We start from the raw sequence: 101969 nt of genomic DNA on the forward strand, positions 1-101969 counted from the left end.
CAGATTGATTTGGGTTATATTAGGTGAATCTATAAACTAACCAAATTCATAAAATTTTCATTTATTTGAATTAAATCCAATCCAAAGGTTGATCGATTTTTTCGGATCATTGGATTTTTTTAATATCCGTATAATGACATTTTATTTAATGTTTTTACAAAGTATTTATTAAAGATATTTGAGATATGAACCATCTGATTTACGATATATCCGTGGACGTAACTGTCGATATTTTGATCCTTAGTTGCAACGGTTTCAGAAAGAAAGAAAGAAAGAAGAAAATGGAGGATTGCTTCTCTTGTTGTGAGAGATGGGGAGAGACGATTTCGGAGAAAGTACTTTCACTTTACAACACTCTCCCAAAGAAAGGCAAGCCTCAGGGTCGCGAAGTCACTGTATTGGCTGCGTTTCTTGTTTCTTCTCCTTCACCACAAGGTTCCTCCTCAAAACCCTACCAATTTTCCTACATTTTTTTAACAACTTGTTTACTCTATTGGAAGAGCAAGCATCTTGCCCTTTTCGATTTCCTTTTCAATTGCTAATCCGCGTTTTCTGTTAATTCTAATTTAGATTTGGAAGTTGTGGCGTTAGGGACGGGGACAAAGTGTCTCGGTCGCTCGCAGTTAAGCTCAAATGGTGACATTGTGAATGATTCACACGCTGAAACAATTGCTCGGAGATCCTTGATGAGGTTGCTTTAAGTTCTGTGTTTCTTTTGTTTTTCATAGTTAGACGTGAGTTTCATGGTCTCTGATTTGTATGAGCATCTCTATGATTTGGTATTTTTTTGGTCTCTAGTAAGTGGGAAATTTTAAGTTTGCACGCTTTTGGTTTCTTGGCTCCAGGGGTTTTTGAAGTTAGAGATATTCTGTTTGAGATGAGCTTATTAACAAGACTTTATCCTTTTCCCAATCTTACTCTCTTTACCAGGCTCTTCTATACACAGATTCTCCATTTGTCCCACAATCGTGATAGCGAACATCACAAAACGAAAAAGATGCGGTGCAACAATGTAAACAATCTTTTGTTTCAATTAGATGAGGAGGCTGGAGCTGAAAGAAAATATGTCATGAGAAAGGGCTGGAAATTGCATTTATACATATCTCAGCTACCATGTATATTTTCCATGAATTCAATTTGATTTTTATTTAAAAGAAGGTTTAGTATATTAATTTTGAAATACAATGTTCATGATTCAATTTAAGGTGGGGATGCTTCATCATCAACTACCAGCGATTTCGAACCTAGGACAGATAATGCGCCACCATGTTTGTTTGATAAAGGTATGGAAACACTACCACAGGCTCAAATGGAAGTTTGATTTGAGGTGCATTTATTTTGCTTAATTTCATGTTTAAGAGGGGAATGTAGCTGTTACCATCAAATTTTTTCTTCATTCATGAAGAATGTATGGGTGGATTCAAATTTCAGGGGATGATTCACAATGCATAGGCTTGGTTCAGAGGAAGCCTGGTCGTGGAGATACAACATTGTCAGTTAGCTGTTCTGACAAGATAGCTAGATGGAATGTAGCTGGAGTTCAAGGTGTGTCATGTGGTAGACGTAGAGCCATAACAGTAGGAGGTGTTTGACCTTGTTAATACCATGCTGCTGTGAGCTTATTTGGGTCATAGGAAGTTATAATCTGGTGACATAGCATTGAAATGACATTTAATAGCCCAGGTATATTGCCAAAGCATGTGTTTTCTGTGAGTTATTGTTAGTCATAACTCATAACTTTTATCTTCTGTTCTGTGAGTTATTTGAGCATGCTTGGATTATATAATTTCTACTTAGCTATTGCACATGCGTATTGATATATCTTTTTCCTTTCATAATAGTGTTGTGCACATCACTATTCGAGGGACTTTATTTTATGGTTTGTAATTGTAGTGTAGAAATGCTCATGCATTAACTGAAATGGTTTCCCCTTATCAGGAGCTCTTCTCTCTTACTTTCTTCAGCCGGTTTATCTTTCCTCTATAACAGTTGGATTATCCCCTCATAGTGCCAAAAATTGTATGCTAGAGGAACAATTGAAAAGAGCAGTATGTGATCGAGTACAATCATTTTCAACTGAGCTAATGACTCCCTTAAAGGTTAATCAGGTACATCGAGCACATATCTTTGGCAAAATGTGGCAGGACGAGATGACAAATTTATACTTTATAACCTTTTCTTCTTCTTCTTCTTCTTCCTTTTCCCCCCCCTTAATTCTTTGTGTTAAGTTGATTTGCAGCCACTATTTTGTGCAGCTCCAATTCCACCGAAGGAGTTTCAACACTCAGAGTCTGCTTTAAACACTATAACTTGCGGGTAATGTCTCAACTAAAGTAAATGTATGTGCAAGAGTTATCTTATAATTGTGTTAAAGAGAGTTATCTTATCATCATTCACATTTGATTTTCTTTTTCCCTGGCGAATTTACAGGTATTCTATCTGCTGGAATAAATCTGGCTTGCATGAGGTCATCCTTGGAACTACTGGAAGAAAGCAAGGAGCCTCTGCTAAAGGGGCACAGTATCCATCTACCGAATCATCCTTATGCAAGTAATATTTTCACTTTAAGCATGATTTTGCTAGCTTGTGAATATAATTTATCTATTCTAATCAGCATTTTATAAATTTCTCAGGAAGCGATTACTGCAAATGTTCTGGTCACTTAAAAGTGAATCTGCTACTAAATTTCCTTCGAGCGACATCTCTTATAGAACACTGAAGGTAAATTTTATTTCTGTTCAGCCAGGACACATATTGAACTTTGAAGGAAAATTGATATGAAATCTCATTTGTAGAGGTCTCTTATCATAGCACTAACATTGTTTATCATGCACTATTGTTTTGTGATGCGTCCTTCACATGCAAGTGAACCCCAAGAGTTTGATTCCATGAAGAAATTTAATTCAAGCACATGGTCCTCAGTTCAATATCCTTTGGATTACTAACATTGGACAATAAATCATAAACTTTTGGTCTATATGATATTATAGTGTTTAGAGATAGTCTAATCTCAAACTTGACGAACATAAATGGGTCAAAGGATTTTTGCTGTTGAAGAAAAGGAAGAAGAAGAAATGAAAAGAAAAATCCCCTCAGCAACGAATGTGCTGAAAATTTGGACACTAATGTAGTTCACATTGAGGGTTAGACGATGTAATGTTAAGTATTGAATTACATTGAGAATTTAGCATGTGTTTTTGGGAGATGATTTACTGTTGTTAGTACTGCGGAGTTGGCTTTTAACATGTCAATTGTTAAGGTTTCACCTTCTGGCAGGTCTGGTGTTGTCAATTGAAGCATCAATCAACTTAAAATATGGAGGATTTTCCAAACTACATAGTGCAACGTGCATCCGTATATCTCATATCGATTTTCTCCCTGAGAGACTATTGTTTTGTTGCCAACTTTAAGAGGTTAATACAGTATTCTAAGATGAAGTAAACTAAAACAATATAGGGGAATGAGGGGCCAACCATTGCTCATAGAATTAGATAGTGTCTTAAGAAATTATTAAACACTTGCAATGGCATAGCAGGTTCTCACTTTCCTCATCGTAACTTTGTCACTCCAAAAAGTAATTAGTCCATTGTTCTGAATTACAAAATACTTGAAATTGTAGTAAATTGCTTGCATTTTCCACTATATGTTGTACACATCTCGTGTGATAATGCTGCCACCTTGATGTTTTAATCTAATGCAGGATGGATCTCAAGATTATCATTTGACATCCAAAGTTTTCAAGGAACAACCAGCTTTTAAGAATTGGATATCAAAACCTATCAACTACGAGGCGTTCTCCTTTGGATGTCAGTGATCCCGAGCTCTCTGAGTATCGTGTACACTTTTCAGTTTTGTCCACATATTTTAAAGGTTACTTTTTGACAATTTATAGTGTTAGACTTTTCCATATTCCTATATCTACGAACTATCGGCCATATCAAAATCAATGTCTCGTCTTGTCAATGAAACTAGAAGCACTAAGCTCTGAGTTCCCTTGACATCTCACTAATGTTAGAAACGCTATTTAATAATAGTTCACAAATTATTGAGTGTGAAATAATATTACAAAATCAAATTTGAGTACCATATCAAGGATAGAAATGATTGTATTATTTTTATTAATTTTGCATCATGACGTATGTGTAATAATTATTTATGTATTTTAATGCATGTTATATATATTTTTTTATATTATAGCTGAACAATAAACATGCATTATATCAGGCATGGACTACAACAAACAATTTATTATTATTATTATTATTTTAATGAAATGCGATGACAGGCAATTCTCGACACAAAATGGGATATTAATGATGGTTTTTTAATTTTTGGGTTGACATTAAAAATGGATTAGACATTTTAAAGTGGGATGGATCACCTTTCATAGTGGTTAATTGGGTCAGGGGAGTGGTTATGCAAGAAAAGTCTTTAATAAATTGATGATAATAACCTGTTAATCTGAGAAAATTGCACACTTCACTGATAGTTGTAGGAGAGGCCCAATTTGTCATTGCCTCTACTTTCTCGGGGTCTACGGAGACTTTGTCCTTCAACATAACGTCTTCTAGAAAGGACACTTGATATAACCAAAGTCCATAAGCATACAACTTATTTATCCTTAGGATTTCTAAAACTTTATGAAGATGCTCCTCATACCCTGCCCCTGTCTTGGAGTAAACTAAGATACCATTAATGACAACTATTAGAAAAGTGTCAAGGAAATCCTCAAATGCCCTATTCATCAGGTCCATAAACACCATAGGAGCATTGGTCAGACCGAAAGACATCAACAAATTCATAATGTTCATATCTAGACTTAGAACACTATCTTGGGGATGTCATTGTCCTGTATTCTCAACTAATGATAATCTAAACTTAGATCGATCTTGGAGAAAACTATGAATCCTTTGCAAAAGTAGAGGCAGTAACAAGTTGGGCTAGTAGATTATTACTGTTAGCTTGTCAAGGACTTCTCTTACATAGCGACTCCTTTAACTCAGTTGACCAGAATGAGGACTTCTTTTGTTGGAGTAAAGCTTGGAAGGACAATTTTCAAGATCTTAACCAGAGCTTAGTTTATAAACCAGTTCTTACAATGCCAGATGAAACATTGAGTTTTGTCATTTCCATTGATGCCTCTAAGAAAGGGCTAGGGTGTGTGGTGATGTAACACTGTAAAGTGGTATACCTTTCGTTAGTTGAAGAATCACGAACAAAATTATCCTACACATGATTTGGAGTTGGCAACAGATGTGTTTACTTTAAAGATATAGAGACATTATTGTATGGAAGAAGATACAAATCTTTACAAGCCATAAAAGTTTTAAGTACTACTTCATTCAAAAGGAGTCGAATATGAGATAACGTAGATGATTGGAATTAATGAAAGACTATGACTGTGAGATTCCATACCATCCAGACAATGCAAATGTGGAGTAGGTGCTCTAAGTAGGAAAATGACTCACTTAGCAATTTTATTTACAAACACGTGCATATATACAACGACTTAAAACATACAGAAATTGTTGTGGCAATAGGAGAAGCTACTTCATAGTTAGCACAGATGATAGTACAATTGACGTTGAGATAGAGGATTATTGATACGCAACAAGGAGACTCTTACCTTATTGAGAATTTTCACTAGGTGGAATCAGGGTTGGTGATTTCTCCATATCCTCATAAAGTGGTCTCTTCTACTAGGGATGTTTATGTATATTTGGAGACGTTGACCTTAAGAATGAGTTGTTGACAGAGGCGCACAATTTTCCTTTTTCAACCATCTTGGTAGTACCAAGATCTCTCCAGATTTAAAGCGTTATTATTGGTGGGATAACATGAAAAGAGAGGTAGTTGAGTTTGTCAGTAGGTGAAGGCTCGAGACAAAAACTAGTAGAGTTGCTGCAACTTTTGAGTGTACTCGAGTAGAAGTGAGGATAGGTGTCTACGGACTTTATTTTTGATTTTTTGAAAATGACAAAAGGTCGTATGGGTTATGGTAGATCGACTTACCAAGTCATCACATTTTATCTGAGGAAAGTTTATGTATTCAATGAAAAAGTGGGCATAGATATATTAAAAGAGGTAGTGAGACTACATGAAGTGTCATTTTCAATTGTGTTTGATATAGAACTTCGTTTCACATTTAATTTCTAAAAGAGTCTTTTGACAAGGTTAGGTATTTGGTTAGAGTGTAGTAAGGCTTTCCACCCATAGATGATGGTCAGATTGAGCATTTGAACCAAACTTTAGAGGATATGTTACGTATTTACCCTTTATATTTTGCAGGGAGTTGGGACTCTTACTTGTATCTTATCGAGTTTACTTACAGTAATAGTTACTAGGCTACTATTGACATGATGCCTTTTGGGCCTCTTTATGGAAATAGTTGCAGGTCTCCTGCTTACTAGTTTGAAATTGGATGACAAAAATTGTTTGGACTTGAGTTGGTATAGATTACTAATAAGGCTATTCAAAAGATTAGAATAAGAATGGAAACAACATAGAGTAGATAGAAAAGTTACATTGATACCAGAAGAAGACACTTAGAGTTTGAGGTAGGTGGTAAGGTGTTCTTGAAAGTAGCACCTAAAAAAGGTGTTTTGAGGCTTGGGAAGAAGAGAAAGCTAAATCCACATTTTATCAAGGTTGTTTGAAATCATAGAGTAGATCGGGCTTGTAGCTTATCGTTTAGCTCTGTTGTCGTCGCTCTTGAAAGAGTAAAACAACATGCAGCGGAAGTATCAAGGATCCATACGCTTTCTAATTCATTAATTTTAGCAAAAACTAAAGCATGCTCTTCTCAAAAAGTGGCTTTTATGAACATACCTTTGATGAACTCTTCAATATAATGCCTGTTCAGCTGCTGTTTGCCTTTATTATCAACGTGAACCACCTCAAAGCCTTCCCTACTATGCTCTTGGAGCTTTAGGCAGAGTTGTGGGACTCAAGAACAGCTTGAAGAAGTGAAGAAACCAGAGAAACTCACAGCAACACAGTCGAAGAAGATAGTTTCTTCTTCTAAAAAATTTCTTTCGAAATTCTGCTCATTATCCTCTTCTCCAATAACTCCATTCTACTTTATATAATAGATGAACATGCTAAGTGATGGAGTGCATGACTTGCAGCTTATGCTTGGAGAATCAAGGTCAAGAAGGTAATGCATTTTGTGTGAGCATAAAGATGATGGTAATGGAAAATATCCATTTTCCATTTTTATGCTATAATGCGAACAATTTTCATTTTCTTTTTAAAACAAAAAATGATATTAAATCATTTTAATTCAAAATTTTATTTTCATAAATTAACTTAAAAAATTAATTAATTTAATATCAAATATTAAATTATTTTTTTTGCACAATAATCATCTTTATATAATTAAATCATATTTAAATATTTATTCTCTTGTTCCGTTTAATTTGAACGTTTCAAATTAATCTCTCAAGCTACCCTAAAGCTTATCCATTTACGAGTTAGTAGGGGGACCTCGCGGATCTACAGATCATGGGGTCCAACAATTCGAGATTAATCGGCTAAACTCATTAGTTTGATCTAACCCCATTCGTTAACTAATGGGACACTCTACTATAGCTCATAGCTGAATTCTCCTCACTGTAGATATATTATCTCCACTTAATAACCATGATCAGTAAGTCGATACTTCACAGGTTGTTCGTAATCACAGCTAGGTCAAAAATATCGTTTTACCCCTGTGACTACATCTTGTTCCTTAAGTTCCTATTGATCCTCAATGAACAATTCTGATTCATAATCTCTATGAATCAAATCCTTTCTCTATCATGAGAAGGCATGGCCCCGATTGTTCAAGACCTGGAGTCAGTACTTAAGAGAACAACTTATTTGTTAACCCTAAATAGGGTAGGAATGAATTTCATCTTGCAAGGCTATGTCCCCAGCTATTCATCCGGTCTTATCCTAAGCTTATTGAGCAGTGTTGTTGGACTACTCTCACCGTTTGCAGATCAAAGAATAATCCTGAACAAACAGGAGTTCATTGCTAGCTCAGGATTAAGATCGAGTTAACCTAGGTTATATAATAAATGAAATGGTCAGTTTTAACTGTAAACGGTCATTATAAAGAAAAGTGACTATTTTCGTGGTCCAGTCTATATGCAAACTCATTGCATAGGATGGTCCCACTCTCACGTCTCAACATGAATGATTTGTTGATCGCATCGTTTGTAGCACCTTACAACTTCTTGTGACAACTATAGAGTGGGTCACATCTAATAGTGTTACCAGGATGAGATATCCAATTTCATCCATATACTTATTAGACCATTTAGGCTATATACTGTCACCTTGATCTTGTTTATATCACTACATAAAGTTACAACATTCAGACTATAGCCAAGGATGTGTTTATTGGTTTTCATAATAAGATGCAAAATCAACAAGTCATTGTTATTGATTAAATAGAAATGCTTAACACGAACTGCGAGTTCTAGGACATTCCCAACAATCTCCCACTTGGACTATAACTCCAGTGAGAACAAATATATACAATATAATGTTGAGATACATAGTGGGAAAAATACAATAACCTAGGGCATCTACAATACCATAAACATTCTCCCATTTGTCCTAGATTACACTACTCGAAGTTCTAGTTGCATTAGGTGGCCCTAAAAAACTTTAGCCGAGAGGGATTTGGTGAATGGATCAACAAGGTTATCTTCAGAGGCTATCTTTGTAACGAATACATCTCCTCTGTGTACAATCTCCCGGATGAGATGGTACTTTCTTTCAATGTGTTTTCCACGCTTGTGACTCCTGGGTTCCTTTGAGTTAGCAACAACACCATTGTTGTCACAATACAGTGTGATAGGTAAGTGCATATTTGGAACGACTTCTAAATCAACTAAGAATTTGCATAGCCATACTACTTCCTTAGCAGCTTCGCATATAGCCACGTATTCCGCTTCCATGGTGGAGTCAGCAATACCACTTTGCTTGATGCTTCTCCAAACTATAGCTCCTCTGTTAAGACTGAAAACTGATTCTGAAGTAGATTTCTTGGAATCTATGTCAGTCTGAAAATCAGAATCAGTGTATCCCATAAAGATCATCCATACACAAGCATATAGTCCCTCGTTCTCCTAAGATACTTGAGGATATTTTTTACAGCGGTCAAATGACTGTGTCCAGGATTAGATTGGAACCTACTGACAATTCCAACTGCAAAACATATATCAGGACGTGTACACAACAACGTACATCAAACTCCCAACTGCAGAGGCATATAGAATTTTGTTCATCTCCTCAACCTCTTGAGGTGTCTTAGGACATTGTTCCTTCGATAAATGAATTCTATGCCTGAAGGTAATAAACCTTTCTTGGAATTTTGCATATTATACCTTGACAACATCTTGTCAATATAAGATGCCTGAGACAGTGCTAATGTTCTATTCTTTCAGTCTCGAAAGATCTTTATTCCTAGAACATACTGAGCATCACCCAAATCTTTCATTTGGAACTGTGATGCTAACCATTTCTTTACGTCAGCAAGAAAGCTTGTTTCATTCCTAATGAGCAAGATATCATCAATATACAGAACTAACAATACTACAGTTTTGTTGACTATCTTCTTGTATACACAAGGTTCGTCAACGTTCTGTTCAAAGCCATAAGATTTGATTGTGGTGTTAAATCTTATATTCCAGGATCTGGACGCTTGTTTCAATCCATAAATGGATCGATTAAGCTTACAGACTTTCTGTTCCTGTCCTGTTTCGATGAACCTCTCTATTTGAGACATAAAAATACTTTCATCAAGATAGCCATTCAAAAAAGCTGTCTTGACATCCATTTGCCATATTTCATAGTCATAATATGTGGCAATGGCTAGAAGTATTCTTATTGATTTAATCATGGCAACAGGAGAAAAAGTTTCTTCATAATCTACTCATTCTCTTTGGGTAAAACCCTTTGCCACGAGCCTGGCTTTATAGGTTTGTACCTTGCCAGTTTGGTCTCGTTTTCTCTTGTAGATCCACTTATAACCTATAGGTGTCACACTTTGTGGTTGATCTAGAAGTTCTCATACTGAGTTAAAGTACATAGACTCCATTTCATCGCCCATGGCTTTTATCCATTGTTCCCTGTCAACATCTTCCATTGCCTTCTTAATAGTTAATGGATCCTCTATACCATCATCTTGTATGATGTTTTGAGTTTTTATTAAGCCCATGTAGCGTTCAAGTTATTGAATAACCCTCCCACTATGACAAGGCATCCCCAACTTTTGGGATGGACGTGACGGGATAACAACCATTGTTGATGGACCAACTTGATGAACACCTCTTGTTGATTTATTTGTAGTATCTTTAGACAATTCTTGCAATATTAGTTTACTGCAAGGTAGATGATTCTTAATATGATCCTCTTCCAAGAAAGTTGCATTTTTCGATACAAACACTTTATCTTCTTAGGCATCATAAAATTATCCTCCTTTTGTTTCCATGGGATATCCTACAAATAGGCATAATTTCAAACGTGTTTCCAATTTCTTAGGATTCTGTACCAATACGTGTGCTGGACAACCCCAGATGCAGAAATGACGTAAACTTGTTTTACGTCCTTTCCACAATTGATATGGTGTTTCTAAAACACTTTTGGATGGAACAACATTCAGAATATGAACTGCAGTCTATACTGCATATCCCCAAAAGGATTGAGGTAATTGAGCATAACTCATCATAGACCGAACCATGTCCAACAAGGTTCGATTTCTCCTTTCTACAATACCATTTTTTTGTGGTGTTCCAGGTGCCATGAGTTGGGATTGAATTCCATGATCTACTAGATAGTTCTGGAATTGCAAATCCATATACTCACCACCTCGATCAGATCGAAGTGTTTTAATTCTTTTACTTAACTGATTTTCAGTCTCAGCCTTAAATTTTTTGAACTTATTAAAAGTTTCAGACTTGTGACTGATTAAGTAAATATAGCTATATCGAGAGTAATCGTCAATAAAACTGACGAAGTATTGATATTCTCTTCGAGCTTTAACATTCATCGGACCACAAAGGTCTGAATGTATAAGTTCAAGAGGTTATTTGGCACGAAGACCTTTGTCAGAAAAAGATCTTTTCATCATTTTTCCCTCAAGACATGATTCACACGGAGGTAGGGAACTGTCTTCTAACTGATTTAGATGACCGTTTTTTTACCAATCTCTCGATCCTGTTGAGATTAATGCGACCAAGCCTGAGGTGCTAAAGATAGGCGTTGGGAGATTTTTTTTTGCTTTTTATTATGAGTTTCAACTGTTTTAAACATCTCTATATTTAAAATAGCTTTTGCTTCTGTTGGTTGTAATATGTATAAGTTATTTGCAAGTCTAGCAGAACAAATATGAACACCTCTTGAATAAACAAACACTTCATTATATTCAAAAGATACACTGTACATATTTTCTAAAAGATAAGAAATAGAGATCAAATTCCTTCTTTTCATCTTCGATACAAAGAACACATCTTGAGTAAGATAAAAGAATCTCTCCAAAAAACAACTTTCACATCTCCCATTGCTTCGCTGAAATGAACTTCACCTGTGCCTACCTTGAAAGTCATCTCATATTCAGAAAGTCTTACTCAAAGAACTAGTTTCCTGTAGAAAGTACAAACATGATTAGCGGCGCCCTGTCTAATATCCAGGTAAGGTGAGAATTTTTCACTATACATGTTTCAACAACTAGTAAATCATATTTACCTTATTTATTCCTTTTTGCTTTCTTTTCAGCCAAATATTTTGGGCAATTACGCTTCCAATGCCCAACCTCTCCACAATGGTAACATTTTCCCTTGGGAGTTTTGTTTTTGTTTTTCTTCACAACGGTTTTCTTTTTCCCTTTTCCTTTCTTGTTCATCTGTAGGTTTTATCTTTAAAAGAAGAAGAAGGACCAGCTTTCTTATCATCAACAGGTTTCGTACCAGACGTAGACCCTTTGTAAAACTTTTTTGGTTTAGAAATACTATTTATTTCCTTTTCCTTGAGTTTCATCATCGATTGATAAATTTGCAATTCATTCAACAACATCGTTAAGTTATAAGTGATTTTGTTCATGATAGCATTTTTCCTGAATGGTAGATAGCTCTCGGGAAGAGATTCCAGTATCATGCTCACTTGACTTGTTTTGTCTATCATAGCCCCGTGAGCCTTTGTGATGTTAAAATGGACCATCATGTCGAGAACATGTTCTCTCACATTGGTCCCATGCTTCATACATGTCACATACACATATTTAATAGCTTCATGTCTAATAGACGATGACAGTTGCCCGAACATCTCCTGTAATGATGCCATGATCTCACGACTTGTGGGCATGACCTCATGTTTCTTGTTGAGTACATCAGATATACTCGCCAAGATATAGGCTCGAGCTTTTTCGTTCGCCCTTACCCACCTATAATAAACATCCCGACATTTCGGCTCGCCGTTCAATTGGGAACTGGATGACACTCCTCCGTTAACACAAACCTCAAGTCATGTACTACTAATATTGTATTGATATTTGATTTCCAGTTTGAGTAACCCTCTCCGTTAAATTTGTCAGAAGTAAGCAGTTGTATAATCGAGTTCGACGTTGCTGAAACATTTCAAACAAATTCTATTAAATATGCATCTAAATCCATTTTAGCATAACTAATAAAGTATCCAATAAATCTTTATTTATTTGCAACGATACTTAAATGATTTAGAATAAGTGCTATCGTGAGGTAATCAAGAATTCTTTCACAGAAGCAAGACAGTTCTTGACCAAATACTATTATCTAGAATAACTCATATCCCAATAGTTCTTTTGGTTATCGTTTTCGGTCAAGATCTTTACTAATACTTAGTAATTCTTGTAAGTGTGACCGCCATTTTCAGATCTTATAGAACGGTATGAATATGCCTCCAAGAGAGAAGACAATATCCAAGACGGAACTATAAGACCCTATTCATTTTATTAAAGCTTGGGTTGTTCCGAATCCTATGTTACAACCCTCCGTAGGGATCGCCACGGTTAACGACTAGCTAGTGCTGCATAAAAATGGCAATAGACGCAACATAGGAATCTCACGGTTCAAACTAATGGAGGAGACCGTAGGACAATATTGACACATTTCCTTCACCCACTTACTATGAACCACTTCCCTCATTCACCTTGTTATTGACTCATGCAAACACTTTCCGTATGGAGTAGTCGAGGTAAAATCGACAAAAAGTCGAGCATGGAGCTCACGGTGTGAACTCTTGAAGACGTGAGAGCTAATAACTATATATCAAATATATTGTTAATCTCCCACTGAAGTGTTATAAATTTTTGGGTAATTTACTTAGGCATGACGACTAATTTCATACAACCTAAGTCTAAGTGGTTTATCCAAATATAACTCTTATAATTGGATTTAACCTACAATGTATAGGTGATAAACCATTTTGATTACCTCACATCACTCACGCAAGCTCATAAATTAGTTTAACAAACTCTCAATTGTTCGGTCATAAATCCCCAGGTAGAGGTGTTCTGTAAACCGTCAACTTAAGTACCCCCCCAGCCTTAGACAGGGTTTATGAAACCGATATGAGTTTGTTAACGCGTATTCTTATAAGGCAACAATCTATTTTAACGATTAAAATTAGTTGTTAACCTAGTTGAGCACTGCAAACTGTTTCTTTGTTATGAATTTAAATGTCACTAGCAAAATTTATAACAACTTACAAAATTTTGACATGCTTAAACATCCACAACATTCAACAAAAGGTATCTAATATAACTATTATTTATTAAACAAACCCTAAACATGCATATCTATATATTAATACAATTTCAACACATACTGTCAATGCATGTAAAGCATGCTTCTACGGTAGGGTTTCTAAATCTACATGGCATATAACTGTATGCACATCACATGAATTTAATTTAATTATCACATACATCTCAAGCATAAGACAATTAAATACTAAATGTTTTATGGTTTTCTTTTGCATAAACAAGCAAAAAATAGCTAACCATATTACAAATAGTTTCCAAACATCTTTGAAAGCCAGATCGAATCGCTTCCAAAATCAAGACCCAAAAACAACTTGACCAGGCTGGACATGTCTGAACTAGACCAACAAAGCCTGAACCAGATGAACCAACAAACCATTTGAGGCTGGAATCGGATTGGGAACCTTGAGTAACCGGTCGAACTGATTGCCTCTCAGTCCAACTCAAATATGTTGGCTAAGGGCCGATCGTATAAACGTCTGGATGTATATCGTCTACTGTCATCGCTTGAGTTTGTGAGGAGTAAAGATCGCATAGTGTTTCCTAAAACCTGAACGATCATTTAAACTCTATCGCATAGGACTTAGACGATCGTTTAGTTCCCCAAGTCGCAGTGCAATCGTCTTAGCTCATTGCATAGTAACTAAACGATCGCAATAACACCATCATCTAGAGCATTCAAAGTCGTTGTTTAGTAATCTGCCCACAGCTAAACGATCGCATAACTCCCATCGCATAGTACAAACGATCGCATAACACCATCGTCCAGAAGCATCAAGTCCGTCGTTTAGTATCTGCCCCAGCTAAAATGATGCTAGCTCCATCGAATAGAACATCATCACGTCGTATAGCATTTATCTACATGAAATCGCTTAACTCCCGAGACCAACGAACGCTCAGTGCTTCGCGTGCAATTTTATCGCATCATTTAGTGCGCAATCATTGCTGAACGATCGTATAGCCCCATTGTTTAGCAAAATCAATGAATCGTCTAGTTCCCACGACAAAAACTAAACGATCGCCTAATGCTATCGTATAGCAAATGAACGCATCACTTAGCTCCCACAGGTACACGATCGTTTAGCGTTCAACATCATAACGACCAGTGCATATTACTAAACGATCGTCTTGTTGGATTTTATGTCCTAAAACTCATAGTTTGTAAATTAATAAACACATTCTATTTTGTTTTTTTATAAAGTTGTTATTGAAATTGTAATCTTGAATCCAATAAACTAAGATCTTGGGGCTATTTAATGTAGTTTGAACTTTATGTAGTGACATAAATGTGGATCAAGTTCAAATATATAACCAAAATGGTCTATAGTATATGAATAAGGTTGGGCGCCTTATTCTGGGGACACTATGGATGCGGCCCACTTTGTAGTTAGTACAAACGATGTGATCCTGAATCATTCATATAGAGATATGTGATTGGGGGCATCCTATGTAAAGAGTTTACATAAGACTGAATCATGAAATAGTCACTTTTTACATTCTAAATGTCGTTTTATGTATAAAACTGACTATTTCGTTAATTGATGACCTAGGTAACTTAATCTTAATCCTAATCTAACTATGAACTCCTGTTCACTCGGAATTATCCTTAGATCTACATAGGTGAGGCTAGCGAAGCTTCCCATTTCAGGGATAAGATCGGGTGGATAGCTGGGAACATAGGGTGCAAGACGGAATTCACTCATACCCGTTATAGGGATAGTAGATAGGTTATTCCTTTTAGTATTGAATCCAGGTCTTAAACAAGGGGACCCACCCTCTCCTTGGCCCGAGAGGGATTCGATTTATAGGTTGGACCTTAAACCAAATGTTCATTAAAGGATCAGTGGAACTTAAGGAACAAGATGTAGTCTTGGGGGTAAAACGGTTTTTATGACCCAGCTGAGATTACGAACAACCTGTGAAGGATTAGCTTACTAATCATGGTTATATCAAATTAACACAAATATATCTATAGTGAGGGGAGTGCAACTACGAGACTATAGTGGAATGACCCGTTAGTTAACAAATGTTGATTAGCTCCGTCTAAAGAGTTAGCCAGCTAATCTAGATCGTTGGAGCCCATGATCTATAGGTCCATTAGGTTCCCCTACAAGATCATATGGAATAAACTTAGAACAATATGATAGAATATTCGAATTGTTCGAATTAGGTGAAGAGAGAGAAACCGACAAGTATATGTGATATAGTGGTTGGGTTTTTCAGTTAAGAGATACAACTTTAATATTTAAATGTGATTTAAATATCAAGAATATGAATATGTTCATATTCGGAAGCTCGGAAACAATGAAAATGGTTAAAGATGTAAAAAGTCAAAGAGTTGACTTCTGACTTTGAAAAGTCAAACTTTAACCGACCTTATATTCAATTGTGATTTGAATTTCGAGAAAATGAATGCGGATTCATGCTCCGGAGGTCAAAATTAGTCAACATGGAAAAAATCATAAAAATTCAAAATATTGACTTTTTGATCAAAGTTTGACTTTGAACAAATGACTATTTTACCCTTTGACTAAAGTTAGTGGGAAAATCCAAACTTTTGTTGGATAATTCCACTAACAAAATAGTGGGCTAGGTGTTGGGTTTTTATGGATTTGGTTCATGCAATTGTTGCATGATTTTTTCTATAAAATGGACTTTCATTTTGAATGAAAAAAGTTTTGTCAATTTTGCCAAATTGTTTTCTAAAATTGGGCTAAAAAAAGGGAAAAGCCAAAACCAAAATTCCATCTTATTTTCCCACCTCTTTCTCTCTCTCGATTTTCTTCATCCACTAGGTCCCACAACTCAATTTTGAGTCCAGAGGATAGTAGGTCAACTCTAATGGTGGTCCGAAAGAGTTCGGGTCGAGATTCAGTAAGGAAAAGCGGTTTTCGGGAGCTTCAAAGGTAAGTTAATTACTCTTTTTTTCCCCTCCTTCAAATTGCATGTTTTTCCTTTAAGTTAAGAGCAATTAGAGTGTAATTAGATCCTAATTCCGCTACTTATGCGTGTTCCATCACGCCTAGCTTTTCTTCTCATCGTGCAACTTCTGGAGCTAACGATCGTTTAGCAACTGGACCTCAGCAACAGATTTAAGCAAAAGCTGAAAAAACTTGAACAGCAGCTCGACCTCCTTTGCTTATTTCTTCAATTACATCTTAATTTCAACTCTAATGACTCCAAATAAATTACAAACTCTTGCTAAAACATAAATGCTCATCAAACAAGAGCCAATTACAAATTTAATTGAGAAATTAAAGAGAATTAAAATGCCAAAATAGAGAAAACTATAGCAGTTCATCAGTTTCATATATCTCATGGAAAAACACCCACCTTTCCAAAATTAGACCAAATTGAAAGCTTAAAAGATGCTATGATACCAATTGAAAGAGTAAAACAACATGCAGCGGATGTATCAAGGATCCACAAGCTTTCTAATTCACTAATTTTAGCAAAACTAAAGCATACTCTTCTCAAAAAGTGGGTTTTATGAAGATACCTTTGATGAACTCTTCAAGATAACACCTATTCAGCTGTTGTCTGCCCTTGTTATCATTGTGAACCACCTCAAAGACTTCTCTACTATGCTCTTGGAGCTTTAGGCAGAGTTATGGGACTCAAGAACAGCTTGAAGAAGTGATGAAACCAGAGAAACTCACAGCAGCACAGCCGAAGAAGACAGTTTCTTCTTCTAAAAAAATTCTCTCAAAATTCTGTTCATTATCCTCTTCTCCAATAACTCCATTCTACTTTATATAATAGATGAACATGCTAAGTGATGGAGTACATGACTTGCAGCTCATGCTTGGAGAATCAAGGTAAAAAAGATAATGTATTTTGTGTGAGCATAAAGATGATGGTAATGGAAAATATCCATTTTCTATTTTTGTGCTATCATGGAAACGATTTTCATTTTCTTTTTAAAACAAAAATTGATATTAAATCATTTTAATTCAAAATTTTATTTTCATAAATTAACTTAAAAAATTAATTAATTTAATATCAAATATTAAATTATTTTTTTTGCACAATAATCATCTTTATATATTAAATTATTTTTTTTGCACAATAATCATCTTTATATATTTAAATATTTATTCTCTTGTTCCGTTTAATTTGAACATTTCAAATTAATCTCTCAAGTTACCCTAAAGCTTATCCATTTACGAGCTAGTAGGGGGATCTCGCGGACCTACAGATCATGGGGTCCAACAATTCGAGATTAATCGGTTAAACTCATTAGCCCGATCTAACCCCCATTCGTTAACTAATGGGACACTCCACTATAGCCCATAGTTGAACTCCCCTCACTGGAGATATATTATGTCCACTTAATAACCATGATCAGTAAGTTGATCCTTCACAGATTGTTCGTAATCACAGCTTGGTCAAAAATACCATTTTACCCATGTGACTACATCTTGTTTCTTAAGTTCCTATTGATCCTCTAATGAATAATTTTGATTCATAATCTCTATGAATCAAATCCTTTCTCTATCATGAGAAGGCGGGGCCCCGATTGTTCAAGACCTGGAGTCAGTATTTAAGAGAACAACTTATCTGCAAACCCTAAATAGGGTAGGAGTGAATTCCATCTTGCAAGGCTATGTCCCCAGCTATTCATCTTGTCTTATCCTCAAAATGGTAAGCCTATTGAGCAGTGCTGTTGGAGTATTCTCACCGTTTGCAGATCAAAGGATAATCCCGAACAAACAGGAGTTCATAGCTAGCTCAGGATTAAGATCGAGTTAACCTAGGTTATATAATAAATGAAATGGTCAATTTTAACAGTAAATGGTCGTTATAAAGAAAAGTAACTATTTTTGTGGTCTAGTCTATATGCAAACTCATTGCATAGGATACCCCCACTCTCATGTCTCAACATGAATGATTTGTTGATCACATCATTTGTAGTACTTTACAACTTCTTGTAACAACTATTGAGTGGGTCGCATCCAATAATGTTACCAGGATGAGATATCCAATTTCATCCATATACTTATTAGACCATTTAGGCTATATACTGTCAACTTGATGCTGTTTATATCACTACATAAAGTTAAGCATTCAGACTATAGCCAATGATGTGTTTATTGAATTTTCATAATCAGATGCAAAATCAACAAGTCATTGTTATTGATTAAATAGAAATGTTTAACACGAACTGCGAGTTCTAGAACATGCCCAACAGCTTTTTGCAACTCACAATAGTTTAATGTTTTTATGTTGAGAAAGTATATGGCGTATCCATTTCATGTAGTGGACTTCTAGCCATAACATCTAAATGAGAACTTTAGTTATGAAGAGAGACCTAATTAAATTCTCGGAAGGGAAGTGAGAATTTTGCACAATGGGGTGATAGTTATAGGGTTTTTTTGGGGCGTGGGGGGGGGGGGGTATGGTATCATCCATTCGTAAAGGCAATGTGGGATTGAGTGGAGCGGATGAGATATGAGAATGAAGTACCTAGTGGTATTTCAAGATTAGAACTTTCAAGGACGTAAGTTCATCCCAAATTTCATGTAATTTTAAATTAATTATCTTAAATTTTTTGGGTTTTTAATTTGGATTTTTGGAGCCAAAATTGAGTTAATTTGATAAAATAATTAATTTATTTACATTTAATAAAAGATTTGAAATTTTGGATTTCAATGTTGGGTTTTATGTCCGTGGTTTGTAAACAATAGAAATTATTCTGAAAATTCAATAAGGTGTTATTGAATAGAATTTTTGCTTGATAGAAATCCAATAAACCTGAAAGTCCCTTGACTATTAGATGAGTACTTGAACTTTATGTGGAGACATAAAGGTGGATCAGGTTCGAGTAAATAGTCAAAATGATCTATAGTATATGAATAAGGTTGGGTACCTTATTCTGGTAACACTATTGGATGCGGCATGCTCTGTAGTTGTTACAAGGAGTTGTAAAGTACTACAAATGAAGTGATCCTAATTTGTTTATGTTGGAACATGAGGAGTGGGGGTATCTTTGTGTAAAAGGGTTTGTACAAGATCGGACCACGAAATCAGTCACTCTTACTTTCTAAAGCTATTTACTGTTTAAGATTGACTATTTCAAAGCAACTTGACCTTAGTCCTGAGCTAACTATGAACTCCTGTTTATTTAGAATTATCCTTAGATTTACATAGGTGAGGGTTGGCTCAACAATGCCGGCACAATAAACCTTCCATTTCAGGGGTAAGACTGGATAGATAGCTGGAGACATACGGTGCAAGATGGAACTCACTCATACCCGCTTTTAGGGATAGTAGAGAGGTTGTTCTCTTAAGTGTTGATTCTAAGTCCTGAACAAGGGACATCGCCCGGCCCGAAAGGGACTCTGTTTTGTTGATTGGATCACAAAAACAATTGTTCATTAGGGGATCAATGGGAACTTAAGGAACAAGAGGTAATTTTGGAGGTAAAACAGAGATTCAACCCAACCGTTATTACGAGCAACCTGTGAAGGGTTGACTTACTAATCATGGTTATATCGTGTGGATATAATATATCAACAGTGAGGGGAGTTCAACTATGGGCTTTAATGGAGTGACCCATTAGGTTACGAATGGAGGTTAGATTGGTCTAATGAGTTTAGTCGATTAATCTCGGATTGTTGGAGCCCATGATCTGTAGGTCCACGAGGTCCCCCTACTAACTCGGAAATGGATTAGCTCTAGAATAGCGTGATAAGTTAATTTGAAATGTTCAAATTAGGATCAAACGAAATTGGAGAATATCTATTTAAATATGATTTAAATATATGAAGATGGGTTTGTGTAAAATTAATTTAATATTGGATATTAATTCAGAATTATTTAAATTGGATATTAATTCAGAATTATTTAAATTTACATAATTACTTATTAATTTTATTAGAAAATTAATTTATGAAATTAATTTTTAAAATTAATAAATTTTGATTTTAGAAATAAAATATGATTTTAAATTCAATTTTGGATTTTGGAAATAGAAAAATACACCAAAGGAAAAATTGGATTTTTCCAACTTCATTTTCAACTAGCTCACAAACAACCCATTATCTTCAAGCTTTAATAACTCCAAGCATGAGTTGCATCCCATGTAGCAAATCTCTTTGCATGATAGCTTGCAATATATTGAAGAGATTGGAGTGATTTTGGAGCGAATGCAACCAATAGAATTTTAGTTGAAAATTCATGTGAAGTTTTTCTTCATTTGGGTTGCTGTTGTGAGCATTCTCCAAGTTCCCTTTGATTCCAGCTTATTTTGAGTCCCACAACTTAATCTAGAGCACCAAGAGAATAGTACGAAAGATCTTGTGGTGGTCATCACAAAGATTTAGAGGAATTAGCGCTGAAAATCAAGATTTCAAAGGTTCTTCAAAGGTATGTTTTGAAACCCATTAATTTCTGTTTGAGCATGCTTCATTTCTGTCAAAATTAATCAATTAGAGTTCTTATCGATCCTTATTGCTTCTGTTGCTACCATCCCAACAATTGGTATCAGAGCATCAAATAAGCATTCAATTCGACTTAATTTTGGTTTGGTGTGTGTTTTATATGAGAAATATGAAACTGCTGTACTGATATGGTTTTCTAAGTTTTGGCCTTTAATTTCTCTTTGATTTCTCATTTAAATTTGTAATTGACTCTTACTTGATGAGCTTATATATCTTCTCTTGTAATTTATTTGGAGTCATTAGAGTTGAAAAGCGAAGAAACAAGCGAATAGGCCGAGTTGCAAATTCCAGAAAATCGGTCTCTATTCATATCGTCATTGAGCTTCAGTAGCTAAATGATCGTTTAGCTTCATAGACGATGTGAAGAAAAGCTAAACGATCATGTAGCTTCGGGTGTTGATCGTTGAGGTGTTGTGCGCTAGATGATCGTGTACCTACGAAAGCAAAGCAATGCATTGTATTGCTATACGATGGCACTACACGATCGTGTAACTTCGGGTGGGAGCTAAGCGATAACATTAAATGATCGTTTACCTTTGATCAGTAGGTAAGCGATGCATTGAGATGCTAAGCGATAGCACTACGCGATCGTTTACCTATGTGCGATAGCTAAGCGATGCATCGAGAGCTATGCAATAGTGCAATCCTCAAACTTGGAGACGGGAAAGTAGCAATGCGACCATCAAATTTGGAGATAGAGAAATAGCGGTGCAACCATCAAAGTAGCAGTCTGATCCTCGAACTTAGAGATGAATAAACAGTAGAGCCAACATCTTTGTAGAAAAGGCAGAACTACAAATACTTTTAAAGAAAGAGCGAAGCTGAAGGGAATAATTTTTTTTAGGGGAAGTAGGGAAGTTGCAACAAACTTGAACTTCGAAGAGGAAGAAATGAAACATCCAAATTTGACTTCAAAGAGGAAGTGGTGAAGCCTCCGAACTTTACTTCAAAGAGAAAGTGAAATGTCATTCAAAGTGTGTGCTTTTGATTTATTGTGTTAGCTACTTAAAGAGATGAACATCTTCAATTTGTTGTGTTGCTCCCAACAGGGATGAACATCTTCAATCTATCGTGTAGTGTCATACGTAGGGTGGCTGTGGTATCCTTTTTTATAGATTGAACTTAAATTTCTTTAAGATTCCTACGTATCCTTGAAGAAAGGGATCAAGTCATGATGTTGTTCAAATGTTTTTTTTTTTTTTTTTTGCAGGACTGAACATGAAGTTTCTTTTAAGCTGCCTATATACCCTTTACAATGACAGGGATCAAGTCATAACGTAGTTCAATGAAAAGATTTTTTTTTTGGCCATTCACCTTTTAAGCTCATGCGGGCTAGGAGCGCCATGCAGTTCAGGCTCTTGCGATAAGGAGCTTCTACATTTAAATTTTAGAAGCTTTTATTTCATCATGGCTTTGATCATCCTTTTTATTTGTAGGATTTGTCAATATGATGAGTCTTGGCTTCACTATCACGGAACTTTCTCTATTTATATCAATAGACAATTTCCTCTTCATGCGTGAAGAAACATGACTGTGAATCTTTTTGTTGTTTTTTTCTTCATGAAATGATGTTTCCTTCAAAAATTTTATCCTTCATTTATGTTGATCGTTTGTTGTCTTGACATGATCAAAAGAAGATGTTGAAGGTCGATCATTCTTTGATGTGAAGATACTTAGCCTCTTGAAAGTTGAAGTTCGAATTGCAGTAGACATTGGACATTGGTTTCCTTCTTCTATCGTGACCATACTCAATCTTTGGAAGACTGGAGATCGAGTAGTTGAAGGCTTCATACAATCCAAGACAGAAACTATTTGCTCGGTTTCTTTTGAATCATCGACTTCTTTAATAGTTATATGGTTGTGGTCAACTTTCACTATGCTGATAACATGACATCCAGTAACTTCTGATACTTCCTCTAAATGATTATTGAGAAAGATTTTTGGGACAAATTTTACCAAAGTTATCGATTGTCGAAGTTGAGGAAAGTGTTCGTCTTCTTCCTTAGTAGGCTTAGGCTACCATGCCTCATTTTTCCCTTTCTTTTTATGAATCTTGCTCCTTCTTCTATAGCTTTGATAGGAGCGCAACTCTTTTTTGGGTGGAATTTGGATGTCTTCTTTTTCGATGAGTCACAACTATCCACCCTTCATTGTCATCTTAAACAGGATCATCTTTGCTTCGAAAATCTGTTGTTAGAATCGTTGGAACTGAACGACTATAGGCTCAAAAGTGCCAAACTGGATGAAGCTTTCTCTTTGATCATGAGTAAAAACGGTGTTGGGAAACTTGAAATCATCGCTACTGCCGCGTGATTTGTTTGAGCTATTTCATTAAGCTCCAGCCCAATCTTCTTTTCACGAGCCAACTTTAGAATCAACTCTTCAACATGAAGCACTTTTCAACTGGGTGACTAACATCTCAATGATACTTACAGTAGTTAGGATCATCTACTTTTCTTGCTTGTTTTAGTCGCTTGCATTCTGGCAGTTGAATAAGTTGTTTCTCTAATAACTGCTCCAATATGTCGACAACATTAGAGTCTGGGAATGGATAAACCTTCTCATATCTTTCTTTGAGAGTTGTGCAACGCTTCTCACCCTTATTATGCCTTCTTTCAAATTTTGTTTGTTTTCCTTTGGAGGAAAATTTCAACGGGATCACATGAATGACCATAGATTCTTTTGTGGTACTATCCACGATCTTTTCAATACTCTTGGCTTAATTATTGTATTTTCTCTCTTCAGGGACTAGAAAATCTTTAGTTTCCTTGTTGACGATGCTCAGCTCCATAACATGAGCGCATGTTTCCAACTCCTCAAATGTACGAGTCTTTATCCCTTGCTTGTAGAGGAGTTCCCAATGCATGCTTGGATGCACATCTCCATTGCAGATAATTCAGTGAGTCTATCTTTGCAATCCAAACTCAGAGCTCTCCATCGATTAATGTAATCGATGATCGACTCTCCCTTCCGTTGTTTTGGGTTCGTCAGCTCCATCATGCTAATGGTGTGCCTTGTGCTATAGAAGCAGTTGAGGAACTCCCTTTCCAGCTTTTCCCAACTGTCAATCGCTTCCGACTCTAGATCAGTATACCAATCGAAAGCATTTCTTTTCAAGGTACGATCAAATTGCTTGACTAACTGGTCTCCTCTAGTTCTTGCATCTTCGCAGGTTTCAATAAAGTGAGCAACATGTTCTTTCAGATTGCCCTTTCCATCAAACTGCTGGAACTTGGAAGGTTAATACCCAGCTAACATTCTCAGGTTGTCGATTCTCTTGGTGTACGGCTTGGAGTACAAAAAAGAAGTTTGTGACAGTCCTCTATACTGAGCTCTTATGGAGTTTGTGATCATATTCTGTAGCTGTTGAACTAACAGGGTGGCAACAGAAGTAGATTGTAGCGGTTGGTCTTCCTGCAAGACAATCGTTCCTTTGTCATTGGCTTTTGTAGCTGGAGATTGACTTGATCAGTAGTTTCTCGAGCTTATATTTGATCTCTTAAAGCAGCGATTTCATGATCTCGCATCTCTACAACCTTCATTAGGAGATTTATCTTCCTTTCCATCTCTGTCATGACTGACTCAGTCGTTACATCAGCTATCATGACAAACACTACGTCAAGGTATGATTCTTCCTTTGATTGGTCAGAAGCAGAGGTAGAATTATCAAACAAGGGATTTTCTCTTATGATGATCTCACCTTTAGAAGGTTCCATCATATGCTCCCAGATTTTCTCTCCGAAGACAAAACCTTGTTCTTGCTTCTGCATGCTCTCCTTTGAATGGGTGCAAGTGACATGTCATGTATAGGTGTTGCTTGCAGCAGTTGCTTTGGATGCAACTTTCTTTGGTGGTATTAGTTTACTTAAATGTTGAGAGAGAGATGAGAGGTAGAGAGGTCCCACTAGGTGTACCAATTTGTTCGCACGAGATTTCAAGAGAAATTTATTTCATAGAACTTGAACTTTGTATTTGTATTAATTTTGTGGAAAGTGAGTACATTTTTTAATACATAATATTTTGATGCTTTCAAAATAAACTATAGTCTTTAAGCTGGTTGATCTTCTTGGATGATCGGCCTTTGGGCTTGATGATCTTCTTGGACAACCAGCATTTGGACTTGTTGATCTTCTTGGACGATCGGTCTTTGGGCTTGTTGATTTTCGTGGACGATCGACCTTTGGGCTTGATGATCTTCTTGGACGATGAGACTTTGTGCTTGTTGATCTTCTTGGATGATTGGCTTTTGGGCTTGTTGATCTTCTTGGATGATCGGCCTTTGGGCTTGATGATCTTCTTGGATGATCGGCCTTTGGGCTTAATGATCTTCTTGGATGATCAGCGTTTGGACTTGTTGATCTTCTTGGACGATCGGTCTTTGGGCTTGTTGATCTTCTTGGACGATTGACCTTTGGGCTTGATGATCTTCTTGGACGATCGGCCTTTGTGCTTGTTGATCTTCTTGGACGATCGGCCTTTGGGCTTGTTGATCTTCTTGGAGGATTAATGTTCGCATGAGGCTTCCGAAAAAACATGTTTTGTGGAGTTGAAATTGAGTTGATGTTGATTTGATGCGATGTGGTTCGATCTCTAGTACTTGATCCTCTTATTCTCTCTCAGTCGAATGCGTGCACTTAATTTGAGGAAGCGAAACACGTGATGATCTTAGAGTTGAAGTCTTAGAAGAATGCTTGTATCTCTGAATCGGGTTAGGCCCGAGCAACTTTAATTATTCGGCCCAATCCAACTTATAATTTTTCCAATAGGCTCGGGCTTTCATTGATGATGTGACAACTCGTGATTTGCCAAAATTTCTCATTCAACAATGATGCAAAAGTAAATTGTAAACCCCATTTCTCAAAGCTCTCAATAATATATATGTACTTTAAAGAAAAATAAAACAAAGTGTAATACATAGTTTATTATAAAAAAATATGTAGAATTATTGAATAAAAAAGTTTCAAAAAAAAAAAAAATTGTTACCATAAAAACTGGTTATTTGTGTAAAAAATAATTGTATCAAATATCCCTAAAACATGAACTCAACTCAACACCCCAAACACCTACAATATAGGCAGATGAACTCTATAGACATAAACTTCACAAACATTTGATCTTAAGATATTATATCTTATCTCAATACCCAAACAGGCTTTCAGTGACATATTTACGTCACTTACAGGCTAAGTTTTAGTTAGTTTTTGTTTGAATAAATGAGCTTTCATGTGTTATTTGCTTAAATTTCAGGTTTTGAGCGATTAGAACACAATAGAGGAATTTATGAAGAAATTTGAGCTTGTTAAGCATAAAAGAAGATAAATTGAAGAAGAATTGAAATAGAGAAAGGGATGGAAGAATTGAAGTTTAAAAGAAAATAAAATATTTGGTAGAAAATTATTCCTAATTCAATTAGTATATGGATTTCCTCATTTAATTAGTATATGGATTTCCAATTTAATTAGAATATGGATTCCTAATTAGATTAAGGGCTCGTTTGGATTGACGGGAGAAAAAAGTATTTTTAGAAAAACTCATTTTTATTTAAACACTTTTGACAAAAGTTTTTGAAAATACACTTCAAAAGCTATTTTAAGTTGCTACCAAACAATACTCCAATTTTTTTCAAAATGTCTTATTTTTTAGATTAAACACTTGAAAATGTATTCTAAATATACCCTAAGTTATGGAATAACATATTTTATTAAATAATGATATAAGATAATTCCTAATTTAATTATGGAATCTCAAATAGATTAGGATTAGGATATTTCCTCCCCTATATATAGAACAATTTACATACTCCAAAGGTGGGCCAAGTAAAGAGAAAAATCTCTTAGTACTTTCTACACATTGAAGAATTTTGTTGAGTGACATTCTTGAGAGCTAAAAAAATATTCAAGGTGTGAGATCGTGGTACTTGCAAGGAATGAACGTGACAAACATCAAGAGTTCTTTCTTTCCTTTTCTTTGTAGATTTTATTAATATATTTTTATTAGAGTTATAATTTTTAGATGGTGATTTTGAGTTATGGAATTCTAATTTTATGGATTTATGTTTTGAATTTATTACTTAACTTTAGTTAAAAAATTTCATGTTGCAATTGTCTTGCACGTAAATTGAATGCTCAATGCTTTTGTTATTTTAGTTATTTAATAAATGATCTTTGATTTTATTTTGGCTGGGAAGTTTGAGACTTGAATAAGAACATGACATTTGCATGAGTATTTATAAATCCTAAAATATAAGTATATGGTTGCTTAATGGTCATTTAGAGAAGGAGCTTAATGTCTTGCTTAGTCTTTAAAAATCATACATGAATATTAGTTTTTTAACTCTCACCATGGAAGAGGGGAAAAAAATTGGCTGGAAGCCGAAGGTGGGCACATCCTCCTGACCTAAAGGCAAGAAACATATATATAGGGTTTGGTTGCAGCGTTGCAACACTGCCTTGCACGCACGTTCGTCATGATGATGGCAGCGTTGCAACGCTACATTCAGCACTGCAATGTTGCCCTGTTTTTTCCAATATAGGCAGCTACTGCCTTATAGCATTGCACAACGCATGTTTGAGCGTTGCAACGCTCTCCCTAGGGGTGTTTTCGTCCGTTCACGTTCCTTTGAAGTCTGGTTGCTCAAATTAGCTTCTAATTGCTCCAAATTAACCCCAAATAGCTCGTAACGGCTGATTCTACCTCTAAGATGCTCAATACCTACAAAATCATCAAATAAACATATTAAACATAATAACGACCTAGAATTAAGCAGAGGAAAATAACACATTTTTGGTGTTATCAAATACCCCCAACTTAATTCTTGATCGTCCTCGAGCAAGGTAGAATCACACATTCACACCGAAAATTATTCTTGCTCAAGGGTCGTTACTCTAGCCTCAACAGTTTATAAAGATGAGATTTGCAATAAAAAAATGAAATCTGATTACAATGATTAAATGCAGTACATTTCAAAAATGATTATAAACTTCTCATGCATGAGTGAGTCAAAAACCCTTCTAATTATGCTCGCAAAACCCAGAATGATTTTATAAGACCCTCAAATCATTTTCCCTCTACACTAGCTTGAAGGTTCAAGAGCCAAGCTTCCTAGACTCAACTTTGTAATGGCACGCTTAAGGAAACCAAACTTTTATTATTATTTATTATTATTTATACAAAAGAGGAAGCCTTATTTAGACACATCACCTTCATTTTGGCTTGCCCACACGGGTATCATGCGAGTCATCCAACTACGAGCAATGTTTCCTAACAAAGTGCCGAAGCTTACTCATTCCTCGAGGTACTTTAGCTCAAAGGGAAACTACGGGTGTCATAGCCGCTCCAGGTTAATCATATCCCAGGAAAGAGGAGCAACCCCCTTCAAAAATATCATACAAAATTGCTTTTACTTTACAACACACTTTTCCTTTTATAAACTTTCTTTTTACATACTCTACACTTGGTTTTTACAATACAAAACATGATTTTGGCAAAAACTTAGGCATGCATTACTAGGTTGAGCTTCAGTCACTTAATACGTATTACCTGGGCCTTTCAGGGTGAAAACAAAAATATAAGCCCCATAATACCACTCTAAGCATGCAAGTCCTAATTTCGTTGGACAAGGGATTTAAAGATGCATGAGAGATAAGAATTTTTTTTTTTTTAAAACGGGCTAAAAATCATGATCATGCTCTTTAAACATAGTTTCATGCAAACCTAATCACAAAAATGGTATGTCATCAACTACTTCATCGTAACAAACCAATAAAGAGAGAAAACAAGCAAATTAAGCACACAAACTATTGAGATTGGTGTCCTAATTCTCTCGGAGTCTCGTAGTTTGTAAACTTTGTACACATTGTTATTAATAAAATAAGAGTTATTTTATTTGCATTTACTCATATCCAATAAATAAAGATCCCTGGTTATTATATGTAAACTTAAGCATGTATATGAGATATACTAGTGAATCATGCTTTAAGTAATAACCTAAAAGGTCTATAGTATAAGGATAAATGATGGATGCCTTATCCTAGTGACACTACAGATACGACCCGCTTTGTAGAGGTTTACAAATGTTGTGAGCTACTACAGATGGTCTGATCCTGACCATTCATGTGGAGACATGTGTGCGAGGGTGTCCTATACAAAGAGTTTGTATAAGACTGGACTACGAGATGATTACTCTCTTTATATAACATCGTTGATAATTGAGGCGTACGTCTCACTTAAATGACCATAGGTGACATAACCTTAATCCTGAATGTTTTGGGAACTTCTGCTTATGAGGGTGATCATTTGATTAGTATGGATGAGAGTAGCCAAATTACCAACTCAACAAGCCTACCTTTTTGGGAATTCGTCTTATTGGGGAGCTAGGAACTTAGGTACACAAGATGGAATTCACTCCTTCCCCGAAGCATAAGTAGATAGATTGCTCCTTTAAGGGCTGATTACGGATCTTGAACATAGTTGTCACATCCTCTCTTTGGAAGAGAGGACCTAGTCATAGTAGGACTATGACTTATTATTCATTAGAAGAATTAGTGGTATTTAAGGAGTTAGATGTAACTATAGGGGCAAAACGGTAAATTGGCCTAGTTGTACTTACAAGCGATCTGTGAAGGATTATTGCACTGTTGATTGGTTGATATGGATACAAAAATATATTTGTAGTAAGAAGAGTGCAGTTGTGGATCTTTAGTGGAGTGTCTGGCAGTTAAAGAATAGTGGATCCCGTGACTAAAGAATTTAGTCAGTTATTCACGTACCGTTGGAGCTTCAAGCTACAGGTCCATAAGGTCCCCTTGGTAGCTCAATGGATTCAAGTTGAGAATCGGTTCTTGGGGTTAGTTTGAAGTATTCAAATTAACAAGAGCAAATTCAATTATATATGATATAATTGGTGTGATGTATAAGATACATCAAGTGGAGGAATTAATGTAAATATGATTTACATTAAGTACCATAAAATAAAATAAAAAAACCTATGGTTTTTATGTTTTATGAGATGAAATATTAAAACTATAGGTTATAAATATAATATGGTAAGTTGGTTGTCATATTTATTTATAATATATTAATTATATGATAGTTAAATCTTTTTCTCTAATAACCAATTGAGTGAGAGGTTATTGACAGTTTTATGGTAACCGTGAGATAAAAGGAAAATTGTTTTCTTAATTATAGGAGTTTCCTGATTCGGAAAAGAACTCACGGTGATATGCTATCAAGTGAAAAAGTTTCACTAAGCAATAGCTGACAGAGAATAAACGATCGTGCAACTTTGACTATATAATAATCATTCAGCTGATCGTAGCTAAACGATCGAATGGCAAGTCTATACAATAGGTTGGTGTTTACTACACGATCGAGCACATCGTCTATACGATAGACAACATATTATCTCCCAATTCCTCAATCATCTACTCAATTGTAATCCTCCAGTCTCTTCCTCAAGCCAAGAACATACAGAGCCCACAACTTTTGGATTCTCACACCGAGAATACCAAAGTAACCATTATGGTGGTGTCCTCACTCAGTTCATGGATCGAGTAAGACTCGATTGGGTTCGAGGAGTCATTCGCTGTGTTCGTGTTGTTGGTAACAGTCTATTCGTTACATTCAAGAGTTGTTGTGACACTTGGAGATTGATTGAGGGATTCGTGAAGAATGGTTCTTCAAAGGTATGCATCCTCTATCCCTTTTATCACATGTTACGGATGATTTAATTTCGTGTTGTGCATGACGTTAGTTTCCATTTTAAGGCTGTACTTGTTTTGTGTTCAATTTGAATGGAATTTGGAACGTTCCCTTCCACTGCTCATGGAAATCCTCGTGTTTAATTTCCTTCACAAACATTGTTCGAGCACAACGCTCAAAAACCCCAACAACCACCCATACCCCCACCTTCAACTTAAAATAATACATTGTCCCCAATGTATTTTCAAATAAAGCTCAATAAAATAAAATAATCAAGGGAAGAGAAAACCTCCCTTGATGACATTTCTACACATGGGATGGTGGTAAGAGGGTTGTTAAGTCGATCTTCTTCTTCTTTAGGGTAGAAGGAAAGATCCTACAAAAGAAAAAAAAAAAAAAACAAAGATAAACTACAAAACAAAACCTACAAAATAAAAAAAAAAAATCCCACTAAAAAGAAAGAAAAACAAAGGAAAAAGAATAGAAAAGATAAAACCGAGGGCACATAGTAGAAAGAAAAGACTAACCTCAGTCGGAATCTAGAGAGTCTCAATCCCTCTAAAAATCACTCTGGAAATCGATGCTAGCATAGTAGAGAGTCTAGAGATGGTTCTCCTCAGCGATGAAGTTCACCATCTTTTCCATATGCCTCGCCCAACAAGCAGTCTCCTGAATCATTCTCAGCGACTCAATGGCTACCCTGAGCACTTCAGTGGACATCCTCAATGCCTGCTCCGCTTAGGACTCCCCTGCTACTGGTAAATCGATCTGATCCTGGGGACCAACATGGGGGATTTCCTCTATCGTGGGAGCCTTCTCATCCTCTCCATCATCCTCGTCATCGTCCTCATCTGGCTGGTTTACTCCTTTCCTGCGGAAATCCTGCGAAAAGCGGCAATTGAAGACCTACATATGGGAGCACAATTCCCCATCCTCTCCTCTTCCTCCGGAATCTCCACCCTGGACCTCCGGCAAAACTCCATAATCAGGCTCGGGTACCCTAGACTGGTGGTGGTGGAACAACATCTACAACGGTGGATCGAATCCCTAATGACTCGTCTGACATTAATGAACATCCCCTGGAAAAGATAGTAAAGGAGTTTGGCCCGATCCTTCGTGACTTCGATGAGGCGTAACACTGGTATCAACCTAGAACACACGAATGCATGCCAGATTTGGCCAGAGATGGACATGTCTGTGCTCTTGAATCTCACTGCCATTCCCTTAAACCTGGCCCACTGAACTCCTGGACCACACAAAGTCTGAATCACCTCCTCCTCTAGAAACTGAAGGGAGCAAAATTCATTGTACTTATCATTAAAGTCATGTAAATCGTAAACTTCGTTGATGCGGGACGATGAAAAGGGGACCCTAATACCCTAACCAATGAGTAGTCCCTACTCTCTTCGATGTTGGCATATAGATCCAACTAGGGGAACAACCACCTCGCTAGGACGGCCGGCTAAAGACTCCCACCCTCTCTCTTGAATCCCATCAGTGATGTGTGGATAGTAATTAACCTCCAGGGTTAAGGCTCTCTCTGGAACAAGCTTCCTAGAAGACACTACATAATGGTATCTAAGCCTCTTGAGAACTAAACCTGGGGTGCCCAAACATTAGCTCGGGGTTTTGTCTGGCCCCACTAGAATTGGCCTCACTTCTCCCTACTCTCTTAGGACCCATTCTAAAAAATTTTCCAAAATGGTAAACACACAAAATTTGGTATCCTAGACACTCACACAACTCTTCTTCTTAATTTTCAGCTCACAAACCACCCCAACTCTTAACACTCAACCAAAATTCAACCTGCACGTAGAAAAATCCCAACAATTCATATACATATTCAATATCCACAATATCCAAATCTTCCAATCATACAAAAATCAGGCAAGGATCTATGTAAAATCAAGAAATCTTCTACCATCCACCAACAATATGCAATAACAAGATGGGAATGGAAAAAAACTTACCTTCAAAATGGAAAAATATGAAAATACTAAGGTCTTGCTAGATTTTTACGTTTTGAGAAAAGCCCACAAAAATGGCTATAAATCTAGATAATACCGTGGGGGTTTGGACAAGATTGAAGGGAAAAAACATGTTTAGGAAGCAAAATGAAGAAGAAGTAGAGAGAAAATCATGGTGGGGGTGCTCGACGTTGAGAGAAAAACGAAGGAGAAGGTGGAGCTGCACGGGCTGAACAGTGTTATAACGTTGTTCTGCCTTGCAACGTTGTGACGCTATGCCCTAATTTCTGAATTTTATCCTTTTTTAAAAAAAAAAAATAAAAGATAAGTGATGCTTATTTTTATGAAGTGAATTATGGATGATATACATTGATGAAATTGCGTTGAGCACTCAAGTTTCCTCAGCGGAATCCAAGTGTAAATTCCACTGGGTTTCCTAGTAAGTCCAGGGTCGAACTCAGGGACTTGTGAAAACAGGTTGTGTTGGTAATTTTAAGGAAAACTTTGCGGTAACCGGTAACTCAATTAATTTTTGATTTGTTGTTGATTGCGTTAATGAAAAATAAACAAATGTGGTGGATTTGAGAAAAGTTAGTTGTGTGATAGATACAATGAGTATGCGGATGAACGGGTTGAGAAGATCTTTAGCTAGCTTACTTGGGAATGCGTTAAACTATGTGATCATGCTACAACCATGCACAACAATTAATTTTTCAATGCAAATGCGATGCTCCTAAGTCTAGGACGCATGTGTTGAATGCAAAAGTGTCCATGGAGCTTATCCCTAAGTCTCTACTCTTGTCCTATGCGATGATGCAAAATGCATAAAGGCAAGGTGACCGCATACAATCATATCATATCTCTAGGATGTATATGATGCGTTGATAACAAATAGTGCTTATTCCTAAGCTTCTATCTCTTGATTATGCATTCTAATCTAACTCTCCCGAGCTTAGATTCTAACCTGACCTTCCCAAGCCTAGATCCTGCCCTCAGACTACCCTCCCGAGTATCTCTAATGGGCGAATGAAGCATACATAATACAAGATAATCGCATAGAATGAAGATTCCCTAGTTTCGCTAGCTAAATGCTTCTCAACCCATTCAACTGATTTAGCTACTCATGCATAAATAACAAAGAGTGAACAGATATAGAGAAGTGAATTCCATTTTGGTAAATGAGTGGAGTACAAAATTACAATGGAAGTTAAAGGTAGAGAGCCTCGTAGAAATTCCTTGCTAACCGAGGCTTTTACACTGTAAATCTCTATTTGGTTCCAAAGATGTTCCTGCTTTCACATGCGTCGGCCCTCTCTCTGTCCTTGAAGCTTTCGACACTCTCCTAAGCTTATCGAAACAATCTGTCGGCACAACCTCCTCTCTCCCGTCCGCCTTAAAATGAAAGGAAAACTATGAACAAAGACGTGCGAACGTATGAATTTCGAACTAATGAATGGTGAGCCCCTTTTCTGAAGGATGCCTCTGGTATTTATAGAACATCCAAGGTGAACGACGACTTCTCTCTCATGATTGTACAGATGGGACGGCTTTAATTCCTGACTGATGCGTCGAATATTTGTCACCGAAAAGCTGAATGTACTTGTGATCGTTATCGACTGTCAACTTAATTCGGATTCGACTGTCATCAGCTTTCTGTCCCATCGCGATCAATTAGCCTTTCACCCAGATACGCTCACCATGTTGTGCTGACCAAGTTACGACAATCCTTGCTGCGGTTCATTTTCTTTTCCTAATGGCCCTCGGGCAGATATTTGCGAACACAATCACCGCAAAGCCTTGCGATGAAGTTGCGCTCGACCGATGATTTCCTTATGATCGCAAAGTTCGCCTTGCGTCAACGCATATTCTGCACAAAAATACAAAAAAGGACTGTTATAATGCAATGAACGCATGCGACCGCAATATTATGAAATTGATGCTTAATGGACACAATTTAATATGTTTTATCAACGCAAGTCAACATTGTTTAAGAACTTAGCACTATGATAACGTGCATTTCTGGCTGTTATCAATAAGGAAAAACTCTGCCCTTAAAAAAAGAAATAAAATAAGTAAATAAAAACCCAAGCTAAAAAAAAAGGAAAAATTAGAAAACCCGGCTGCCTCCAAGAAGCGCAAATTTTTAACGTCAGCGGCTCGACATGACCTGTTCCCTGTCAAGGTACAAAGAAATTCTCGTGTTACTCTGGTCCCTTCTTGGATGAGTCAATATAGCCTGGTGAGGCTATAAGGTTTCTCATCTTCTAAAGAGAACCAGACAGGTCAAATTTTGGTTTTTTCGAATATGGTAAACGAGGTAAAAAAAAAAGAATCAAAAGACTCAAGTAACTCAAAAGAGTCGAAAGAAAGAAAAAACACAACAGACTCATGAAGGCTAGGGGAACAAAACTCGAATATACATGAAATATTAGGAGCCAGAACAGGGAAAGGTCTTTTGACATCTAACTCTATCACCTGGATGTCGTCAAATTTAGGCTCATAATTCTCCTTAACCTCATAAATTGTCAAGCACAGAGTGACATCCTTATCATCACTGGAGTAGTAGCACTCCGCAAGGAACTCAACCTCTGAGGTATGGACGATGGGCTGCTCTGATGTGTTCTCCAGTCCCTGCATGGCCTCTGTTAGTTGGGCAACATCGGTGATCAATCCTTGCAGCCAAGCTTGATAATCCTGCTGAAAATTCTTTATATCCTGCTAAAACTGAGAAGTACTATTAGCAAGTTCAGAAACTAAAAACTCCAAAGTCATACCTGGGCACGAATCTCTAGAAAGTGGTTCCTGCTCCTCCACCATGTCGCCATGGACTACCTCATGCCTCTGGGCCTCTAAAAAAATCAAAGGAATGGTCTAACAATGGCTCGTCTGGCCTCCCAACTGAATGCAAACTGGTCAACAAGGTCACTCAGACCTTGCAAGTTAGTTCTATCCTCTGCCTCGGGGCAAAGACTCTCCTGCTGGATGTGTTTGAATTCTTGCTGCCTATGGAGGTTGTCATGTTCAAACTTAAAAGCTCTATTAGAAAGCTTCATAACCAAAGCCTCTAAAGACATATTTGACTCTGAAGACTGAGCGTGAGTCGACTAGTGTGATGCTGTGAAATCTTGGCTGCCAAAGCTTTGTTGCCATTTTGAGTATCCATGGTCAAAGGACTCCCCCCGCCAAGAATGGTGAAGCTCGTAGTCCCAAGGACCATAATACCCCTCCTTAACGAATCCACATGGTGTTGACATCCACTGCAACCTCAGATATGCTTGCATGGGATGCCTCTCGAGTAGGCAACTCCTACATACCTCTACTTGTTGCGATCTTCTTTAAGTGGCCAACCAAGGAAGTCAACTCGGCAAGCTTGTAGAGTAGGCCACTTACCTCGCCATCAAAATTTGCAGCTTGACTTTTGGACATCGAAGAATCATTTGGAAATCCTGCCATGCTTAACTGACACAAAAAGAAAACTAATCAAAGAAAAAGAAGCTTTAACTAAAAACTATCTAAGAAGAACTAATTGGCTTCCTTGGGAACGACACCAATTAGGTAACACACCCGTAAAACCGCGCCTATGCAATATTTATAAATCACAAGACAAACTATTTATACTAACTGGTAGCACAAGTGGTAAGTCCGAGGTCGAACCTCAGGGAAGCGCAAAAGATTAGTTCATCAAAGTTCGTTTTTAGTTAAAGGGATAAATGAGGTGTTTGGTGTGGACGGATAATTGAAATTGCATAAAATAAAGTACAAGAAAATAAAAGATAGAAGCGCAATTAATCGAGATATCTTAGCTTAGAGGAATAGATTTACCCAATGTAATTTAGATCATCAACCCAATTTCTGACTTAAACTTCTTGTTTATTCTTAGCCTAACTAATTGGAATCCAACCAATGGTCTTAATTATCTAATTAATCAAAATGCACAGGAAACGAATCCACTCCATATAAATTAACAAATCACATTAAGTTCTAGGGATCATGCTAAGATGAGTGTTTAACTTCCAACATCTAATTAAACAATCAGTACGGTTTTTCTCTAAGTTGCTAGGAGCAGTCCTTTTTGCCTAACTAACCTATAGCTTCCAATGAGATTAACTTATAAATATGTGTCAGATATTACAAGGTAATCTCAAAGCATTAGAATCACACGACAAAATTATTGGGCGTCAATCAACAATTAAAATCATGCAACTCATAAATATAAATTCGAATCAACACCCATAAACAAGTTTGTATACATCATTAAATTGAAATCTCACAAGATTACATCGAGCTCCTTTGAATCTCTAAACTAAGAAACCAAAATTTTACCTTCCCATAGAGGATAAGAAGCTACAATCCGGCATCTACTCAATAAATTACTAAAGAAACGCCCAAACAAGTGGATGAGGGAAGAGAGGGGAAAATCGACTGAAGGTCGAAAGTGGGTGCATCCTTCTAACCTAAAGGGAAGAAACATATATATAGGGGTTGGTCGCAACGCTGCAAGTAGTGTTGCACTACCTTGCGCGCACGTCCGTCATGATGCTCGTAGCGTTGCAATGCTACTGCCTTACAGCATTGCGCAACGCACGTTTGAGCATTACAACACCCGTCTAGGGGTGTTTTCGTCTGTTCACGTTCCTTTGAAGCTCAGTTACTCAAATTAGCTCCTAATTGCTCCAAATTAACCCCAAATAGTTCGTAACGAATGATTCTATCTCCGAGATGCTCAATACCTACAAAATCATCATATAAACACATTAAACATAGTAACGATCTAGAATTAAGCAGAGGAAAATAGCACTTTTTTGTGCTATCAGTGATAATTGCTCTCCTACTCATAGATATGTATAAAGATGTCCATGGGGTGGAGTAAGGTCGAGGATGGCTTCCTTGCTCCTCTTCCTTATTTTCCATTTTATTCCCCGTACCCGTTAAATTCCTCAAGGGATCGGGCAGAGATCCCCATGGAAAATTTGTAGGATCGGGTTCCTAGTAGAAATTTTTTTTTTCCGATATGATTTTTTAAAAAATCAATTAGCATAAATAACTATTATGGAAAAATTTTAATTAAATGGTTAGCTTTTATATGATCAGTTTCACATGGACAATTAGAATTTAAAGAGAAAACTACTCACAATTTCAAGTTGAACGAAATAATTATCTATCAAATTAATCATATACACAGTCTAGATTTATTAGAATTCAAACATATCCTTTTTTTTTGCAGAAACTAAAGCACGTTTTTCTAAAAAGAAGGTTTTAAGATCATACCTTTGAAGAACTCTCCAAGATTTTGATTGTACAGCAACAGTCTTCACAAAAGATCACTGTGAACCACCTCAAGGTCTTTCCCACTATCCTCTTGGAGCTTTAGACAGAGTCTTGGGACTCAAGAACAGTTTGAATCAATGAAGAATAGTGAAGAACACACAACAGCCCAAATGGAAGAGCTCTTTCTTCTCACAGAGATTTTCCTCAAAATTTATGCATTTGCTCTTCTCAAAACACTCCAAACTTCTTTATTTATTGCAGATGAACATGCAAAGAAGTAAATTGCATGGCTTGCAGCTCATGCTTGGAGTGTTAATGGAGAGAAGGAGGTGGGGTTTATGTGAGCATAATGAAAATGATAATGGAAATACAGCATTTTCCATTTTTGTATGGCGTGCAAAAATCATTTTTCATTTTTCTTTTAAAATTAAAAAATGATTTCAAGACCATTTTGATTATTAAAATTGAAAAATGATTTTCTAAATTAATTTAGAATAATAATTAATTTAATATCAAATATTAAATAAATTTTTGCCCAATAATCATCTTCATATATTTAAGTGATATTTAAATATATATTCTCCTGTTCCGTTTAATTTGAACGTTTCAAATTAATCTCTCAAGCTACTCTAAAGCTTATCCATTTACGAGCTAGTAGGAGGACCTAGCAGACCGACAGATCATGGGCTCCAACGATTCGAGATTAGTCGGCTAAACTCATTAGTCTAATCTAACCCCCATTCGTTAATTAATGGGACACTCCACTATAGCCCATAGTTGAACTCCCCTCACTGTAGATATATTATGTCCACTTAATAACCATAATCAATAAGTCGATCCTTCACAAGTTGTTCATAATCACAGATAGGTCAAAAATATCGTTTTACCCCTGTAAATACATCTGGTTCCTTCAGTTCCTACTGATCCTCTAATGAGCAATTTTGATTCATAATCTCTATGAATCAAATCTTTCTCTATCATGAGAAGGCAGACCCCGATTGTTCAAGACCTGAAATCAGTACTTAAGAGAACAACCTATCTACTAACCCTAAAATAGGGTAGGAGTGAATTCTATCTTGCAAGGCTATGTCCCCAGCTATTCATCCGGTCTTATCCCCAAAATGGTAAACTTATTGAGCAGTATTGTTGGACTACTCTCTCCATTTGCAGATCAAAGGATAATCCCGAACAATCAGGAGTACATAGCTAGCTCAAGACTAAGATCGAGTTAACCTAGGTTATATGATAAATGAAATAGTCAGTTTCAACAGTAAACGGTCGTTATAAAGAAAAGTAACTATTTTCGTGGTCTAGTCTATATGAAAATTCATTGCATAGGATGCCTCCACCCACATGTCTCAACATGAACGATTTGTGGATCACATCATTTGTAGCACCATACAACTTCTTGTAACAACTATAGAGTGGGTCGCATCCAATAGTGTTACTAGGATGAGATACCCAATTTTATCCATATACTTATTAGACTATTTAGGCTATATACTGTCAACTTGATCCTGTTTATGTCACTACATAAAGTTACAGCATTCAGACTATGGCCAAAGATGCGTTTATTGGATTTTCAAAATAAGATGCAAAATCAACAAGTCATTATTATAAAATAGAATGTTTAACACAAACTGTGAGTTCTAAGACATTCCCAACATTCCCTCACTCAATGGTAGATCTAAGATTTTATGTTAGGGGGAACACAACTTCATATAAATATAATTTTAGTTGTATTGATAAAATATTCAAATCGTATAATATTGTCAAAACGAGCATAGCTAACTAGCATAGGAATAGTGGTAGATTTAGAATTTCATATGAGGTTGCAAAACTGTATAAGGTTAAAATTTTAGGCTACTAACTTCTAAATGTGTGTCACATATAGTTTTTAAACTTTAGAAAATATATAATAGATCACTGACTTCTCGATTATGTGTCTACTACGTAGTACTATGTTGGGTTTTATGTCCTAAAACTCGTGGTTTGTAAATAATAAACTCATTCTATAAATCGATAAAGTTGTTATTGAATATATGAATTTCTTATTTCGTTTTAGAAATAAATCCAATAAACTAAAAGATCCATGACTATTACATGAGTACTTGAGCTTTATGTGGAGATATAAGAGTGGATCAAGTTAGAGTAAATAGTCAAAATGATCTATAGTATATGAATAAGATTGGGTGCCTTATTCTGGTAACACTATCAGATGCGACCCACTCTATAGTTGTTACAAAGAGTTGTAAAGTGCTACAAACGAAGCTAGTGATCCTGATTCGTTCATATGGTGACATGAGAAGTTGGGGTGTCCTGTGCAATGAGTTTGCCTAAGCTCGAACCAAGAAATAAGTTACTCTTACTTTATATGTTGTTTACTGTTTAAGACCGACTATTTCATAAAGATGACCTAGGTAACTTTACCTTAATCCTGAGCTAACTATGAACTTCTGTTTATTCGGGATTGTCCTTAAATTTTCATAGGTGAGGGTTGGCTTAACAGCACCGGCTCAATAAATCTCCCATTTCAGGGGTAAGACTGGGTAGATAGCTAGGGACATAGGGTGCAATATGAAATTTACTCATACCTGCTTTTAGGGATAGTAGAGAGGTTGTTTCCTTAAATGTTGACTCTGAGTCTTAAACAACGGGCCCCATCACAGACCAATTGTTCATTAGAAGATCAGTGGTACTTAAGGAACAAGAGATAATCTCAGGGATAAAACAGCCTTTTGACCCAACCGTTATTACGAACAACCTGTGAAGGGTTAACTTACTAATTATGGTTATATCGAGTGGATACAATATACCTACAGTGAGAGGAGTGCAACTACTGGGCTTTAGTGGAGTGGCCTGATAGTTAACTAATGAGGTTAATTCGATGTAAAGAGTTTAGCCAATTAATCTCGGATTGTTGGAGCCCTAGGTTTATTAGGTTCCTCTACTAACTTACAAATGGATTAGCTTTAGAATAACGTTATAAGTTGATTTGAAACATTCAAATTCGAATTAATTAATTCATGATTTAAATATTAATTTCATGAATAGAGATTCATGGTGATATAATTACACATTTAATTTTGGAATTAGTAATTATATGTGATATAATTACACGTTTAATTTTGGAATTAAACGTAATTGGAGAATTGATTAATATATAAATATGATTTAAATATTAATTTCATGAATAGGGATTCATGGTAATGGAACTGGTGATAAATTAATTTAGTATTTAATATTAAATTAATAGAATTAATTAAATTGTTTAACTAATTATCAATTATTAATTTTATTAGAAAAATTGGTTATTGAATTAATTTTTGTAAAATTAATAAAATTTCAATTTTAATTAAGAATTAAAATTGAAAAAGTTTTTATTTTGAAAATCAAAATTCAAAAAAAAATTAAAAATGGAGAAAAATCCCAATGTGGAATTTTTCCACTTTCAAACAAGAAGGTTAGTCACCTTCTTACACACAATTCCACAACCGAATTCAAGGAGTAGCTGGAATCAGTTCAAGTGATCAGCTTTGCATGATAGTCATGTAATAAAACCACTTTTGATTGAGTGGAAAAGCTAATGCAATTACTGAATTGCTGAGTTTAGGTTGAAGAAGTTGTTCTTCAACAAAACTGAAAAACCAGAAAACATCTCCTTCAATTCCCTAAGTCAAGCTTGTTTTGAGTCACATGACTCAATCTAAGGCTCCTAGAGTAGTAAGAAAGCTCTAGTGGTAGTCCACAGCAAGAATTAGAGAAGATTGCAGCTGAATTTCAAGTTTGAAGGGGATCTTCAAAGGTATGTAATGAAGCCCTCGAACATGCTTATTTTGATGTCAAAATTGAGGAATTAGAATGTTTAATGATTCTATTTTCTTCCACTGTATGTTTCTGTAAACCAACATACCATACATTTTTTTAAAAAAAAAATGTAATTATTGACTGCAAAATCGAAAATTTGAGGTTAAGTTAGAAACAAAAATATGTATTTTTTAATCTAATGCAACGGTTAATTTTTAACCATTTCTAATATTTTATGAGATTTTTAAATACTAATTAAAAATTTATATATCTAGTAAACATTTTTCAAGGACTTATTAAAGTTAAAATTGAAAGTTTTGATGTTTATTAGTTATAATTTTAGAAACTATAGATTAAACTTGTTCTAACTTAATATAATTTTAAAATAACGGTAAAGTAAATAACAAAGCAAAATAATAATAATAATAATGTAAAAATGGTGTTTATTTACTTTAATTTTTAAAAACTAAAACTAATAACCAAATAGTTATCTAACAGGCCTAAAATTTTAAAAAAATTTTGTATATGTGCACATGTGAGAAAAAAATAAAATGGAATTAAAATTTGTGTGTGAGAGTGACGTGTGCACACGTGCGGGCGTGCGTCTGTTTTTAATTTTTAAAAAATAAAAAATATATATACATATGTATATGTAAAACGACACAATGTGAGAGAACACATGTCCTTTTGATCCTTTCATAAACTTATATCCCTATTCCCTATTTAATTTTTGGAAAATTTTTCTTCCACTCCTTTTCCATTTCCGCTAAACGGAGAATCCACACCTTATTTGGAGTCCCATATATACATTAGATTAAATTAATCACAAAGATTATATTGTTTAAGCACAAATGTGAGGCACACCGACAAGTATTGAGGGTTGTTGAGTGAGGAAAATTGAAAAGATTACCTTTTGTTTCATATATGAATTATGTGGGCCATGTGATTAAAAAGTCAAATTATTATTAAAAGTAAAAAAAATAAAAATAAAAAGGACAAGGTGGTGTAAAAATGAAATAGATTTTAATTAGTTGGTGAAACATTTTGTTTTTCTGAACTGCTAACTTTAGTTGGTGAAACTTGCCAGTTTTTTATTGGCAAACAGATAGCCTTTCAAATCAAACATAATTTCTTTTTCATTTTCAAATCTTCAATTCACTGCAAGGCTCATGAGTCTTGCCTATGGTGGGTGGTTTTTTTTGGGACCTTTGACATATTCTAAATCAAATATTACTTCACTATTAATTTGATTCAGTAAATATCTAACACTTTCGATTTTTGTGTTCTAGGAAAAAAGTAAAAAAAAAAAATCAAAGAACTAAAGAGATTCATTCAAACGTGGTAGGGTATATGCAATTGATTCAAAGTGGATGTGTTTCTTATCCATTTTTTTAGTACTTTATATGTCGAGCATTAGGGATATACATGAGTTGAGTTGAACGTATTTTTTGGACCAACCTAAAAATTTGGATGGGTTTGATTGGCAACCCTAACTATCCAAATAAAGTTTTCAACCCAATCCAACCCTTAAAACTTGGGTTGGGTTGGATTGGGTTGAGTTGTTGGGTTATAACTTATTTTTTTATTTTTAATGAAAGATATGTAAATTTATATACAACACGTGACTAATAACTAAAATCTTATAAAATTAAGATGCTAAATGCCAAATATCTATGATATTTATGGTAAACTTTAAACAAAGATAAATATCATAACAATTTTAAAAGAAAAATATTAAAAATTCAAAAATTAATCAATACAAAGAAATCAAACTTTAAACAAAGAAGAATATATATATATATATATATATATACAAATTTCAGGTTAAGTTGGGGTCAATCCAAAATTTTTTAGCCAACCCAAAACCCAACCCAACCCAATATAAATAGAAAAATTGAATCAATCTAATCCAAGAACAAAACTAACTCAACCCAACTCTTACATTTTAGGTTGGGTAGTCTAGGTTGTTCAGGTTGTTGGGTTATTTAAATACTCCTATCGAGTACGGGTTGCGAAAAGTATGGACTACTACATTTTCGTCTCGATGGGTAAACAGAAAATGCCAAAGTCGTTGGATCCTAGGAAGATTTGGAAATGTCCAATCACATACTTTATTTCATTATAATGAAGCTCTCGATTCATCAATATGTCCCTAAATAATTTTGGAGTCAATATCTGTTAAGTGAAGAGGGAGTCCCACATCTAAAATTAGTTGAATTTCTTCCCTCAAAAAGATCTTGCCTCAACCCACTCCGAACAAACACGCTCGAGTTAAAATATATATTAAAATTTTTTTAGAGAGTAAAAAAGAGTTAAAAACAGATTTTAGAATTAGAAAAAGTATATCTTAAAGTGTCTAAAATTGATTTAAAAATTTTTGCAGATATATTTAAATTAAAATTCATCTCAAAATTCATTAAGAATTGGTATAAGATAGAAAAATAATAGTCCTTATACTTTATAACTTAATCAAGGTTGCATTACTTTTCATCTAAAGCTTGAAGGTTCAAATTCTTTTTGTTAAATAATATTTTTGGTCTCCAAACTTTTATGAAAGTAAAATTCAGTCGTTGAATTTTGGTTTGTAACGATTTAGTTCTTACACTTTCAATTGTGCAATTTAATCCATGAACTTTAATCTTAACAACTTAACTCTTGTATTTTAAAATTTATACAATTTAGATCCTTACATAAAAAATTCATCAAAATTAGATGGAATCTTTTTTATTATTATTTTATGATGTGGACTTCGTATTTTATAAAAATATTGAGTCTCTAGTTAGTTTATCAGTTTATTTATGTAAAAAATCTCATTAAATCTCAACATTAATTACTATGATAAAGATTAAATCGTTACAACTTTTAAATTACAATGACTAAATTGTTATATAGTAAAATTTAAGGATTAAATTGTTATAAAATTGAAAGTACAGAAGCTTAATTATTACAACTAAAAGTTAAAGATTAAATTATTACTTCAATGAAAATTTAGGAATTAAAAGTGGTTTTTAATCTTTTTAGTTTTCTTTAAAAAAAAAAAAAAATAGACATCTAATAATAACATAATGTCATGCATCTTTATTTTTTTTTAAAAAAAAAAATTAATTAAATTTTTTTTCCCACAAAGGAATCTTTCTCTCTTTAAAATAAAAATTGAAGGGGGAAATGTCTTGTCTTTGAAAGTGGGGCTGTTTTCCCTCATGATACCATGTCTCCCTAAGATTCTCCCAATTGCTTTACTTTATAAGAATGACAATAAACACCCTTTTCATCATTAAAAAAAACAAAAACAAAAACAAACAAACAAACATTGCAGCTAATTAAAAATACTATAATTATTTTTAATAATTAGTTGACCAATCAAGAGAGCTTTTCACCATGATTTATGGTTCAAATCCCATCCACATATTTATATCTTTTTTCTTTTAATTAATTCATTATGAATTTCTTTTGGTTGTGCTGTAAATTTTGACCATTTGTTCATAATTTTGTCTTCTGCCATGTAAAGGGTAAAAAATGTTGAAATTTGATGAAAGTTTATTTTTCTTTTACTCTTACAATTGCATATAAACTCTATAGGTTTGAGTAGAGTCGGATCTAAATGTTAGCTAGGTAAACATGATGTATACAAACTAAAAAATTTAAATGTCCTTCTACTTTTTCAAAAAAAATATTTTTATGTTTATACTTTAAAGTTTTTAAACATCTATATTAAAACTGGCTATTTTAATTCATTTAATTTGATTTTTCAGTAACAATCTTAACACAACGCAAAGTCAAATCTTAGGTTAAAATATAATTTTGATCTCCATACTTTGAAATTTGTTTAATTTTAGTCTTCTACACTTTCAACTTTCATTAAATCTCAAATTCAGTTCCTCAAAGTTAATTCATACAAGAAAATAAAATTTGTGAAGATGTTTTCAAACTTTTTAGTAAAAATATCGTAGGTAACAAAAGGTTCTTTTTAAAAATATCAACAATAAATTAGTATTGAAAACTAAATTTAAAATTTATTAAAAGTACATTGACTAAAATTGAATAAACTTCAAAATATAAAAAACCAAAATATTACTGTAACCAAAATCTTATCATCGAAGTTAATTAAATAATAATAATGATTTTCATACCAAAAATAAAATTTGTGAAGATGTTTTAATATTTTTTAGTAAAAATGTTATAGGTAACAAAAAGTTTTATTAAAAGAAAAATCTAGACTAAATTTAAGATTTATTGAAAATACATAAACTAAAATTGAACAAACATTAAAGTATAAGGACTAAAATATTACGATGACCCAAATCTTATCATAATTGTGTTAGGATGCTTCTTCCATCGTGTCTAAAATTTTTGTTAAAATTTTGCAAATGGACATCAAAATGATTCAAGAGAACATCATGGATAAGGACAAAATAGAATTTAAATCAAAATTTAAATGAAAATTTTCTAACACGTTTTTGTTTGTTTTTTTTCGTTTTTTCGTTTTTTCGTTTTTTTGTTTTATTGTTTTATTGTTTTTTTGTTTTTTTGCCATTTTTCTAATGGAGAGGAAATATAATGCATCTTGCAATTGATTAAGTGCATGCATGAGTCATGATATTCTTTTTTGTTTGGGTAGATATATGGATGTTGTATTTTAAAATAAAAATCAGTGAAAAGCTTGATTTATTTAGTGAATATTCTTATATATATATATAGTGCCTTCTTTATTTTTATTCATGCATGGTCTATTTTTCAAATAATTAATTGAAATGATTCTATCTTTAAAGATTTGGAAGTTGCAAAATAATCCTAGAATAATTTGAATGTATACAAAAGTCGCCTTCTCTAACCATTTGATCACAGTTCTCATCAGTAGTTAGGCAGAATGATTTGTTAAACAATTTTAATTTTAATAATTAAACTCAAAGTTGTTAATATGTACATAGTTCATCAATTCTTGATTGGCATTGTTGATGGTGGACACAAGAATAGTCTTTGACAAATGGTTCTCCAGTTGCTCGTTTTTCATAAATTCAAGAATAATATTACTTCTGACATAAAATACAAATACATAGTCGACTATCCCCTGTTAATCATTACTCCAATCTTCTCTCGTCTCTTAAGATTGACTAACCCATGTGCAACCGTCATCCACATGGAACCTTCCTTCCTTCTACCTTCACAGTTCTCATCATGAATATTTGCTACTATCACTATGGTCACAGTTCTTATCATGAATATTGAGTGGGTTATTCTCATTTAGGTTTAGCCCTTCCATTGATTATTGTCATTGTGTTGTGTTAAAAATATTTTTGGAAGAAATTTTATCTGATGTACTACTAGAATAGCTATGTGAACCTCATTGTAGAGAAATGTTGCTAACAGTCATTTAGATTGGGTAGACGTATGTTTATTTTTTATCTTTCGTTGTAAGTGAAAAAAGTTTATCTCATATTTAGAGAAGCCTAATTAAGTTTTATTGTATTGAGGGGATCTCATACTTAGTTTGAGAAAAGCCGTTTCATAAAGATAAGTGGAGTTCACGCTTAGGAGGGGATTAAGTAAGTTTGTTTGAAGAGATCTCAAACAAAGTTTGAGAATGGAACATTTATGGAAGTGAGGGATCTTAAATTTAGAGGAAACCTGAAAAACACTCCAAAAGCACTTTCTTAAGCTAAGAATTTAGTTAGTTTTGTTCATTAATATGTTTATTTGTTGAATTTATAGGAACCAAGAATCTGAATCAAAACGGTTAATTGCGACAAAATAAAATTGAAGAAAAGGCTTAGGGAGGTCAAAGTTGACCTAAGGCTTGATGAGAGAGAGAAAGGGGCTAAAAAAGGTGGCCAAAAAGCAATGAAAAATACTTTACAATTCTATGCTTGATGCTTAAGACTTGAGAACTTCAAAATAAGGTAGCATCGGGACACTACTAATATAACTCGCCAGCAACGCTACTTTGCGTTGCAGCACACTAAGGGCTAAAAGCTTCAATATCCAACGCTACTTACCAACGTCACGATGTTATCGAGGATTTCTTCAATTGACTCCTTATTTCTCTATGATCGAGGAGGTTTGATTTTGGAGTTTTCATAGAGGTAAGAGATGTTGAATAGAGGTATTCTAAGAGATTGATTGGAGCAAGATCCAGAGCATAACGTTAATGTGGTGCTGGTAACGGAGTGGATCGTCAACTAATCTCTTACTTTTCTCTAGAATGTGGATGAATATATTGAAGTAGTTTGATTATATTAATATGATTAGTTTTTTAGTATATTTGTGTGATTTATTAATTGAATGTTTGATCACCATTTTAATTGTTATTAGGTCTTGAATCTTGCTTGAGAGAGTGTGTTTTAGGCTTGAACTCGCATGCTAGGCTATTGTTGAATTATACATGAGAATGATAGGAAAACAATAGAGGCCAGTCATGAAAGGTCTCAATAATGTTGTGCCTAAATTACTTGGTTGCATGAAAATAGAATCAACAACTAGGTATTTGAATGGGTTGACCTCGAGAGAGAAAACCTCTATTTTAGACTTCTAGACCTAGGCTAATGGTTTAATTGATCTAACAATAATTGTTTGATTCCACATCTTTAATGAATGCAGTCAAACTCTAAGACGTTCCTAATTAAGTGTTTATCCTAAATCAACTTGTTTATTAACTTTCTTAATTCTATAATAAGTTTCACCATCAAAGTTTTAAGTTCCTAAGTAAAATTGGAACAAGTTTCTGATAGCTAACAGAATTAGATTCTTGATTTCCTAACGTCGATACTCGATCTCTTGATTGTTTACTATATAATTATCACTTGATGCGTGCGCTTGTGCATATTAGAGCAGAAACTAAAGAGTGGGTTGTAGAGTTACTGCAGTAGAAGAAGTCTACTAGATAAGGACTTTGTTGTAATTGCTTAGACTCGGATTAGTAACCATTTTTTTTTTAAATTAGGTCTTTTTCATCCACATTTCTTATAATGATTTGCATCTTTCTTAAGTACAATGATTGAATTCTTAGCCAAATTCCAAAAATAAAACAATTTTTTGAAAGCTACTTTTTTTGTTCTCAAAAATTGGTTTGATTTTTTAAAACATTGGTGAAAAGTAATAAGAAATGAAGAAATTTGAAGGTAGAATTAGTGTTCATAGGCTTAATTTTCAAAAACAAAAACAAAAAACAAAATGGTTACCAAACAGGGTCTTAACTCTTTGAGTAGTGAAGTTTCTTTCCACCTAATACATTACCTCACAGAATAAGCGAAGTTACACCAAACTAGAGGTTAATAATCTATATGTTTCTCTGTCTCTATTTATTATTTAACTTGTCTACTTGTCGATTGTTTTGTTATAGTATTGTGCTTCTATATCAGATTCACCTAACTTTCCGGATTGATGAAAGACAATTTATCTCCTTTTAGATTTAAAAAGAAAAGTGGGTGTGTACATATATGAAGATCAAAGATTGTCACCAAAGTTTTCCCACAATCATTTTTCTTTGTTCTAAAACCAAAACAAACAGTCCCTTGGGAGAGAAGTACAAAGTTGGATACTTTTTCAAGTTAAAGTAATCTAAATTGGGAAGGATAATGTCCCCATCACTTATCTCCTTTACATCAAACAATATAATCCCAAAAAATAATTATAAAAAATACACATTATTTCAAATATTCTTATTTTATTTTTCATATGATAAGTTCGGATCTTGTTCTGTCAACACCAAATCTTTTTTTTTTTTTCTCAAATGGTTTTCTAAATTCCTTATCCCTCCCCTCTTACATTAGAAAAATTAGGTATCTATAAGAAAATAAAGTTAGGTCAAGGTTCAATGAATCAAATATGATTCCGCCCATTGAAAAAAATTGGAAATTAGATGGAAAAATTAAAAATATATAAACATATATATACATCGTCAAACTTCAAATTCTTTTTTTTTTTGGTCAAAATATGTATCGTTCAACCCGAATAAAATATGTATTATTAATCTCAAATTTTTTTTTAAGAAAAAATTTTCTCTTTTGTACTTCTAGATGTTTTTGAAAGAAAAAAATAAAATAAAAAATTAATGATGTATATTCATGAGTTATCTTTGTAGTCACTTTCTTCTCTTTCTCTTCTTATTTAAAAAATGAAATAAATTGATTTGGGGGTAAGAATGGCTAAAAGTGGGTCCTTTTTTTTGTTTTTTTTATGGTTTTTAATTCTGTTTTTCTTACAAAATAAAAATAAAAAACTGTCTCATTACAATCACATGGAGCATTGAATACTTGTTTCCTAATCAGAGAATTCAAATCACATGGAACATTAATAATGTTGTTTCTTTTTTTCTTTTTTCTTTTATCATGAAAAAGTGGTAACTTTTTGCTAACATTTTTCCTAAATTGGAAAAGAATACAGTACAAAACATCATTTGAGTAAACAAATTATCACCTCAATCAAACTTTAAAACCAAAAGTATTTCAAACCATTTCGATCTCAGTTCGTGTTTTAATCGGTTTTTAGTTCTGATTTTGAGTTCTTAAATCGATAGCTTAGTTCAACAAGCTAAAAACGATATCATTCTTGGTCCCAGTGGAAACACAAACTTCCTATAACATGAGAGAGTAACAGAGAAATATGAACTTGTAAGAAATTGTAAATTTGTTAAAAATGAAGAGATGAAATATATCAGTTTTTATCAATACAAACAACATCTTGAGAAACTATAATCTCAAAATCCCCAAAAGATGAAAGGAAAAGGGGATTAAAAGTTTAAAAAAACTCGGATTCTCTCCAAAAAAAAGGAAAAAAAAAACTAATCCTGCAAAAATAATTCACAGCCTCTCAGATTCTCTCTATGTTTGATATCCATCTTCTTTTTTCTCATCTTCTCATTCTTTTTTATGTACTATGTAGAACAATCCTTCAGTAATTTCAAACTCCAATGTATTGTATTTTATGCTTCAAATCTTTATACATCTTTTGCCAGTGTCAGCCTGAGATTTCCAGTAGTCATAGCTTTCCGATTTAGTATCTTCCTCGTCCTCCACACTGTCGCCTCCGGTTGTGGAATACCCTCCGTTTCCTGCGAACTGGAGTGGACCTTGCGGTGATGCTGACTGAGAGCTGCTCACCTTTGAGGATTCACCACACCCATCTTGGGACATCCATAAATCTCCTAGAACAACAGGAGATTGGTCTGTTGCTCGGCCAGCTGGAGTTGATGGAAGTCGCCGAGTATGAAGACGGTATTTCTGCATCGACAAGCAACCAATTGTTCTTGTTATCATCATTGATGATTTTAGAAGTTTCAAAATGTCATCAAGCTTTCATGAAAATGAATTGCAGATCAGAATGTTTATGTTTTTGAGTCCTTACTTGTAAATGACTTTTTACTTCATCATTGGTCAGGCCATCTACTTGCATCAACTCTCTTATTTGCTTCGGCGTTGCAACTGCATTTGATTGAAAACGCTCAAATTAGAGACAGCTTGAGTGCCAAAAGTTTTCAAGAAAGATGATCCAACGGCTCTTCTTCAAGCAAAATGCTTATCATCATCTAATTTAGCTTGGTTGAATTGATTTGATTCATCCATTCACCCAAAAACTCATTTGAGTAACCAACAGAAAAGTGATCAAAACTGAAAACCAGCTTGCAATTGATTCAAACATGTAAAGCAAGATAAATACTTTTCATGATCTCATGTATAATTCTCACCTTGTGAACCTCCAAGTTGCTGCAATGCATTCTCAAACCGCCGATGCAACTCTGGCGACCAGCACCTTCTCTGCTTCCGGGCAGGCTGCTGCTGCGGTGGCAACACTGTCCGCAAATTTGATTGAATATCGGCAGCAGAAGTCGAAGTTGCACGGTTGCCACTCGACCGCAAAACACAGGAAACCAATTCTTCTCTAGTATTCTTCAAGCTAGGAGTGACCAAAGAAAGTGCACAAATGGGAGATTCAATCTTCTCTTCCTTCTTCACAGCAGCCATGGCTGGAAAAGCAGCAGAAGATGACTTGAACCCAGCAAATAATCTTTCTTCATTCTTCTTTCGACATAGCTGAAACCGATCTTCAGCAGCAGCGACATAACCCCACCCCTCATTTCTCTATCAAACAAAACAAAGAGAAAAACTCTTCAATAACATTCCCACTAATCGAATTGGCCATATTTCACAAAACCCATCAACAAACAAGACATTTACTGTTTCATTTCCAGATAGATAATGCAAAAAACATCACAGAGTTAGTCTTATCATTATCTACCTTGGTTTTGATTTGGGTATTTTGAAACTCATCAGTCTTCCAAAGCTGAACAGAGCTCATCCATTCCTTCTTATCTCTACAATCCTCGTCTTTCTCATTCTGATCAGAAGAATCTTTGTTCAATGACAGGAATTCCTCCAAAACCGGCTTGGATTTTGGGGAAGAACAAGAAGAAGCACATTGCAGTGTAGAGTCTTTCAAAGCAAGGATAGCTAAATACCAGAAAGAAAAAACGTTTATTCAGAGAATCCCAAAACCCATCTCACAAAAACAAGAACCAATCGAACAAATTCCAAAAATCCATCTCGCAAAATCAAATTAACAGTGAAAAGAAACTAACCATCGTTCAATAGAAGCATACATAAGGGAAGCTCGCGCTTGAAGGCATCGATCTTCTTCATTTCATCCTCCAAGCTGCTGATAAAAGAATCGAGTCTGGAGGCACGGTCTGAGGGATTGGGAAGCGAGGAAATCTGGCGGAGAAAGTTAGCGATGGTGTTGGGAGGGGAAATAGAAGGCATTGGGAATGAGATTGAAAGAACCCAGATGGGGATTTGAGGTGGGGATTCAGAAATTGGGAAGAAGAAGAAGAAAGGGATGAAAGAGCATGGGAAAGAGAAGGATTTAGAAAGGGAATTTTAAGGGTTTGAAGAAAGAGGAGAAGAGAGGAGTATCAATGGAAGAAGCAAAGAAAAATAAGAATAAGACGCGGAGATTCTGCCTTGCAGATGCAGAGAACGCATCGCCGGTTTTAGACGCAGATTCGAACGCCCCTCTACAAAAAGAAAAACACCCACTCTCGTGTCGTCGCGTTTTTTCTTTTCATTTAATTTAATTTTACTAGTTATTGCTATTTTTAGGTTAAAAATTAGTGCGCTTTTAAAACATTCGTAAAAGTAACAACTTCAAAATTTTCATAAGGATAATAATTGATCGTTTATTTTTTATTTAAAATAAATTAGTTCTTATATTTATTTTTAAATTTGTAACAAATCTTCAAATACCTCCCAATATTCTCATGCATCTTTGACAACATCATCAATATTAGGTCGAGTCTTTCAAGATGTTTTGTACTCGTAAAATTGCTTCAACCTAAGTTAATTTTGGAGTTTCTATGATTGAGTCACAGGAAAAGGATGTGAACCTTGTTGGTATAGGTAGTAAATATTTTTTTAAGCATTTCATAACCTCAAGATCTCTCTAATTCAAATATGATCCTAGTTCAATCATGTGCCCATCTTAAACTCAAAAGTTACAATCTAGTCACTATAATGAAAAATCTCATCAAAATTAAGTGGTGGTTTTCAATTACATAATGGCTTAATCTTTGTAATTTATTAAAAAAAAAATTGATGTAAGGTATAGAGATTAAATTGTTACTGATTAAAGTTCAACGACTAAATTGCTAAAAATTTAAAAATATAAGAATTACATCGTTACCAACTAAAGTTTATAAATTAAATTGTTACTTTCATGAAAATCCAAAAACCAAAAGTATTTTTTAACCTTATTTTTATTCTTATTGGTTAAATCGTGTTTGTTTATGTATAACTTAAGTGAATAAATCTAAACACACCAAGAACATTTGAGAGTTAGAGTTAGTGAAAAAAATCATAAATGGTAGAACAAAAAAATAAAGGTATGACGTCGAAAAGAGTAAGCTACAATATATATGGTTCACAAATGGGTCACGCGTCTTTATTATTATAATTATTATTTTTTATGTATGTCTTTAGATTGTTCATCTAAGCAAAAATAAACTTTTTTGTCTATACGAAATTGAATGACAAGAGCCTACAAAAGTTGTTTTTGAAACAAATTTGAAGGATCAAATTGAAACTTTTAATATATTGAAGGTATAATTGAAACTATTGATAGTCATCATTAATTTTGGATCTCAATTATTGTTATGCCGTGGAAGATCCACTGCCTTGAAAGCAAAACAAGCGAAACCTTGGTACTATTTTGTTATAAGTTGGTTACTTCCCAAGCACCATTCTCCGATATTAACTTGTCGAGAAAGTATTAGAATCGAGCGAAAACTTTAATGTCAAAACTTGATTAAAACAATCATTTTTTTTTATAAGAATCGAAATTCCAAATTAAATATAGAAAACATTTTTCTAAATTAAACATAGAAAACGTTTCAAATCTTAATTAAATTAAAAAATATTTTATATCTAAATTAAATAGAAAAATATTTCATATCTAAATTAAATACAGAAAATCATTTTCAAATTTAAGTTAAATATGAAAATACATTTAGAAATCTTCTACTAATTTTATGACAAATCATTGGACTAGTTGACTAGATATTTCCAACAACTAACTTCATAATTTAATAATATTTTTTTATAAATTAACCTCTTTTTAAGCTTAAATAACTAAATTTAGTCTTTTCTTTTTGTTCTGAATACTAATAAATTTATAAATTTTGAATTGTTTATCTTTCTCGAAATTTTAATTTTGTTACATGAGGGTTAACAGCCAAAATATGCATTCATTAGGTTATTTCTGTCTTAGGGGTGCAAGTTTCAAAAAAAAAATTAGAACTAGTTTAATAATCAATTTATTTTTTTTAAAAAAAAAATAAGTTTATAAACAAAAATAGTTTCATAACAAATAATACAAAAAATTGTTTTCTTTAATCACAAAGTGAAAACGTACAAATATCATCCTGACTATAGTTAACATATACTCCCGTCTCTAAAATTGGAGGTTAGATCTTCCAATAATCTATTAAAAAATAATAAACAAAATCTATTTTTATCTCCATGAATGTTCAGAATAACTTACATATTTGGCTAATTTGGCAGGACAATTGGTTTGACATTAAAAATAAAAAATAAAAAATAAAAAATAAAAAATAAATTAAAAAACTTATGATATTAGATCTTTGATAAATAGTCACCATTGATTGAACTCATTCCCTCAATCCTTCATGAAACTCAAGTTTTTTATCATTAGGTTAACCCATGATGGTTAAATAATACTAAGTTTATTAAATATTCATTTTTAAAGCTAACAAGGGGAGGTTAAAGAAAGAGTTAAATTATTGTTTTTTAGTAAAATAAACGAAGTCTTGGGATATTTGGACATTTCACCTCACGGAAGTAATACATGTCAACTATCACAAGAATCAAATTATTGGTTAGAAAGTAAATTGGATTTTTTTTTCGTAATTAATTTTATTGACAATAAAGACTATTGTATTCAAAATCAACTACTATTACAAATATATGACCTTTCTAAGTATGATACGAATGTGCGTCAATTATACTTATATATATTAGTTGCACAACATATTAGAATTTATTATCTTATCTTTACTTAAATATATCTTCTTTTTTTTATTTACAAAAAAATTTATAACATAACCTTTGATCTTTACAAATGTTTCATAATGATTACTGGAGTAAGAATTTATGCGGATGTGTCTAAAATATTGAAACTCGAACGTCACTGCACCGTTTCAGACCAGCACTATATTCATTCTAGGTAGGTCCTAAGTTTCAATCACAAATTGAATGGATATTTCAAGGGTAGGTTTAAAAATTTTGTATAAACCAATTAAATGTAATATTGTGAATATTGAAAGAGTAATGATGTTTTTTAAATAAAGAGTTTTTTTTTTATAATTTAGCCAATTTCTTATTCACATAAAATTTATTATTAAATAAGGAATTAATTATGAATTTAACTCTATATTTATTTATTAGAATTTGGAATTTGGATTTGCAAAAGGAATCCCAAGCAATAATGAGCATTTTAAACCTAAAAACAGGCACTAAAATGTGGTCAATGTTGTGAGATAAGACATGGTTTGACAGATAAAACTTTCACCTAATATATTTGAAGTCCTACTTTTCCATTTAAATTTTAAAAAATTAAATTAATTTGCATAACAATTTCTTTTAAAATGCAGCCCACCAAAGTGGAATTTACCATTTTGAGACAAAAGTTTATTGAGATTCCCACACTAAATAAATAATAATTTATGAGCATGACCTTTTTTTCTTTTTTTTCTTCACCTCCATTGTTTATTACTTATTTAAAATTTATTTCTTTTTAGTCATGACCCCATTTTGGTAATTGACTCTAATATTTTATGCCTCTCTTGAAATTTACAATATGAGGGGGCTCTTTTCTTTTTTTTCCTTTTTTTTTTTTTTTATACCAGTGTGAAGATTCTTATTTGTTGTTTGTGCAAATTTTCCTTTTCAAATTTCCAAGGGAATCTTCTGCTTCTAAAGGGATTCCTAAACCCAAGCTCAAGTTGTGGTGGGTGTGCCTTTACCCAAATTATGTAAATTCAATTTGTGTTTCCATTTTAATTATGAAAATTTTAAATTTAAAGACAAATCGGTTTTAATCCATTTTAATCCCTAAAAAAAATTAGTTTTATTATATACGGAATTTTTTTTATATAAAATTGAACAGTAGGATTTTTTTCTTGCTTTGGACCAATTTATAGTAAAAAAAATGATATGATTCTTTTAGTTCATTTGATCAAATCTGATATTTTGTAGTTTGTAACTTGGTTTTATTTATTTATTTATTTTTCATGTACTTGATTTTGAGTATTTTGTTTGTGGATTTTTTTGCGTGCATGTGATCATGTTATTTAGTTCTTTGGAGTAATTACAATTGTGGCATGGTGAAATTCAATTGTTGAATGTTTTGCATATTAAAAGCTTAATTAATATATATAATGCAACAAAGAAAATATTTTAAAAAATGAATTTGCTATTGTTTTCTATTATTATTTGTTTATAAACTTATTTTAAATATTATGTAGCAAATAAAAAAAGTGAATTGATCTTTATTTGATTTTATTTAAATTTGAATTTACCCGCCGACTTTAATAGACTAGGTAATATAATTGTCTTTTTAAGGTTTTTTATTTTTTTTTAAAGAATTTCATCGATAAACAAAGAAAATTATGTACAATCACCTCTTTAATAAGGAAAATAATTCATAAAAAAAAACATCTTTTAGTGAAAAAGATAGACTCTAATTAAAAAATAAGACGCAAAACAAACTTCATAAACAATGTAGTGGACATTGAATTATTCGACTGGACAAAAACGGAAGGAAATATTCACCACCTTATGTAGTAAGTTCAAAATATTTATGTCTCATATATAATGAATTTGCCCTAATATAAAGTTTAAGTGGATGAATTTTATCCCTTGATTTACATAATTTTTTTTCTTTAAAAGATTAATCAATTCAAGTTCTCATCCATATGTATAAAATATATTTGAATTGTTCATAGAAAAAAAATTGCAAACAAATCCATTGATAATCTTTCAAAAATCATTTTAAGTTAAGTTTAAAACCCAAAAATCCTTTCTCCATCGAGGTTAGTTAAGAATTTGTATGTCATTTTTAAAATGGGACTTCTAGACTTTTTTGCCGTACCAAATATATGTCATGGCATGTTGAACTAAGCATAGCACAACTAATCTAAACACATATCCTTTGAGTAATAGGTCTAAAGCTCTCCTAATTATATATGTTGATTTAAAAAAGGTCATCACATAATTTAGAGACACAATATTATTATTTATTGTGGAAAAAATGTCTCTTTTCCTCCTTTTAATTTAAATATAAATTTTTTATGTTTTTATTTCTTTATTTTTTATGGATTGTATTTAAATATAGAAAATGAATAAAAATATTTATAAAATATATCAAATTTTAGAATTATCAATGATAGACGTTGAAAGACATTAATAGACTGTGTCAACGTCTATAATTGATAGTTCTAAAATTTTACTATATGTTGTAAATATTTTCAACAATTTTACGTTTTGAAATAATTTCCCTCTTTTATTTAGATCAAAGGATTTGAGAATCTAAATTTTTTCTTTAAATTTGCCCAAACCATGCTCCCAATTTTTCATTGCCTTTTTTTTTAAAAAAAAAAAAACGTTTGTAAATACTTTCGCATGTTTTGTTTTTGTATTTTTTTCTACTTCATTGTGCTGGTAGGTATTTCCTCTTTTTTTTCATTTTTTTTTCTCTCTAGTCTTCAAGTTCCTTTTACAATTCTACAAATACATATACAAAACAAGCATAATTTAACTCGCATAGATTTTTTAACACTTAAGAGGAATGTGATTCAAATCTTCTCACCTCTTTTTGAATTGAAAACAATAGGCATTTCCGTTAATTTTCTATCTATTTTAGATATCTCCTTAGCAAAACAACAAAATGACATATTCTTAACTTAAAGAGATATGTTTATTTATGGAAATTTTTACATAAAAAATGTCAAACTATTTACAGAAATAACCAAAAAAAAAAAAAAACACAAATAGACTAATAGTGATAAACTTCAATCAGCATCTATCAGTGATAGAAACGGATAGAATTCTGTCTTGATAAGGGTTGATAAAAGTCTATTAGCAATAGAAGTTTAAAATGATTAAATTTTATTATTTGAGAAAAAAAAAACATTTAAGTAAAGATATTAGAAAAATAACAAATTTTAATATGCTATGCAATTGATATTTATAATATAATTGATGCACATTCATATCATACTCGAAAGGTCATACGTTTTTCAGACAAACACCCAATTGTATTGGTATAGTGAAATCAAATGTTATGCAACACATTCAATGATAAATAAAATGAAGTCATTTCTTTTTCAAAATAATACACAATTTAAAATTTTCTTGCTAAGGTTAACTAAAATTTTGGTACCTAAACGTGTGGAAATATCACAAAGTTCACATTATCTCTAATGGTGACATTGAGGTAACAAAAATATATATAGAGAGAAAGATAACTATAACTATTAGTATAATCCTATGTAAAAGATTAAATTGATAGGAGGAATTGTACAACATTATATCAATGCATAATGAAACCATATATCAACTTTTACATTGATTTTGGAGGTGCTAAAAAGTGATTAAGTGAGAACTTTAAATCTTTAATTGAATGCATGATCAAACTAATTATTAATTAAACCAAAGAAAAATAATGTTTTAAACATCATTGATTTGTAAAAACTAGATTATTTAAACTAATTTTGATAACCATTTAATTTTTCAAATTTAAACTTAAAAACATTACTTTCACCTATAAATTTATTTGCTTTGTTGTTAACTTTCTACCAATATTTTTTGGAAAAAAAGAGTCAAGTTTAAAAAAAAAATAAAGTTGTTAAAAATTTATTTTTATTTTAGTAATTTGACTTAGAATTTAATATTTATTCTAAGATAAAGCTAAAAACCATAGGAAAAAAATTGCAAGGAAAGCAAACATAAATTTCAAAAACAAAAAATTAAAAAAAAAACTTATCAAATAGATATGTAACTTTTGGAATTAATACTTAAAAAAAATTGCAACAACTCTTCTAACTAACTTTCACTTTTAGATTTGAAAGTTACGATTTTTTTTTATGAATACAATAATGTCAAAAATAAAGGATCGAATATAAAGAAGAAGACTATGTTCCCTCCGAAGTTTCCCTCAGGATAGCTGGAGCCCGCGGACGAGTTCTATCGGGTAAAGCCAATGATTAGAGGCATCGGGGGCGCAACGCCCTCGACCTATTCTCAAACTTTAAATAGGTAGGACGGCGTGGCTACTTTGTTGAGCCGCGCCACGGCGGCTGACGGCAACGTTAGGGATTCCGGAGACGTCGGCGGGGGCCTCGGGAAGAGTTATCTTTTCTGTTTAACATGTCAATTATAGTTGAATTCAACTTAATTTAACACAAATTTTTATTTATTTTATATTAATATTAATTTTCTTCAAAAACATATTTAACAACAATTATTTAAAAAGTCACATCAATTTCAAGCGGAATAGAATGATGTTATTTAGGAATAGGATGAGGAAGATAACGATAATGGAAGTGGAGAGCACGCGCTATGAGGGCGAGTGGGGGGGGGGGAAAGAGGGAGAATAGAGTGGGGATTGGAAAGAGAGTGGAACAAAAGTAATTGAAAATTTGTAGGGAAAGAGATGTCAGCTGGAAACCTGAGTCGTGTCGAAGGTGCTGTCGTTGACGACTCCAAAACGACACCGCCCTCTTTTTCCTTTCTATTCAAACCCACACTCCCCAATTAGATTCCCTTCTTTTCCCACTCTTCTCTCCATTTCCATTCTTACCATTTTTTTATGAAATTTCTTTCATATTTTCTTCGATGTTTATACCTTTTTTGTTTTATATTTTTTAAATTTACTTAATTTAATAAATATATATTTAGCCGACCATTCAGATTGATTTAGATTTAGTGAATATTCTAAAAATATTATATTTTCATTGTATTCATATTTTGAATTTTAAATTTTAAAATGTGGAATTTTATTAAATAATGGTAAAAACATTTAAAATACACTATGTTATGTTATAAGTTCAATTCATTTTCTTAAAATTAAATTATATTACTATGTAATGTATTATATATTATTATAAAATAATAATTATACCAAAAAAAATTAATATAAAACATGTTCATAACTAAATTAATGATGGTTTTATTTTCAAATATTATTTAGTCAATAACTATAATTAGGTTTATGATTTGTATGTATAGTATCAAACATATTTTAAACAATTGCTTAAATTAGAATTCCATTTATGAATCTACTACACATATATGAAAAACATGAAATACAACTTTGTTTTCCTTAAATCACTTGTTTTCAATTTTTTTTTTCGCGCTAAATATACGCTTATTTATAAGTTTAAATAATTTATTTGAATTTTTATTTTTATATTTTTTTTCTCAAAAATTTCCATCAATATCAATATTCATCTATATTTCTATTGACATTTTTGTAAAATTGAGACCTCAATATTTGTATTGACATCGAAATTTTAAACCTTAATCATAATACAATTTTGGTCTCTATACTTTAAACTTTAGTCGATTTTGATTTATGTAATTTCAATTGCCTAATTTTAATATGTACTTTTTAATAAATCTTAAACTTAGCCTATTTTTTATTTTTTATCGATTAACGTTTTTCAATAAATTTCAAAAACATATTCACATATGATATTTCTTTGCCCAAACATTATTTTTTTTTAATCAATTTTAGTGAAAATTAATCAATGACTAAAATTGAACAAACTTCAAAGTACTTGAACTAAAATGATATTTTAATCTCTTTTTTGTGTTAAAGTACTAGGATTTTTATTATGATTAAAAATAACTTTTGGTCAATGAATTTTGATTTGTAATAATTTAGTCCTTGTATTTTAGAATTTGTGATAATTTGTTATTTAACTTTAGCATGTAACAATTTAGTCATCTTACTTTCAAGTTTGTAACAATTTAGTCTCTATCATGAAAAATCTCATCAAAATTATTATGTAAAAACTTAGTATTTATAATTTACAAACAAATTTGACTCTTAATAAATTTATTAGTCAACTACACGTGTAATAAAATTCATTAGATTTTAAAAATATGTTTCACGATAAGGACCAACTAGTTACAACTCATAAAGTACAAGGACTAAATTAATATTTATTAAAATTTAAAAAACTAAATTGTTACAAATTTGGAAATATAAAAATTAAATTGCTATAAATCTGAAAGTATATGGACCAAAACACTACAAACTAAAGTTTACCAACTAAATGGTTACTTTAATACAAATGTAGGAGCCAAAAATAATTTTTAACTTTTTATACTTAAATTATAAGTCTAGCCATGAATAACATATTCTTGACAAATTTAAAAGTTTTTTTTTAAAAAAAAAAATTAATTCATTAACTAGAGATAAATTTATTTTATTTTAAAAAATTATTAAAATTTTGTGACTAAATTTATAATTTTAAAAGTTTAAAAATCAAATAGACACAAATCTTAAAGCTTAGAAAGTAAATTTGTAATTCAACCATTTTTTTTTATAACGTTAGCAACTTAGCTCATGAACTTTAATTTGTAATAATTAATTCATTGTCTTTTCATTCTTGTAACAATTTAATTTTCGAATTTCAATATGTTATAATCCAAATAGTGGACTTTAAAGTATTTTAACAATCTATTCTTATAAAGAGAAATATTGTTCAAATCTAGTGAGTATATTTTTTATGTGTCAATCGATAGACTCATTAGCAACCAAACGTGTTAAAAAATCATAAATTTTAATTATTAAATTAATTATTTTAAATAATAAAATTACTGAAAATATTTTCAAATGTAATAAAATGTCACTTAAAAAAATATATTTAAAACGTGGCATTTGGATGGATAAATATTCAATCGTCCAAGTCAGTTTCCCACCACTTGAATCAACCTTTGTCGGATGCTTCTACCTAAAGATTCTCTCTTCATTCTTTCTTTAATAATTTAAGAAAGAGGGGAAAAAATCCCAACACTTTACCGGTTTTTTGTTTTTGATTCATTTGAACTCTTTTTGCTTGGTCTCCAAATTCCTTTTTCAATAAATATATACCCTTTTTCATACAAGAAATAGATAGTAATGAATCTAATTGCATAAATACTATTGGATATTTTTCAATTTTAGTCCTAGTATTTTCGATAAATTTGAAATCTAGTATTTTAAAATTATTTTTAATAAAAAATTGATTAAATAATAATAATATTTTTTATTCAAGAAAATACAATAGGTGAATATGTTTTTAATTTTTTAGATTTTTTTTGAAAAAAACCAACAATAACTACTTATAGGGACTAATTTTAAGATTTATTGAAGTATGAAGAATAAAATTTGATATTTGAAAGTAGTTGAAGTAAAGTTGAACAACAATCAAAGTATAGAGACCAAAATGATATTTTAACTAAATTTAATTAACTAAATGCATAACCTATTAGTTAAATTAGTATATTAAATAGATTAAATAAACACGTCGTCTAAGCATTTCATTAATATTAAGTGTTTAACATAATGTTCAAAACACACAAAAAAGTGTTTTGCATATAAAGTTGAAAGAGGATGTTTAAGGTAGTGAGAGATTTTGTTTGAGTGACAGTAACTAAGCCCCATTTGATAATCATTACGTTTTTATTTTTGTTTTTGTTTTTAAAAATTAAATCTAGTTTATTTCCATTTTCTATCATGATTTGCATATTTTCTAAGTACAATAATTGAATTATTAGCCAAATTTAAAAAACAAAACAAATTTTTAAAAGTTACTTCTTTTTTTCTTTTCAGATTTTGGCTTGATTGTTTAAACCATCGATAAAAAGTAAATAAATTAACAAATTTGAAGGTGGAAGTAATATGTATGGGCTTAATTTTCAAAAACAAAAATCACGAAATGGTTACCAAATGAGACATAAGATGTCGAATCTAGTTTTTTTTTTTAAAAAAAAAGAAATTAAATTCATATGGTTTAAAAATCAAGCTCCTCATATTAGAACTCTAAATACAATTGATTAAACTCGAACTAACTTCTTAAACTTTTTCACTAAATCTTTATCCTTAACATTTTCAAGTTGAATTTGTGAACTTCAAACTATTTTTAAAGACATTATTCTCATGGTAGAGACTAAAACTTTGTTTTGATATCCAAATATTATAATATTGAAAGTAAACTTATATAAATAACATCTTTAAGAAAAACTAATGAATATGAATTAGGACATTTTAGTCATTTTAATTAGCTCTTGGTGCTTAATGGTTGGGATTGGAAGGAAATGCTATTGGAGAATCTTATGCACTCTTTTGACCCATAATAAGAGTAATATTTTAAGAAAATACTCTTGAGCCATTCAAAGGGAATGCAATGCTTGACCTTTGAGTCACTCAATCCTTAACACACTTTTTGGTCAATTATAAAGAATTTAAGAAAAAGGGCAAAAGTGGGGAATAATGTATAGAAACATAACCAACTTTTGATTGGCCACTTTCACATGTATTAAATAAGCATAGATGATAGAATAAGTTAAGTGGACAAGATATCTATTGTTTTCATTTTATAGATAGAAGATTCGAGTCTCTGTTTCCACATTTATTAGATGCAAAGAAAAAAAAAAGGTGATTTTAGTTATTTTTTATTTAAATTTTCTTTTTATATAACATACTTATAAAGAAAAAAGTCATTGCTAACACGAACGTAGTCCAACGGTTAAGTGATGATTTCATGAAATGAACAAATTAAATCTTCATTCTTAGAACTAGTTAATAGTCGAATAAAATGCAATCTTTTATCAATTTTACGTCCCTTAACTAATGAATTAATGTCTTGACAACCAATGAAGTTATGTTAAAATTGGCTACACAATTTAAATTGAGCAAAAATTCAGGCATAATAACATCTTTTATAACTTAAAGATTCATATATTCGATATTCACTCTCACATTTGTAAAGTTACTAAAAAAATAGAATTTATACATTAGTCACATTATTTTTTAAAAAAGAGAATTGAATTGGCTTGTCACACTAATAAAAATGGCTTTAAAACCTTTCTCCTTTTCACTTTTCATGATGAAGGACATGTTACCCACACTCATTTCACATTATTAAAAGAAGCTTTTAGGGTACCAATGTCCAATTCTTAAAAAATGTTTGTTATTTCTTAGTAAAAGTGTGTGCTACATGCACCCATCTACACTATTTGACATGTGATTTTTCCTTGTGATATGATGGATGCTAATAATATATTCCCATGGAATATTTGAAGAAATATAATGATTGATAAGTACATATAATATTAATAAATGTAAGTTTTGATATATCATTCAAGCAATATAATGTTGATTTGATTAAATTACTAGATATAGATATAGGGGGTGTTCAAATAATTCGACAACCTAAATAATTCGGACTACACAATCCAAAATGTGAAGGTTGGGTTAGGTTGGGTTAAACTTTTTCTATTTTTGTTGGGTTGAGTTGGATCCGGGTTGGCTAAAAGAAAATTGGGTTGACCCATAATCCAACCCAAATTATACACACATATATATTATCTAAAGTTTGATTACTTTATATTGATCAATTTGTGAATTTTTAATATTTTTCTTTTAAAATTGTTATGATATTTATTTTTGTTTAAAGTTTGTAATAAAGATCATAGATATTTGGTATTTAACATTAGAATTTTATGAGATTTTAGTTATTAGTCATGTGTTGTAGATAAATTTACATATTTTTAGCTTAAAAAAAAGTGATAACTCAACAAGACAACTCAACCCAACCTAATTCGAATTTTAAGGGTTGGGTTGGATTGGAGACTTTATTTGGATTTTTTGGGTTGCCAACCCAACCAACACGAATTTTCGGATTGATACAAAAAACACTCTTGATCCAATCCAACTTATGTATACTCCTAACAAAATATTTCATATCATGCTAAGGTTGATACAAAATATTTCATATCATGCTAGAGTAGCTCAAATGACTCTATAGATAAATATTAATTACCATCTCAAAGGTTGATGATTCAATCTCTTACTTTACTTGTTGAACTAATTACAAAATTATAAATTATAAATTTAGCCTCTGAACGTTCAAAGTATATTACAGACCTTTAAACTTTCAATTTTATTTTCAATAATAGATATATGAAGTTTCAATATTATGTCTAATAGGGTCCTTATACTATTTGACTTTTTTAAAAATTCACAAACCTACTAGACAAAATATTGAAATTAGTTGAGATCTCATCATACATAATTTTTCTTTTTTTTTTTTAAACATAAAATTCAATTTTATATCTAATAGATTAATTAATTTTAAAAAGTTAAGTGTGTCAAAGATTTGTTATACACAAAAAATTGGTGTTAAGGACTTATATATTAGGTGTATTAATGAAAAATTCATAAACTTATTAGATACTTTTGAAAATTCAAGGACCAAATATTTACAAACTTAAAAAATTAGAACCAAAATTGTAATTTAACAAAAATAAATTAAAGGAGAAATTGCAAATATAGCAATCATGCCCAACGTATTAGCAAATATAACACAATGCAAATTAAAATAATTTACAAATGCAACTGTTCGCACGAGATTTCAAAAGAAATTTATTTCGTGGAACTTGTACTTTGTATTTGTATTAATTTTGTGGAAAGCGAGTACAATCTCTAATACATAGGATTTTGATGCTTTCATAATAAACTATAATCTTTAAAGTTGGTTGATCTTTTGAATGATCGGCCTTTGGGCTTTTTGATCTTCTTGGGTGATCGGCCTTTGGACTTGTTGATCTTCCTGGATTAGTGTTTACACGAGGTTTCTGGAGAAACTTGTTTTGTGGAGTTGAACTTGAGTTGGTGTTGATGTTGAGGTTGATTTGATGCTATGTGGTTGAACGTTTTTGAAGAAAAGCACCGAACATTTTTGAAGTAGAAGTCTTGGAAGAGTGTTCTTGGAAGGGAGGAGTCAGGAGTAGAATGCTTGTATCTTGAAAGGAATCTAGTTTTCCAAATGGAATTCCCATAGAATTGCTGATTGGAGAGCTTCTCTATTTATAGGGTTCATAGGTGGTCTTGGGCTTGGTTGATCCATGGGTCTAGCTTTTGGACCAAATTAGTTGGACTTGGGCTTAGTTGGTCCATGGATCTAGCCTTTGGGCCCAATTAATCTTGATTTGACGTTTGGGTCAAATTCAATCTATTTTTGGGCTTAGTTGAACTTTGACCCAAATAATAATATCAAATTGGGCCAAATTAATCTTATCTGATTAAAAACCACGTAGCGTCATCAAAATTTGTCGTTCAAACATTAATTCAGGACATATGTCAACTTCTAATATAGCCCAAATTTAATGATTTGAAATTTCGTCATTAATTTAGTAAATGACGTAACAATTTGTGATTGGTCCAAAATTTCTCATTCAACAACAACAAAATTTAGATTGACTCTCGAAGTCTAGCAGTGATAGATCGATCATATCACTAGTAGAAATCTATCCGTGATAGATCATATTTCTCATAGGAATCAGAATCTATCAATAGTAGAGTCTATCACTGATAAATTTTGTTATATTTAGGATTATTTAAAAATATTAGTATACACTTAATTATTAATCTTAAAAATGTTATCTATTACAATTATTTTATAAGACGTAAGAAAGTGACTCAAATGGGTTGGATAAACCCAATTCCAGTCACCTCATTTGATATGACGAATTTTCTTGATGGTTGATTCGTTGATCAAAGAAAAAAAAATTCATCGTTTTTATTAATGTTGAGGTAATTAGATTGGACTCCTTTTTCCAAATAACTCTCAAACTTGATTATATTATTTTCCTCATTGATTTTATGAATCAATGATGCTTAGAATTGAATAATTGCTAATCCAATTGGGCATGATTCAATTGGTAAAAGGATTTGTAATTCTGGTCCTATATTTTCAAATAATCGTCGACCCTTATTTAAGTTTAATATTTAAACCAATAAAAAATAATAACTCATTATTTATTAGGTGAGAATGTACCGAATTAATATTCCTTAAAATTTTCACGTTAAATTATAAGTATAGTTCTTAAACTTTTAAATTTGGGTTTATAATTTGATACTTGAACTTTCAAAAGTATCTAATAGATCGATTTATTTTTAATTTTGTGTTTGTTTGGTCTTTGAACTGACAGTTTTTTTAATTTTTAATTAAGAGTACATGCAACCTTAACCAATTGAGCTATATATATACATACTCATGTTGGCTAGAAAACCGAACAATGCACCTCACCAACATATCTACGATAAGTATATTTTTCTTTAATTTTCATGGACATTTTGAAATATATAATATCCAATTAAGAATGTCAATGTGATTGTGTGCACCACTTGGTGGCATTTGTTATTCAACTCATAAAACATATATATATATATAATGTTTTTAATATAAATAAGAATTGGGAGATTTTAAAAATAGAAAAATAAGAGAAATTATTTACTTAAAATAATAAAATTTTAATATTATTTGATAGGGACGGATAGAAGTCTATCAATGTTTATCGATGATAAAAATTAATAAAAGTTTATCACTGATTGACGTTGATAGAAGTCTAGCAGTGTTTATCAATATTGTTTTACTATTTCTATAAATAATTTGACATTTTTTTCTAAAAAATTTATAGCCATATGTGAACAAAGGTCACAAGATTGGACATTCTTAGGTTGGATCTTGTTTAGGTGTTAATTGTATATTGCTTGAAATAATTCAATGTCTGCCTATTTTCTTTGAAAACAATAGTATTTTAGTTTGAAAATTAATTTTTATGAAGAATTCTAAATAAAGTGCCTAATACACATGGAAACAAAAAACTTTATGGTTCAATGCATATAATTTATAAATGCCAATGATCAATTATTAAAATATTTGAATTTTGTTTTGAAGTATATGTACTATATAGTTTTGATTAATTATATTAATTTGTACCTCTACTATGGTAATGTAGTTATATTATTTAAAACTTTCATGATTGTTTACTATCATTTGATTAAAATTTATCAAATGTTTTCTATTGTGAAAATTAACAAAATCTCAAATCAACTAATTTGTAGGATTTAAAGATATTGAATTACAATAAAGAAAAAATGATCTCACAATCTGAGGTAAAAATAAAAACAAATCACAATTAATACAAATTAAAAGACAAAGAAAACATCTAAACACGTAGATAAAAAATTCACACAACACACTTCAAGAAAACAGGTCTCTCCAACGAAGAGATTGCAGTTAAATGTTAAAGAAACTATTAAAAAAAATAATAAAATTTGTTAATATGATAAAACCTTCATGTTATTTGTCACCATCAACAATTAACTTGTTACGAAGTTAAATTGTCGCTAGCTACTTGAGCATAAATCAAATTGACCCTGGAAAATTATTGGAGGCTAGAACAATGCATTTTTTACTTTGTATCAAATGGTTAGAAACACATACAACCTGTGTATCGACATTATATAATATAAACCTTTTTAAAACTATAATCATTTAATTTTGGTTTAAAGATACTTTTAGTCTCTAAACTTGTATAAAAGTAATTATTTAGCCTTTGAACTTTAGTTGGTAACGATCTAGTCATATACTTTCAAAGCTATAACAATTTTTGGCCTCATTTGGAAACGATATGGGTTTAATTTTTAGCCCCATTTTGAACTTTAGTTGAGATTAAATAGTGTCTATAGATTTAATTTTCAAAGCTATAACAATTTTTGGCCCTATTTGGAAACGATATGGGTTTTAAGTTTTTGGTTTAGAAAATTAAACCTATAGACACTATTTTCACTTCCAAATTTCTTTCTTTGTTATCTATTTTTTTACCAATAGTTTAGAAAAAAATGCAAAATTTTCAAAACTAAAAAAAAATAGCTTTTAAAAATTTGATTTTACTTTTTGAATCTGGCTATGAATTCAACCATCGTATTTAAGAAAGATGCAAATCATGATAGAAAAATAGGAAGAAATAGACTTAATTTTCAAAAATAAAAAAATAAAAAATAAAATGGTTACCAAAACCTTAGTTTTTATACCCATTTAATCTCTATCATGAAAAATCTCTTCAAAACTAAGTGTCAACTTTTATCACGTAACCAATTAATTTTTTAGTTTTTGAAAACACTTTGATTCTCGATCTCCTTTTCGGTTTACATGTGTAAGAAATTTCATTAAATCTTAATAATACTTTTACATTAAGAACTAAATTATTACAAATCGTAAAATATATAGATTAAAATATTATTTATTAAAATTGAAGAACTAAATTGTTACAGATTTGAATAGATTTGAATATATATAGATGTAAATCATTATCAACTAAAATTTTCACTATTATTTATTAAAATTGAAGGATTAAATCGTTACCGATTTAAATATACAGACTAAATCATTATCAATTTTGTTGAGACTAAATCCTGAGACTCACCCAATTAAGAAGGGCATAATTTTACATTCATAGATTCAAGCCCATAAAAACCACAACTAGTTAGACAAAGCCATTTATTTCCATGGGCCTATGATGGCCCATAGAGGCCCATGAATAATAAAAGATAGGGAAAAAGGAGGGTAGTTAAGTCATTTGAGTCAAAGTTTCACTGAGTTTTAGAGGATAAAAATGGCAGCATCATCATTTCATCATCTTCTTCACCCACTGAATTTTTCTTTAAAGGAAGAAAGAGAAAAGAAATAACTCCAATTCCTTATGCTCAGAAGAGATTTTTGGAGCTGAAAGAAAAGCCCCATTAGACAGAGAGAGAGAGAGAAAGAAAGAGAGAAAAATTTTAGTTCGATTCACGAGTTCTGATCATCTTCTTCATCATCATCATCATCATCACCGCCTCTTTTCAGAAACCCTAGAAACCCCGATTGATTGAATTTTTACTTGAAGGAGACAGATATAAAGGAATTTTCTCAGTGTGATTTATAATAATTTCTCTGCTGATAAGGCCAGTAGGTTTGGTGAACTTTCACGTGCTCTGTTTTTTCCCTTCCATTTTCACTGGCTCTCCTCTCGCCACATCAATCAATTTCTTTCTTCTTCTTCCTTCTCCATTTTGTTTTTCTTTTACGTATTGCTTCGGGATTTCTTTCGCTACGACAAGCGTTTCATATAATAGCGATAAGAGATGGATCGGTCGGCACTCACTGTTGGACCGGGAATGGACATTCCGATCATGCACGATAGCGATCGTTATGAGCTTGTGCGCGACATTGGCTCTGGAAACTTTGGAATTGCTAGATTGATGAGGGATAAGCAGACTGGAGAGCTCGTTGCCGTCAAGTACATCGAGAGAGGTGAGAAGGTTAGTCAGCTGTTAACTGCCATTGCTATATATTATGTCATCTCTGGAAATTTCTCTGAATTTGAGTGAGGATTGTTCCTTCCACCCTTCTTTGATTTTCGTGAATTAGGCTGAATAATTGGAACCTGCTTCTAATAGTATACATTTTACGTGTTTCTTGTGTTTAGATTTGTAGAATTGCTTGGAGATGGTTTTCTTTTGTTCTTGTTGTTGATTTGAGAGAATTGTAGTTCTTTCTTTGTACTACAATTCTGAAGACACCTGAAGTTTTGTTTCTTTTGTTCTTGTTTGTGATATTTTTAAATTTCATTTCTAATCTTTCAAGTCTTTACCATTTCCGTCAATCACTATCAATTTATAATATGGGTTATGAGATTTAGTATGACAAAAGATGTTGTACGTTAACATTGAAAGAATAACAGATTTACGATTTGAATATAAATCACTTAAATGACAGAGAACATGGAAATGCCATACATATAATGTAGAAGTTAGATAAATTAACAAACATTAGTATATTATGAATTTCAAGACATTTAATTATTAGTATTATTTTTTAGAATATTACAACACGTGGAGGTGAGGAAATGCCTTAATCTTTGAGTTATGATCATGTTATCTGAGAGTTGTCTTGTACACAATATCTGTAAATTTAGTTTTAATTATTTGAATTTAATGTAAAGAGATGATTAAAAATGATCAGTAACTTAATTTGTAAATATGTATAATTTTTTTATAGATATGGAATCCTATTTAGGGGGAAAAAGGTGCTAGCAACAGGGTTAGTTTAGTGACAACATGTAAGCAAATGCATACAATATTTAACTATAATCAAAATTCTTCATCACATGGTGATTTACCAGTTCCATTCCATTTGACAGATAGATGCGAATGTGAAGCGGGAGATAATAAACCACAGATCTTTAAGGCATCCGAACATTGTCAGATTCAAAGAGGTTTGTTTTATCCTTAAATTTGGCTTCATCCTTATCCAGGCAGAATGTTTTCACCAAATGTATGACATGGAAACAGGTGATCTTGACCCCAACCCATCTTGCAATTGTGATGGAATATGCATCTGGAGGAGAGCTCTTTGAACGGATCTGTAATGCCGGACGGTTCAGCGAGGATGAGGTTTCTTTTAGATGCATAAAAATTCTTGATTTAGAATCTCCTACCATCGTTACCTTAAGTTACATCGATCTGCAGGCACGTTTCTTCTTCCAGCAACTTATATCTGGTGTCAGCTATTGTCATGCAATGGTATGTAAATAATTTCTATTTTGTGTCTTTATCATTTCCTTTGTGCCCCCAGAAGCGCAAATCGCTGCTACAAATACAGGAATTTAAGTAATTGTTATTCTTTACTCATTTTCTGCAGCAAGTATGTCATCGTGATTTGAAATTGGAGAATACATTACTGGATGGAAGTCCTGCTCCTCGTTTGAAGATTTGTGATTTTGGATACTCAAAGGTAGACCTTGCTTCTTGTGTTTCTGTGCAAATGCTTCCTTAATCTTGAATTAAGTTAGATACTAACGATGACCCATCTTGTAGGGACTAAAATTTTAAGATAGTTTGAACTTGTATACTTGTGACAATAATAAACTATTCCACTACATATCCTGTGTTTTACTTGATGGGATCTTGTTCATTGTGGAATAGAAAACTTAGTTGATTCAACTGTATTTGTATTGTTTCCGTTGTTTGTTCTGGCATCTAGTTCTATCTTCTTTTGCTTGCACATTCTGATTTGGTGTCTTCCTTTCAGTCTTCTGTGCTGCATTCACAGCCAAAATCAACGGTTGGCACCCCTGCATATATTGCTCCTGAGGTGTTACTTAAGAAAGAGTATGATGGCAAGGTAATGTTATGGCTATCCCATCTTCTACCTAAAGTTACAAGATAATGCATATACGCATCAATATGCCGTTCTATGTCATGATGTGTTTTAAGGTTTGAGATTTTCTCTTTTTTGTGTACATCGATGGTGCATTTCAGATTGCGGACGTGTGGTCATGTGGGGTGACCTTATACGTCATGTTGGTTGGTGCATACCCCTTTGAGGACCCCGAGGATCCAAAAAACTTTCGCAAAACAATTCAGGTAAATAGGGTCTAGACTCGCTGAATTTTATAGTTTTAAGTCCAATATTTTATTTTTGGGGTTATAACATTTGATTGTTTGTTGCAGCGAATCCTGAATGTACAGTACTCAATTCCTGATTATGTTCTTATCTCTCCCGAGTGTCGCCATCTGATCTCTAGAATTTTTGTTGCCGACCCAACTAAGGTTAGACTCTAGAATCTTGTTTCACATTCCTTTCTAAATGGCCGATAAAGTTCCATTATGACATGATTTGATGTTAACTAAAATCACCTGGGATAGAGGATTACAATTCCGGAGATAAGAAATCATGAGTGGTTTCTGAAGAATCTTCCAGCTGATCTCGTAGACGAAAAGGCAATGAACAACCAATACGAAGAGCCAGATCAACCAATGCAAACCAGTGAAGAAATCATGCAGATAATAGCTGAAGCTGGCCTTCCGGCTGCCGGGACACAGAGTCTCAACCAATACCTTACTGGCAGCCTTGATATCGATGATGAGATGGAGGATGACGAAGAGAGTGATCCTGATCTTGATCTTGATATCGACAGCAGTGGAGAAGTTGTCTATGCAATGTAATTGTTAATAGGATTGAAAGGAGTAAACACGCATAGTAGCACACGCTTGGACAATGAAAGCTGGAGAGATCTCGAGGCCATTGGATAGAGGTTTTATCAATAGAATTGTGAACCGAGTCAGTGAATCCATCTGTTCCTATATATAGCTTTTCTCTGGTTTGGGGTTTTATTGATTATCACCTTTTACAAAGTGCTGTCTGTATAATTTGTCTATCACCTTACACGCACACTCCCCATGTTCAACAGTTGTAAATTTTCTGTAGCAAATATTTGAACTGCTTGTCGATCCTTTGTTTTCACATCTGCATCCAATAAATATGAATAGGAAAGATAGTAAAATTCGCATTTAATGAGTGAAATTCATTACAGAGGTTCTAAAATGACTCTTAAAATATGTTATATCTATATCAGTTATAAAAAATGCACGACGAACAAAAATAGCCTTTGATATAACTACACGCGACCTGCTCCATGATCAACTTCCTGAATCGGCAGTTTCTGCAGAGCTTTGCCCTCCGTTCGAATTTCCATCTCCAGATGTTTCAACTCTGCGAACTGATGGTAGTTGTGATTGGTTTTGAGCCACTGTCTGTGGAGGAACCGGAGCCGAGGGGGTTACTCCCTGAGAATACACGCCTGGTGGAGAAGGGTACACACTCTGCCCATACACAGGAGGCTGTGCATGTCCCCCGCTAACGATTTGATAAGACCCAGACTGGTCATTTGCTGCCTGAGGAAGCGACTGGGTCGGGTCGGTTGGGTAAGTCCAGTACCCAGTGGAAACTTGGTATGCTGCACCGGGATATATACCTTCAGAGGTTCCATTTGTTGGTGGCAGAGCAGGTGGTGGACCTCCTGAGTTAAGGTACATGTTCTGCTGATCATAACTCGGTGGAATCTGGCCTGAGAAATTTTGGCCATAACTTGGTGCTTGTTGGGAGTAGCTTTGATCATAACCACTTGAGGCTGGCTGACCATAGCTATAGTCATGATATGGAGGAGGAGCTGATCCGACCTGAGACTGTTGGCCATAGTAATTATATCCTGTACTTTGGTCTGATGGCTGAATGGTCGATTGATTCGCCTGATCCCAGCTTCCTACTTGAGTTGGATAGTTGCTATAATACGGTGGCCCCGGAGGCGGGGGATAGGTTCCTGGTGCATATCCATATTGAGGCGGTGGCTGCTGCTGCTGCAATGGAGGTTGTCCAGCTTGAGACCAATTGTTGGCAGGCGGGTAAGTCGGTTGCGCATAGCTAGTAGTTTCAGATACCAAACGTTTCTACAGAGAGGGAGCATAATCAACATTTAAAGTGTATGCCAATCTCTTCAAAAAAATGAAATAAATCCTTCAGCACTCTTATTGAGGGACACGAGAACAATTTGCAGTTGAACTTAGCTAAAAGACGAGCCAAATGTTCAAAAACGCTTGCCAAGAAAATTACAAAAAGCAAATCACTAGATCCATTAGTTAGAGGTACTAAATAAATTAAACAAATATATTGTTTTAAAATTAATTGGACCAAACGTAGAGAAATATACTATGGATTTTCATGCACAGTCCAGATTCTCAATCAGGCATCAGACATGTTAATATAACAGATAAACGAACCACAGGAAGCTCAGCAGAAAATTAGTAAAGCCAGAAAAAATCAGGATCATAGCTTAGAAAAAAAGTTGACAGTTCAGATGTTATTTGCTCATGCTCCATTTAGAACTTTAGGAACTAGGAAAGGAAATCATCCTCTGATAAAAAAAACATGCAAAGAACAATACAGGTACCTGAGGACTTACCCCACTTATGACTTCGTTAATCAGCTCTTTGGCTGACTCAATCTGCTCCTTCAGCCCATTAATATAAACACTTCTCTCTGTTGATGTATCTCCAGGAGGGAGGTGCAACGGGATAATCTGTAAAATGATTAATAGCATTCCGGATTAAGATACCCGGCATGACCTTGCATATTGGGTTCCAAATGAAGAAGCAAAAGCACATTTAGTATTAAGAGTACAATGTGAACAGTGCAATGAGCCATATAATGTCGTCCTAAGGGCTAAGACGACCAAGCTAAGACAACTAAGCAATTTTGAATTTTTTTAATACAAACCCGTCTGCACTCTTCAGAGTGGGGGATAAACAGAGTTAAGGAAACTAAGATGTTGGAATGATGAGATGGAGATTTTTGTTTTCCTTTAAGTACTCATTTCTATCAAATTCAAAAGTTGAAGAGAGAAGAGAAGGAAAACAATATGTGACATCGAACCATTCTGACAAGTCAAAGTTACAAATCTAACAAAACTAAAGGATGTGTTTGGTCCAAGGAGTTGAGAGGTAGGAGTTGGGAATTAGGAGTTGTGAACTCTACTCCTTGTTTGGTCTAAGGAGTTTGTGGGTCCTACTACTAGAAAACATCAATTTTATACCTTATCAACTTCTTACATGGTGGGCCCCAAAAGTTCACAACTCCTTGGAGCTCACTATTCCACTTTTTGCCCCCAAACTCCCCCAAACAGATTTGAACAGTATATTCCTTCACAGTTGCTAATTTTAGAAATGGCTGTTTTTCGTCCAGCGATAATTGCATTCGAAACAGTTCAGTAGTCTCTAGTTCACACATGTTAAAATAATACCTGAACACGAGCAGCTGACTTGCTCTGTATACTCTTTATAGTTTCACCTCCCTTTCCAATGACAAGTGCAACCTATAAACAAGATTATTATCATAATATTAGCTTTACCTTCAAGGGTAGATAAAACACAATGAAAGCAATTACCTTATTATTAGGAATCTTCATTACAAACTGCTCAACTCCAGGTTGACTTGAGTTCATTGCCTGATTTGTGGTTGAGGCAGAACCCCCAGAATCTGCCTGTTACATTAAGGTGCCTAAATTAGCTTCACATTCCAAAACAAAAGTTGACAATGATAGCATTCTAATCAGTGCTTTACCTCCGCAATTACTTCATTGATAAGCTGTTCTGCCCTGCTAACTTGTTCTGAAGTTCCCATTAATTCGACATCCCTAGTCAAAGACTGTGGATCAGCTTCAAAATCTCTAGTGATCTGGATTTTAGCCCCTGATTGAAGTTGAAGGTATTTGATTGTTTCTCCACCTTTCCCAATAATCAATCCAACCTACAAACAGATTTGGGGGGAAAAATCACCTTTGTCAGCAGTAGTCAAATGGTAATCTATCTGACAAACAAGATGGCAAAACCAAGTACCTTAATATTTGGAATATTTATTTTCTTACTCGTAGTTTGAAAACCATGATATTGACCTGCTTGAGCACCAGAAGAAACTGAACACTAGAAAGTTAGCAAAATCTAGCATGGGAAATTTGTGTTTCTTTTCAATAGAAAGTGTAACTATAAGTTTCAGTATTTAAAGAATACAAAAAGCAGCGTGAATCTCAAGGATGCCCAAGCATGTTGACATGTCTTAATGCAAGAAGTGAACACGACATGAAGCAAAGTTATTTGAGTATGATTAATAAAACCAGAACTATTAAGCATATTAAACATGCCAAAAAAGAATCTCAAGTAACAGGCAATAATTATGGAATTGAGACTACATCAATGTCATAGTTATACGTCTAAAAACTAATACAATTAGTTCTTTGTAAAGAAGAGTTACACAATCCATTATTGTAGACAAACAAACATAGAAGAAAAGGAAAAAAAATAAAGGATTTTCAGTGACAAACCCAGAGAGATTGTACAATATACAGCCTCAAATTGAAGAATCATTTATATTATTTTTTAAACTACTATGCTTTTGTTGTTGAATAAAGAAACAGATATTCTTTGTCTATACTACATGAAGGTATTAAGGAAATCCAACAAGAACAATTTCTCTTTGCTAGATCTATAACATCAACCCACCCACTAATCTTGTCGTTGAACACAATTGTTTCCTTCTGTTCATAAAACTCCATAAGCCTACCTCAATAGTCAATAGTGTTAAGGATCTTTGTCTTCTTTTTTACCGTGGCCGCAAACCAATTATGAAATGTTTTAGTTATAGTTGAATGGAAGGATGATTGTAGATTGAAGCTCTCACAGAAGAAAGGAACTTACAATCAGGTTTAGGAATAAAGACTTCAAGAAGAGGTTATCTGAATTCTAAATGTTCCATATTCTTCTATCTTCATCCTGTCAAAGCCTCAAAATCTTCCATTTCTGCCTCCAACAAGTTCCTTCTAGCAGTGATGTTGCACAAAAAAGTCTCACCATCCAACACATTGCAACTAACCAATTTCTTGTTGTACCAACTACATAGATAATCACCATTAATCAGGAATTGAGTAGTGACTAGCTCCTATACAATCCAAACATCAACCAAAAAGGAGGTCTCCTATCATTCCTAATTTTATTCCTTGCGTAGGGCCCATGCTAATCTTCTCTATATCGTTCCAAAAAACCTTCGCAAGTGACAACTTAGTTTCGTTCAGAGGTGTAAGTGGTTCGATTCGGGCTAGTTTGAGTGTCAAACCAAAACCACCGCCATATTTGTTAAGAAAATCAGAAAACTGAACCGAAACCGTAAAGATACACAACCAAACCGCTCTAAACCAACAAACTGGTGGTTTATTTGACTCCATCTGGCGGTTTACCCCTTGTATAACTACAGTGGCGTGCAGGCTAGGCCTAGACCATGGGTTATGTTGGACAGAAGGAAAATCAGTAATACATACCAAAAAGTATACTTACGGGAATCAACACAAGACCCAAAGGTTAAAGGGCGCTTTTTTAACCAGCTATACCACCATCATGTTTTGAAATTCAGTAAGATTATATATACCCACGGACACAAACACACATATTATACAATTGGTCGGTTCGGGGCATATTCAGTTCATACTTGGTAACCCCACAACCAACTGAATAATTTCGATTTTTCTTATTTCAATAATTAAACTGATTTTAACCCGAACCGACAGTCACTTCAGTCAGTTTAATCAGTTTTCATTTGCACTCCTAGTTTCCTTATAGACCAACAAGGGGGTCTTCCACTGTGAAATAAGCTCCAATGAGCTGTCTTCTTTTTCTCACTCGATCTATAGCTTTACGTTGCCCCATTTATATCATTTGATTTCTATGCAAAATCATTTTATGGCCGATGTCTTTGTTCTCTCTGGGAGCTCTCCTTTATCACTTTGTTTTCATCATTTGTTGCCCAATGGGTAAATGACACATGACATGGCTCTCTTATCACTTGTTGAGGAGTTTGAGCTTAGAACGGGAGAAGGGATATTTGCCTTTGGAGTCCTGCCCCTATTGTGGGCTTTTCTGTAGCTCGTTTTTTCACTGCTTGTTCAACCATTTTCCTTTTGGTGAATTTTTTTTTTCGTTTTTGTGGAAGGTGTTACACTTTATATTGGATTATGATTTATGAGGAAACTACTCTCTTTGGTCAGGTCATTTCGTTGCATTCTTTGTCGGAAGGCGGAGGAAGACCTAGACAATATCCTTTGGAGCTACACTTTATACTGAATTATGATGTAGCTATTGCTTGCATTTTTGCTTTTAGGTTTCCAGACACCAAAATTACAGGAAGATGATCAAGAAGTTACTTCGCCATTCACCGCTTCAATAAAAGGGGAGGTTTCTGTGGAAAGCCAAGTTTGTGTGATGTTGTGGGGTTTGTGGAGGAAGGAACAGTAGAACCTTTAGAGTGGAGATGGGCCCTTATGACGTATGGTCCCTCGCTAGATTCTATGTATCTTTACCATTTTTTTTGTAACTACTTGATTGGAGTACCTTTCTTCAGTGGAACTTCCTTTTGTGAGCTAGTTCTTTTGGATACCCTTCTATTGTTTCATATATGTTCTCAAGTTTTGGTTCCTTATTATTATTTTTTTTTAGAAAAAAGGTCAGCTACCTTTTGTGTACCAACCTGTTTTCTCTCTCCCATATTTGCTTCAAATGATCACAAAACACAAGCAAGATTGATCCAAAAGATCCCCAAGCTTGAGGCCGACTTGTAAAAACATGGTACTACGTATTGTTAAACGTGAAAGGGAAATTTCCATTTGCATTAAACCACATGTTCCCATAAAGAGAGAGACTACAATAAGAAGCATGCCTACACCATAAGGCTCTAATCAGTACAAACTCCATAATTCTCTCCAAAATTGATTTCTCAACCCTTGGATAAGATGGCCGATGAATTGATGTCACCCCCACAAATTAGACAAACTTTAAAACAAGATTTGATATGATAAACCGTGAGAAAGCTTCTTCGAACTTTCATCACAAAAACTACCCTTTTGTTTCACAAAATGACTCCTCTCGGTGCCCAAGAGGACTCCATAAAGGCCCACTCCAATTCCCTTTTGTCCAACAAATTAAACAAGTTAATAGTTCATCCATATACCCAACTTAGGCATAATTTTATGCTACCAAAGCAGTCTAAATCCAACCACAAATGAGTAAAAGAAAAAAAAAAACTAAACTCAAAAGCATAAATAGACAAGCAGAACATTATCTTAACCTAATTTCTTATTCAAGCAAAAAAAAAAAAAAAAAAGGAAAAAAAAAAAAAAAAAAAGGAAAAAAAAAAAAGAAAAAAGAAAACCCTAGATGCAAAGGAATTGAAGATATTTCTAAGGCTTACCAGGAAATGTCGAGGAGGATAATGGTGGGTTTTGTGGCGCAGGGGCGGTAGCGGGGGATTCGTACTCAAAACGAGGGCGTTTGGACTCGGCATTGCTAACTAGCTTAGCAACGATTTCCTGAGCTTTTTGCTTAGCCAATTGAATATTCTCTTCGAGCTTGCGCTTGTTAGTGTCCGAGTGAAGCTCTTCGCCATCCTCGTGGTCTTTCATGGCGGTCGGAATGATGGAAAATCCGCAGAGACTGAAAAAGGGGGTTTCAAAATTCAGTGTGGTGTTGGTGGAAAAGGGAAAATGGCGCGGCCGGGAGTGGAGGGGTTTGTTACGACGAACGGTGGTAGGGCTTTTAAAACCAAATTGGATTCCAAAAGTCTTTCTTCCAAAGTCAACCTTTTCTCAAGTTTAGAGATTTGTAACATGCACATTCCAACATACATGAGTAGATAAATATCCATTTTTATTCTACTAAAAAAATATATCCATCGTTGAGTTGATGATTCGATCTCACTTTCGTCATTGTAGAACTAAAAGACAAAAATATAAGATTTGAATACGAGTTTAAACCATGATGGTGGTTAGATTACTTTCACATTTTTTAGATGCAAAAGATCATTCTATAAATTTGTGTTAATGTTAGAATAACACGAATTACAATTTTGTAAATTTATGTTGACATAGGGATAGTTCAACTAATTGCAACATTATTTACGTTGAAGTCAAGGCTTGATCTCCTCTACCATATTGTAAAAAAAACATTATTTACCTTTCTAAAAAATCAAAGATTCAAATTATCTTGATACATTCAAACATTCAAGTTTAATCTATGCAATTTAGAAAAAAAAATCTTAAAATCATTTTTTTATCAACTTTTAAGTTCAAATACTACTTTAGTCCTGTAGTCATCTCGAGTTATTTTTATCTAAAAAGAAATTAGGTTAAGGCAATGTTTTGCTTGTCTATTTTATGCTTTTGAGTTTAGTTCGTACCTGAATTAAAATTGAAATTTTGAAAATATATGAACTAAAATTAAACAAACTTCAAAGTATAGAAACCAAATTGGTATTTTCACCAATATTTTTTTATGCATCACTTACAATTCCCCCTTAATTCTCTAGGACGTGAAAAAGCTTTTGGGATGGATTACTTGGTTTAAAAAACCATTCATTCCACTTCTACACAGAAGATTAACCCCAAGATTATGGTCCATCTGAGCTAATAAAGATACCAATTACTATATCAATGGTCGAGGGTTCAATCTCTGTCCTGCAATGAACTAAAAAGAAAAAGAAAAAGAAAAAAGTTGTGGTGATGTGGGGTTGTTTTACAGTTGTTCTCACACACACCATCCTTACTAATTTTCTTAAAGTTTAGGAAGGAATTGAAGTGTAAACATGGCCTCCAAAGCTTTCTGTGCTACATGAAAGAAAGAAGGAAATTGGAAATACATTGGGTTTCATTTAAAGCTTAATCTGGAACTGTCCATCAGGAAAATGATCCTTCAATGAAAAAGAATCTGTCTCGTGCTATAAGAAGCTCTCGATCAGTTCGCTCGCTCACTTGCTCGATTGATCACTTCATTCTGATGAAGCCAGCAATGTCATCTGCACAAGAAAAAAGATAATTGATTGACAGCGTTTTAACAATGGAAAGAGAACAAGATTACAAGACATGCCAGGAAATCCTACATAGACAAGAGTGTAAAATTTCAAGCACGGAACAAATTGCATCTGCTAGTGCCAGAGCCAGATAATTGGATCTCATTACACAGATGTAAAACAATACAAATATGGTGGTGATGTTTATCGTGTTTCTGTTTAACCATTTGTTCTGGAACTATTTGATTCATCTCTTAGTTTGTATTTGTTACAATTCATCAATCAAGAACAAGAACCTTATTTAACAACAAATTCACGCGTAATCGATAACCGATATGAGAGACAAAACGAAAGAAGCCAAAGAAAACTAAGACAATATTGAAATATAAAAAATAAAGAACTACAGCCAACCTAAGTATTGTTCAACTGCTTAAAGCATAAACTGTCCGCTAGAGGTTCAGATCCCCAACCTCTGCATGTTTAACTCCAGATTTTATTTTAAAAAATAATTATTATAAAATAAAATTGTGGTACTTGGACCCTCCTTTTCTTAAGATCACTCGAACCTAAACCAACTAAATCAATCCATACATTTACGCTTTACCTTTTCCCACCCACAATAACAACTCTCCTAACTAATTATTGACATACCTTTGATACCCTACTAATATTGATTATTACCAATAACATTCCTATAAAATAGCTACTATTAAATTTGGCCTCAGTATTTGAGGTACCCAAGTCATAATTAGTCCTCAAATAGAGGCATGAGAATGAAATTAGACTCTAACAAGCATTGAGCTACAGTACTTTTTTCTCTCTCTCTCCTAGTAGTAATACCTGGTCCAATGTTCTCTATGCCTTTTTCAATTAATTCCTCTTCGTATCCAGGTGATTCTTGTTATGCTTCAATAACATTGATGTCTTTCGGGGTCTTCTAAACCAGAGAAACAAAGACCAGAAAGTTCTGAATAAACCTCCATTTGTGAAATGGGGAATGAATATGCGACCCCAATATGGATAGTATGGGCCAGGCAGTTTAATGAGAGTGAAGAATATTGCAATGGTGATCAAATGCCATGGGACTTCTAGATCCTGTAAAAGAGGGAAAAGGTGGTTAATAGAAAAGAACAAAACTTCTAACTTGTCACTCTATTTCAGAAAAACAAAACAAAACAGAAGAAAACAAAAAACAACAAAAACAATTACCATGCCTCAGCAATTTAATTGTTACGAAATGATCAGAAGAGGAATTCATCCGTGACTAAAAAGACAATGCCTCAGCAACCTACTAAATTTCCCCCACAGATCATTATTATTTAAGCACCTTGGAGAACAACACCCCAAAAGCCAGCTATTGAGGTGGGAAAGCCAAGTCACTTAAGCACCACATTGGTCATCCCATTCTAACCAATGTGGGACAAAGGTAGCTCATACTACCTTGGTTCCTAACATGCTACTTGACACTATAATTTAAGGTTTCCTCATAGACAATGTAGATTGTAGGAAACTAGAAGTCAATGAAGAACTTCAAACAGCTCTTTAAAATGTATTCTAGAGTGTGTTTCAAAGAAAAATAAGCAATGGGAAGACCAATAAAACATGTTTAAGCATTCCTAGCTTATAGCATTTCAAAAATGACTACCATTTCAAATGAAAAAAATGCTACAAAGACGACGAAGAACATGGAGGAGTTAACCAAAAGAAACAATAAGGAAAGTTACGAAAGAACACCTAAAATGAAATAACAAGTGCTACATCAGATAGTTGAAAAACTTGCCTCACACATAAATAAGAGTTATTTAACTAATCCATAAATAGTAGAAAACGTTATTATCAAAGCTTCAACAAGGATGACATAAAAACATAACTAAAATGGAGGATACAAGACCAATGATTTGTCTAAACCACCATGACGATCCATTCAACTAATGTCTTGAACATAATGAAGAGGTGATCCTGAACTCTTACCTTAAGAATTGGAGAGAGACTTAAAGCTGTCTGTCTCATGACCTCAGCAATGGAGAAGCCAATTATAAATGGAAATGGGACAATAAGAAGCTTCTTTTCATGAGCACAGTAGGACATCTCGCTAAGGGAGGTAACGACGAGTAATGGTACACACAAGTATTTGATAACCGTCAAGATGAGATCAGCAATAAGCTGGATGAAGTTATCCAATGCCTCATTCCAAGGGAAGCACTTCACTGGCTCTGGTGAGTTGTCCCAGAGCTGTTTTACCCTGTTCTTCAAACTATCCCAACTTACCCTTCCTGAATCATCTGATTGTCCTGCAGTCATATTCATAGCACAAGAGACCACAGATCTAGCATTCTGAAATCTTTTATGTGGTTCCAAACTCATTATGTGGCTGCATTCTGGTTTCCGACGCTACAGTAAGAATGAATTTTGTAAACAAATTGCTTGAGATAGCTTGACTCAACCAACAATGTCATGACGTATAAATTTGGATTATATCAATTGGCGGGGGGGTGGGTGGGGGCGGCGGGTGGAAAGGGCAAACAGGGTAAGCAAAGCCTCAAGTCCGTTTGACAGTCAACAAGAAATGTTAAACACTGCACAAGCTAAAATTTAAAGGCAGAAGATATATTATCCATTCTTCATTGACTAAAATACCACTTCACCCACAAAAATTAGTCAACAAACTAGAGCAAATTCAATCATTTCAAATATTCTCATCTCCTTCTTCAACTGTTCAATCATTTCAAATATTCTCATACCACTTCACCCAGATAGTTTTAACACATATACCATTAATGTGGAATAAAGAGGAAATACCTAAGAAGCACGGATATAGATACGAGACACGGATACGATACAACACAGACACAACGACACATCAGATTTTAAAAATCTAGGACACAACACGACAAAGACACGTTTATAAAAATATATATCATTTTTATATCAAAAGAAAAATCAAAGTAAATAGATGATGCATTTATATGCTTAAAGAACTTAGTTTGATGTATTTTGCTCTCCAAATCTATTATTATTATCATATATGTGTCTTTAATCTACTCAACAAGTAGCTATGCATGTCAATCACATTTGTTACACTACCAAATGTCAGATACGTGTCCAATAAGTGTTGAGTGTCCAAGCGTCCGACACGTGTCAGATATGGACATGCTAATCAAACTAAAGTGTTTATGCTTCCTAGGGAAATACCATGACAGGAGTTTGAACTGAGAGCCCCTACCTTATCATCACATTCAAGTAACACTAAACCCAAAAATTTAAGCTAATCAGTTAGGATAAACTTGATCCTTCTATATATTCTCCACATGGATACACCCCTATGATAACTATCATCCGCACTTAGGATAAACTTGATCCTTCTATATATTCTCCACATGGTTACACTCCTATGATAACTATCATCCGCACTCTTCCCTCTTGAATGGTCCCTCCTTTCTTTCATGACAACACCATCTCCTTCAAATTGAGTTTTCAAATCACCATCACCCTCAAATTCATACCAGGGTTCTTCCATCAATTCAATCAAAAAAGTTTCTCAATTACCAATTAACTTCATCCACAATGGAAAACAAAACAAATGCATTCTCGAATTAAAACCCCACCCACTAACTCAAGCATGACAGAAAATTCTTCAGAAAGAGAAAAGGAAGAAAGGGTCGTCGAGCTTACACTGGGCGCTAGAAGAAGCGGGACGTGAAGGGCCATTTTAATGGAAGTTTGAAGGTGGGTGGGCGGAGAAAGAAGGTGGGTCGCCATAGCTGGCCTCAATCGAAGCTTTTTATGAATAAAACACAATTTTGATAGGAGGGTTTCTTCTTAGAAACCAAAAATTTCTGGGAGGATCAGCTCCAGCAAGACGCAAACCTGAACTTGGATAGAAAGGGTTTAAGATAGCGGGACCCAAATACGCTGCCGGCTCCCCCAGGGTAACAAGGAAGAATGCAAGCTTTTATTGGGGCTTTGTTTGAAAAATGGGTCATCTTATGTATTTAAACTATAAACTTGAATATGTGTTGAATTTAGGTCATGTTTACTTATGTAATCCATCAACTTAATTTGAAAAGTTGAGTCTCACTTATGACCTATTTAATTATGTTTGTGGTTATTTATCAATGTTCTATAATTATATTTGTAATGAAATATAGGTCTCACCATGAAATTCGTAATCAACAAACATAATTCTATTGCGGAAGTGAGAATCATCAATCTAATTACTTTGATTATTACGTGAGACGTATCTTCTTTTTTACTAATTTTTCATCATTGACCCTTTTCATTATGTTAACCTATAGAAGTAAACAATACCAATAGATTTTTTATTACTATTATATCAATGTGTAATAAACACAATCAAAAGAATTTCATTCTCCTTGTGATTGAGACTCATTACAATTGATACATGAATGTAACCTTATTATGATTGCAACTATTTTAATTATGAATTCGTAAATATGACTTTAAATTTTATAATTGAATAAATCTAAAACTGTCTGTGCACTTTAAGATTTGGAATAGGTTATTTATGTCGATATTATTTTTCTAATTGTCTTCGATGATTTTAAATTATTTGATTTGAATATTTGACATCGAATTTATTTGATTCGAATATTTGTTGTTATATGTTCACATGTTTCTTATATGTTTGATTTTGTGGCTAGATTTGACTCTCTTTCTCTCTCCTTTTTAAATTTGGTTTGAGCATTTTGTTTGACATGTGTTCGAATGTTTTTGTTAGTTATGATATGACATATTGGTTGGTTTATGAACAATTAAATTTAGTTTTGAGGAGGTATCAAGTGTAATACTTCTTTGAGTTCAAAGTTTATATTAATAGGAATGAAAGTTTATTAAAATTGACTTAATCATCTAAGTTCAAGAATAAAAAGTAAGATTTTCTATTATATTTTCAAGTTTTATATAGTTATTGATCTAAACACCATTCAATTAATTAAGAGATGGATATTTCTTTTAAGACAACAGTTTGAATTCTTACTTAAATTGTAGTATTTGAAAGTAAAATACTTGTTAAAAAAAGTTAAATATGACATTTAACTATGAAAAAACTGAGAATATCACAATTTCATTAGAAAACAGTAAATTTTTTTTTTTTTTTTGGTATAATCAATTTTAGCCTACCAAATGGACCAAGCTCAAAAAATTAAAAACCATAAGATCAATTGATTTTTTAACCCATAAAAAAAATGTAAGAAGATATTAATCACTTAGCATTTTGTTTCAAGAAGTTGTAATTCAAGTGAAAGAAGTTTCAACAAGCCTTAACCAACTATGTGCAACCTAGGAAAGAGAGGCTTTTAGTAAAGAGAAACCAAAGGAAATCTTCAAACATATGATCTTGGAATACATGAGCAAAGCCCAAGAGCCCAATGTTCTAGGGAGGCCCACATACTCTTCCCCTTTTTATTGAACTGTTCTTTCGTAATTATTTGATTTTTGGAAAATTGGAGGAAATAGCAAAATCAGAGATGTCTTTTGATTTTTGTCAAAAAAAACAAAAATAATAAGATTTATGATAAAAGCGTGTTATAGGGAAATGAGTGAGCTTCTTGGTTAGATGGTGGAGATCTCCCACTTTTTCCATTTTCAAGTTTCTAATTTTGTTTTACAAATTTTGATTTCCAAGATCAATTTTGTTTTCAAAAATCAAAAAATTTATTAAGTTTACAGTAATTCATTAATTAATTTTCTAATAAAATTAATAATAAATAAATAAATAAATAAATAATTTAATATCAAATATTAAATTAATTTTACACAAATTTCTCCATCATGAATCTCTATTCATGAATTTAATATTTAAATCTTATTTAAATATTAATTGATTCTCCAATTTCGTTTAATTCCAAAATTAAATGTGTAATTATATCACATATAATTACTAATTCCCTTAATTCTAATTTGAACATTTCAAATTAACTTATCATGCTACTCTAAGGCTAATCCATTTACGAGCTAGTAGGGGGACCTTGTGAACCTACATATTATGGGCTCCAACGATTCGAGATTAATTGACTAAACTCTTTACACCGAATTAATTCCCATTCGTTAACTACTGGGTCACTCCACTAAAGCCCAGAGTTGCACTTCCCTTACTGTAAATATATTATGTTCACTCGATATAACCATGATTCCCTTTACAGGTTGTTCATAATAACGGTTGGGTCAAATATCTGTTTTACCCCCGAGATTACCTCTTGTTCCTTAAGTCTCACTAATCTTCTAATAAATAATTGGTATGTGATCCGATCAACAAAACGAGCCCCTCTCGGGTCAATGAGAGGGTGGGGCCCCTTGTTCAAGACCCGGAGTCAACACTTAAGGGAACAACCTCTTTATTATCCCTAAAAATAGGTAGGAGTGGATTCCATCTTGCACCCTATGTCCCCATCTATCTACCCATTCTTACCCCTGAAATGGAGGTTTATTGAGCCGACATTATTGATCTAACTCTCACCTATGCAAATCTAAGGATAATCCCGAATAAACAGGAGTTCATAGTTAGCTCAGAATTAAGGTCAAGTTACCTAGGTCATCGCTTTAATATAGTCAGTCTTAACAATAAACAACATTATAAAGTAAGAGTCACTGATTTCATGGTCCGATCTTATACAAACCCATTCCACAGGACACCCCCACTCCTTATGTCATAACATGTACGAATTAAGATCACATCATCTGTAGCACTTTACAACTCCTTGTAACAACTATAGAGTGGGCCACATCCAATAGTGTTACCAGAATAAGGCACCCAATCTTATTTATATACTATAAATCATTTTGACTATTTACTCGAACCTGGTCCACTTTTATGTCTCCACATAAAGTTCAAGTACTCATATAATAGTCATGGATCTTTTAGTTTATTTGATTTATTTCTAAAACAAAATAAGCAATTCATATTTTCAATAACAACTTATTGAATTTTCAGAATAAGTTTTATTGTTTCCAAACCACGAGTTTTAGAACATAAAATCCAACACTATGCACATGACATATATTTTTTTTTAATCTTCAAATTTCCCCTGGTATGGTTGATTAACAGTTTTTTTGAGTATTGTTTAATTGTTATACCGTGTATAAATTCTCAATAGATATATAGTATAAATGGAATCGTCTATTATGAGACTGTATATCAATTCTCAATAGAAATACAGTGTAAAGGGAATTGTCAGATATAAGAGGATATGTTGCTTTAACTTGGTCAAATGCAACTGTTGGTCACACATTCGAGTAAGAGCTTTTGCCTTTCTTCACTATGTAAATTTTGCGGTTTCTAATTTTTGGTAATACCGAACCACATGTTCCTAATGAGGAAACCTAATGGATTCAAGAGATAAAGATGTTAGATTTTTCTCCCAGTTTAAAATTTGAATTGGCGGTTTCATAACTATTTTAATTTGATTTAATCACTTTTCGAAAATATTCATAATTAATCGGTCTTTAATTTATTTATCACCACTTTGATTTTAATTTAGTAATATATCTTTAGATTTTAAATTTTTTTATTATTTTAAATTCAGATTAATTTTTTTTTATCATGGTTAGGATTTTACTTAATATTTTATACATATTATCATCTAATAAACGATATATTTCATTTAAATTTTATCATTTTTTGTATTTTTTTAATCACCTTGTACTCATTATCATCTTATTATATTATTATACCATTAATTTGTCTTTTTGACTGTTGAAGGAGAAATTTTGGACCAACCACAAATTGCCACGTCGTTTACTAAATTAATGATGAAATTCCAAAATATTAAATTTGGGACCAATTAGGAGTTGACAGTGGCCCCAAATCGAAGTTGAAGACGAATTTTGATGACGTCATGTGGTTTCATCATGACCGTTGAATTAGATAAAATTAACTTGGTCCAATTTAATATTATTATTATTTGGGTTAAAGTCTCTAAACCCAAAAATAGGTTGAATTTGACCCAGATGTCAAATCAAACCCAAATCCAACTAATTGAACCTAAGAGCTATACTCATGGATCAACCAAGCCCAAATCCAACTAATTGGGCTCTAGAGTCAGACCCGCGGGTCAACAAGCCCAAGCCTATGAAGCCCGTCTAAGAACTCTATAAATAGAGAAGCTCTCCTCATTCATAGAGGTCAACAATTCTACATTTCAGGGAGCCTAGAGAGACTTCACCAACAAGCAGAAGACTCCTAAACTCCCGAAGCTGCACACTTCTTAAAGACACAAGCCCCTTTGGAGGTACAAACACTCTTCCAAGGCTTCTACTTCAAAAATATTCGACGCTTCGCTTCTTCAAGTCAAGCGCACTCATTCAGCTGGTAGGGTTAAGTTTATCATCGCCCATAAACCCTCGCTACACAAGTAATATTTATAAATCACCGAATTAACTGCTTATATTAACTGGTAGTACAAACGGCAAGTCCAAGGTCGAATATCAGAGAAGCGTAGAAGATTAGTTCATCGAAGCTCGTTTTTAGTTAAAGAGATAAATTGGAGGGGGGAGGGGGGTTGGTGTGGATTGATAGTTGAAAGTGCATGAAAATAAAATATGAGAAAATAAAAGATAGAAATGCAATTAAGGGAAACGTCCTAGCTTAAGGGAATTGGATTTGACCAATGTAATTCTTGTTCATCGAGTTGTTTAAATGCAAGTTTAGTTTCTTGATTATGCCTAGCCCAATTGATTGGAATCCCAATCAATGGTCCTAATTAACTAATTAATCAACATACATAGAAAACAAATCCGTTTCATACAAATTAACGAATCACATTAAGTTTTAGGGATAACGCTAGGATGAATGTATGACTATGATTTCTCTCTAGGTTGATAGGAGCAATACTATTCTTTTTAGGCAACATATCTCAGGCCTAATGAATCGCAAGCCTAACTAACTTATTGCTTCTAATAGGATTAACCTATAATTTCATGTCACATATTACAAGTTATCTCCAAGCATTAGAATTACACCACAAAGTCATTGGTTGTCAATCAATAATAAAAATCATGCAATTCATGAACACTAAATTCGGATTGAAACGCATAGACAAGAATAAAAAGATTACATTCAAACAAAACTCCCAAAAACTACATTGTTTCAAAATCCCCTAAACTAGAAAATAGCTAGAACTTACCTTCCCATGGAGATGGAGAAGACAAATCCCGACATCACTCCAACATGAGATGGGGAGAAAAAGGGAGAAAAATACAAGTGGAGAGGTGAGAAGAGGAGAAAATTGGCATAAGATCGATTGGGGGTCGGTTCTGTTGGGATTGGTGTCCTAATACTTCCGAAATCTCATAGTTTGTAAACATTGTACACATTGTTATGAATAAAATAAGAGTTATTTTATTTTGCATTTACTCATATCCAATGAACATAGATCCATGGTTATTGTATGTAAACTTAAGCATGTATATGAGATATACAACTGGATCATGCCTTAAATGATAACCTAAAAGGTTTGTAGTATACAGATTAAGGAGGAATACCTTATCCTGGTGACACTACGGATACGACCCGCTTTGTAGAGGTTTACAAGTGTTATGAACTACTACATATGGTCTGATCCTGACCATTCATGTGGAAACATGCGAGCGGGGGTGTCCTAGATGTGTTGTTAATATGATGGAATAATGATATATATTGCAATGGTGGTGTATGCATTGTGCATGCAAGTTTTCCTAGCAAAATCCAAGTATAAATCCTACTAGGTTGCCTGGTAAGCCTAGGGTCAAACACAGAGACTATGGAGACAGTATGCGATGGTAATTTCAGATTACTTTGCGTTGACAAATAAAACAATAAGTTGGTTGGTATGTTTGTTTAAGGTATAGATTCTATGTGGCGGAATTGAGAAAAGAGTTAATAACAACGAAAGTTACAATGAGTATGCGGGGGAACGGGTTGAGAAGGGATTTAGCTAGCGCTTCCTGAGATTGCGTTCAAGCTATGCGATCATGCTACACACACAGAGCAGCAATTCATCTTCCAATGTAAATGCCATAGCTCCTATTTCTAGGACGCATGCGATGTATGCAATGATGTCGATAGGACTTATTCCTAAGTCTCTATTCTTGTCTATGCGATGATGAATGATGCACACATATATAAGGTGACCGCATACTATCATATCCTATCTCTAGGGTGCATACGATGCGTTAATAACAAATAGAACTTATTCCTAAGTTTCTATCTCTTGATTATGCGGTTCTAATCTGACTCTCTCGAGTCTAGATTCTAATTTGACTTTCCCAGGCCTAGATTCTATCCTTAGACCACCCTCTCGAGCATCTCTAAAGGACGAATGACGCATATATAATACAAGATGATCGCATAAAGTGAAGATCTCAGGTTATGCTAGCTAAGTTCTTCTCAACCCATTTGACAATTTAGTTACTCATGCGTAATGTAAAGAGAGTAAACAGATGTAGAGATGCAAATTTTATTTTATAAATAAGATCAGAATACTTGACAATGGAAAATAGGGATAGAGAGCCTGATAGCAATGCCTTGCTTCCCAAGGCTTTTACACTGAGTTTTTCTTTACTCTGCCCAAAAGAATGTTCTTGCAAGCAAGAGTCGACCCTCTCTCCATTTTCAATGCTTCCCGGCACTCTTCCGAGCTAACCAGGATGATCTTTCAACGTCTTCTCTCTTCTCTCGCCTTCGCCTTCTAAGTATATACAATTACAGACTATGACTATCTATGTATATGGTGAAGAAGAGTTCTCAAATTCTGAATAGTGGAACCCCTTTAATGAAGGTGGCCTTCAGTATTTATAGAGCTTCAAGGTGAAGAGCTTTTTCTCTCAAATGATTGCACTGATGGGATGTCATTAATTCTCTATCTAATGCGCCGATTAATTGTCACCGAAAAGTTGAGTGTGCTATAGTGTGTCGTTAAAGGCTTGTCAACTTAATTCGGATTCGACTGTCTTCAACTTTCTGTCTCATCGTGATTTATTAAGCTTCCACCTTGATGCGCCGTCTCTATGTGGCCACCTTCTTGAGCAGATTTTCGCGAACGCATACGTTCACATAGCCTTGCGGTTGCAATCTTTTAATGCGTTCGATGCTGAATTCCATGGATCGCAATCTACCTTGCACCAATGCATTTTCCTGCACAAAATACGTAAATTAGCTGCTTTAATGCGATGGACGCATGCGATCACAATGTCTATACTTACTGCTTTTGGACACGTTTGTACATATTTTATCGTCGCAATCCTTGATTGTTTTATATCTTTGCATGTAATAATGTGCATTTCTGCCCGTTATCACACCCCCAAAATAACAAGGCTTGTCCTCAAGCATAAACTAAAGATTTTCTCTAAGAAAGTCGACCGCCTTCTTCTTCCTAGATTCTCAAGGTTGGCCTTATTCAAATCCTATTAACAAAATCTCTTAATTCCTATCCAGGTATCTTCCTTAAAATATTTCTAAAATTTAGGGACACAGTTTAACCCTTCAAAAAGACTTTTACTTGTTTCCAGGCATCAAGTATTTTTCAAAAAAAAAAAAAAAAAAACTTTTCAACTGAGGTGTTTTCAAATGATTTTTATCCTTGCGTAATTTTGGTGTTCTTTCTATGACCTTGCGCTGATACAAGTGCCTAGCCTTCGCTTTCGCTTGCTCCCACGTGTGTCATGTGAGCATCCAACTATGAACAAGACACTCTTTCTCTGTCTAAACTCATGCGCATTTGGCAGCAGAGTTGCGATAATTTTATTTCTGCGTTGATCACGATTCCTACCTTCATTTTGACTTGCCCTCATGTGTGTCATGCGAACATCCAACTATGAGTAGGATTCGATCGCAACGTTATGATTTTTTTTAGATGTTTTTTTAGAGAGTGCCTAAAAATAACAAGGTTGAAAATAAATACCGCACCCCAAATTTAACCGCAACAATGTCCTCATTGCTGAAAGATTGAAAGAATTCATGCGATGTTCTTAGGAGGTTTCGTAAAAGTTAGTTTGAAAGAAAGCTGGTGGACCACTAACTTCTAGAAATATTTCATGAATTGATTGCCCTAAAATTAAGTTGACTCTAGTGCATGTGATGAAGAATAGAGGCATGCGTTTCATCATTGAAATCATAATTGGCATAGAAAAACAATGCGGTGACTTACTAAAGTAATCAATTTTTAATGATTGTGCCGACTAAAGAGGATGCGATGATAACATTATCAAAGTTAAAATGAGATGCGAGAGTGCAAAATTTGAAATAAAAAAAAGTGAAGGAAAGATGCAACCCCAAAATTTGCTCTGTCGCCCGCATTATTTGTGATCGCATCCTTCTTTGTGGCGAGCCTGGTGACACTACGGATACGACTCGCTTTGTAGAGATTTGCAACTGTTGTAAACTACTATAGATGGTAGATCCTGACCATTCATGTGGAGACGTGCGAGCATGGGTGTCCTATACAAAGAGTTTGTATAAGACCTAGACCACGAGCTGATTAGACTTTGTATATAATGTCGTTGATACTAGAGACTCGCATCTTACCTAAACGACCATAGATACACGACCTCAATCCTGAGTGTTTTGGGAACTCCTGCCTTTGAGGGTGGTCCTTTGATTAGTATGGGTGCGAGGGGCCATATTGCCAACTTAACAAGCCTACCTTTTAGGGATTTGTCTGATTAGGGAGCTGGCAACTCAGTTACACAAGCAGCAATTCACTCCTTCCCCGAAGTAGGGGTAAGTAGATAGATTGCTCCCTAAGGGTTGATTCCGGGTCTTGAACATAGTGGCCACAGTCTCTCTTTGGAAGAAAGGACTTAGTTATAGTAGGACTATGATTTATGTTTATTAGAGGAATCAGTGGTACTTAAGAAGTTAGATGTAACTACAAGGGCAAAACAGTAAACTAGCCTAGCTATACTTACAAGCGATCTGTGAAGGGTTATCACACCGTTGATTGGTTGATATGGAGATAAAATATATCTGTAGTGAGAAGAGTGCAGCTGTCGGTCTTTAATGAAGTGTCTGACAGTTCACGAATGGTGGATCCCGTGACTAACGAGTTTAGTCAGTTATTCACGTACCGTTGGAGCTTCAAGCTACAGGTTCATAAGGTCCCCTTGGTAGCTTAATGGATTCAAGTTGAGAATCAGTTCTTGGAGTTGATTTGAAATGTTCAAATTGACAAGAGAAAATTCAATTATATATGTGTATGAGATACATCAAGTGGAGGATTTATATAAATATGATTTACATTAAATGCCATAAAATAGAAAAAGAACTATGGTTTGTATGTTTCATGAGATGAAATACCAAAAACTATAGGTTATAAATATAATATGGTAAGTTAAATATCATATTTATTTATAATAATATTAATTATTTGATAATTATCTCTATTTTTCTAATAACCAATTGAGTGAGAGGTTATTGGTGGTTTTATGGTAACCGTGAGATAAAAGGAAAAATGTTTTCCAAAAATTGGATATTACTTGATTCAGAAATTTTCTCACGGAAAAGCTATCAAGTGAAAGTGTTTCACTAAGCGATAGCTTATAAAGAGACTAAACAATTGTGCACATTGACTATACAATAGTCTGTTCAGCTGGTCGTAGCTAAACGATCGCGTGGCTTTGTCTATATGATAGGCTGCCATTTACTATACGATCGAGCATTCGTCTATACGATAGACTGTGTCATCTCCCATTTGCTCGATCGTCTACACGATCATTGTCCTCCTGTCTCTTCCTCAAGCCAAGTTCATACATAGCTCACAACTCCTGGATTCTCACACCGAGAATACCAAGATAATCATTGTGGTGGTGTCCTCACACAAGTCGATTGATTCGAGGTTCTGGAGGCCATTTGTTGGGTTCGTGATCCTTGTGTTCGTGCTGTTGATCATGTTGTGCACTGGTCGTTGCGTTCGAAGGCTGAGTTGCTGTTCTTGGACGATTGGAGATTGATTGAGGGAGTTTGAAGAATGGTTTTTCAAAGGTACACATACTCTATCCCTTGATATCATCTTAGCATGCTGTAATTTCTTGTTTGCATGACTTGTTAGTTTCCATTTATTGACTGTAATTGTTAGTGTTCAATTTCGAATGGAATTTGGAACGATCCTTCCATTGCTCATGGAAATCCTCATGTCTAATTTCCTTCAATTGGTATCAGAGCCAGGTTGTTCTGATATTCTAAATTTCACTTTTGTTTTGAACTGCTTTTACAATCGTGGTGGGTTTTAAGGTTTTCTGCATTGCGTTTAAGTGTTAAATGCGTTTGTGGATGTGTGATGAATGTTTACGGGTTAATTGCCTCTATTTAAAGCTTTCTTTGAAGTTACAAAGTGTTAATTTGTAAGGGCCCTCGCATTTTTGGGCATAATTAACAAGCAATCGAGTATGTAATTCAAAGTGTTTGAGTTTGTTGAGTCGTTCGTGATGAAGTTTCGAAGCATGGAGATGTAGATCTCAGCAAGGAAGAGGACCAAAGTTGGTCGTATCGTGTAGCCTAAGGTAAACTATAGTTGAGTTTTTACTAAACGACTGCATAGAAATGTTCTGCTCGATCGTGTAGTATTTACTAAACGATCGTTTAGGATAGCTAAATGATGGGGTAAAGTGTTTGCTCTATTGTGTAGCGTTTGTTGCCCAATCATGTGGACACTGGAGGTAGACGATCGTATAGAGCATTTGATGCTCATCGTTTAACAAAAGGCGCGTCCACTAAATGATCGTGTAGTTAGCATGCTTCCTCGCATAGTCACTGACTACACGATCACTCGTATGTGATACCTTGCGCTCGCTCAGCGATCGTTTAGACGATTGTGCTTCATCGCATCGTTGTCGTTAGATGATTATTTAAGGTTTGCATTGTATGTTGCGCGCTGCACGATCGCGTGCCTCATGCTTCATCGCATAGTAAAGGTACACGATCATTGCTAAACGATCGTTTAGCTCAGGAAGAGTTGGTAAATGATTGAGTAAAGCGTTTACTCTTTCGTGTAATCAATCACAGGGAATTTGGTAGATGATCAAGGAGACGTGGACTTCGACCGGATGGTTTAAGATCCAGTTCGTCTATTTGAACTAGAGACTCTTTGCTATTTGTAATAGTTAGCTTTGGTTTTGAGGATTTGAGGCTAATTATCCCAGTTCATCAACTTTTTGTTTAATGTACATGTGATGTATATTGGTCTATATGGCATAGTGTATGACATATAGATTTAAAACCCACCTTAGGTTATGCAATTATTCATGCATCATATATTATAAGTGTTATAATATAGATTTTGGCATGATGAAATTATAAGAGAGCATGCACATGCATTATGAAACATAAGAGTTATATTTATGCATGCAGTAAACATATTCATGTTGAAGGAAATCAAACTCGAGATTTCCATGAGCAGCGGAAAATAGATTATTCCAAATTACAATCATGAATGAACATTACAAATTATAGTCGTAAACAAAACATACAGTTATGCAATCAATATAGAAATTACAGCATGAAACAAGAATTGAACAAGGAGAAAAGCTACGAATGTTTGTCGACTCGTCTCTACACTCCTTGCTCATGAACGCTCAAACACAGCAACCTTGAACACTTCAATCCGCAACAGTGCACAAACACTTTTCGCTCGTCCTCAGTGATCGCCTCAGTCATGAACTCCCTAGCAACACGAATGGCCTCCACAGAACCTCGATGGTGTCGAGTTGAGTATGACACCACCAAGAAGAGTACCTTGGTATTCTCGGTGTGAGAATCCAAAGGGTGGGCTTTGTTAGGACTTGGTATGAGGCAGATGAAGGAGGAATGAACAATCGTGTACACGATTGGGCAAGTGGGAGAAGATAGAAACCTATCGTATAGGTCGATGCCCAATCGTTTAGCTAAAGCTAAGCGATCGTCTAGCAAAAGCTAAGCGATCATTTAGCTCATCTTTAGCTCAGTGTCTGTTGCCTACAAACATTACACGATCGTTTACTAAAACAAGTTGTTACTTAGTAAATCTGTATTTACTTGACAAGCTCCATAAGATTCTTTTTCTGAGAGAAATCTCAAAACATTTTTGCCAAAAAAAGCTTACTAAAATTAGGAAAACAATTTTCCTTTTATCTCATAGTTACCATGAACCACCAATAACTTCCCACTCAATTCGTTAATAGAGAAAAATATTTAATTATCCAATAATTAATATTATTATAAATATAATTGATAACCAACTTATCATACTCTATTTATAACCTATAGTTGTAATATTTCATCTCATGAAACGAATAAACCATAGTTCTTTTTCTATTCCATGGTACTTAATGTAAATCTCATTTACATTAATCCTCCACTAGATGTATCTCATAGATCATACCGATTATATAATATATAATTAAAATACCTCTTGTCAATTTGAACATTTTAAATCAATACCAAGAACTAATCTTCAACTGAATCCATTGAGCTACCAAGGTGACCTTATGGACCTGTAGCTCGAAGCTCCAACAGTACATAAATAACTTACTAAACTCTTTAGTCATGGGATCCACCATCCGTTAACTACCAGACACTGCAATAAAGACCGACAGCTAAACTTTCCTTACCACAAATATATTATGTGTTCATCTTACCCTTCACAGATCGCTCGTAAGTACAGTTGGGCCAATAACCATTATACCCTTGTAGTTACATCTAACTCCTTAAGTACCATTGATCCCTCTTAATAAGTCATAGTATTACTATGACTGAGTCCTCTCTTCCAAAGAGAAGCTGTGGCCACTATGTTCAAGCCCTGGAATCAACTCTTAAGGGAGCAATCTCTTTACTTATCCCTGCTTCAGGAAAGAAGTGAATTCCATCTTGTGGATTGAGTTCCCAGCTCCCAGATTAGACAAGTCCCCAAAAAGGTAGGCATGTTGAGATGGCAATCTGGCCACTCTCACCCATACTAATCAAAGGACCGCCATCAAAGGTAGGAGTTCCCAAAACATTCAGGATTGAGGTCGTGTATGGTCGTTTAGGTGAGATGCAAGTCTCTAGTATCAACCGCGTTATATACAAAGTCTAATCATCCTGTGGTCTAGGTATTATACAAACTTTTTGTATAGGACACCCCCACTCGCATGTCTCCACATGAATGGTCAGGATCTACCATCTGTAGTAGTTTACAACACTTGCAAACCTCTACAAAACGGACCGTATCCGTAGTGTCACAAGGATCAGGCATCCCACCTTAATCCTTATACTACAAACCTATTTAGGTTATCACTTAAGGCATGATCCACTTATATATCACATATACATGTTTAAGTTCACATAAGATAACCAAGGAGTTTTGTTTATTGGATATGAGTAAATGCCAAAATTAAATAACAATTATTTTATTCATCAAACAATGTGTATCTTTACAAAAAAATGAGACTCCGGGAGAATTAGGACACCAATCCGAACACATGCATCATCTTTATATTGTAAGAGTTATAATATAAGGGTGAATGGAACCATGTTTGCTTGGTTGTATAAGTGTTATATAAAAGTAACAATGAATGAACAATGCATGGAGCATGACAATTAGACTAATTTGTAAGCGTTATGAATGCCTTGTATATGTTTGTTTTGCGTTGTGGATCATTTTGGTTGTTTCTGTTATAAGTGTTATAATGAAAATTAGAACTAAAATCAATAAGAAAGAGTTGCATGTGGACTTAGGTGAACTCATGTTTTAAAAGGATTTTAAAATTGAATTGAGATAGACCTAAGTTGAAGGTTCTAATAGGATTAACAACCTAAGTTTAATCTTTTTAAATCGATTTAATAGGATTAAATTGATTGGCATAAAAGATTAAAATTGTATTAAATCTATCTATAAGGGATCTTTTGTCTAAGGCGGGTTCTGTCTAAGCTGGGATACTTAAGCTTACAGAAACGGAACACCCCTACTTGGGAACCTACTTGGAAAGGTGAATTAGATAGATTTTCTGCAAGCATGCGACAGTTGATCAAAGACTCCATTAAAGAGTTTAATGGATGATAATCAAAAGTTGTTCAACTTTCCAAGGTAAAAGTTACTTTTGGGTAAACCTTAAAAGTCACTTAGTTAAAATCCTTAGTCGTGTTTTTTCTAAGTAAACTAAACCTTAGGTTATAAAATACTTAGTGGCAGGAAGAGATATATATGATATGTCAATGATTCCACTCAGGTTTCTCCCTGAATGTTCACGTCGTGAGATTCGCCCTAGGAGCATCCCCCTTCGGAGGGTGTTTGCATGAGTCAATATCAAGGTGAACGGAGAGAGTATTTATTGTAAGTGGGTGAAAGGTGTGTGTCAACATGTCCTGCAGTCTCCTTCATTGGTTCGCACCATGATATCATTCTTACACTCCCTCGTGGCTCCCTAGGAGCAACCCCCTTCGGATGGGTTTTGTGCAGTTGGTCAATATCAATGTGAACTCCAGAAATGGATAGGGTCACTTTAGTTTTTGCCCCAATCAGATTTTTTCCCTTCAGATTGGCTGCTTGGGGTGGAACTCGAGGGCCTAAAATGACAAGTTACACTTACGGGAAATTGTTAAGTTAATGATTTCTTGACCAAATCAATGATGGCTAGTCGTTGTAGGAGCAAGAGTTGTTCTGGTATTAATGACTAGTTGAGAATGTCTCAATTCAGAGGAGGGATAAATTAACCACCCTAAGGCGGCTTTTGTCCTAACCTTTGAAGCGTCATTGTGAAACTAGATGGCACACGAGGTTCATTTCAGTTTTGCTAAACCATATTGGATGTTGTATGTTTTTCAATGAGTATTTGCTAAAACCTAACATAGGTCAATGTGTTTGTTTTTTTCAGCAACATGTTTGATTTTGCGTTAAATGCCTCTAGTTTGACCGATTTCATACAATGGAAAGAGTCCATTAAAACATATTTTGTGGTTAACGACCTCGAGTTTGTCATGGTTGAGGAGTGTCCTCAAGTCCCTAACCTTGTTGCACTACGAAGTGTTCGTAATGCATATGAGTTGTGGATGAAGGCTAATTCATTGGCCCAACTTCACAATTGGCTAGCATACCTGATGCTTTGGCCAAAAGGGTTGAGAACATGGTCATTGCACGTGAGATCATGTACTCGTTGCAAGAATTGTTTGAATGTTAGTTCTTAGGCTTTTTTTCATAGTTCTTAACCTCTGGGTCTGTTTTCGCACTTTTTCGCGTCGGAAGGTTTGCGCACAAAAATTGGGCCACGGTTTAACCCGTGGGGCCCCGAAGGCTGTTTGGGGCACCAAAGAAGCTCTGTTCTCAAAGCCATCTGGCACACTGCTTTTTTTCATAGTTCTTAACCCCTGGGTCCGTTTTCACGCCAGAAGGTTCACGCACAAAAATTGGGCCTCGGGGGCCGTTTGGGGCACCAAACAAGCTCCATTGCCAAAACTGTCTAGCATACAGTTTTTTTTCATAGTTCTTAACCCCTTGGTCCATTTCTGTGCTTTTTCGTGTCGGAAGGTACGCGCACAAAAATTGGGCCTCGGGGTAGCCCGCAGGGCCGTTTGGGGCATCAAATGAACTTCGTTCCCAAAACCATATGACACATAGTTTTTTTTCATAGTTCTTAATCCCTGGGTCCGTTTTTATGCTTTTTCACACTGGAAGGTTCGCGCTAAAAAGTGGGTCCCGGGCAGCTCGGGGGTCGTTTGAGGGCACCAAACGAGCTCCGTTCCCAAAACCATCTGGCACATGGCTTTTTTTCATAGTTCTTAACTCCTAGGTACGTTTTCGCGCGCTTTTTCGCGTAGGAACGTTCACACACAAATTTGGCGCCCTATGGCAGCCCGTGGGCTCAATAAGACTTCTATTTCAGGGGTAAGTTTGGATAGATAGCTGGGGACATAGGGTGCAAGACGGAGTTCATGCCTACCCGATTTAGGGGTAGGAGAAAGGTTGTTCTCTCAAATATTGAATCCAAGTCTTGAACAAGGGGCCCCACCCTCTTAATAGGCCGAGAGAGTTTGGTTTGGTGATTGGATCACAAACCAGTTGTTCAGTAGAGGATCAGTAGGGACTTGAGGAATAAGATGTAATCTCGGGGGTAAAATAGATATTTGACCCAGCCGTTATTATGAACAACCTGTGAAGGGTCGACTTGCTGATTATGGTTAAATCATGTGGATATAATATATCTACAGTGAGGGGAGTGCAACTATGGGCTTTAGTGGA

General features: G+C 33.8%; 5 protein-coding genes and 1 non-coding gene across 9 annotated transcripts; 2 read left to right on the forward strand and 4 right to left on the reverse strand.

Annotated features, from left to right (window-relative positions):
* Positions 1–211: 211 nt before the first annotated feature.
* On the forward strand, positions 212–4101 carry LOC120078727 (tRNA-specific adenosine deaminase TAD1). Of its 3 annotated transcripts, none has more exons than XM_039033036.1 (10): positions 212–435; positions 571–691; positions 931–1115; positions 1206–1283; positions 1432–1545; positions 1939–2108; positions 2240–2316; positions 2431–2550; positions 2634–2721; positions 3277–3694. In XM_039033036.1, the coding sequence occupies exons 1-10, from the start codon at positions 282–284 to the stop codon at positions 3310–3312; spliced, it is 1143 nt and encodes a 380-aa protein (XP_038888964.1). In that variant the 5' UTR covers positions 212–281; the 3' UTR covers positions 3313–3694. The 3 variants fall into 3 exon arrangements, with proteins under 3 accessions (XP_038888964.1, XP_038888962.1, XP_038888963.1); XM_039033034.1 differs by lacking the exon at positions 3277–3694 and adding an exon at positions 3701–4101 and having other exon boundaries at positions 213–435; XM_039033035.1 differs by lacking the exon at positions 3277–3694 and adding an exon at positions 3701–4101 and having other exon boundaries at positions 213–435; positions 1990–2108.
* A 46482-nt stretch (positions 4102–50583) lies between these two features.
* Positions 50584–53020, reverse strand: LOC120077584 (transcription factor HHO6). The gene is made up of 5 exons (XM_039031522.1): positions 52540–53020; positions 52200–52411; positions 51649–52042; positions 51309–51385; positions 50584–51184 (listed from the first exon to the last, which is right to left on the reverse strand). Exons 1-5 carry the CDS (start codon positions 52718–52720, stop codon positions 50894–50896), a joined length of 1155 nt encoding a protein of 384 aa, XP_038887450.1. The 5' UTR covers positions 52721–53020; the 3' UTR covers positions 50584–50893.
* Positions 53021–70219: 17199 nt separating this feature from the next.
* Positions 70220–73878, forward strand: LOC120077736 (serine/threonine-protein kinase SRK2E). 2 transcript variants are annotated; one of them, XM_039031710.1, is made up of 9 exons: positions 70221–70892; positions 71774–71848; positions 71925–72026; positions 72102–72155; positions 72274–72366; positions 72664–72756; positions 72894–72998; positions 73086–73184; positions 73281–73878. In XM_039031710.1, the coding sequence occupies exons 1-9, from the start codon at positions 70716–70718 to the stop codon at positions 73578–73580; spliced, it is 1098 nt and encodes a 365-aa protein (XP_038887638.1). In that variant the 5' UTR covers positions 70221–70715; the 3' UTR covers positions 73581–73878. The 2 variants fall into 2 exon arrangements, with proteins under 2 accessions (XP_038887637.1, XP_038887638.1); XM_039031709.1 differs by having other exon boundaries at positions 70220–70892; positions 71925–72155.
* Positions 73879–73897: 19 nt separating this feature from the next.
* On the reverse strand, positions 73898–80587 carry LOC120077735 (far upstream element-binding protein 1-like). Its single transcript, XM_039031708.1, has 7 exons — positions 80200–80587; positions 76806–76882; positions 76531–76716; positions 76355–76450; positions 76211–76282; positions 75374–75490; positions 73898–74861 (listed from the first exon to the last, which is right to left on the reverse strand). Exons 1-7 carry the CDS (start codon positions 80408–80410, stop codon positions 74055–74057), a joined length of 1566 nt encoding a protein of 521 aa, XP_038887636.1. The 5' UTR covers positions 80411–80587; the 3' UTR covers positions 73898–74054.
* LOC120078859 lies at positions 77923–78023 on the reverse strand. Its single transcript, XR_005482139.1, has one exon. It is a non-coding gene; the product is annotated as a U6 spliceosomal RNA (small nuclear RNA).
* Positions 80588–81341: 754 nt separating the features above from the next.
* Positions 81342–85734, reverse strand: LOC120078811. The gene is made up of 4 exons (XM_039033136.1): positions 85465–85734; positions 83764–84183; positions 82633–82887; positions 81342–81798 (listed from the first exon to the last, which is right to left on the reverse strand). The coding sequence occupies exons 1-3, from the start codon at positions 85549–85551 to the stop codon at positions 82663–82665; spliced, it is 732 nt and encodes a 243-aa protein (XP_038889064.1). The 5' UTR covers positions 85552–85734; the 3' UTR covers positions 81342–81798; positions 82633–82662.
* Between the last annotated feature and the right edge of the window lie 16235 nt (positions 85735–101969).

The sequence above is a fragment of the Benincasa hispida genome, chromosome 5, assembly GCF_009727055.1.
Source record: "Benincasa hispida cultivar B227 chromosome 5, ASM972705v1, whole genome shotgun sequence".
NCBI lineage: Eukaryota > Viridiplantae > Streptophyta > Magnoliopsida > Cucurbitales > Cucurbitaceae > Benincasa > Benincasa hispida.

What these genes read in the sequence shown, in the direction of transcription:
- LOC120078727 (XM_039033034.1), top strand. Translation starts at nt 282, where the DNA reads ATGGAGGATTGCTTCTCTTGTTGTGAGAGATGGGGAGAGACGATTTCG. An exon ending in ATACATATCTCAGCTACCAT is followed by an intron (nt 1,116 to 1,205) that starts GTATATTTTCCA and finishes ATTCAATTTAAG; the next exon opens with GTGGGGATGCTTCATCATCA. An exon ending in TCTCTTATAGAACACTGAAG is followed by an intron (nt 2,722 to 3,700) that starts GTAAATTTTATT and finishes AATCTAATGCAG; the next exon opens with GATGGATCTCAAGATTATCA.
- LOC120077584 (XM_039031522.1), bottom strand. Translation starts at nt 52,720, where the DNA reads ATGCCTTCTATTTCCCCTCCCAACACCATCGCTAACTTTCTCCGCCAG. An exon ending in TATGCTTCTATTGAACGATG is followed by an intron (nt 52,412 to 52,539) that starts GTTAGTTTCTTT and finishes TCTGGTATTTAG; the next exon opens with CTATCCTTGCTTTGAAAGAC. An exon ending in AAGTAAAAAGTCATTTACAA is followed by an intron (nt 51,185 to 51,308) that starts GTAAGGACTCAA and finishes TTGTCGATGCAG; the next exon opens with AAATACCGTCTTCATACTCG.
- LOC120077736 (XM_039031709.1), top strand. Translation starts at nt 70,716, where the DNA reads ATGGATCGGTCGGCACTCACTGTTGGACCGGGAATGGACATTCCGATC. An exon ending in TCAGCTATTGTCATGCAATG is followed by an intron (nt 72,156 to 72,273) that starts GTATGTAAATAA and finishes CATTTTCTGCAG; the next exon opens with CAAGTATGTCATCGTGATTT. An exon ending in GTGATTTTGGATACTCAAAG is followed by an intron (nt 72,367 to 72,663) that starts GTAGACCTTGCT and finishes TCTTCCTTTCAG; the next exon opens with TCTTCTGTGCTGCATTCACA.
- LOC120077735 (XM_039031708.1), bottom strand. Translation starts at nt 80,410, where the DNA reads ATGAAAGACCACGAGGATGGCGAAGAGCTTCACTCGGACACTAACAAG. An exon ending in ATCCTCCTCGACATTTCCTG is followed by an intron (nt 76,883 to 80,199) that starts GTAAGCCTTAGA and finishes TCTAGTGTTCAG; the next exon opens with TTTCTTCTGGTGCTCAAGCA. An exon ending in TCAATGAAGTAATTGCGGAG is followed by an intron (nt 76,451 to 76,530) that starts GTAAAGCACTGA and finishes TTAATGTAACAG; the next exon opens with GCAGATTCTGGGGGTTCTGC.
- LOC120078811 (XM_039033136.1), bottom strand. Translation starts at nt 85,551, where the DNA reads ATGGCGACCCACCTTCTTTCTCCGCCCACCCACCTTCAAACTTCCATT. An exon ending in CGCTTCTTCTAGCGCCCAGT is followed by an intron (nt 84,184 to 85,464) that starts GTAAGCTCGACG and finishes TTCTTACTGTAG; the next exon opens with CGTCGGAAACCAGAATGCAG. An exon ending in GTCTCTCTCCAATTCTTAAG is followed by an intron (nt 82,888 to 83,763) that starts GTAAGAGTTCAG and finishes CCTCTTTTACAG; the next exon opens with GATCTAGAAGTCCCATGGCA.